General features: G+C 42.4%; 2 protein-coding genes across 4 annotated transcripts; one reads left to right on the top strand and one right to left on the bottom strand.

Moving 5' to 3' along the window:
* The first annotated feature begins 360 nt into the window (after positions 1-360).
* On the top strand, positions 361-66438 carry LOC107522863 (uncharacterized). Of its 3 annotated transcripts, none has more exons than XM_060178922.1 (17): positions 361-576; positions 2107-2207; positions 5869-5938; positions 9887-9963; positions 13178-13266; positions 15977-16076; positions 23221-23264; positions 25506-25583; positions 25810-26006; positions 30178-30242; positions 30777-30883; positions 32457-32568; positions 38144-38243; positions 56655-56694; positions 61043-61094; positions 65487-65602; positions 65696-66438. In XM_060178922.1, the coding sequence occupies exons 1-17, from the start codon at positions 387-389 to the stop codon at positions 65724-65726; spliced, it is 1569 nt and encodes a 522-aa protein (XP_060034905.1). In that variant the 5' UTR covers positions 361-386; the 3' UTR covers positions 65727-66438. The 3 variants fall into 3 exon arrangements, with proteins under 3 accessions (XP_060034905.1, XP_060034903.1, XP_060034904.1); XM_060178920.1 differs by having other exon boundaries at positions 9887-10017; XM_060178921.1 differs by having other exon boundaries at positions 9887-10017; positions 65487-66438.
* On the bottom strand, positions 22046-22613 carry LOC132534745 (ethylmalonyl-CoA decarboxylase-like). The gene has a single exon (XM_060179193.1). It carries the CDS (start codon positions 22596-22598, stop codon positions 22104-22106), a length of 495 nt encoding a protein of 164 aa, XP_060035176.1. The 5' UTR covers positions 22599-22613; the 3' UTR covers positions 22046-22103.
* Positions 66439-111044: the final 44606 nt, after the last annotated feature.

Genomic DNA, 111044 nt, shown 5'->3' with positions numbered 1-111044 from the left:
CAAGTGAGTTGAAGTATTGTCTGAGAAGATTTATAAACACCAGCACAGAGGGTCTCTGGGAGACCTGGCTGCAGAAACCAAACGGGCCTACTTAGAAAGATCTGTCTAGAGCCTTTCAGGAGAACTTGGGGCAAGTGCTCATCTCAGTCTTGTTGCAGTGCTTCCTCTCCGACTCTCAGGATCTGCTAGGAAATGGGGAGTGTGGAGAAGCTGCATGTGGGACACAAACGCCCAGCCCTAACTGTGTGGGCAGGTGGAAGAAGGCTCCGGAGCGGCCGGGAGAGCTTGGCCCGCAGGAGGCGCTGGGCGCGGTCTCGGGACAGAGCCGCCCCGGGAGCCCAGGCCGGCCCGCCCCCCGGCTCCCCGCCGCCCTCCTGCGCGCCGCCATGAGCCGCTGCCCCGCGCTGCGCCTTCCGCGGGCCGCCGTCCAGCTGCGCCTGCGGCTCGGTGCCCCCGGGGCTGCGCGCTTCGGCGCGGGGCCGCGGACTGTGCAGATCCGGGGCGCCGGGGCAGGGCGGCCCCGCAGCGTGCGCCTGGGCTGCGCGTCCGCCTTCTGGGGGGACACGGCGGCCGCAGGTAACCGCGGGCCCCAGGGCTGGGGCGCCGCAATTCTCTGCCAAGTTCGGGGCCCCACCTTGCGCTCGGCCCCTCACGACTCCTTGGCCTTTCTCTGCTGCTGGGGGGCGGCAAGCGGAGGCTGGCGGCTTGCCCGCGCTTGCTCCACCTCTCGGGTTGTTGGGGGCAGGGTGGGGGGATTCCTGCCTGCCCCCCTGCACTGTTTTGCTACATCCCCTTGCAATGCTTTGCTTCTGAGCCTGCAGAAGCCTTCAGCTGACTTTGACCCAGAGTGAACCTCTCCAGTGATCACCCCCTCTTTGGTTGGTTGGTGGTTGTGACTTTGAGGGGCTGTTTGACTTGTGGCTTTTACAGCTGTATATTTGGGGGGGGGGGTTTTGTGCCTCTACTCTAGCTTTTTTAAAAAAAATGTCAACAAGGGCAACAAAAGGAATAAATAAATAAAATAAATATATTTTTAAAAATTTATATTTATTTATTTTCCCTTTTGTTGCCTTTTTTTTTTTACTGTTGTAGTTATTATTGTTGTTATTGATGTCTTGTTAGCTAGGACAGAGAAATGGAGAGAGAAGGGGAAGACAGAGAAGGGGAGAGAAAGATAGACACCTGCAGACCTGCTTCACCGCCTGTGAAGCGACTCCCCTGCAGGTGGGGAGCCGGGGGCTGAACCGGGATCCTTATGCCAGTCCTTGCGCTTTGGACCACATGCGCCTAACCCGCTGTGCTACCACCCGACTCCCTACTCTAGCTTTTTAAAGAGTTGTTTGGCTGACTGAAATTGAAAGGGTAGGGCCAGTGAGATAGCTCACGTTTTTTGTTTGGTTGTTTGTTTGTTTGTTTGGGGGGGGTCGTGCAAAGGGCCTCCCTTGGAGCTGCAGAACCAGATAGGAGAGTCACTGCACCAGGGTAAGCTCTGTTGCTGTGGTGTCTCTCCTTCCTGCTCTCTATTCTCTGTTGAATGCCTTGTGCTAACTGACCAAACTGGTCACAGTCCTTAAAATGTTTGGGTGGGGGGGGACACTTTGGGGTCTCTGTGCAAAATGGTGGAAAATGATTTAAATTGGGGGTGAGTGTTTTGTAGACACCAGTCACAGGGAGGTGAGAAATTGTAGCCCTTGTGTCAACAACTGTACTGTAAACAAGCCCCCCAATCAAGTAAAATAAAATAAAATTCCTTTCTGTCACCCCTGCTCTGTCTCCTTGAAAGGCTTTTTTTTTTTTTTTTTTTTTAAATCTCTAGATGCTAAAGTTTGGAGAAAACTAGGGGCTTGGTGGGAGCACATTTCCCCATTGTTCTCTCCTGTTTACATCAGACCCATAGCTCACTTCTTTATATACTGAGCTTCTTTGACATGTATACTACCAGGGTTCAAGTCTCGAGCCCCTCCCCCCCACCCCAGTTGCCCTGAAGGAAGTTTCATGCTGTGGCCTCTTTCACTCTTTCCCTCTGCTTCTGCCTGTCTCTACTTAAACAGTAAATAAATTAAAAAAAAAAAAACACTCAACTTACACTTTGTACTTTGCTTCTAGTTCCTCAGCTCCTGTCTGGAGAGAAGCTGGATTATTTGGTGTTTGACTATCTCTCAGAAATAACCATGTGCCTGCTCACTGCTGCCAAAGAAAAATCTCCTGTAAGTCGGCTGGTGTTGCTGTTTGAATCAAAGAAAATACAGCTGCCTATGGAAGAGCTTTGGCCACATAGATGAGTAATACAGCTGTACTGAAAGACATGGAGGCCAGCAGGTCTCTCCACTAGGAAAAGATAGACTGGGGTTATGGTACCGCCTGCCTATACCCATGTCCAGTGGAAAAGCAACTATAAAAGCCAGAACTCCCACCTTCTGCACACCACAAAGAATTTTAGTCCACACTCCAAGAAGGGTAACTGATAGGGTTAAGTAAACCGAGGGCTCTGTACCCCCATTCCACCAGGACCTGAAGAGTTTATCACCAGGAATGTTGTTTTTATACCACCAGTGAAAGGGGAAGCAGATCTGGAGTGCACCAGAGGAAGCCGGGCATGGTTCCTCTTATCTGAGAGAGAAGAGGAGAAGAAGAAAGACACTTGGAAGTAGTAATAGGTGTAGGAGTGAACTATAAAAGAAGACAAAGCAGGACTGCTGAAAAAAAATAAAAAGGGGGATATATATATATATATATATATATATATACAGGTATAGATTGATATTTATAGAATCAGCCACATTGGTAACCTTGGGAGAACTACTGCAGTTATCAGTGGAGGGGATGGGACACAGAACTCTGGTGGTGAGAACTGTATGAAATTACTATTATCTTACAAATTTGTAATTTAGTAGTAAATCACTAATAAAATAAAATGTACCTGTGAAAATAATATAAAATTAAAGGTAGTAACTGATAAAGTCAAAACAAAACAGAAAACCCTTGGAGACTTAAAAGTCCAACAGTGGAGTGTGTCCACCCAGTAGAGTGCAAACTTTATCATGCATGAGGACCTGGGTTCAAGCTCCTGGTCACCACATGGGAACATCATGCAAGAGAGAAGTGGTGGGTGGAGAGGTGTCTCTCTTCTTTTATATCCTATTGGAAAAAAAGAAGAGAGAGAGAGAGATCTCAAAGAAGAAAGAGTCATGGAAGTGGTAGAATAACACAAGTAGACTGAAAACCCTAGTGAAGACCTGGGGGGAGGGAGGGAGACAAGATGGCAGGAGGTATTGTTCACAGGGTATGTCTTTGCCATGTCTGCATCTTCGATGCATGTCTGCATGTCTGCATCTTTGCCATGTCTGCATCTTCGATGCAAGCCCTGGCACCACATGAGAGATGCTTTGGTACTAGAGGATGCTCTAGTGCTGTAGAATGAAAAAGTTTGAATGAAAAAGTGACCTAGGGCAGCCAAACCACACATTTGCAAGGCCCTACTGTCACATAGAAAAAGAAAGAATAGACCCAGTGACAATGCAGCCACTAAGATTATAGTTGTGAAAATTTATTAACATGGAAGGTTGCTTATAGTGTCATACAGCATGCGATAAATGTCTTAATTTGAAATATTTCTGCTAGTTCCAGTGGCTTAAACTTTCTCATTTCAGTATTTAAGGTATAGGCTTGATGTGAAGCATTTAGGTAAGAAAGCCATTCATATTATTTAGCTTGGTAGAGAGTATGTAAAAGTATTACAGTAAATGGTATCAACTTTGTGATAGCTTTGGTGGTTGTCTTTACTTAATAGAATAAAATTAAATGAGCCCATAGTAACCTAGCTGATTATCTAATCTGTGCTTTAAAGTAGTTTGAGGGGCTGGGCGACGGCTTACTGGGTTAAGCACACATAGTAGGAATCATAAGGAGTGGTGGAAGGATTCAGGTTCAAGCCTCCAGCTCCTCACCTGCAGGGGGTGGGGTAGCTTCACAAGCAGTGAAGCAAGTCTGTAGGTCTCTCTCTCTGCCTCTCTCTCTCTCTCTCTCTCTCTTTCTCCCCCCTCAATTTCTTTCTGTTCAATCCAAAAAATCAAAAAAACAGCCAGTAGGGGTAGCGGATTCATAGTGCAGGCACTTCTTCTTCTTCTAGCGTTTGCCCTTCTTCCGTAGCCAGTCAACAGCGTCAGGTTGAGCCTGATGTAAAGTTTCGAGACCTCCTTTGAATCTGGAGAGGTGGCAGTCGTTGACTATGTGGGTCATAGTCTGTCTGTAGCCGCAGGGGCAGTTCGGGTCGTCTCTGGCTCCCCAGCAATGGAACATAGCGCCGCACCGGCCATGGCCTGTTCGATAGCGACTGAGGAGGGCCCAATCATAACGAGCTAGGTCAAAGCCGGGTTGACGCTTGCAGGGGTCTGTGATGAGGTGTTTGTTCTTTACCTCAGCTGACTGTCAACTCTGTTTCCAAGAGTCTGGAACAGAGAAGTTCAGTGTAGGCGTAGGGGACCAGATTGGATGATGAGACGTCAAGCGTTGGACAGGGTGGGCGAAGATATCCGCGTATATTGGCAGGTCCGGTCGAGCGTAGACGTGGGAAATGAACTTAGATGATGCCGCATCCCGACGAATATCTGGCGGGGGGATGTTGCTAAGAACTGGCAGCCATGGAACCGGGGTGGAACGGATGGTTCCAGAAATTATCCTCATGGAGGAATATAATTTGGAATCGACCAAGTGGACATGGGGGCTACAGAACCATCCTGGGGCACAGTATGCTGCAGTGGAATAGCATAATGCCAGAGAGGATGATCGCAGTGTGGCAGCGCTCGCGCCCCATGAGGAGCTGGCCAGTCTTGCAATGATGTGATTCCTCGCGCCCACCTTTGCTGCAGTTTTTATGAGATGTTCGTGAAATGACAGGGTGCGATCGAGAGTAACGCCAAGATAGACTGGCTGGGCTTCATGCCGGATTCTCGTATTGCCAAGCTGCACATTAAGCTCACGCGAGGCCGAGGCATGGTGTAGATGGAAAACAGATGATACCGTTTTTGCAGTGCTAGGGATTAGTCGCCATTTTTTACAGTAATCAGATATCAGAGACATGTCTTTCGTGAGTGTTTCCTCGAGGATGTCAAACTTGGATGCCTGAGTTGCACAGCAGATGTCATCGGCGTAGATGAACTTCCTTGCAGGCACTGAGCCCAAGCGATAACCCTAGAGGCATAAATAAATAAATAAATAAATAGGATAATTTGACCCCCAAGTGAAATAATTGGAGTAATAACATCACCCATAGTAACTTTTCCTCTAATCTGGCATTTGTCTTTTCTGTATCTGCTTTTTTTTTTTTTTCTCCAGAGCACTGCTCAGCTCTGGCTAATGGTGGTGCAGGGGGTTTACTCTGGAGCCTCAGACATAACCACTGGAGTCTTTTCGCATAACCATCATGCTTTCTACCCCGGCCTTCTGTATCTGCTGTATATACCCTTCTGTATCAACTGAACAGAAAAAATCATTTCCTTTTCCAGAGAATTGCTATAGGATTAGCGATCAAGACATGTATGTTATTGGTTATTCTATACAGTTTCTAATAAAACTGTGGAGTTAAAACTCTTCAAAGATTTCCAAAGAGAAGTGGTCACTTTAACTTTCCCTATTTTGTTTCGGTTATAATAAAAGTTCATTTTGTTATGCACGTCATTGATATTTTTTCCATGCATTGACTACATTTTCAAATTTGTTCTTCTCAGAGATCATAAATTTTAGTTACTTAGTATTTAATGTAATCTTGCCAGGAATTAAAAGATTAACTAACCTGTTGATTTTGCTTGGTCAAGTATATTTTCTAGTGGATGACTTTTTTTCTATCTTTCTTTCTTTTTTTAATTTTAGAACTTGGGCTATGTCCCTGATTTCGTTCAGACTGCCATGGCTCCCTATATAAAGGACATTCATCAACAAGGTAATCTGAAAATAAGTTCGTCATGGAATCGTCTTAAGTTTCCTCAATTCAGTGGCATTTCAGATTTTGAGAATGAGAGAAACTATCTACGTCTCTGTGTGCATGTGCTTGGAAAAGTGGTATATGTTTAATAAGAGGTGACCTGAGGCCCAGCAGGTCTGGGTGAGACAGAGCAAACAAGCAGCAGAAACCGTAATTTTTTACCTGGACATCAGCCCAGACAGGATGGCAGGTTAACAGTGGCTTCATTGCTTCAAATACTCTTGGGATGAAATTTGTAGCCATGAAACCCATTAAAGCTGCCAACTAGTCTTGAACCAAGTACAAGTCTCTTACTTTTTTTTTCCCCCCAATCATAGTGCATTTTTAAAATCATAGTGCATTGAGTTCATATAGAAAGTTTTTGGGGAGGTTGGGCGGTAGCGTAGCAGTTAAGTACACATGTCTCGAAGTGCAATGTAAGGATCCCTGTTCGAGCCCCTGGCTCCCCACCTACAGGGGAGTCACTTTACAATCGGTGAAGCAGGTCTGCAGGTGTCTATCTTTCTCTCTCCCTCTCCGTCTCCCCTTCTCTTTCAATTTCTCTCTGTCCTATCCAACAACAACAGCAATGACAACAACAATAATAACAATAACAACAAGGGCAACAAAATAGGGAAAATGGCCACAGGAGCAGTGGATTTGTAGTGCAGGCACCGAACCCCAGCAATAACCCTGGAGGCCAAAAAAAAAAAAAGAAAGTTTCTTGTAGTTAGGTGCTGAGGTTCCTGTAGGTGGCATCATCGGGTAGCTGTCTCTTTTGCTGTTCCTTTTCAGCTCAGTTTTTTCCTCTATAAAATTTTAAGGAGAGAGACACCAAAGCATTGCTCCATCGTCCATGGAATTCCAATCATTTTCACATCCTTAGTGATCTCTGTGGCACTCCCATGGGGCACCAGGGATTGAACCCAAATCCTCAAGCATGGAAGATAAGCAGTCTCCTATTAAACTACCTCCCAGCCCATGCATGACTTTTTGTTTTTAAGTATTAAAACATGTCTCTGCTTAAGAAGTATAAACCCCAAGGGGCTGGTTGAGCACATACTTGACCATGTACAAGGACCCAGGTTCGAGTCCCTGCCTCCCCACTAGCAGAGGGGAAAGCTTCATAAGTTTCTATAGCTATCATAGACAGATAGTTGTAGAAATAATAGCTAACCCATATCTGCAACCTTAGGAGGACTGCTGTAGCTTCCAATGGAAGGATTAGAGATTTGGAACTCTGGTGGTGGGAATGCTATGGAATTGTACCCCTGTTGTCTTGTAATTTTATGAGTCAATATTGAATCACTAATTTTAAAAAAGACACTGAAGCAGGTCTGCAGATGTCTTACTTCCTCTCTCCCTCTTTATCTCCCACTCCACCTCAATTTCTCTCCTATCAAGTATAGTAGAAATAAATAAATAGGAAAAAATGGCTACCAGGAATGGTGGATTTGTAGTGCAGGCACTGAATTCTAGTGATAACTCTGGTGGAAAACAAAAACAAAAACGTTAGAATGCACTGTTTGAGGTCTTCCATAGTGTGAATGTAGTTGCTGTAAACTCTAATTATAGACAGTTAATGTTTGTTCTCCTGCCAGTTCGCCGTAGACAGTTAATATTTGTTCTTCTGCCAGTTAGTTGCCATTAGTGTTCAGAACCCTCTGCAGACAATTTCCTCTGTCCTAAACCACACACATAGGTCTCTGCAGTCTGACATGGCAGAGCAGATGGCAGCAGGTGGGGGCTGGGCAGAGCACGGTCTGCTTCCTCTTCCTTCCGGAAGTAGCTGCATGGCCCAGGAGGGCAGGTCAACTCACCATTTTGCACCTTAATTCCTCCAAATGTAAACAAGATGGTGGGGTGAGTGTCTTCATCTGGTGTCTGCAGGACATTTGAGCTGTATCTGAAATTATAAACAAGCACAGAAATGCTTTCAAACATCTTAATCAGATTTTCTGAAGGATAATGAATCTTGACAAGATATGAACCACCGGATCAGAGTGTCTTTTTTTTTTTTTTAATTAGTGATTCAATATTGACTCATAAAATTACAAGACAACAGGGGTACAATTCCATACCATTTCCACCACCAGAGTTCCAAATCCCTAATCCTTCCATTGGAAGCTACAGAATCCTCCTAAGTTTGCAGATATGGGTTAACTGTTATTTCTACAACTATCTGCCTATATTTATATGTTTGCCCCCTTTTTTGCCCGCAGGATTATTGCTGGGGTTTGGTGCCTACACTATAAATCCACTGCTCCTGGCAGCCATTTTTTCCATTTTTTATTGGACAAGACAAATAAATTGAGAGAGGAGAGGGAGATAAAAGAGGGAGAGAGACACCTGCAGACATGCTTCACCGCTTGTGAGGTGACCACCCTGCAGGTGGGGAGCCAGGATCCTTACACAGGTCCTTGTGCTTGGTACTAAGTGTGCTTAGCCCAATGTACCACCAACCGCCCCCACCCCCGACTCCCATTTATTTTTAAAGTCCAATCTTCCTTTCCAAGTCACACAAACCTATTAATATATCCAAATGCCCCTCCCTTTTTTCCTCTTATCCTGATGGAGTTGGAGTTCAGAGCCCTTTGGTTATCTACCCCGTCATTTCTCCCCCCCACTGGGAGTGTGGATCAAAATTATTTTGGGGGTATAGAAGGTGGGAGTTCTGGTTTCTTTAATTGCTTTTCTGATGGACATGGGCATTGACAGGTCAATCCACACCCCCAGCCTGTCAGAATGTCTTTTCTACTGTACTTGAGAATTCTGGAGTTTTAAGTATCTGACTTTAGTCACTCTTGGGTTTTCCATATGGAACTTTCTAAGTGAACCGCTGGCTGAGATTAAATCAAATACTAGGATTTCTGGAGTTGTAGATTGAATCAGTCTTCCATAGAGGATTATTTAGAAAATCTAGATGATGGTAAAAAATGAAGGCTAGGGCTGAGAGATGATTAATTTACCAGGTAGAGCACATGCTTTGCCCTAATTTTAGCTGAGGCTTAAGCCCTAGCACCATATGGAAGGTTCCTTAGCACTGAGGAAGCTCAGTACATTTGTGGTGTCTTTCCCTTCTTCTGTGTCTCTGCCTTTCTCTGTCTGAAGTAGGAAAAATGGAAAAGTTAACCGTGGACTGGTGAAAATGTACATGCATGAGGCTGACACCGTGTACTTCAAACAGTTATCATTTCTCCAGTAGTCTACATTGACTTGCTTTTTTATTTATACTTTATCTTAATAAGAGAGAGAGAAAGGCAGAGAATGATAGAAACCAAAACACTGCTTAGCTCTGGCTTATGGTGGGGGGTGCTGTGGATTGAACCTGGAACCTCAGAGACTCAAGCATGAAAATCCCTTTAAAATTTTTCTTTATTATATTTATTCGTTGCATAGAGACAGCCAGAAATCTGGAGGGAAGGGGAGATAGAAAAGGAGCAAGACAGAGAGACGCCTGCAACACTGCTTCATCACTCTCAAAATTTCCCCCTTACAGATGGGGGACCTGGGGCGTGAACCTGGACCCTTGTACCTTGTCACATGTGCGCTCAACTAGACATGCAATCACCTGGTCCCAGCAAGAGAGTCTCTTGCCAGAACCATTATGCTGTCTCCCCAGCTACACTGGTTTTCTTAGAATGCAGCTATTATAGCTCCATTCACACTGGTTATTAGTCCTGCCTCTAGGAGCATAAATGTCAGAAGTGGCTACAGCTGCTCTGGGATATACAGGGAGGCTCCTCTTCTTACAGAAAACAGAGAGAGAGAGATGGAGAGAGAGAGAGAGAGAGAGAGAGAGAGAGAGAGAGAGAGATGGAGAGAGAGAGAGAGATGGAGAGAGATGGAGAGAGAGAGTCCTTCACTGACTGGCAGCAGGTGACTGGCTCAGGGCTGTGTGGTGACTCTGGTGCTTCTCTCTGGCAGGTGTCCGTGTGGTGAGCAATGCTGGTGGCACCAACCCTCACGCGTGTGCGGCTGCCCTGGACCAGATGGCCAGGAAGGCGGGTGTCGACTTGAAAATTGCTGTTGTCACTGGAGACGACATCTTGGGAGAGGTTGCTGATCTTTGTGGGATGAGCTCTTTTTTAAAATTTATTTATTCCCTTTTGTTGTTCTTTTTTTATTGTTGTAGTTATTATTGATGTCATCGTTGTTGGATAGGACAGAGAGAAATGGAGAGAGGAAGGGAAGACAGAGAGGGGGAAGAGAAGGATAGACACCTGCAGACCTGCTTCACTGCTTGTGAAGCGACCCCCCTGCAGGTGGGGAGCCGGGGCTCGAATCGGGGTCCTTAGGCCGGTCCTTGCACTTTGCGCCACCTGCGCTTAACCCGCTGTCCTGCAGCCCGACTCCCATTGGGATGAGCTCTTAAGCAAGAAGCCAGGGTTTCTTGTGGCAGACAATTAGGATCATTTGGTTGGGCCCAACTATTGGGTTTTGGTACAATGCTGAGGACCGAGTTGTAGGAATCCCCTTCTGATCTACATTACTTTATAAAAATCTGATATACCAGCAGGCTAGATTGTTTAGCCATTTACATTTATAAACTGTCTATTTGTGTAGTACTAAAAATTCATTAATTCAGTGAAGGCAGTCTTTAAAATAATAAAGGGGGTTGGGTCAGGAGATAAAGCACACACCTTACACACAAGGCCCTGCGTTCAATCCCTGACACCACACAGGAGCCCCATAGATAGTACAAGGGAGCTTCCGGGATGGTGGAGTGATGCTGTGATGTCTCTCTCTCTCTCTCTCTCGCTGCTGCTAGTCTCTGTGTCTCTCCCTTTTGGGGGGGTGGGTAACTTGGTGTGATTGTGTATATGCAAGGCTCATTCACTGAATTTAAAACATAATAATAAGTAAAATGGAGCCTGGAGAGATGATAATTCTGCAAAAGATTCTCTTGCTTGAGGCTCAGAGGTCCCAGGTTCCTTCCCCTGCACCACCATAAACCAGGGCTGAGCAGTGCTCTGGTCTGTCTCTCTGTATCTATTTCTCACTATAACACATAAATAAAAATATTGAAAATAATAATTAATAAAATGAATAACAATATAATAATAATAATTTAAAAATCCCTTCTTTGGACATGGGATGGGGGCTAAAGGGAAATCTTTCTTTTTATAAAACAGGAGGCTACTTAGCATAAGTCATTATCTACCTTGCTAAACTTTATCACCATTCTGGTTTTAGCTGGTGGAATTTGGCTGCGGCTGTTAAATTCTATGTCAAACCAGGGAGGAGAATGAAATGAATAAATTCATTTTATGAATACTTCCATTTGAAAAGCTAGATGTGAGGGCTGGGAAATACCTTCCCTGGTAGAGCGCATGCCTTACTGTGCACATGGACCTGGGCCTGAGTTTTGGCATCACTTAGGGGCACCATGGTGTGCACCAGGGGGAAGTGTCTCAGGTGGAGTAGTGCTGTGGTGTCTCTTCTCTGTGTCTTTCTCTCCCTGAAAAAAAAAATGACCTGGGAGCAGTGGAACTTTGTGCAATTCCCTATGCTACAAAAGAGAAAGAGAGAGGAAAGGAGAAAAAGAAAAACGAAGAAAGAAACACTAGATGTTCATGCAAATATCATGTTTTTTCCCCCTCACCGCTCATGAAGCTTCCCCCCTTGCAGCTCTGGCCTGGGGATTAAGCTTCCTGCTTTTCACAGGTACTGTTTTCTTTAGCACCATCTGAGAGTGGGGGCTTCCTGTGACATACAAAAGATGTGAAATTCCGTTTGTGCACTGCAAACAGCTTATGTAGCCACCTGGATTCTTGTCATTTTGGTTCTAGAGGTCAGAGATGGCACAGCAGAAAATTGCAGTTGCCTCATTGGTTTGAGCATAAACAGAACAGACCTGCTAAGTGGCTTCATCTTCCTACAGCCATCAACCTCCCTCAGGTAGCCCAGCCAAGTGTGCTGTGTTGAGGTCTGAGACTTGGGAAGACTGTTGTGGAGGGAACTTCTCAAGCTTGTCTGGCTTCCCTACAGGTGGTGCATTCTCAGTTTTTCTGTATCTATCTTCTTTCTTTATTTTATTTCAATGAGATAGAGCTAGATAGATCAGAACACTGCTCAGCTCTGGTTTATTGTGGGGCTGGGGATTGAACTTGGCACCCTTAGAGCCTCAGGCATGAAAATCTGTTACATAACCATTATGCTGTCTCTGCAGCCTGAGGTCCTTGTCTTTACACTACCCGAAAAGTTGACTGCTGAGGGTGAATTCACCCCACATAGAATCTTCAGAAAGTTGGCATTGCCTTAGCTAGTGGCAGACTTTAGCTTCCAAGATGCCCAAAGTGATAGCCTGAGCTCAGTCTTTTTGTAGAACCATTATGCTCTCTCCCCAGCAACCTGAGCTGAATCTTATCTAGGAGAATTAAACTGCAGGATTGTTTTTCCTTTTCTGGAAGGGAAATGACCCCCAGAGGGATTGTACTTAGTGTAATTTGTTTAGAGAAAACAAAGACTGGAAGGATAATACTTTGAAGTAGGTATATCAGCTGGGAATATCAAAGTCTGACTGTTAAGAGCTGAAACCCTGCCTCCTCCTGCTTCTAAGAGTCACTGGACAGCCTGTAAACTATCTTCTGCAGTGTCCAACACATTTTCATGCTACACATTACATGTCATGTGTACTGTGTATATAATCTAAGGTATATATTATCATATGTGTGTATGTTATATAATACCATTCAGCAAGTTCCATACTGGTGACTTAAAGACAAAAGCAGTGAATGCAGTTGTAACTTCTGGTGGTGCCATGACATTTTGGCTTTCTGACCACTCTGCTGTGGCTAGGATTTGCCATCACAGAAAATGTCAGGACTAGCAAAATAGCTCACCTTGGTAGAGAGCCTGCTTTGCCCTGCATGTGACCCAGCCCTGATCACACCCACCCACCCTTCACATAGGAGAAAGCTTTGATTCTTTGAGTTCTTCCCCCACCTCCTGCTTTCTCTTCTTTTCTAGCTGAAAAGTTTAGCCCAGAGTGATGAAGCCTCAATGTCAAAGAGAGAGAGAGAGAGAAAGAGAGAGAGCGCTTCACTGCTGTGCTGTTACTTCCTGGGCTTCAGTGCTTATGAACTTTTTATCTTAACGATGTAATTTGTACGACCCTGCTCATATTGCATGTTATATACTTTTACAAAGTATAAAGGTATTCTCTCTGTGAATGAAGATTTAGACTTTTTTTTTTCTTTTTCTGAATATTGACAGAAGGAGGCTCTGCAAAGGTCTGCCATCAGCGATATGGAGAGTGGGCAGAAGTTTCCAGCCACCGTGAAAAGCATGAATGTGTACCTTGGGTAAGGTCTTTTCTCTTAGGCTCGCTCACTGCTGCCTGCAACGTTCACAGCTCAGAGTTCCCAATCAACCACTATCTAAGGTGACTTGGGCTAAGAAGCTCGGAGTAGTATTTTACTGAGTGGCCAAGGGAGGTTCTTCTGTAGTGTCTCTCCTTGTGTTTGCCAGTGCCGCTCAGTTTAACACAGCCTAACACAAATGTCCTATATCTCCTTCACCCTCAGCACAACGTCCCCAAAGTGCAGGGAAAACTTTCCCTCTTGCTGTTCCTCTGAACTCACATGCCCCTTAGTTCCCTGCTGAGCACCTCTCTCCTCAGCTAGATGGCGCTTCCAGACAACACTCCCTCCACCTTGGTGCCCCTGGCTCCTCTCAGCATCTGGGTACCTGAGTACTCACTAAGTTTATTGAAGGGTGACAAAGAAGAGAGGTGACAGAGAATGACATCTAGAGCAGCTGGGGGAAACAATAAGGCAGCGTGAGTATTGAGCTGAGGGCAGCACAGCAGTTTTCTAGCGTGAAAGCTTGCTTTAGATGTAAGAACACCTTCAAAACAGAGGTGTTGAATTGCTAAATAAATTGACACCAGAAATACGTAAGCATGCTATTTCTTGAAAACAGTAGCTTTAAGTTTTTGTTTTGTTGCTGTTGTTTTGTTTTGTTTTTTAAAGAAGTCAGAGAGGAAATGATGGCAGAAAAATGTATGTCTCCTTTGGCCTAGGTTTCACTTGGGAGAATGACGTCTCTGCGGAGAGTCTGTGGTCATAGGTCAGTGTTTAAATGTATACTGTTGTCACGGTGAGGGGCAACCATTTCTGTAAAGTGTGCGCTTAACCAGGTGTGCCACTACCTGGCTCCTTGACATCCATATCTTGATTTTTTTTTAATTAATACTGCCATAGCTATCTCTTTTTATTTATTTATTTATTGGATAGAAACAGAGAACTTAAAAAAGGTTGGGAAGATAGAATGGGACAGAGAGACATCTACAGCACTGCTTCATCACTCATGAAGCTTTCTCTCTGTAGGTGGAGACCAGGGGCTTGAACCTGGGTCTTTGTGCACTGTAATGTATGTGCTTGACCAGGTGCGTCTCCTATTGCCTAGCCCCTCCATATCCCAATTTCTTGTTTCCTTCCTTTTTTTTTTTTTTCTGGATAGGACAGAGAGAAATTGAGAGGGGAGGGGAAGATAGAGAGGGAGAGAAAAAGGTAGACACCTGCAGACCTCCTTCACCACTTGTGAAGCGATCCCTTTGCAGGTGGGCAGCCAGGGGTTCAAACTGGGATCCTTGTGTGGGTCCTTGTACTTTGTACTAACTGCATTAATCCAGTGCACCACAGCCCAGCTCCCACATATACCAATTTCTTAGGTGTTTTCCTTTAAGATGGTCTCCCCAGTGTACCTGGAAGAAGCAGATGAACACCTGGGATGTTTCTTCCATAGATAAAACTTCACCAAATGTAGTTGGAGTTCACCACCTCCAAATCCAAAACATAAACAAATATCCACCAAAATCTACAAATTAGGATGATTTTATGCAGAACAGAATAAGACTGTTAAAAGATGTTTAAAAGAATAAAGGTGATCTAAAAAATCTGAGTAAAGAATAAGAAGCCTTTCAAAGAAGGTCTAGATAGTTATATGAATAGAAACCAAGTGAACTGCCATTAATTAAATGTATAATGACCGAAATAAAGACCCAGTGAATGGATTCAACAACAGATTCAATAGAGCTAATAGAAGATAAGTGAATTGGAACATAGATTTGAAAATATTACCGGGAGTATAGTTTAGAAGGTAGAGACATAAAATGGAAGAGAAATTCTAGATATGTGGATAGAATTATAAGATCTAGGGATCTATCTAATTACTAAGAACTCTGGAAGGAGAGAGTGAGGGGAAGCAATGTCAAGACAAAGCCAGAGCATTTTTCAGAGTTGATGGAACATAGAGTAGGAAAGGGGAAGCAATGTGAAGACAATGCCAGAGCATTTTTCAGAGTTGATGGAACATAGAGTAGGAAAGGAGAATCCAAGATAGGTTAAAGGAAAGGCAGTGCATACCAGTTCTCTCACCTTGCAGTGGCCCCAAAGCAAAAGCCAAGATAATAAGAGCATTAAAAGGGAAAAGACAACACACAATGATCACCTGTTATGCTAATTGCACACATGTCCACAGGAAAATTGGATACTAGAAGGCTGTGATGATATATGTGAAGTAAAGTGTTGTTCTAAAATGACATGCCTGGGCTGGGTGGTGGCACACCATTTTGAGTGCACAAGGACCCAGGTTTGAGCCTCGGTCCCCACCTGCAGGGGGAAAGCTTTGCAAGTGGTGAAGCAGTGCTGCAGGTGTCTCTCTGTCACTCTCTGACTCTATCTCTTCCCTCTCAATTCCTGACTGTCTCTACCAATAAATAAATAGAGATAATAAATATAAATAAATAAGTAAATAAAATGGCATGCCCAGGGCAACTAGTCTTATAGAATGAGGGTGGTGCTGAAAGATAATCTTGATAAGCAGTCCTATAAGAAATTCTAATTTAAATATATATGTGATCGTTGTAAGAGCAGTATTCATACTTTTTTTTTGTGGCTGGAATTACTTGAAAGGTATTTGAGCTATTGAACAAGATGACACATTGGCCATTGTGTGTGCTTTACTTAGACCCAGGTTCACATACTAATAGTGACACACTATTTCCCAAAGAGCACAGCCCATAAGCAGAGCCCTGGAGCTGGGTGCTGACATAGTGCTGACGGGGCGTTGCGTGGACAGTGCTGTGGTACTGGGGCCTCTCATTCATGAGGTAAGTTTTTTGCGGGGAGGTAAACGCATTTAGCACCTGAGTTTCTCATCTTCGTAGCTTAGTAACACCCGGTTATAAACTGCATTTTTATTTTTTGTTGTTGTTTTTGCTACCAGTGTGGGGCTTAGTACCTGCACTATGAATCAACTGCTTTCGGCGGCCATTTTTTCCTCTTTCTTTTTTTCTTTCTATTTTTTGTTTTTTATCAGATAAGACAAGAGAGAAATTGAGAGAGGGGGCTGTGTGGTGGTGCACCTGGTTAAGTGAATGTATTGCCATGCTTAAGGACCCAGGTTCAAGCCATCCTCCATCCCCACCTGTGATGGGGAAAGCTTTATGAGTGAAGAAGCAGTGATACCAGTTTCTCTCTGTCTCTCTCTCCCTTACCATCCCCTCCCTCTCAATGGAAATGTTAATATCATATGGAAAATGAGAATGTAAGCATGCCGCATCTTATTTTTGAATAATGTAACTTGAGCAATATTGTCATTAAATGCTTTTCATGTTTTTAATGTGATGCCAGAGATCAAACTCAAGGTCTCACATATGTGCTTTGCCACTGAATCACTTCCCCAACCCAAGTTTTTATTATTTTTTTTTCTGAGAGACAGAGAAGGCAGAGTACAGCTCCATTATGCTTGGAGTCCTGCTGGTTTTGTGTTTGTTATTTCATTGTTCTGGGGAATCAAACACAGGGCTTTGCACATGCAGGCAGACCCTCAACCACTGAGCCAGCACTGGGCCACCAAACTATCCTTAATTAAGATATGTTATTCTGGGGACCAGGTGGTGGAGCACTAGGTTGAGCACCCAAGAACCCAGGTTCAAGCCCCCAGTCCCCACCTGCAGGGGGAAAGCTTTGTGAGTGGTGAAGCAGGTTTGCAGGTGTTTCTCTGTCTCTCTCCTTCTCTATTTCCCTCTCCCTTCTCGGTTTCTGGTTGTCTCTATCCAATAAATAAATAAAGATAATGCAAAATTTTTTAAAGTTATTCTGTTATACTGGTCAAATGATTGAATCAACTTATAATTGGACACATATACTTTTTTCTACTTAAAATTTTTTTTTTCTTTTTGTCTCTAGGGTTAAGTTATTGCTGGGGCTTGGTGCCCACACTATGAATCCACTGCTCCTGGAGGCTATTTTTTCCCTTTTGTTGCCCTTGTTGTTTATCATTGTTATTATTGTCATTATTATTACTTCATAGGACAGAGAGAAATAGAGAGAAGAGGGGAAGACAGAGAGGGAGAGAGAGATAGACACCTGCAGACCTGCTTCACCACTTGTGAAGTGACCCCCCCCCACACACAGGTAGGGAGACAAGGGCTCGAACCAGGATGCTTATGCTAGTCCGTGCTCTTTGAGCCATGTGCGCTTAACCCACTGCACTACTGCCTGGCCTCCTTTTAAAAACTTTTTAATAAGCTGTGGTGGGTATACTTTTAGCTAAACCTTTAAGTAATGATTATTTCTCTAAGGTAAATATTTCTGATTTTCAGTACTAATACAGCAGAAGTCCTTCAGTTTATTGGAATAAACATTTATGTGGAACAGTGTTCATCAGTTAGGGAATCTCAAAAGCAAATGAATAGTAAACTTGCATTCAGGGAGATATTGGTATGAGAAGGAATTCAAGTGAATATTGTCAAACTTAAAACATTGATTTTTTTTCTAATAAAGGCAGAAAAAACCCAATACATGTAGCCTCTTCATTTGTTTAGAATTGTACCTGTGAGGTTTACCACAGGGTGGCACCAATATATTTATATTCATTTTTGATATGTCTATGAGTAATTTTTCTCTCTGCTTTTTTTTTTAAATATTTCTATTTTATTCCTGGATAGAGACAGAGAGAAATTGAGAGGGGAGTGGGAGATAGAGAGTGAAAGAGACAGAGAGACACCTACAGCCCTGTTTGACCTCTGCTTTCTTCCTGCAGCCGTGGACCAGGGGCTTGAACCTGAGTCCTTGTAAACTGTTTGTGTGTGTTTAACCAGGTGTACTACCACCTGGTAATTTTTTTTTTGTTATTGTTGCTTGTTTTTGTTTTTCGACGCACTGCTCAGCTCTGATTTATGGTGGTAGGGGCATTGAATCTGGGACCTGGGAACCTCAGCATGAAAGTCTGTTTTTGCATAACCATTGTGCTATCTCCTTCACCTTTTTTTTTAAGATTTTATTTTTATTTATGAGAAAGATAGGAGGAGAGAGAAAGAACCAGACATCACTCTGGCACATGTGCTGCCGGGGATTGAACTCGGGACCTCATGCTTGAGAGTCCAAAGTTTTTTATCACTGTGCCACCTCCCAGACCACACCTTTTTTTTTTAGGTGAATTATAACTGGGAAATACTTGGGTTTAGTTTGACATTTTAAAAACATAAGCTTAGAGGATCTGGGTGGTGATATACCTAATTGAGTTCACATTATGGTGCCCATGGACCCAGGTTCAAGTCCCTAGTCCTTGCCTGCAGTGGAGAAGCTTCACAAGCAATGAAGCAGGGCTGCAGGTGTCTCTTCTCTCTCCTTCTCTATCTCCCCTCCCCTCTCAGCTTCTCTCTGTCCTAGCAATTAAAAAATTATAACAGAGGTGGGGGTCAGGCAGTAGAGCAGCGGGTTAAGCGCAGGTGGCGCAAAGTGCAAGGACCAGCATAAGGATCCCGATTCGAGCCTCCAGCTCCCCACCTGCAGGGGAGTCACTTCACAGGCAGTGAAGCAGGTCTGCAGGTGTCTATCTTGCTCTCCCCCTCTCTGTCTTCCCTTCCTGTCTCCATTTCTCTCTGTCCTATCCAACAACAATGACATCAATAATAACTACAACAATAAAACAATAAGGTCAACAAAAGGGAATAAATAAATAAATATTTAAAAAAATAATAGAGGTGAATAAATATTTAGGAACCAGGTTAGTGCTGCAACATGTAGTGCACACGTGACCAAGCACAAGGACTCGGATTCCAGACCCCACTCCCCACCTGCAGGGGGAGACTTCAGGAGGGCAGAACAGTGATGCAGGTGCCTCTCTGTCTCTCTCCCACTCTCTTGCCTTATTTTTCTCTGTCTCTAGCTTAATATATATATATATATATATATATATATATATATATATATTTAAATTAGCTTACATTGAGAAAACATGATACAGGATTTTTATTTAAGAACCTAAATATTACATGTGTTTTCATAATCGTAGAGGCTGACAGGTGACTTGTTTTTCAAAAACCTAAAATCATATTCCTGAACACAGTGTATGTGTGTGTGTGTGTGTGTGTGTGTGTGTGTGTGTGTGTGAATGCACTTTTTGTCTAAGAGAGTGAAATCTACAGAGTTGGATTTATGTTCGTGATCTGAGCTGTATCTAACTGAACTGCCAGCATGTATATAATATATATATATATATATCTTTTTTCTTTGTTGTATTTCTACCAGGGTTATTGCTAGGGTTTGAGGCCTGTAAAATGAAGCCAACTGCTCCCAGTAACTATTTTTCCATTTATCTTCCCTTTTTATGGAGACAGAAACTGAGAGGAGAGGGCAGTATAGTAGGAGAGAGGGAGGAAGACCTATAGCACTGCTTCCCTGCTCCTGAAGCTTCCTCCCTGCAGGTGGGGACTGGGGGCTTGAACCTGGGTCCTTGAGCATGGTGCTATGTGTGCTCTATTGGGTGTGCTGCCGCCTGGCCCCCTTTTATATTTTCTTACTTAATGAATAATCTATTTCTCCTCTCCCTGACTCTTCAGAGAGGCGTATACGGGGCAGGGAACTTGACAAAGTCTGCTCTTTTGTTCATTTCTATTTCATCGTATCTCTGAACATTCTGTGACCACCTTGGGCTCCACTCCCTGCCTTCACAATTACATCTGATAAACATCTGATAAAATGGCCCTTTAGCGTTATACAGTGACTCCTTTCTTTTTCACTCCTGGTAGTTCTGAAATAAACCCTGCCTGCTTCCTTTTCAGTTTTGCTTCTTGCTTTTCAATATAATCTGATTGTCTGTCTTCTTCTTGAGAGTAACGAAGTAGGTTCTACTTTGCTGCCTTTTTTTTTCTTCTCCCTTTTGAGTTTTATTTTGAACTGTGATAAGTTACCTTGAACTTTAGCCTCTTGGGTTGTGCTTCTTTTTTTTTTTTTTTTTTCCCCACAGAAGGTGGCATTTTATTAGGGTCCAGGAATATTAGCCTTGGGAAGCAGCTGAGGGCAGTTTCACCTCATGGGCAGCAGCGGGCCAATCTTTCGACCAGCCCAGCCCCCTTTGTGTTGTCACAGACCACTGGAAGGCCTCTTGTCCAACCAGCGGTTTTGTCCAGCCTTGCCGAAGACTCTTTTATTGTAATCAACACTGGATATGCAGCCCACTGTTGCCTGCACGTTTCTAGCACCTGCATCTGCCTCTTAGAAGGCAGCTGAATGATGGCTGTCCCATCTACCTTCCACAGCAGCACACCACATGGCCCTGCAGCTCGGATATACGGAGCTCCCCAGCCTGGTTCACTCTCCACATTGTTGATGAGGGTCCCTACAGGCAAGGCCCCAAGAGGATGTACGTCTCCTTCCCGGGCAGAAACTGGGTCATGCTTTTAAGGTTTCACACCAACAGAGGAGGCCCTGAGACTAAGAATTTCCCACTCTTGTGGCAAGGCATTTCTGAACACTCTCCCCCAGAGAGAACTAGCACTTTTTCCAAACCAGGGCAAGTGTTTTCACACCAAGGAGCTGCCTGGTTCTCAGCTGAATGCTTCAGAGGGATCCTGTGTAGATCCCTGGAATCTTCTGTTTAGTTCTCTAAGTTCCTCTAGCCTATAAACTTGTCTCTAGAGTCCCTGACTTCTTGTCTCCTCAACACAGGAGATCTGCCAGGATCCAACTGATCTCCCTCTCATAAGGGAACTGGAATGCAACAATAGGCTCATCTCACTCACCTTTTTTAAATTTTTGACCTCCGGGATTATCCCTGGGGCTCGAGTGCTTGCATTATGAATCCGAATCCACTGCTCCTGGTGGCCATTTTTTCCTTTTTATTTTGTTTTATTTTTTTTTTAATTATTGGATAGGACAGAGAGAAATTGAGAGAGGAGGGGAAGAGAGAGAGAGAAAGAAAAAACACCTGCAGACCTGCTTCACCTCTTGTGAAGTGACACTCCCTGCAGGTGGGGAGCATGGGGCTCAAACTGGGATCCTTGAGCATGTCCTTGCGTTTCATACTATGTATGCTTAACCAAGTGCACCACAGTCCGGCCCCTTCACCCCCCCCCCATTTTTTTAATTGCCACCAGAGTTATCATCTGGGGCTTGGTGCCAGCATTAGGAATCCACTGCTCCCAGAAGCCATTTTTTCTCTTCTCTCTCTCTCTCTCTTTTTTTCTATTTTCTCTTGATAACAGAGATAAATTGGGGTTGGAGGATAAGGAGAGGGAGATAGAGAAAGAGAGGGAAAGATAATCACCTGCAGACTTCACTTGTGAAATGCCCCCCCCCCACCGCAGGGGGTTGTGGGGGACTTGCTCATGGTAACCTGTGCACTCAACCAGGTGTTCCACTGCCCTGTCTCCTCATCTCACTCACTTTATACCACTTAGAGATCACTGTCCTTTGTCACCTTATGTTCACTGTGTTTTTTCATATATGTAGTATCTGGTTTTCTTAGTTGTTTCAGGCTGTAGTGTAGATTTGGTCTAAGTTATTCCTTCTTGTCCAGAGCAATTTTTTTAAATATTTATTTTATTTATTTATTCCCTTTTGTTGCCCTTGTTGTTTTATTGTTGTAGTTATTATTGTTGTTGTCATTGTTGGATAGGACAGAGAGAAATGGAGAGAGGAGGGGAAGACAGAGAGGAGGAGAGAAAGATAGACACCTGTAGACCTGCTTCACCACCTGTGAAGCGACTCCCCTGCCCGGGTTCGAACTGGGATCCTTATGCCGATCCTTGTGCTTTGCACCACCTGCGCTTAACCCGCTGTGCTACAGCCCGACTCCCGCAATTTTTTTTTTAATCACTGGGGTTTTATTTATACATCATTTTCAGAAACTATTTGAATTTTCCTTTCCTAGCAATAGCCTCTAAATTTGCAGGTCCACCCCAAACTGTTCCTACAAGATCTCTTTCGTTCTGTAATGCTTCCTCAAAACAAAGCTGCTTTCCTGAAGAAACAGATTTTTTCAAAGCTCTAATTACTTCTGGGGGTCCATTGATAAACTGCTTTAGCCACTCCTGAGCCTCTTCTAGAGATTTACTTTCCTCTGAAGACTGTAGAACTTCTTCAACCATTCCTATGTTCAAAGCTTTTTCTGAATCCAGTTTGATGGCTCCACTTAACACTTTAAGAGCTTGTCTACTGCTGATTATTTCAACCAGCCGGGTGGCACCACCCCAGCTCGGTACTATACCCATCTCCTTGTGGACAAATCTGATTTCACTGCCTTTAGTCATTAATCTGAAATCACAGGCTGTGGTAACTTCTGCTCCTCCACCCAATGCATGACCTTGAACCAGTGCAACACTTATTAAAGGGAGTCTGTACATTGAAAAAAGAAAATATTTGTTACTTCAATATTCATTTGTAATTCTTATTAAAAACTTTAGATACAGTAAAAACAAAAATGCTGGACTATGTTTATAATAACAAACACAAATTAAAGGACAACTTACAAGTGGGTTATAAGGAAAAAGACAATGAAGTACTAAAGATAACAATAATTTATAATAAGTGCTATGTGAGCTTATTAAAATCTCATCCAGAGCAAATTTTACACCTGGTTTTTTGAGATTTGTTGTTCATTTCTTCATATAATGTTCTTTTTGAATCTATGCTATAATATAATTTAGATCAGATAAGAAACTAATTTATCTCAAAGCCATACTATATAAAGACTCTAGGGGCCGGGTGGTGGTGCACCTGGTTGAGCACACTTGTTAAAATGCACAAGGACCCAAGTTTAAGTCTCTCCCCCCCCAGCTGCAGGGGGGAAGCTTTGCAAGTGGTGAAGCAAGGCTGCAAGTCTGTCTGTCTCTCTCTTCCTCATTATCTTCCCCTCCCCTCTCAATTTCTGATAGTCTGTATCCAATAAAAAATAAAAATAATAAAAATAAAGGCTGCATATAAATGGGTATGTTGTAAATGAAGTAATTTTTCTTTTTCTCATAGTTTGGTTGGAAAATCAATGATTTTGATTTATTGGCAGCTGGAAGGTAAGTCTGAGAATATTAGTAGTAATTTATATTACATCAAAATGTAATTAAGCTTTTCAGAAATTAAAATGTGTGTGTGCTGTAGGTTATCTTAAATATACTTTAAGCTGAAAGTAATTGTAATTTTTTAAAGCTGGTTTTAAAAGGAAGAATTATGTCTTGTGCAAGATTTAAGATACTTTATGAAACAAACTGACTAATTTATTGAGTATTTATGTGTAGGCACAAAATTAGTTTTTGTTCTCACAGTTTATTTATTAGGCAGTTATTGTCATTCTCATTTGAGCCACGAGGAAGTTGAGCCATGGTGAAGTCGTACAACTTGCCCAGACTTACGGAGTCAGTCAAGTGCTGGAGCCAGTATTCATGAGAGTTGTACAACTAAGACCCAACATTTTATCCAACCACAGTTGTTAAAATTCTGAGTTCTTTAAAGAGCTTCAGAGCTTCCAAAAATTTTTTTTTTTTGCAGAGTGAGTGCTAATGATGCATTTATTTACAGATGTTATCCCAATGGCATATCAATAGGTCAGTAAAAGTTTCTAAATTTTCTGTCCTACTCCTTTATACTATAATGTACTTTGTAGTGACAGTTCAGTGTCACATACTTCAAGTCTGACAGTAAGTTGCATGTTGAAGCACCTTGCGCTTTCTGTGGTCATGTCATTTCTCTGGTTAGTTTCTCCCAGCTTTTAAAACCTCAGTGATAATGCATTAGCCTCCTTTTGCTCAAAGGCTATCACAAGCCTGGGTTCCCGTGGTCCTTAGACCAATGTTTTCCTGTTACTCCAAACTAACTTTTAAGCACCATTACACACTTTATTAAAATTAAAAAGAAAATGTAGCCCATATGAAGTCACAACTTTTCCCCAAACTGATATAAAAATGCCTTCAAAATTAATTTTTTTCTCTCATAAACCATCATTCTTTTTCCTAATTTTTTAATTATCTTTATTTATTCTTTGGATAGAGACAGACAGAAATTGAGAGGGGTGCCGGCATGACGAATCCACTGCTCCTGGAGGCCATTTTTTCCATTTAAAAATATTTATTTATATACTTATTTTTATTATTTTAATTTTTTTCTTTATTGGGGAATTAATGTTTTAAATTTGACAGTAAATACAATAGTTTGTACATGCATAACATTTCCCAGTTTCCCACATAGCAGTATAATCCGCACTAGGTCCTTTATCATCCTTTTTGGACCTGTACTCTACCCACCCCCAACTCCAGAGTCTTTTACTTTGGTGCAATACACCAATTCCAGTTCAGGTTCTACTTGTGTTTTCTCTTCTGATCTTGTTTTTCACCTTCTGCCTGAGAGTAACATCACCCCATATTCATCCTTCTGTTTCTGACTTATTTCACTTAACATGAATTTTTCAAGGTCCACCCAAGATCGGCTGAAAACAGTGAAGTCACCGTTTCAAATATATTAAATATTTATTTATTAATGAGAAAGATAGGAGGAGAGAGAGAACCAGACATCACTCTGGTACATGTGCTGCTGGAGACTGAACTCAGGACTTTCATTCTTGAAAGTCCAATGCTTTACCCACTGCACCACCTCCCGAACCACCATTTAAAAAAATTTTTTATAGGATAGGACAGAAAAAAATCTGGAGAGGAGGGAACATAGAGAGGGGGAAAGAAGAATAAATTCCTGCAGAACTGCTTCACCACTTGTGAAGTGACCCCCCCACCCCCGCAGGTGGGGAGCTGGGAGCTCAACATAAACTATTATTCTTATTCTTATTTCGACCAGAGAACTGCCAGGGATTGAACCTGGGGCCACCAAGCCTCAGGCATGCCAGTCTGTTGCATAAACTGCAATGCTATCTCCCCACCCCTATAATCTATTATTTTTCTTATTAGACAGGTACTGAAAATTTTTCACATCATTCAATGTTATTTTTTTTAAATTTTTTAAAAATATTTATTTTATTTATTTATTCCCTTTGTTGCCCTTGTTGTTTTATTGTTGTAGTTATTATTGTTGTTGTCGTTGTTGGATAGGACAGAGAGAAATGGAGAGAGGAGGGGAAGACAGAAAGGAGGAAGGAGAGAAAGATAGACACCTGCAGACCTGCTTCACCGCCTGTGAAGCGACTCCCCTGCAGGTGGGGAGCCGGGGTTCAAACTGGGATCCTTATGCCGGTCCTTGTGCTTTGCGCCACCTGCACTTAACCCTCTGCTCTACAGCCCGACTCCCTCAGTGTTATTTTTGTCTACTTTCAGCCTTGCGGGCCATCTCATCGAATGTGGTGCTCAGAGTACTGGTGGTATATTCACAGATTGGCATTTGGTGCCAGACTGGTAGGAAACTGCTGTGTGTGTGTGCGTGTGTGTGTGTGTGTGTGCGTGTGTGCGTGCGTGCGTGCGTGCGTGTGTGTGTGTGTGTGTGTGTGTGTTCCATTGTTTCTTATTGTAAAGTTTCTTACCTGTTCATTAAATTGTGTTTTGTGATTGCCCTTTTAGAAAAGAACATGAATGCATGTTCCTGCTTGCTCTTCTGAAACATGGTACCTTGCTTTCTCCATAGGCACAATATAGGATTTCCTGTTCTGGACTGTTTTCCGGATGGGCGGTTCACCCTCTCCAAACCTCCTGGCACAGGGGGCTTGGTCTCCTTTGGCACAGTGGCAGAACAGCTATTGTATGAAATTGGTGACCCCCAGCATTTCCTCTTACCTGATGTAACTTGTGACTTTTCTCAAGTTACCATTACTGAGATTCCAGGTCAGACGCTAAATATGATTCTGCTTCTATATAATAGTCATTGTCTCTAGAATTTTTGAACGCACAGAATTGGTTTTCTTTTCATATCCTATATCTTTTCTAAGCAAACGTGGAAATAATCAGATGATTCTGTGATGTGATCCATGGCATTCCCTAGTAGGTAGTTGGAGTAGAGTAGTAAAGACTTATTTCTAGACTTGCTCTTCATTGATGTCTAACAATTTGGTAAGGAAAGGAAGAATCAGAGAGGAAGGAGGAAAAGAAGGAAGGAAGGGAGCAGAGGGATGTTTTTTTGTTGTTGTTGTTTGTTTGTTTTTTCTTTAGTCTTCAGTTAGTAACTAACATCAAGATCCAGTTTTCTGACTGGAAATACTGTTTGAATTTCCCAGTCACTTATCCTGTGTTTCCTTTATAAAATTGAATGCTTTCATTTTCATTTTCTTTCTTTCTTTTTAATATATAGAAAGAAGGCAAAGGCAGAAAAAATGAAAGTGACCACAGTCCTGAAGTTTCCTTCTGGGGGTTGGACTTAAACCTAGGTCATTCACATGGCAAAGCCATGAACTATCCAAATCAGCTGTTTCTCTGGCCCAAATGCCTCAAATCATATACTATTTACTTATTTTTTTACTTGTTATTTTAATTTCATACTTCTTCAGCTGGACTGTAGACATCTTGAAAACAGAACTTTTGTCTTGCTAGGTTTCTATATTTTACTTATTTATTTTTGCCTCCAAAGTTATCACTGGAACTCTGTGTCAGCACTACAAATCACACTCTTCCTGGTGGCCAGCTCCCCCCCCCCCCATTTTATTGAATAGGACAGAGAGAAATTGAGAGAGGAGGGGGAGATAGAAAGGGAAAGAGAAAGACACCTGCAGACTTGCTTCACCGCCACTTGTGAAGCGTCCCCCCTACAGGAACTGGAACTCAGATCCTTGTGCTTAGTATTAAGCACAAGGACCCACGCAAGAATCTTGTTTGAGCCCCGCCCGGCTCCCCCACTTCAGCAGTTCAATTTTTTTTTATTTATTTTTTATTTAAGAAAGGATAAGTTAACAAAACCATAGGGTAGAAGGGGTAGAACTCCACACAATTCCTACCACCCAATCTCCATATCCCATCCCCTCCCCTGATAGCTTTCCCATTCTCTATCCCTCTGGGAGCATGGACCGAGGGTCATGGGTTGCAGAAGGTGGAAGGTCTGGCTTCTGTAATTGCTTCCCCGCTGAACATGGATGTTGACTGGTCGGTCCATACTCCCAGTAGCAGTTCAATTTTTTATACAGGTCCACTTTTACTGTCCCTAGACATTACTTTAGTGGGCACTTTCAGAAAATATGAAAGTTTTACCCCTCCTCTCCCCTCCAAAATTTAATTTTTAATTCAAATATTTCTGGCTAGTATCTGATTGATTTAATTTTTTTATTAATTTATTAATTCTGGTCAAAATTTTAAATATTTTTCTTGGCTTCCTACTTCTGCCAGAAGCAGCCCACAAATGGAGTGTCTCAGATAGCCTTCTTAGCAAATTCACAATCAACCCTGTTTAGCTAAATTGGTGGGATAATATTCTTCTATTATTTGTGATACTTTCTTTTATTTGGCTTTATGGTTTTCAAGGATCTAGTTTAAACAAATTACTCAATACAACATGAAATAGAACTGTTTTACTTTTTTAAAAAGTCCAGGACAACCAAACTATACCTATAAATTGGTTTTCTAGCAACAGTCCCTAGGAATAGTGTGTAAGGCATTGCCTCACAGTCACTATAGTGAAGCCATTTCTCATTGCACACGGCCTTGAGGAATTTATTATTTTAATTTATGATGCCTAAAAATGCAGTGGCCGTAACGCATTACAAAATAGCTTCAACTAATATGTTTGTTCTTTTTCCACTTCAGTCTTTAAAAAACAACAATAACCTCCCAATGAACTTTCACTCTGTAAATGACCCGATGTGATATATTTGAACTTACAGTGAACTTCCGGTTATCTCCTGAGAAATGGAACAGATGGAAAATGGGCAGATTTTCCAAATATTTTTCAGTGTCGTCTTTTGACATGTTTAGAGGCAGCAAGGCCAACTATCTCTGTCCAATGTTCACTTTGCTGACCTTACAATACTCTGGGCTGTGTAGTTACAGTATATGCCTGAACACAGTCACAGTTTTTGTTCGACTTGCCTTGTGATTTTTTTTTTTAACCAGCACTTGTATATGTATTTAAAACCTAAACTAATTGGGTCATAAAATGTCACAAATTCTAACTTTATTGAACCTATTAAAATAATAATGTTTCAAATCATTTGGGGTCTTAAAGGCCCATCTCAGATTTTAGAAAAAAAAAGTCAGCTCTAACACCGTCTTTCACGTTGAATTGTTTGCAGTTAGGAATTCAGTTGAAAAATGTCTGTGGTTTCTGGATAATCCCTTGCAAAAGAACAAAGTAAATTAAGTAAGCACGGGCTATTGTATGATTATCCCCACTGTGGAAGGTAGGCTCCTCGGAGACTTTTCAGCTTTCCATCTGTCTTCTAAAGCAGTTATGATGCGCATTGCACAGAAAAAGGAAAGGCAGACAGAGAGGCTTAGTAATTTGCTTGAGAAAACACAGCGTAAGTGGGAATTAAATCTAGGTCTTCCAGGTTTTCAAGCCCTTGCGCATTCAACAGTTTTATATGCTCATATGCCCCCTTCGAAACAGTGTTTTTTTGTGTGTGTGTGTGTCAAATTGAAGCTAAAGATAAAAAGTGTATGTGGGGGCTGGGCGATGGTGCTCCAGGCTAAGCGCACATAGTACGAGGCGCAAGGACCTGCGCAAGGATCCCAGCTCGAGCCCCTTGTTCTCCATCTGCAGGGGGTCACCGCTTCACAAGTGGTGAAGCAGGCATGAAGGTGTCTTTCTGTCTCCCTGTCTTCCCCTCCATTCTCAATTTCTCTCTGTCCTATCCAAAAAAAAGGCTGCCAGGAGCAGTTGATTCCTAGTGCAGGCACCGGAACCCCAGCGATAACCCTGGAGGCAAAAAAAAAAAAAAAAGATAAAAAATGTGACTGTATAATAATAGTATTATTGTTATTTTGACAATTTAGTCCATTTCTTTTTATCTGTTGCCTAATCTTATTCACTACGTTGAGTTGAAAAAAAAAAAAACTAGGGAGTCTGGCAGTAGTGCAGCGGGTTAAGTGCAGGTGGCGCAAAGCACAAGGACTGACATAAGGATCCCGGTTCGAACCCCCAGCTCCCCACCTGCAGGGGAGTCGCTTCATGGGCGGTGAAGCAGGTCAGCAGGTGTCTGTCTTTCTCTCCCCCTCTCTGTCTTCCCCTCCTCTCTCCATTTCTCTCTGTCCTATCCAACAACAACAACATCAATAACAACAACAGTAATAACTATAACAATAAAAAACAAGGGCAAAAAAGAGAAGAAATAAAGAAATAAACAAAAAATTTAAAAAAGAAAAAAAACCTGTGAATTTTCTCAGTGATATGAAGATAATAACTAAGATATTTGATTTTCTTGAAAATTCCCTGTTGCTTGCAAAAGATATTTACTGGTTACATTTACCAAATAATGTCGGCCTACATATTATTTATTCAGTTGTATGCATTCCCTTGCTTAGCATCAGTTGTTCTTAATACCCACTTCTGTTTTCAGGCAATAAACTCGTTCATCCTGCTAGGCTTTTAGATGTTGTTCTACTTAGTGGACACAGATGTCTAAAATTGCACACAAAATGCATTTATATGATTGGAATATGAACTGGACTAAACTGTGAATAGTTGAACTTTCCTGACACTTTGTTTGTAATGACAATATCACTAGTGAGGAAGACAAAAATGTTTTTATTTCCCAAGGATGCCTTTGGGAGCTTAAAAGACTTATTCTGATCTTGTTGGCAGTGTCATTGAATTGGAAAGCAAGTTACAATTAGTGGGATGTACATTTTAAGGGAGTTACTAATATTCTCCAATCTTAATTTTTTATTCATTTTTAATAACAGACTACTAGGATAATAATTTCATATGATAATAAATATTCATAATAGTATAATTATATGTATTGCATAATAGTAGGTATTATATTATGTACTAGTCTAATAGAATAGTAAACATGCGATAATAAATGATCATATTATGTATTAAAAGAATGCTTTTCCCTCCATCATTTAGGTATTGAAGGTGGAGCAGTACAGATTCAAGGAGCAAAGGGATCTCCTCCTTCTTCCTTTCTTAAGGTCTTTTTTTAAAAAAGATTTTTTATTACTACTTATTTTTCCTTTCATTGCCCTTGTTTTATTGTTGTTGTTGATGATGATGTCTTGTTCACTGCTTGTGAAGATTTCTCCCTGCAAGTGGGAACTGGGGGCTTGAACCCAGGTCCTTTCACACTGTAATATGTGCACTTAACCAGGTGTGCCACCACCAGGACCCTTGTCTCTGTTTTCTGCATCTTTCTCTCTACCTGAAAATGTTGCCTGGAGCAATGGTGCCCTAGCAATAACAATAAAAACGATAATAAAGTTAGCCAGAACTCAAAGCTGTTTTTATTTTTACGTAGCTTTCTAATTTTTAAAACAAATCTATATTTCTGTTGTAGTCTATCTTTCTGCTCATTGCTTAAGTGTTTACCTCTGTAAAAATCATTATTTTGTGTAGGAAAAGGGAACTTTATTGATGTCTTTAGAATAGATAAAACTAGTTTGTGTTCACAGGGCATATCACTGTGGCAGAGGTTAATGTTGTTTGCGTTTACAACCTTATGTCATCAGGTGAGTGCTTGCTACCATGATGGTTTCAGAGCCACCGCAGTCTGCATGCTGGGAGGGCCCAGAGCAAGTGAAAAGGGAAGGAGAACTGCGGAGAGTATTTTGAAGAGGTCTGTATATGAAACAACGGCTCAACAACTCACAAATACAGAAGTAGAAAGTACTTTTCAGATAGATATTCAAGTTGTGAAACAATAGCAAGGTAGCATAATTTAAATCTAAGAGTTAAGGAAGACATGACTAAATGATGTTCAAAGAGAGAAACTATAAAGGCACTTACCTAAACAAAGACAATGGAAGGAGTGTATGTCACAATACCTGATAGGTATTTTTCATTAAATACTGTTGAGTAAGTGCTGAGCTATTCCAAAAATCAAAAAACATGGCAAACATCTAAACAGCATTAAATAAGATGTCAAAAGTTAAATCAAAGGCATTGTCTAAATAAGCATGAATGCTATAAAGTGCTCAACTAAAAACAGCCTCTTCAGGGAGTCAGGCGGTAGCGCAGCGGGTTAAGCGCAGGTGGCGCAAAACACAAGGACCAATGTAAGGATTCTGGTTCCAGCCTCCGGCTCCCCACCTGCAGGGGAGTTGCTTTACAGGCGGTGAAGCAGGTCTGCAGGTGTCTATCTTTCTCTCCTCTCTGTCTTCCCCTCCTCTCTCCACTTCTCTCTGTCCTATGTAACAATGACAACAACAATAATAACCACAACATAAAACAACAAGGACAATAAATCAATAAATTTAAAAAAAAGAAAAACAGCCTCTGAATAGACTATGATCAAAGTTCTACTAAGTATAGTGCAGCATATTGAAGTAAATCAAGCAGAAAAGTGAGAAATGCCTGAATAGGCAAGGAAAATGAGGGGGATAAAACAACAGGAGGGGATGGTATTGGTAATTAACAGTACTGAGTGGTATAAAATGTTTCATTCATCGTGAAAACAATGTTGGCTTAACAGTACTGAGTGGTATAAAATGTTTCATTCATCGTGAAAACAATGTTGGCTTGGATTTTCATGTGCTAAATAACATAGCACTAGGGCATTGAAGTCAGAACAATTGAATACCTAGAGAGAAAATGAATAATAGGGTAATATTGAATTAGTAGCTCCTAGTAGAGCATTTTTCCAGTACAAGAAAATAATACACTTGTTCCCAAATATTCTCAAGGCTACATTAATCTGTTTCAGAAGTTGGAAATTTTAGGGGCAAGGGAGATACTGTTGTAGTGTACAGACCCCAGTTTCTGTCCAAGGCACCATATAAGCCAGAGCTGAACAGAGTTCCGGTTCCTCTCATGAAAATTAAATTTTTTTTCACTAATAAATTATAGAGCATACTTTTCACTATATACAATACAACCTGTTAGTTATAAAATTTTAGGCAATAACAAAAAATTCAACCCCCCCTCAGAAATATAAAAAGTACTAACATAATGTAATAATGGAATCATAGAGAAAATGCTCAACTTTGAACTGTTTAAAAGATAAGGATATGAAGGTTCTAATATTTAAAATACTGTGGTTTGGAGCTAAAACTATATTCAGTGTGGCTAGTGATCAACTGCATTTGTTAGTTATATCCAAAATGAGTGTTCTCTGTCAATCACCCAAACTAAAGAAATGTTGAAATTGATATACTATCAAAATTTATGAATATATTTTGTCACACATACAGAACCCGCCTTATGTTTGAAGAAGCTGGCTTGGAAGATTATAGTGAAGTTCATGTTCAAATTTTAGGATCTGAAGAAACATATGGAGCACAAGCCAAAGCACATTTAAATGGAGTCAGTATTGTTTATTATTATTATTGCTATTGTTATTTATTACTTATTATTTATTATTGTTATTTATTAACAGGGTTACTGCTGTTGCACGGTGCCAGCACTACAAACCCACCACACTGGTGACCATTTTTCCATGTTTTTTTTTCTATTTTATTTGATAGGACAGAAATGGAGAGAGGAGGGGGAGATACAGAGGGATAGAGAAAGAGAAACACCTGCAGACCTGCCTCACCGCCCGTGAAGTGTCTTTTTTACTGTGGAGGGGAGGGCAGCTGAGGGGAGAGGACTGGTCCTTGCGCACAGGAATGTGTACTCTCATACGGGTGCGCCACCTCCAGTTTGGTGCATTGATCATGTCAGACTCTATTGTGACCACCCATGAAAAATCAATTCCATAAATCTCAAGCAAATATATTTTGAGATAATTTTTTAAAATATGAATAACTAGAGAGTCGGCGGTAGTGTGGCGGCTTAAGCACAGGCAGTGCAAAGCGCCAGGCGTAAGGATACCAGTTCTACCAGTTCGAACCCCTGGCTCCCCACCTGCAGGGGAGTTGCTTGACAGGCAGTGAAGCAGGTCTGCAGGTGTCTATCTTTCTCTCTTCCTCTCTGTCTTCCCCTCCTCTCTCCATTTCTCTCTGTCCTATCCAACAACAATGACAATAATAATTACAACAACAAAACAACAAGGGCAACAAAAGGGAGTAAATAAATTAATTTTAAAAACATGAATGAATGAAATAATGATCATTGTCTCATTGAATTATGTGTAATTAATTTGACCTTGTCTAGGTAGGTTTTTTTTCTCAACTACTATATTTATTCCTAGCAGCACTCATATAGGAATGTCTCCTACTGGATGTGGGGGCGATCTGGCTGCGACACCTGTCACCTCATTGATTGCCAGGGTTGATTCGGCTGATTCCGGCTGCCTGGGCGGGTGTCCCCTTCCTCCCTCACTGCTCCATGAGCGTCTCTCCCAAAGCTGCCCACACCGTATAAGAGGACGGCCTTCTCCGAATAGAGACAGACCGGTCTTTGGTTGAGGGTATACGAGTAGCTGTGCTCCCTTGCTAGAACCTCCAAACAAGCTCTCAAAGAATGTCTCCTATTAGACTTCCTACTCACATCTTTAACTATTCTGAATGATCGCATAGGGATGTTAACCTCAGTAGTCATATTTACAAAGACTGAACTATCTTATTCACTTTGAGCTACTTATAGACACTTAGTATACAGTGTTTGCTTTCATTTAATAAATATGAATCAAACTTGGAAAACTGGATGAAAAACCACAGTAACAACGATTAATTGAGATGTTAATGTGTCTCAGGCACTGTTCTAAGTGCTGTATTTGTGTTGTCCTATAGCCATCACAACCCTTCTGGCCAGGTAGGGCTGTTGGTATTTCTATTTCATAAAGGAGAAATGGGAGGCACAGAGAGATTGAATCACTTGTCTGGGGCCAAACAGCCAAGGAGGGGCAGGACCAAAATGCAAACTCACCAAGCCTAAGTGCATACGTTTCACTTCTTTTTTTTTCCACTTTTGTTGCCCTTGTTGTTGTAGCCTTGTTGTGGTTATTATTGTTGTTGTTGATGTCGTTCACTGTTGACTAGGACAGAGAGAAATGGAGAGAGGAGGGGAAGACAGAGGGGGGGAGAGAAAGACAGACACCTGCAGACCTGCTTCACTGCCTGTGAAGCGACTCCCCTGTAGATGGGGAGCCGGAGGCTCAAGCCAGGATCCTTAGGCCAGTCTTTCTGCTTCGCGCCACGTGCACTTAACCTGCTGCGCTACCGTCCAAACCACCACATTTCACTTTTTAAAATATTTTTACTTATTTTTTTCACATAGAGACAGAGAGAAAGGAAGAAGGAAGGGGAGGGAAAGATCTGTAGTACTGCTTCACTGCTCTTGAAGCTCCTTCTCCCACATGTGGACCGGGGCTTGAACCAGTGTCTTTTGGCATAGTAACAGGTATGCTCTGCACGGTGCCCCACCACCAGGCCCCTCATTTCATCTGTGTTTTAAAGATGTCTTTGTTTATTCTATGAGAGAAAGAGAAGCAGAGCTCTGCTCTGACATAGGCAGTGCCTGGGATCAAACCTAGATCCCAAAGTTTACAAACCCTCTCCTTCACCACTGAGCCATTTCTCAGGCTCTGAGGCCAGCAACTGCACTTTGAACCTCTACAAAAAAGAATTTCCTTTTATCAGACAGTTAAGCAGTAAGCTTGGAAACTTTTGTTAGTAAACTTTGAACAACGTAAAAAAACAATCTACTGTATTTTGGAGGAGACAAGGTGATACTGTTATTTGTAGCCTCAGATGCTTTAAGGTCAAAAACAGCTAAAGTATTACATGTCCTTATTTTTTTTAATCTTTTAAATTTATTTATTTTCCCTTTTATTGCTCTTTTTTATTGTTGTAGTTATTATTGTTGTTGTTGATGTCATTGTTGTTAGATAGGACAGAGAGAAATGGAGAGAGGAGGGGAAGACAGAGAGGAGGAGAGAAAGACACATGCAGACCTGCTTCACCGCTTGTGAAGCGACTCCCCTGCAGGATCCTTAAGCCAGTCATTGAGCTTCGCACCACCTGCACTTAACCCACTGCCCTAACACCCGACTCCCTATGTAGACTAGTGTGCTTACCATAGTATAAACTTGGGGCCTACTTCAAAATAGATAAGATATTTTAGATGCTTCATAAAACACAGGAACAAGAGGCAGGAGTCAAAGCGTGGATGTTTAACTATGTGAATGTTGCTGTACTGACTGGCTGGCAGCTGGCATAATTGCCAGGCTTAACTCCACTGAACTAGAATTAGCGCACATGGAACTGAAAAATGAAAGGCTGTCGTGAGAACCTGCTTTTGATCTGTTGTTTGGAAGGGGCCTTTAAAGAATGCTTGAAAACAGTACCTACGTCAAATTTCTCACGAAGCGTCCATGTAGCTCAGTTTAGCCACGTAATTAAACTGTCGGGTAGGTTCATTAAGTTGGTTTTAGACAGATGGACAAGAAACATGATGAGAAAAATAGGTGTCTGCTTTCGTTATTGGTCTTATTAAAATCATTATATCTGTTATTGGTATTTGAAGGAGTGTGTCACATGTAGTGCCACATTGTGTCATCAGAACAGCTCTGGCAAGTAGTTATGGCACTGATATGATCTGTACTGGACTGAAAAGGAAAATTAAGTCATGGAGAAATGAGCTGGCTTAATTAAAGACAAACAGGTCTTCAGAAGAAGAGACAGGAGGAGACCTCAGAATTCTGCTCCATAGGGCCAAAGAGATAGATATCTCACTGGGTAGGGTACATGCCTTGCATGCACGTGACCCAGCGTCAAGTCCTGGTGTCCTATGGGACTGCCATAGCACTGGGGCAAGCTCCGGTACTGTGGAGGTCACTCTCTTTTTCTCTCTATCCCCTCTCTGGATAGAAAAGTCACCCCAGAAACACTGAAATCAAACACCATGAGACATGACTTTGAAAAAGAAACAAAAAGTTCTTGTCCTTCTATTAAATTTGCAAATGACCGCAGCTTTCAAAGAAGGTGCTCAAGTGAGTTGTCAGAATTTAAGACATTTTTGTTTATGGCCCTGTAAACTGAAATTTTATTTCAGACTACAGTAATTCACCCCATAATAAACTCTCCTATGATGTTCTAGATTTTCTTTAGGAGAAATTGCGGTAGAACAATCACACACATATAATTGAAAGTACCTGTCACATGAAGAAAGGAATGGTCATCAGTAAATGAGAGAGAAAGAGAGAGAGAGAGAGAGAGAGAGAGAGAGAGAGAGAGAGATGGGGTCAGGAGAGAGAGCTCTGGAAGAAGAGGATAAATTCTACCGTTGGTGTTTGGGTCCTTGGCCATCACCTGCATAGAGGAAGCATCAGAACAGTAGAGTGTTGCTATGGTGCTTCTCCTCTGAGTCTCTCTCCCTCTCTGTTTCTCACCCTCTGTTTGGGAAAAAAACAACAATCAAGAGTCCCCCCAGGAGTAGCCTCAGTGAAATCCTGGCAGCCAGAGAGAAAACAGAAGGACCATGAAATTGGGAGAGAGAAAAAAAGGAACTTTACAAATACAGAGTAATCACTGCCATGTGTTAAGTTGTATTCCTGAAATAAAATTAACTTCTTTATTTATCATGGCAATCACTAAGAGTGTCACTTGTTTTTTATATTTTTAAATTTTTAAAAATATTTATTTTCCCTTTTGTTGCCCCTTTTTGTTGTTGTAGTTGTTGTTGTTGTCATTGTTGTTGGATAGGACAGAGAGAAGTGGAGAGAGGTGGGGAAGACAGAGAGGAGGAGAGAAAGATAGACACCTGCAGACCTGCTTCACTGCTTGTGAAGCGACTCCCCTGCAGGTGGGGAGCCGGGGGCTCAAACCGGGATCCTTACACTAGTCCTTGAGTTTTGTGCCATGTGCACTTAACCCACTGAGCTACCGCCCGACCTCCAGAGTGTGACCTTTTTTTGTGGGTATATGTGAATGATCAGGGAACCTGAAAGTAGCTTCCATGTGGTAATTATGAAAATCAGAGATTTAAGAGCAATGGCATTGATTAACTTTGGTTTCCAATACTATGAAATCTGGGGAGGACAGTTTCATGCCTCTGTAGATGTCTAAGACTCACCACTTTCTTTCTTTTTTTTGTTAAATATTTATTTTATTTATTTATTCCCTTTTGTTGCCCTTGTTGTTTTATTGTTGTAGTTATTATTGTTGTTGTCGTTGTTGGATAGGACAGAGAGAAATGGAGAGAGGAGGGGAAGACAGAGAGGAGGAGAGAAAGATAGACACCTGCAGACCTGCTTCACCGCCTGTGAAGCGACTCCCCTGCAGGTGGGGAGCCGGGGTTCGAACCGGGATCCTTATGCCGATCCTTGTGCTTTGCGCCACCTGCGCTTAACCCGCTGCGCTACAGCCCGATTCCCAACTCACCACTTTCATCACCACCCAAATTCCAGTGTCACCACTCTCTGAACCCTCTGCCCATCCCCTGTCTTCTCATCTTCCCCTTTGAGGTGGGGTGGGGGTAATGGGGAGAGAAAGACAGAGACAGGGAAATTGAGAGGAAAGGGGGGAAGAGAGATAAGGAGCCAAGTAGTGGTGCTCCCGGTTAAGAGCACACATTACAGTGTGCAAAAACCCAGGTTCAAGGCCCTGGTCCCCACCTGCAGGGGGAAAGCTTCACGAGTGGTGAGACAGTGCTACTGGGGTCTCTCTGTCTCCCTTACCATCCCCCCCCTCCCATCTTAATTTCTGTCTTTATCCAGTAATAACTAAATTTAAGAGAGAGAGAGACCTGCAACACTGCTTCATCACTCGTGAGGCTTCCCCCCACCTACCCACCCACAGGCTCACCAGGAGGGCCACCACCCAGCTCCTAATATTGTTCAGTTTTGATTTTTGTTTTCTGTTGTGGTTTGTCAATTCATTTACTTTAAACCAGAGATATTTACATAGCCCAGAAAAAAAATCTTCTGTGGTCAGAAAATACAAGTTTGTGGCTTATGTTAAATGTGTGTTTGCTAATTTCTGCTTTTTGCTAATAGGGTCCTCGAGAAGTTGTCCTTTGGCTGTCGGTACATCACAAACAGAAGAAAGCAGTGGAAATCTTTTCCAGAGAAGTTGCGCCCGCTGGGACTGGAATGGGTAAGTATTTTTATTTATTTATTATTATTTTTTTTACATATTTTTAGTTACAGCTCTAAGAATCTCTGACTTTCTCATGGTGGCCATTAGCTGTAATATGATTCATCAGTTGACACTTCTGAACTTAGCTAAGCCACATGTCACATTCACAACCTTTCTGCCTTTGAACCTTTTAATACCTTTTTCTCATAATATGTGTTGCAGGTTCATCAAAATGCAAAGTATAAGTTTATGTGTTAAGTATAGGCTACATGGACAACTTCAGTGATAGTCCCAAAACAGCCTTGCAGTTCATTCAGGGCTTGCTGTGACCATGCCACCACCCCCATGCTCTGTACCAGTCCCTCCTCCCCCCCACATTAGGAACCCTTTTCCCCAAAATGGTCCCAGCATTCCCATTACCCTCTAGCCATAGTTACCTATTCCCAGATACACAGCATGCTTTGCTACAATGCTCTTGTTTTTCCATTATTTAAAAGAAAGAAAAAAAAGGACTTATCATGGATCCAGCCTTCAGTTGTGCTGATCCATTTATTGGAGTATAAATGCTTGTAAAACCTGAAATCCCTAACATTTTACAAAGGGAGAAACTGACTTAGAGAGGTGAGGTGGGAAAAATGAGAAGATACTGGCTCCCATGAAAAGCAAAATTTTCTGGTTCATGTTAGTGTTGGGGAGGAAAGGCCTATTTCTGATGTTTTCCTCTTACGATACTAATGATTAGAAATAGCAAAGAAAGTTGAATTTGTCCTTTGTAAAATGTACATTTTAAAATAAAGACAATGCAAAATCAGTTGGTGAAGGTCATAAAAAAAAAGCTTCTGCATAAAAAAATAGAGTAATTGGGATCAGGTGGTGATACACCTGGTTAAGTGTATGCAGTACAGTGCACAAGGACTTGGGATCAAGCCCCTGCCCCCCACCTGCAGGGGAAAGCTTCACGAGTGGTGAAACGGGGCTGCATATGTCTCTCTGTCTCTCTCCCTCTCTATCTCCCCCTCTCTCAGTTTCTCTCTATTTTTATCCAATAATAAATTAAAATGGAGTAATTAACAAAGTGAGAAGGTAGTCTACAGAATGAGAAAGGGGTATTTGTAAACTATTTACCTAGTAAGGGATTAATAGCTAAAATATAAAAGGAACTTTACAACTTAATAGCCAAAAAAAAAAAATCCAATTAAAAGGAGGCCAGTGGTCTTTAAGGGTTTTTTTTTTTTTTTAGGACGATATAGGCTGTAGGACAATTCATGAATAAACCATTTTTGTACATTGTTAACTTAATGGCATTTGTCAACTGTATAGTATTTATGTTTTGTTGTGAAGTTTTTTTTCACCTATACTTGCATTTCTGATTTTGTATTTTGAATTTTTTTATTTCTTTATTGGGGGATTGATGTTTTACAGCCAACAGTATATACTATAGTTTGTACATGCATAACATTTCCCATTTTTCCACACAACAATACAACCCCCACTAGGTCCTCTGCCATCCTGTCCCAGGACCTGAACTCCCTCCCCCACCCCCCACCCCCAGAGTCTCTTACTTTGGTGCAATACACCAACTCCAGTCCAAGTTCTGCTGAGTGTTTTCTCTTCCACTTAGACAAAGTTTCTGCAAATTGTATTAGCTATAGGTCTCACAAAATCTGAATCTATTCCAGTTTTGCTGAGTTTACTACTTGATTTTTTTTTTTTAGTGTTGAAGAAATTGCTAAATATTTTTAGATAGAGATGGAAAGGCAGAGAGAGAGTGAGACGATTAGCACCAAGGCCTCCTTCAGTGCCGTGGGGACCAGGTTCAAATTTGGGTCACGCACATAAAACAGCACCCTATCCAAGTGAGTGTCTCTTCCCTTTCTCTCTCTCTCTTTCTCTCTCTCTCTGTCTCTCTCTCTGTCTCTCTCTCTGTCTCTCTCTCTCCATATCACTGTCTAACTTTGGTTTATGGTGGTGTCAGGGATTGAACCTGGGACCTCTAAGCTTCAAGCATGAAAGTTTCTTGTACAAATCACTGTGCTATCTCCTTAGTCTAGTAGCAAAAAAAAAAAAAAAAAAAAATTAGAGGTTTGTTTTTTCTGTTTTCTGAGAAGAATATGCTTCCCCAGAACCCTGTGGTGACCTCAGTAAGATCTTTCTAGAGTACATGACCTGCTTTTATCTCTTCTCAGCAGCAGATTGCTCATGACTGACTTTGTTATTTTGTTGGGATTACCACATTGAACATATGAACCACACAGGCTGATTCTTCCTCTATGACCACTCTTCACATGTGAAAAGAATTGAATCCAACTTTTGCCTAGATCACTATTTTCATACCTATAGATGGAGCTGGAAATAATTTTTCTGTGGTACTGAATTGGGGAAACCTAGTCCTCTCGTCTTGACAGCTAAAGTCTGGGTACATGACTAAAAGTCCTCATTCTAGACCACATTTTCCTCACTCTTTATTCTAATGGAACATTCATGGTACACAGCCTGCTTTCAGCAGGAGTGATGGGACAGTTTGACAGATTTCTCTGTTATAGCACAGTAAGAGCTGCCAGCTTTCTGCTCTCAGTATTTGTACTTTTTTTTCCCTCCAGGGTTATCACTGGGGCTTAGTGCCAGCACTACAAATCCACTGCTCCTGACAGTCATTTTTTTTTCCATTTTATTGGATAAGACAGAGAGATATTGAGAGGGGAGGGGGAGATAGAGAGGAAGAGAGAAATATAGACACCTGCAGACCTACTTCACTGCTTATGAAGCTTCCTCCCTTTAGGTGGGGACCCGGGGGCTCAAACCCAGATCCTTGAGTGGGTCCTTGTGCTTAACCAGGTGCTCCCCTGCCCAGCCCCCAGTATTTGTACCTTTACTGCTTAAAACCCCACCTCCTTCAGCAGTCCGGTTTCATAGTGTGGTCTGTGGCACCTCATTTCCAGATACCCCATTTTAGGTAGGTCAAGGTTCTTAGCCTCAAATAGAACTCTAGCTGATTTAAGCAGTGAGAGAATTATTGAAAGTTAATTTTGAAATTTTGGGTGAACCATAGAAGTAGTTTGAATATTAGCTGACAAAGCAAGATGAATCAAGAACCCAACCAAACATCAGAAACAGTGGTCCGAAGGACCCACACGAGGCAGGCAGGACAGTGAGTGTCTGCTGTATGCCAGAGCCCACTCAGTGTCAGAAGAACCACAGGCTTCACCACCTTGTGCTCTGCAGGAGACTCAAACTCCCCGCATGCATGGCCACTGCTCATTGTTCATGTCTCATCCAAGTCCTGACTTGATGCCTCTGCTTGTTGGCAAGCTAAGCCACACGCCAGCCCCCATAGCAGGTGCTAGAAGACTGAGGATGATTCTGTTGGCATGAGTGACCTGTAGAATCATTGCATAACCATTATGCTGCCAGTTTCCGGCTTCTTTGCAATTTCACTGTGGGAGCTTTAGACAGGTACTTAACCTCTCTAAATAATCCTTTTTCCTAATGCTGAGCATGAGTACTTTGGACTCCATGAATTCCAAGTATCCTTAAAGTAATACAAATCTCTGTCTGCTCTAGTTAGAGTTCTGGTTTCTGGTGATGGAATCCTTACATGAACTAGTGGAAATAAGTCAGTATGGCAGTTGCTGAACTTAGTTGTGGGAGAGCAGGGAGCAAGTTGACTTTAGGTGCTCTTACAACTTCCTCTCTCCCCCCTCTGCTATCTCTGCACATTGGCTATCAGGACAGCTTCTCTGATGACTCCGAGGCTCTTATTCAGACAATTCTGTGATCATAGAAGAAAAAAACTGCATTGCCAAAGTCAGTTTCTAAGATCCAGGAATGTGTGTCATTCTTTGGCTAAAGAAGTGGAGTCATTAACCAGAACAAGGATGCCCCAGAGGCATGGCTGCCAGACAATGATCTGAGACAGTCAGGTACCCCAAACTCTGACCAATGGAGATTCTAAGACTTAACGTGTCATAGTTTATAGCATGGAGTTAATCCCTTTGCTTTTGAGATTGTTCTGATGGTGTAACCTTAATAGTGGACACAAAGGCTCTATGTAAGCAAGCTCCTGCCTTCAGGGTACGTACGACAGTAAAAGACAATAGGAGAGTATGGAGTTCTAACTGTAAAAAAAAACATGTGAATAGTTTTGGGGGAAGGTTTAAAATCATAAAGCTGATTTTAGGGAACTTGAATAGATGCATTGTTTTAACTGATTTCACCTCAAAATCAGATTTGGGCTGAGAGATCATTATCTTATACTGTGTTAGCCATAAGATTGGTTGAAAATATGTGAAAAGTTTTCAAAATGTGAAACATTTTCAAACCTGTTCATGTGCCAGCTTTGGATCATCATATGATTGGATTTCTTGGCTTAATAACCAGAAGTGCGTGCCTACTTAGTAGGGAAAACTAATCACAGTAGACCCTGGAAATAATCCAGATCTTTCAATAATATTGCATTGTTATTTCTGAATTTACTCACTTTTACATAAGGGTCTTAATTTTGAGTTGTTTTAGTCTTGTTGACTTCTGTTTCTCTGAGTTGGTCACTTCAGCTAGATTTGATGAATTTGATTGATGTGTGTGTGTGTGTGTGTGTGTGTGTGTGATCAATCATAGCTCTTGAATGCATTTAGTACTCTTTTTCTCATGGACAGTCCATGTGGATGCATGTAGTTAAAGGTTTCTATGTATTCACTTTGATCATCTCTTTCTTCATGTTTCTATTAGAATAGGAAATAACCAACCTATATACTTTAAGATAACAGAGGATCCCTCTCATTTTAAAAGTAGGCTATATTCATTCAAATTAGTGGAAGATAGTCATTATAATGAGATATTATTCCAGTGTTTCTGTCCCTTTTCACTGTGTAATGAAGTACCTGTTAACTACCCAGGGTAAATAGAGTGTAATGAAATAGCCTAACTAGCTCTTAAACTAACTGAAGATCTTTCAGATTCCAGGGAATCAATTTACACCCTTTAATGAACACCAGTGCCATAAAGGGAAGTGTTGTCTTGGTATAAATAAATGTAGATGCCTGGCATTATACTCTATGAAATGTTTGGAGAGCCAGGTTGTAAGGAAACGTGCCCTCATGGAGTGATGACAGTGACAGTTGGGTGTGGGATGTTGTGGGAACACAGTCAAAGCAACAGACTGGACTAAGGGGATCTGGGCAGTGACTTAAACTGAGTCTGGAAAGATCATTCGTAGTGCTGCTTAGCCATGTGGAAAGAACTGTTTGAGGGACCAGCATGTTTGAAAGCTCAGAGGTGAAAAAGGGCGACAATCTTGGTGAAACAAAAATAAAGTTCTCTCTAGCAACAGAATAGTCAAAAGAGAGTAGTTAAAAGAAGAATGATAGCAGAAGACTAACCTAGGGCAAGATGAACAAAACCAAGAGAAATGCACTACTCATGACAGGGCATGTGAATTAATCAGGTTTATTGGCTACGTAGATTTGAAAAACTGGAGAAAGATCATCAAAGACCATTCCTGAATCTGGCATGAGCCACTAGATGGAGGGCAGTGCCCCTCATGGGGAAAGAGAATGCATCTGGGGGAGTCTGTGGAATGTTCTAGATATCCAGTAACGATCCACTGTGGAAATAATGCCTTTAAAGAGATTTTGGAGAATCTTCCAGGGAAGAATGGAAGAACTAAGAATGCTTTTTGAATCTTCCCAGAGGCCGGCAGAGAGCTCAATAAGTAGAGCACCCAGCCCAAAGGACGCATCCAGCATTATGTGGGGGCACCATGCCCTGGGCAAACCTCACAGGTGACTGAGTGGAACTGTGATATCTCTCCTTTCTGTGCAGCTTTCAATCTGATAGTGAGAGGGAGAAAATAAAGAAGAAATAAAAACAGCCCACAGGGTGTGGTAGAATCCTACAGGCACAAAAAACCCCAGTAGCCAAAAGAAATTAAAAAATTATTTTGGGAACAAGATTCTGAGAGAGTCAGGCTGGGAGTGTGGACTGACCTGTCAATGTCCATATTCAGCAGGGAAGCAATTACAGAAACTAGACTTTCCACCTTCTGCACCCCACAATGACCTTGGGTCCATACTCCAAGAGGTTTAAAGAATCAGAAAGCTATCAAAGGAGGGGAGAGGATACGGAGTTCTGGTGGTGGGAATTGTGTGGAGTTGTACCCCTTACCCTATGATTTTGTCAGTGTTTCCTTTTTATAAATAAATAATTTAAAAAATGATTTTAAAAGAGACATTCCAAACTGTGTGATCATTACAAGTGGTTGTGAGAAATGCACACACATCACTTTACATCCCCAGCCCCTGGCCACTTTTAGCACCTGCGTTTTCTACAAGATTCTTCCCAGTCTTACAGACATAGGCCTCCTCTTACCCTCCCCTGGGGCCCCTCATCTCTATCCTCAGCTGGGACCTTGACAGCAAGTTTGGCCAACCATATAGGTCTTCTCTGGGGCTGGTCCTTCACCTTGGCTGCATATCCTGGAGCTTCCCTATCAGACGCTTTCTTGGGCAGGTGGTAACAGTGGTGACACAGTGCCAGACAAAGGGGTGCATGGGGACCCCAGGCTTTTGCTGATGCGGGGCCTTTCTCACATCTTCTTTACAGCCACAGTGATTCCTGTTTCACCGACTGATTGATGGTTAAACTGGGGCCTCTTGTATGTGTGATTTTTTACACCTCCAGGAAGCCACTCTCATCCAGCCAGGGGGAGAGAGAGAGAGAGAGAGGAAGAGACACCACAGCTCCAGAGTTTCCCTGGCTGTCATAGCAACTCTTTTGTCATGCAAAGGTTCAAATATGGGTCACACATATGGCATTGCCGGCATCCTACCTGGTGAACTAGTACTTCAGCCTGATGATGAGATCCTCAAATTAACCGTAGGACATGCATGCACAGTGTCAAGTCTCACTATAAATGCACCCTGTTCAGAGCATGAGAAAATGATTTTGTTAGGCTTTATAGTCACTTTCCAACTTGAGCAATGCATAAAGTAGGAAGATTAAAAGCTGTTGCTAACAATTTACCCCTTCATGTCCGGCCTCAAATACCCTGACTGTTTCAGAACAGTGGCTTTAGTAAAGTTGGATGCAGTTTGGCTTGCTGGTATGGGGGTAGGTGGGAAAGACTGAATGGTCATGATGTCAAATGCAGTGGGGAGGTCAAGTGAAATTTAGAAAAGCAACATCCTATTTGATTTTGTAATTAAGGATGTTGCCTTGTCAAAAAAAAAAAAAAAAAAAAGGCTTCCCATCAAGGGACTGAAGCCAGATGCAGCAAGGAGAGGGATAAAGAGAAAGCAAGGACTTGAGGGGATTGAATGTGAATGGCTCTGTTAAGTAGACTCTTAGAAAAAGAAGGGAAGGTTAAGCGCACATGGCGAAAAGCGCAAGGACCCGTGTGAGGTTTTCCTGGTTTGAGCCCCCAGCTCCCCAGCAGCAGGGGGGTCGCTTCACATGCAGTGAAGCAGGTCTGCAGGTGTCTTTCTCTCCCCTCCTCTCTCCATTTCTCTCTGTCCTATCCAACAACAACATCAGTAACAACAATAATAACCACAACAACAATAAAACAACAATGGCAACAAAAAGGGAAAAAAATAGTCTCCAGGAGCAGTGGATTTGTGGTGCAGGCACTGAGCCCCAGAAATAACCCTGGAGGCAAAAAAAAGAAAAAGAAGAGGGGGAGATGGGGAAGGTGGAAGAGGGGAAGAAGAAGGAGGAGGCGGAGAAGGAGGAGAAGGGGGAGGGGGAGGGGAAGGCGTAGGGGGAGAAGGAAGAGAAGAAGAGGAAGGAGAAGAAGATTGTTAAGTGACATTCAAATAACAGAAAACCCAGCTGCTGAGAGTGCTTCGCCCAGGAAAGAATGTGTTTGCTAATAACTTGAAGATAAGCAGTTGCTGGCAGGGTTTTGGCCTTAAATGTTTGTGCTGAGGGCCTGACATCTCTGGTCTTTCCCCCCTCTGGCTATTATCAAGGCAGGACAAAGTTAGAGAGAAGGATGGTGTTGCCTCTGCTTCGTCCTCTCCTTAGCTAACTGCATCCTGAGGACTGGGCAGTGGCAGACCAGGTAGAGTGCACACATTACCCTGCATCAGGACTCGGGTTCAGGCTGGGTAGTGGTGCACCTAGTTGAGTGCACATGTTATCAAGGGCAAGGGCCTGGGTTCTAGCCCCTACTCCCCAACAACTTGTTTTGGTGTGTCTGTTAGAGATTTACATATTAATATTGTAGAAGACTGGTAACATGTTTATCTCTGTGGAATATTTTTCCAGTCTCTTAAAATTTTCAGATCTGTAGAGAAATTAAGAGTAGTCACCTTATAACAATCACTGATATTCTCTAATTAGCACTTTTTTTTTCCTGTCTCTTTACTCCTCTATGCAAGTATCCTGCTTTTATTCCTGAATCATTTGAAACTTTAAGTTGCATTGAGTAAGACATGTCCACCCTAAACACTATGTTTTCCTAGTAACTGTGGCATTCTGGGATTCAGCCACCAGAGTATAATTGCATTTTGGAGAAATAATAAGAATATCAGCATCTAGTCTTCAGTGTGCATTTCACCTTGTCTCTTATCCCCAAAGTGTATTTCTGCCCACATAGTCTAAAGGGAAAGATTGAAGGTTTTTTTTTTCTTTTTTCTTTTTCAAATGAACTTGACAGATTTTGAAGTGCCCATCAGTAGGAAGGTTCATGTTGCCATTTATCAGAGCTTTTCTTATCTTTCTAGGTTTCCATTTTAGATGTACACATCAGTGTATAGTATCTTACTAAGTCTGCATCCAAAGCTTATATCCCTGTTGTATTTTATTCACTCCCACAACTTGAGCAGGATTCTTCTACTACACATATCACCCACCTTTCTGTTCTCTATTTTCCATAAGTATTGTGAGTGTGTGTGTGTGTGTGAGTGAGTGAGTGAGTGTGTGTGTCTGAGTGTGTGTGTGTGTGTGTGTGTGTGTGAAAGAGAGAGAGAGCACAAAAGGATAGCTATACTATCTTTCCCACTAGAGCATCTTCATTTAAAGTCTACACAAGTAATTTTTATCAACTGGCACTAAAAACTGAATAAAGTGTCTACTCTGTGGAGATGTTAGAATTGTTAATAAAGTCTAACTTGATGAGGGAAGGGGGAACACATTTCAAATAGAAGTTAAGCTTTTCATAGAGTGGAAGATACTAATGATTAATGTCTGCTGGGTAGAGGAAATATTGGGTTTTCCTAAACAGAATACAAACACGACTCCTTATCAGAAACTGGAATTCTAAAATATCATGGGAGCCAACATGTAAATAAAAGACTTGATAAAGAAATGAAACTTGTACATGGAGGCTGTTTGCCAGGAAGAGGATTGAGGATTTTCAAATATCCGGAAGTCCCCCTCAAATTAGCTCCTTTTAACGTTCCTACAGATTTAACTTGTTCATAAATAAAAGGAGTGCAACTTGGCTAAGTTGATGGACCGAGTTGCTATTGTACAAAAGTGCATGGTATGTTTCCTTCTTGCCAGAAGACGTGGGTGGCTGCCATGTTGTCCTGGACTGCCCACTATCAATTGAGCCCAGGCAGATCCTCATGAGAACTGAGATCTCCACGGTCCCAACACACTTGGCTATGTCAGCCACAGCAGCCCGGGCTGCTCAAACTACCTGGAGATGAGCCCACTCAGCACAGGATGTGAGTACTCCCCATGCGTCAGTGGGCGTCCAGGATTTGAATTGTTCCTACTTAGACAAACACAGTCATGACGCTCGCTGCATGGAGACAGATACATCTCACTGCCCTGTGTGCAGAGATCTCTCTTGGGTGGGATGTATTGGTACTGACTCTGGCTGATTCTAAAATTGTCTGCTGACTCTGCCGCTATTTGAATAGCCAGGCTAGCCTGAAGCAACCCCATGACTCTCCAATGACCTTTCCTTTCCTTTTTTTTTTTTTTATTTAAAAATAAGACCCTGGGGAATGAATTGTGGGCCTGTGACATACTGCTGAGCAGCCTACCCAGCCCATTATATATATATAGGCTTAAAAGGGAGGGAGAGAGAGAAGAGAGAGAGGGACAGTTACCAAAGTCTGCTTGTTTCACAGGTTCGTTTATCTGCCTGCAGGACTCTGGGACTTCGTCATTATTTCTTTTCCTTTCCTTTCCTTTCTTTTTCTTTTAATTCAAATATTTTTGTGAGACCCGCCACAGCCCTGGCCACCATCTCTGTGGCACCAGGATTTGAAACTTGTATGAGTTAAGTCATGGGTTTGACCGGCTGAGGTCTCTATCAGCCCGAATATATATATGTATATATATAATGTATATATTAAATTAATTATTTAATTTATCCCACCATTCGCATCACCAAAGGCCTGTGTCCCCACCCCACCCCTATAGATAACCACTGTATTTCCACCACAGTCTCAAAAATAGGTTACCATTTTGTTTGAGTCACATTTGTATATTCCATTATCTATGTTCCACATGAGTGAAACCATTCTGGAGTTGTCCTTCACCTCCTTACTTGCTTAGCTGAGCATCATCTTCTCCAGTTGCATCTATTTTATCCCAAAGGACACAATATCATCCCTTTTCATTGCTGCATAGTACTCTGTTGAGTATATGTCCCATAAATTTTTGATCTAGTCATCTGTTGAAAGGTATTTTGGTTGTTTTCAGGTGTTTTCTCTTGTGAATAATTAATTCAAATAATTTTATTGGGAATCAATGGCATGCAGCACAGTTGTTAGCGTGTGAGTACAGTTTCTCATCTCCCCATGATAGGTATCTGAAAAACACCCTCACTCCCAACTTAGGTCCTTTCCACTATCATGCCACAGGACCCCAATTCCCTCTCTACCTGCTTCCCTCTCCTTCCCCAGAGTTCTTTGCTGTGGTGTACTGCATGATTTCACAGCCTCTCTTTCTGCATTACGTCCCCTCTCCAGTCACTGTCCACCGGTGCTTTTGCTTCAGATTTCACTGAGAAAATAAAAGCAGTAGAAGAAAATTCCCTAATCCAGCCAGTTTTATAGCTACAAACCTGCCCGAATCGAGACCCTTAGCACCATTGCCCTCCTTTTAAAAATAAGAAAAGAAAATAAGATAGTTCATAAAAATATGAACTATCCCGACTCTGAGTCAGACTTGTAACCTCATACCAGGTTCCATCCCCTCTTTGCTACTCTAGAATGTTAGGCTAGGAATTCTTTTTCTTCCTGCATCTTAATTTTTTTCTGTCACCTGGAAACATGTTTTAATATCTCCCATCAGAAAAACAGTAATAGAAGTCTTCCCATGATCATTTCTTTATGTATTTCACATTTTGAAATCCCCGCTATGTCATCAGGCGTTTCACCCAATTGTGAAACTTTACTTCCTTTGAACTCACACCAGTTCCACTTTTTTTTTTGCCTCCAAGGTTATTATTGGGGTTCAGTGCCTGCACTACTAATCCACTGCTCCTGGTAGACATTTTTCCCATTTTGTTGCCCTTATTGTTGTCATTGCTGTTGTTGTTGGATAGGACAGAGAGAAATGGAGAGAGGAGGGGAAGACAGAGGGGGAGAGAAAGAAGCACCTGCAGACCTGCTTCACCGCCTGTGAAGCGACTCCCCTGCAGGTGGGGAGCCGGGGGCTCAAACCGGAATCCTTACACTGGTCCTTGTGCTTTGAATCATGTGCACTTAACCCTCTGTACTACCTCCCGGCCTCCAGTTCCACTTTCATCCCCACACTGGATGGGAACTACTGTTTTCAGAGTCTATGGCTTCTCATCTTAATATCTAAAAACATCTGTAATGTTTTGGTGGGAGATAAACTCAATGGGTAGAACTAATATTCCTGTGGGTTTTGATTGTCTGTACTCCCACTTTCAGGAAATATAGTTTTATTTATTTAGGAATTAGTGAAAATAAATGTTTTTTGGGGCAGGGGGTAGCATACTGGGTTAAGTGCACATAGTACCAAGTGCAAAGTTTGAGCCTCCAGCTCTTCACTGCAGGGTCTTCCTTTCATAGGCAGTGAATTCAGCAGGTCTACAGGTATCTTTTTTCTCTCTCCTCACTTTTCTCTTCCTCCTCAATTTCTCTGTATCTATCAAAAGGAAAAATAAAGCAAAGTATTTAGAAACACTATGTTAGTTCATAGTTGTACATTTAATCACACTTCAATATTAAAATTTTGCTCGACCCTATATGACATTTCCTTAGTTGAGAATGACCCCTCCCTCCCTCCCTCCCTTCTTTCTTTCTTTCTTTCTTCCTTCCTTCTTTCCTCCCTCGCTCCCTTCCTTCCTTTCTTTGTGACACATTCACAAAAGCCTTAGAAAATTGAGCGATTTAATGTTGTTTTCCTGAAAATTTGATCTTATTTTCAGTGAAGGAACCATTCTAAAAATACAAAAACAAGGATAAAGATGGAGCTGTGGTCAGCTACGGCTCTTTCTAAAGTTTAAGCTCCAGGCCTCAAGGAACAATGTTTTTGTAGTGAAGTCTGATTCACTTTGAACTCTTTTGGAGAACTTTAAAATAGTTTGCTGTTTAGTATGTAAAGGGCTTTCATGCCTGAGACTCTGAGGTCCCAGGTTCAATCCCTAATACCACTATAGGCCAGAGCTGAGCAATGCTCTCGTCTTTCTTTTTTTTATATATATATAATTTTTAAAAAATATTTATTTATTCCCTTTTGTTGCCCTTGTTGTTTTATTGTTGTTGGTATTAATGTCATTGTTGTTGGATAGGACAGAGAGAAATGGAGAGAGGAGGGGAAGACAGAGAGTGGGAGAGAAAGATAGACACTTGCAGACCTGCTTCACTGCTTGTGAAGCGACTCCCCTGCAGGTGGGAGCCAGGGGCTTGAACTGGGATCCTTATGCCGGTCCTTGTGCTTCACGCCGTGTGTGCTTAGCCCGCTGCACTACCGCCCAACTCCCTGCTCTTGTCTTTCTCTGTGTGTGTCTTCTTTTACCTTTATTTCTCTCTCTCATTAAAATATTAATACTATATTTTAAATAAATAAAAATGGCTTGCTGTTTTTGCATGTCAGTATCTAAATAAGTACAGCATAAGAAGGCCTAGTATATTTGATATATTCCCAACAGTAGCCTTAGATTCTGATACTCTGGGTCACGTCCAATTATAATAAATTGGTGAAATGCTGTCAGTGAATAATGTGCTTTTAGAGAAACAGGACTTTTTATTTTTAAGAGAGAACACTGCAGGCTGGGAACATAGTGTAATGTTTATGCAGAAAGTCATTAAGACCTAAAGCTCCCAAGTCCCAGGTTCAAGTCCCAGCACCACCATAAGCCAGATATGAACAGTGCTTTGTGGTGCTTATTGTTAGCTACTACAAGTTTCCTTTTTAATAAAAAGTACTAGAGACTAGGAAGCAGGAAGCCTCTCTTGCCTCGATTTCTTCCCTAGAGTTAGAAATCACAATGCTATCACTGCTCCCTCCCATTACAGTCACTTCTGCCATCCTGTACCAAACTCCATTCTCTTCTGCTGTCCTCTTGCCTGATGGGTGTGAGAAGTCTCTAACTTGCTGCAGCCACTGTCTTTGCAGCTTCCGGCATATGCTTGCTCTCAATAGAGTGATCTCCCCACTGCCCTCAGGGCATAATACAAAGTCCTTGCATGGCCACAGAACCTCACCTGCAGTTCTGGCCCACCCATTGCCCTCACCTCCTATCTCTCACCCTTCATTCCTTGAACATGCCAATCAGGCCTCTACTTTCTGCTGATATCGCTGGAGAGCTCAAACCAAACATCTCAGCACTTAGAGACTTCCCCAGAGAAGCCAACCTTCCACACCCCAGCTGAAATAGCATCTCCCCTGGATGCTCTCCAGCCTCTTACCCCCCTTCTATCATAATACTGGCCCATCTGCAGTGACATTAGTTACTTGTAATGTCTTCCTTGTCTTTCACTTCTACAATACAAGCTTTCAGAGCAGTTGTCAGTACCAGCTCTCCGAGAGTAGTGCCTGGCTGGTCATAGATGCTTGAGACATTGTGCTCAATGAGTGGACAAGTGAAGTAGGTTCAAATAATAGCAGGAAAACTCAGAAAAATGAAACCAAGTGGATCCTCTCCTTTGTCATGATTTGAATTTATAATTTTACATCCTTCCTCTTTGGTGTGATGGCTCCTAGGGTGAAATAATTTCATACAATTCATTATCCTGATATAGATTGGTAACATTTTAAAGAATCAAATATCTTGCAAGGAGAAACAGATACGAGTGTCTCAAAAATACTAGTTATGAGGTTAAACAATAAACTGATAGGAATAATTGAGCTCTTTAAAAAAATATGTACTTATTGGATAGAGACAAAGAGAAATCAATAGGGAAGGAGGGAAGGTGGGAGGGAGTGAGCGGGAGAGACAGAGAGAGAGAGTTGGAGCACTGCTTCAGCACTTAAGAAGCTTCCCCCCATGTAGGTGGGAACTAGGGGCTTGAACCTTGCATATTGTAACATGTGCACTCTACCAGGTGTGCCATCATCTGGCCCCAAGTCAGCTTTTCTTTTTAGACCCAGCACCTTAGCAACATTTGACAGGCTCATTTCTCACCTTATTTTAGATACAGAGAAAGAAGTGAATTGGCGCTACACTCATACTGGATATCAGCTTTAGATATAAATTCTTATTAATAATCTATGTTAAGCTTGTGTATATCAAACTCCATTGTGTATATTTTGGGCTGTTAGAAATACTCTAAATATAGAGACCAGGTAGTGGCATATCCAGTAGAGGGCCCATGTTACCATGCACAAGGGCCTGGGTTCAAGTCCCAGGTCCCTACCTGTGTGGAGGGAGGCTTGATAAGAGGTGGAGCTCTGTTACAGGTATATCTCTTCATCTCTGTCTCTAGCTCCCCACCATCAGCCTTTGTCAAAAGAAAAACAATGGCTACTGGGGCTGGGTGGTGGTGCACCTGGTTGAGTGCGCATGTTAAAATGCACAAGGACCAGGGTCGAGCCCCTTGTCCCTACCTGACAGGGGAAAGCTTTGCAAGTGGTGAAGCAGTGCTGCAAGTCTGTCTGTCCCTATAGCTATCTATCTTTCTTTCTGCCTATCTATCTATCTCCCTCTTCCCTCCCCACTTCTGGCTGTCTGTATAATAAAGAAGAAGAATTAAAAAATGGCTACTGGGAAAAAGTGGTAGAGTTGTGCAGGTACTGAGCCCCAGCAACAACAAAATAATAATAATACTTTAAATTCTATTTTGTCATCTTCACTTTTCTTCATTACCTGTTAACAATCATAAAGTCCCATGAGACTTAGAGGATAGGAGTGTAAATAAGGACTTACTTCTGGAAGTTTAAGCAGAATTCGGTCACTATAGAAGTTCTCACTAGTAGCAAAAGAATACAACAACCCTCTGTTGACCTTTGTTTCACATGAATATGACCGGAGTTTGACACTGAATTGACAGATGGTTAAGGCAGCTTGAGATTTCAAAATGCTTGGGTATTATATAAATATTATGACTGACCTATTAAGTGTGTTGGAACACACTTTCAGAAAGGTCCTTGGTTTAATAGTTTGTTACGTTCTCCCCTTTGCTTGGGTGGAAATATCCCTCTGCTTCTGATAAAGGAAATAGAATAATGAAAAACATGTAGTTGAAGTCAGTGGAACCAAGACTGAAAGTTACCGGGAATGGAGATTCCTGCTCTGCACACAGATCTAGGGTCCAGATTCCTGCAGTTAAGGACAAAAGTGGCTCCAGATTAATTTTCCAGAGCAAGATGTCAAGTGTAATGATATGTTGAAGGTACATCACTAGGCAGTAATCAAAAATAAAGTTAAAATGCATTATTAGGGCTGAGGAGGTGACACACCAGGTAGAGTGTATGCCTTGTCATGGGTTGGAGCCCCAGTGCCACATAGGAGGTGCCACAGCAGTGGGGAAAACACTGGTACTGTGATGTCTCTCTGTTTCCCTACTGAATAATAATAATAATGCAACTCAGGAGTGGGATTAATCTCCTATGTACAAGACCCAATTTTCTTTTCCTTTTTAAAATGATTTTTAATTTTATTTTATATTGCAGAGAAATTGAGAGGGGAGGAGGAGATAGGGAAAGAGGAACAGAAACAGCTGCAGCAATGCTTCACCATTGGTGAAGCTTCTCCCCTGCAGGTGGGCTCCAGGGGCCTGAACCAAAGTCTTTTCACATAATAACATGCCCACTCGGCTGGCTGTACCACTGCCTGGCTCCTCCCTTCTTTTTAAAACAGGACATGTACTGGCAAGGGAGATTCTCAAATGGCCAAGGCTACATAATGGGCAGGCCATTGCTGTGTTTCTTTCCCATAATAATCCAAAGGGCACTACTACCATCAAGCCTCTCCTCCTTAAAGTTATTTTATTTATTTTTTTTTTCTTTCCTCCTCCAGGGTTATTGCTGGGCTCGGTGCCTGCACCATGAATCCACCGCTCCTGGAGGCCATTTTTTCCCCCTTTTGTTGCCCTTGTTGTTGTAGCCTCGCTGCGGCTATCATTATTGCCATTGTTGATGTCGTTTGTTGTTGGATAGGACAGAGAGAAATGGAGAGAGGAGGGGAAAACAGAGAGGGGGAGAGAAAGATAGACACCTGCAGACATGCTTCACCGCCTGTGAAGCGACCTCCCTGCAGGTGGGGAGCCGGGGGCTCGAACCGGGATCCTTACGCTGGTCCTTGTTCTTTGAGCCACATGCGCTTAACCCACTGTGCCACCACCCGACCCCCTTAGCTTTTAAGACCTTACAAACTACTGTGTGTTGTAGCCATTATGTCATAGAACAGGGAGCCTTCGTTGCCATTTTCTCTAGGCAGAAAGATCTCGGGATAATAGAATTGAGAGACTTGAAGGCAAGAAATATAAACAGAAGTCAGATTGATGGTGTTTGTTAATAGACAGAGCATATTAAGATTATCAGCAGTAAAAAAATAAAAATTATCAGCAGGGCAGAGTTCATGCAGAAGTTTTCCCATGCGGCTTGCAGCATTTCGAAAATGCATGAGCATCTGTTAGTGAAGAATTCGTCTGGGGAAGTGAAGCCTGCCCAGGGCCGTGTGACTGCATGAGAGGGAGGGCGGACTTGAGGGGCTAGGAGAGGCCACTCCAGCCTGTAGCAGACAGGTGAGTGAAAGAAGGGAAAGGGCATGGCTGGCACAGGCTGAGAGGAGTGTCTTTATTTCTCTCCTTACTTTTTAATCTTTAAAAACGTAGTGCAGGGGCCAGGCAGTGGAGCACCTGGTAGAGCACACACATTACCATACACAAAGACCTGAGTTCAAGCCCCTGGTCCCCACATGCAGGGGAAGCTTCATGAGTGGTGAAGCAGTGCTGCAGGTGTCTCTCTTTCTCTATCTCCACCTTCCCTTTCAATTTTTCTCTTGTCTAATCAAATAAAAGAAGGAAAAGGGAAACTGGAGGAAATGGCCACTGGGAATGCTGCATTTGTCATGCATGCACTGAGCCCCTGTGATCATCCTGGGAGCAATATAAAATAAAATAAATTAAAAGGTCGTGCATGCCAGGGAGATAGCACAGAAGTTTGCACAACCATAAGCCAGAGCTGAGCAGCCCTCTTTTAAATTGAAGGAGGTGGAGGAGGAGGAGAGAAGTAACAATGCATGTACAATTCTTATAGTGTTGCGTGTATACACCTAATAAACAGTCAACATATGCTAATAAGCTAATTCTTAATTGTTTTCTAACATTATTCTCTTTGCCATAACTTTGAGACATTTTTTGTTTGTCTTTTACCCATGGTTGGTAATTCAACTTGCTAGATTACATAGGTTTTGTTTGTTTGTTTGTTTGTTTTTCTCTTTCTTGTGTTTACTAAATTATAAATCCACTAGAGCGTGTGATTGGGCACAGAAAAGGAAGAATTGTTTTGTTTTGTTTTTTTCTACTCTGCCTCAAATCTAAAAGTTCGGTTTAAGCAGATGTCTAAGAATTCTAGTTCCATTATGATTTTTGGAACAGACTTCCTCAAAAAAAAAAAAAAAAAAAACCAGGAAAAGATTTCCTACAGTGAATGTTAATATTTGTTGTTGTTGTCGGCTGTTAAAATAGTTAACTCTATGAATTAAATATTTCAGTTAGAAGACTCTATCAACCAATTACAATTTGCTTCAATAGATGTTACAATCAATTGCTTTCATTCTCACTGCTTTGCTTTCTCAGCTGTGGTAACTGCTGGAAGTTAGCCCATAAAAATTACAATTGTTGAACTCTTTCTGCATGTCCTGATTCCTACTTATGAATTCTGGACCTTGTTTTAATCTGTATTTTCTGAACAGTAAATAGTACTCTGTGTTAGAAATTTGATCCTCTGCTATTGTGAACCAATGTATATAATAATTTCATAGTGTAATAATTTCTCAAATTCTTATAGCATAAGAAGGACATTGTTTTAGTTATGTTCTTTTTTTTTTTTTTCTAGCACCTGGCTTGACAGCAGCAGTGGGAGGTCGTCCAAAAGTGTAAGTTTCCTGATTACATATCAGAGTTAATTTTTTTTTTCTCCATCAGCCTAGTTTTCTGAAGAATAGTGAGAGTAGAACAGTTAAAGAATCAGAGATGTGTCTCAATAATAATAATAATAATAATAATAACTACTATTATTATTTAGAGAGATAGAGAGAAATTGAGGGGGTAGTGCAAAGTGCAAGGACCAGCGAAAGGATCCCGGTTTGAGCCCCCGGCTCCCCACCTGCAGGGGAGTCGCTTCACAGGCAGTGAAGCAGGTCTGCAGGTGTCTATCTTTCTCTCTTCCTCTCTGTCTCCCCATCTTTCTCGATTTCTCTCTGTCCTATCCAATAACAACAACATCATCCACAACAACAATAATAACTACAACAATAGAACAACAAGGGCAACAAAAGGGAATAAATAAGTAAATATTTTTTAAAAATTGAGGAGTAGAGAAAACAGAGAGAAAGACACCTGCAGCACTGTTCTACCACACACAAAGCTTCCACCCTATGGGTTCTCCTCTAGGATTCAGGGATTTGAACCCAGATCCAAGAGCATGGGAGTGCATGCCAGGCCCCTTCTCCTGGTGCATATTTTTTTTCTTTTCAGTTGCCACCAGGGTTATTGCTGGGGCTCATTGTCAGTGGCCTTTTTCCCCTCCCTCCCACTCCCATCTATTTTATTTGATAGGACAGAGAGAAATTAAGAGGGAGAGAAAGATAAATACCTGCAGACCTGCTTCACCCACTTGTGAAGTGACTCCCCTGCGGGTGGGGGGAGTGGGATCCCCTAACCCAGTCCTTGTACATGATAATGTGTGCATTCAGCCAAGTGTGCCAGCACCCAGCCGCCTCCTGGTACATCTTGTTGATGAAACTCCCCTGGGAATGACAGACAGCCTGCCCTGGCTCTTGTACCATAAGCTACCTTATCTGAGAATGACCTATGCTGACTAATCTTGGATGAATCAGACAGATGAACTGAGTGATCCCTGGGGTTAAAGTCCTCATGAGATAAGTGGCTTCCCTAGAGACTAGAAGGAAATTGAGTGCACTTGCTTTTCCAGCGACTCATGGACAATAGGGAAATTCAATGTATTGACCAAAGGACTTACTTTAAGGCTTTGCATAATGCAGTTCGGGGGTAGTAGGCACCTCATGTTGGTTGATGCTTCTCCTGCCAGAATCCTTAATTCTGCTCTCTTGATAAATTCTGTCTGGACAATGGAGAACAAGCAGATCTGTGCATGTCAGTGAATTTTCTAGCTGCTTTCTGCTCTAGTCTTTTGAGATAAGCTATGATATGTCGGAGGCTTGAATTCCAAGGTGCATTTGTTTGCTTTATCAGGAATGAATGAGTTATCTTTATGTCTGAGGTTAGATGAAGCTGGTCCAGAGTATCTGTTCTGATTATTCTTCTTTATTCCTTCATGAACCCTCTGGAAGATGGGCATCACTCCCACCACACCTTGAGACTGTCCTTGTCTTGGTGGTCAGTCACCTTGATTTTGCATGTCATGATTGCCTTCCTTGGACTCTGAACATGATCTGACACCATTGATCATTTGTCCTTTTTAAAAATGCATTCTCTTGGGGGTCGGGCGGTGGCGCAGTGGGTTAGGCGCATGTGGCACAAAGCACAGGGACCGGCATAAGGATCCCAGTTCGAGCCCCCGGCTCCCCACCTGCAGGGGAGTCACTTCACAGGCGGTGAAGCAGGTCTGCAGGTGTCTATCTTTCTCTCCCCCTCTCTGTCTTCTCCTCCTCTCTCCATTTCTCTCTGTCCTATCCAACAATGAACAACATCAATAATGGCAATGATAGTGACCACAGCGAGGTTGCAACAACAAGGGCAACAAAAAGGGGGGAAAATGGCCTCCAGGAGCAGTGGATTCATGGTGCAGGCACCGAGCCCAGCAATAACCCTGGAGGAAAAAAAATGCATTCTCTTTTTAAAACATTTTATTTAATTATTTATTACTGGGTAGAGACAGATAAATTTAAAGGAGGGAGAGATAGAGTGGGAAAGAGACAGAGAGACACCTGCAGCCCTGCTTCACCATGCTAAAAGCTTTCCCCCTCGCAGGCAGGGACAAGGGGCTCCAACCTTGTGCTCTGTAATATGTACACTTAACCAGTGCCCCACCACCTGGCCCCTTTAAATACGTTCTTCACTTGGGTCTGAGACTCTGCCTTTTTGTGGATGCCTTTAATACTCCTCCTATTCCTCTGCTGGACCCCCTTTTCCTGACTTCTAAACACTGAAAGCTTCAAAACATGGTCTTTGGGGAGTCGGGCGGTAGCGCAGCAGGTTAAGCGCACATGGCGCAAAGCACAAGGATGGGCACAAGGATCCCGGTTCAAGCCCCTAGCTCCCCACCTGCAGGGGAGTCACTTCACAGGCGGTGAAGCAGGTCTGCAGGTGTCTTTCTCTCCCCCTCTCAGTCTTCCTCCTCTCTCCATTTCTCTCTGTCCTATCCAACAATGACAACAACAATAACTACAACAACGATAAAACAACAAGGGCAACAAAAGGGAATAAATAAAGATTTTTAAAAAAAAGGTCTTTGGACTCTGTTCCTGTCCTTAACCTTTGAATGTCATCTGTATGCTGATGACTTTCCATTTTATTTCTCCAACTGCTCTGTCTCCTTTGACCCTCATACTCACTTAGCAACTCCCTCTGGATACCTAGTTAACATCTCAAGCTCAGTATGGCTCAAACTGAACCCCTGCCCCAAGCACATCCAACCAGTTCCCTCTCTTCTCAGTAAAAACTCCAAGCCAAACCCTTTGGCTTTCACTGAATTTTTCTCATGTGTCATAGATAATCTACCAGCAATAGCTCTGTACCTTTGTCTCTAACATGTCAGAATTCTGGCCACCCCCCACTGATGTCTCCTTGTTTCCGGTCACTGCCATTGCTGACCTGAATTATTCTTGCTTATTTATTTATTGCCACCAGTATTATCACTGGGGCTCAGCTTCTACACAACAAATCCACTGCTCCTGGTGGCCATTTTTTCCCTCCCTCCCTTCCTTTCTTCCTTTCTCTCTTTCTATTGTGTTTGATAGGACAGAGAGAAATTGAGAGGAAAGAGGGGGAGAGAGAGGGAAAGAGAAAGAAGGATACCTGTAGGTCTGCTTCACCAGTCATGAAACATCTCCCCTGCAGGTGAGGGGGAAGGAGGCTCGAACCCAGGTACTTCTGCATGGTGACTGTGTGCTCAACCAAGTGTGCTACCTCCCAGCCCCTGGCCTGAATTATTCTGACAATCTCCCAGGTTTTTTTTTCTTCCTACTAGCAACTTTTCTCAAAGAGAGAGTGATCTTTTAAGCATGGGAGGCGGGTGATAATCACTCCTTTGTTCCAAACTCTTTTTTTTTTTTTAGATAAAATGCTTTAAGTGTTTTATTGATCTCCCTGGGTGTGCAAACCAAAGTTCTGGAAATAGTCAGGCAGGTTCTATTCAGTGTCCACCTTCTCCTCCTCATGCACTCCCCAGGCACTCACTCTGCCCCAGATACACAGGCCTCTTTTCCATCCGCCTTAAGCTCTTTGTGCATTACAGCTTCTAAGCTTGGTTGTCCTGTACATCAAAACATGTTCTGTGACTAAGTGGTGGCACACCCAGTAGAGTGCACACATAGGCACGCGCAGGGACCTAGGTTCAAGCCCCCATTCCCCACCTGCATGGGAAAAGCTGCAGGAGTAATGTAGCAATGCTGCAGGTGTCTCGACTCTGTTTCTATCTCTCCCTCCTTTCTCACCCTCTATCAAAATAAAGAAAAAGAAAAAAATAAAATAACCACCAGGAGCAATGGGGTTGTACAGGTACCAAACTCCAGTGACAATCCTGGTGTGTCTCATTTCTTTCTTATTTATTTATTTATTTATTTTCCCCTTTGTTGCCCTTGTTGTTTAACATTGTTGTGGTTATTGATGTCGTTGTTGGATAGGACAGAGAGAAATGGAGAGAGGAGGGGAAGACAGAGAGGGGGAGAGAAAGATAGACACCTGCAGACCTGCTTCACTGCCTGTGAAGCGACTCCCCTGCAGGTGGGGAGCCAGGGGCTCGAACCCGGATCCTTATGCCAGTCCTTGTACTTTGTGCCACCTGCGCTTAACCCACTGTGCCACTGCCTGACTCCAGGGCGGGGGCATTTCTATTGAAGAGAAAAAAAATCTCAGTGCTTCTAAATAGTATCAGAAAAAAAAATGTAGATAGACTGGATATCTGTGTATGGGCAAATGGTAAGTCAAGGTAGACCAGGCATCCCATCCTCCTCTGTTCTGGCTGCCAGATTGGTAAATTGAATGTTCATTATTATTCCCTCTTTGGCTTGTTATCTCTAGATCTTCCGTTCTAAAACCATTTTTCTTCCTGTACCCCAAAAAGAAGATTAAGGTAAGAGAAAACCTTTAATCTGTTATAGTGGTAGCTTAAGTTTCCTTTCAAGTGTCTGTGTGCGTGTTCCTGCGTGTATGCGTGTGCGCATGTGTGTGTGCGCGCACGTGTGTTTAAAAGGTTAGTTGTGACAAGCCTCTGTAACCATACCACTTATTTTATTCAAAAGGAAAACTGTTAATGGAAGGGAAATGGGTGTTCCTAACTACCTGATTGTTTCTATTGCTTGATGATTCACTCTCCTAATTAATTGGATCCGCCTGGCTTCTATGCCAAGTTTGTGATTACTCAGATAAATTGGCTGCAGATTGCCGCATATCATTTTTTCTGCTCTGAGTCACAAGATTACACTGGATAGTGTCTCCTTTAAAGTGTTCACTTTAAGAGATTATTGCACTTGGCCAGTCACCTTTAGTCTAAAATTAACCATATACTCATGAAAACAAGAGAAATCGTTCTAATTTAATAAATTAAAAAGAAAGACATTCTCTAAACCTTCACACATTGAATACAAAACTCCAGAAGCCACAAGTATTTCTGAAAACTTCTAGGTTCCCCCCCCCCCCAAAAAAAAAAGTGATTGTCACAGTAGCCAGAGTGCTTCTACATTTCTTTGTCACAAGGTTAAAAAATGTCAAGGACAGAATTTCATTGCTAACAAACTGCATGAAGAGGAGGGGAGTGGAGGGGAGAGTTCAAATAGTTAAAGGCATTGTTGAAACTGTTAAACACAAACCAGCTGGAGAGGGAAGCAGGGATAGCAGGGGCCTTTCCCCTGAACGTGAAGTAATGTGGTATAAGGTTTTGCAGGTGAATTGGCTGTTTGGCATAATAGGGAGAAAGAGGACTGAAGAGCTATGCAGCCTGTTAGAGAACAACGTGCACACCTGGGGCTCCAGTGTCCACAGGTTCAACCCCGAGCACCACCAGATGCCAAAGCTCTCTCCCTCCTCTCATTATTTCCACATCTCCTAACATATCAGCAATACATCTTTAAAGATACTGGAATGGTGGGGATGAGCAGATCACATCTATGTGGAGGTGGTCCCTGGAGTTAAAAAAGAAGACCCCAGGGATCAGAAGGATCCCTCACATGAACCTTTGAAGGAAGCAGGGTCACTGCAGGGTTGGGGAAGAGAGGAAGAAATCAAGCCATGTCCTCAAATCTCTGGTATATCCAGGGAGTAACTAGAACCATAAAAACAGTGGACAGAGTGCACATTACAAATGCAAGGGACCTGGATTTGAACTTCCAGTCCCTATGTGCACCGGGAAAGCTTTGCAAATGGTAAGGCAGTATTTCAGGTGTCTCTCTCTGTCTCCCTCCCTCTCTGTCTCACCCTTTCCTCTTGATTTTTGGCTGACTCTATCCAATAAAAAAAGAATTAAAAATAAATAATAAAATAAAATAAAATAAAAAGTGGAGGATAGTAACTTGGAAAGGCATGTGTTTCAGAGGAAGAAGATTCTTTTGTAATTGCCACCAGGGTTATCACTGAGGTGAGATGTCTTCTCAATAAAATCACTGCTCCTGGTGGCTTTTCTTTCTTTACTTCTTTCTTTCTTTTTTCTTTTTTCTTTTTAACAGAGCACTAATCAGCTCTGGCTTCTGGTGGTGCTGGGGATTGAACCTGGGCCTTTGGAACCTAAGGCATGAGAGTCTTTTTGCATAACCATTAAGCTACCTACCCCCAACTAGTAGCCATTTCTTTCCCTTTATTTGATAAGATGAAGAGAAATTGAGAGAAGAGGGAGAGATGAAGAGGGAGAGAGAGAGTCACCTAGTAGACCACTTCACCACTCATAAGGCTTGTCTTACATGGGTGGGTCTGAGGGCTTGAACTTGTGTCCTTGGTCATGGCGATGTGTGCACTCAACCAAGCGTGCCACCGCCTAGCCCCTAGAAGGAGGACTTTTACAGGGCGACGGGAGGAGTGTCAAATGGCAAGTACTAGTGGTTATTTAGCCCTTTGTGTCCACTTCTGTTCTGACTGCTGTATCTCTGTAGTAAGCTCACTGCATTCTTACTTAAGAGATAAGCATCACTTGCACCACCACCACCACCACCACCCCCACACACACACCCTTATTTTTTTCCGGTGAGGAAACTGAAACTCAGACATTCACTGACTTGCCATAGGTACGTAGCCATGACTGGCAGTTCAGGGACAGAGGCTCCAAAGTCTACACTCTCGACATTGTCCTGCTGACTTCATGGGCCAGCGCCTGGAATGAAATGGAAAGTTCTAGAACACACCTTCCCCCCCAGCAGTGGGAGCTGTTAATCTAGCACATGACTGGACTGGTCCCTGATAGCATCAACTATTTTCTAGAATCTGTTTTATTTAAAGCTTAAGCACTGTAGGGTGCCTTTGAATTGTGTGTTAATATGTAAACAGCTTCTGGCCTTTTTAGAAATGGGTGCGGGAGAGGCGTACTTTTAGAACAAGTGGTTGCATTAATAATTAACTATGAATACACTGAGTTACCAGAAAGAATTAATTCAAGAATTAATTCACATCTTTCAGAGGACTTACATTCTAAGAATATCAAAAACAAAACTAAAGCATATGCAGTCATGAAAATTATGTGGGTCTGTTTGGTTTTGTTTGTTTGTTTGTTTTTCCCTAACCTTACTAACTTTTGTGGTCAGCTGACTTATTTGGAGTTCATGACTCTCTCAATTTCTCTCTGTCCTATCCAATAAAACAGAAAGGGGGGGGGGGGGGGCATCAGGAGCAGTGGACTTGTAATGCTTGCACCGAGCCTCACCAATAACCTCAGAGGCAACACACACACACACACACACACACACACACACACACACACACACACTCTACAACTTAGTCATAATGTACATTTCTTAATTTAGTTTGTGTTTTATTAGTGATTTTTATATCGATCACAATGGAGATTTCCTTGATTTTAGTAACAAGTTATTTTAACCTACTAAAATTAATTGGTCCTGTCCTCTTCTTTCTTCTATCTGCTGGAAGGAGATTAAAACTTCATATAGAACTTGCTTGTAAATAGCACTGTTTGTACCTGGCAATTTCTAGGTGCGGAGTAATGCTGCCGACTCACTTTCTCTAATGGATATAGCTTTGTCATTCAGGTTTTTAATTTTTGTTGTTTTTTTTTTCAGTTTTGATTTTATTTTTTACTTTTTCAAATTTACAAGTTACTGTAGCCTATGGCACAGAAAGGTCCTAGCACTTGAGAGAAAGCATACTTCAAACCTGACTGAATTCTCGGAGGACAGGGTGAAGAAGCTGGAAATACTCTTCCAGGGAGATTGTGCTGATAAGACAGCCTCCTATTAGCCTATTAAAAAACAAAAACAGCAGGAGTCGGACTATAGTGCAGCGGGTTAAGCAAGCACACCTGGCGCAAAGCCCAAGGACCAGCGAAAGGATCCTGGTTCGAGCCCCCGAGTCCCCACCTGCAGGGGAGTCGCGTCACAGGCGGTGAAGCAGATCTGCAGGTGTCTGTCTTTCTCTCCCCCTCTCTGTCTTCCCCTCCTCTCTCCATTTCTCTCTGTCCTATCCAACAATGAATGACATCAACAACAACAATAATAACCACAACAAGGCGACAACAAAAGGGGAACAAAAAAAAATGGCCTCCAGGAGCAGTGGATTCATGGTGCAGGCACTGAGCCCCAGCAATAACCCTGGAGGCAAAAAAAAAAAAAAACACAACAACAACAAAGGGTCTTTGAATCCATTGTCTGCCTGGCGGCCATTAACTTTTGAGTGCTTCAGATTACTTGGCCCCAGACTACCTGAGTTCATTCTCGCTTTGTCCTCACTGGTAGCAAGCAGAGGCCCTTGTTCCTGAGAGAAGGATGCTTTTCCAGAAGACACACAAGAAAGGGGTTATACATTTTTTTTTTTTGCCTTTTTTATTTTAATTTTTTTAAATATTTATTTTCCCTTTTGTTGCCCTTGTTGTTTTCCATTGTTGTTGTAGTTATTATTGTTGTTATTACTGATGTCATTGTTGAATAGGACAGAGAGAAATGGAGAGAGGAGGGAAGGCAGAGAGGAGGAGAGAAAGATAGACACCTGCAGACCTGCTTCACCTCCTGTGAAGGGACTCCCCTGCAGGTGGGGAGCCGGGGACTGGAACCGGGATCCTTATGCCAGTCCTTGTGCTTAACCAGCTGCATTACCATCCAACTCCCAGGGGTTATACATTTCTTTCTTTTGTACTAAGAAGAATGATAAAGCAGTCTACTCCGTGCAGCTCCAGAAAAGCTTCAGAAGCAGGAGTTCTAAGATGGCAGTAAAGGATTGGCCCACTAGTATTTCAATTAAATTTAATTTAAACATAGACTTGATTCAGCATAAATTGTGTTTTCTCATTTCTTGACATGATTTTTTGTTTCAGATTGATATCCACATTAATGGAGAACATGTTGAAAGCTTTAAGGAAGATTCCATCTATGAACTGGACATGTTGGCTTCACCAAATTTACCCAAGATAGAGGATGATGTAAAAGGCATGTTCAGGGCTGGGTAGTGGAACCCCCAGTTGGGTGCCCAAGTTACAGTTTGCAAGGATCTGGATTAAAACCCTCATTCCCCGCCTGCAGGGAGAAGCTTCTCAAGCTGTCAAGCAGAGCTGTAGACGTTTCTCTTTCTTCCTCCCTCTCTATCTCCCCCTTCCCTTTCAATTTCTCTCTGTCTCTATCGATAAGTAAATAGAATATAAAGAATGTAAAGTGTTAAAGAAAGGGGTGTATGCTCATTTTCTCTACATGGTGTTTTCCACCAGAGCAGTTATCCTCTCCAGTGCTTCACTGCTGATCTTTGTTGCGTTAGTTTTTGGTGTGTAGATGAAGTGATGTGGCCGTTATGTAGGGCGCCTTGGCAGAAAATGCTGTTGCGACTGATCTGAGGTCAGGGCATGGGTGTGGTGCAGAGGAAGGTTTTGCTCAGGCTTGACAGCCAAGTAGGTTGGATCCATAGAGGAAAACACAGATCTCGCAATTCTAGTCATCTTGACTTTTTCTTGATGACTGCATCAGAGGGAGTGGTGGGCCATCACAAAGTGGGTAGCTAGAATTTTAAGAGACAAGATTGCTAAGAAATGATTTTTATCCCAACTGGAAGCAGATGTAACACTCTAGGAGAGGTAAGCAGAAAGTCCAGAAAAGGCAAGTATATTAAGGGAAATAGTCATGAATAGAATATTTGACTTGGCAAGAGAGTTTTAGAAAGCTGTCTTCTAGAGATTCAGCCTTAGGAAGTGAAAATAACCTCTTTAACAATTGAATAATTCCCCAACATTTTATCCTTTGCCTTTTCAATGTTTTGAAATAAAAAAGGAAGGAAAGAAACCGTGTTGTTTATCGGTGTTGTTGTTAACTATTATTGCTGTTGCATAGGACAGAGAGAAACCGAGAGGGGAGGGGAAGACAGAGGGGGAGAGAAAGATAGATACCTGCAGACCTGCTCCACAGCCCGTGAAGGGACTTCCCTGCAGGTGGGGAAGCTGGGGGCTTGAACTGGAGGTGAGGAGCTGGGGGTTTGAATTGGGATCCTTGCACCAGTCCCTGTGCTACATATGTTTAACCCACTGCCACCACCCATGCTACCATCCAGCCCCCACTCTTGTTGTTTCTTTACTGTACTTTTATCTTTTTTGACCAGTTTCTTTCTTTCTCTCTCTCTCTCTCTCTCCCCCTCCCCCCCTCCCTCCCTCTCGCTCTCTCTATTTGCCTACAGAGTTATCGCTGAGGCTCAGTACCAGCACTACTAATCCACTGCTCCTGGAGGCAATTTTTTCCATTTTTATTTGACAGGACACAGAGAAATTGAAAGGGAAGAGGGAGATGGGGGGGGAGTGGAGAGAAAGATAGATACCGGCAGACCTTCTTCACCGCTTGTGAAGCAACCCTCCTGCAGGTGGGGAGCCAGGGACTCAAACCAGTATCCTTGCAAGGGTCCCTTTGCTTCATACCGGTGTGTTACCACTAAGCCCCCTTGACCAGATCTCTCTGTCTGTGTTCCATTCTTACACAACTTCAAATGGGTTTATCACTGGGTTACCAGGAGTCCACAGAAGGATATACTTTACTGTGTATGGATTAAATAATAATTACCCACAGTTGATAAAACTGGTGACTGAAGTTGGAAGCCTCTTGATAGAAACTGATGTGAATCAACTAAATCTTGGTAACCAAAATCCATACACAATATCCATAGAACTTCAAAGTGAGAACTGACTCCGTATTCAAAGAATTTGCACTGCACTGTAAGCTTTGTGGCCTGATTTTAACTTTTTTCAGCTTACAAAAATATATTTAAATATAGTATATAATTGGGTGTTTTTTTTTGCATTTTGATTAGAAGGACTTTTCAATTCAAAATAAGGAGAACTTACTGGTTTTGTATGTTCTTCATTTTTAATTAAATATTTTATTTATTTTATTTTGATGACACAGATATGGAGGGAGGCACTGCTCAGCTCTGGCTTATGGTGGAGCTGGGGATTGAACATAGGATCTTGGAGCCTCAGGCATGAGAGTCTTTTACATATCTCTTATTCGGTCTCCCTAGCCCTGTTGATTTGTGTGTGTATATGTGTTTGTGTGTGTATGTGTGTGTGTCCTCCTTACTGAATGGTTTCTCACATCATATTAATTACTGCTCAGTGCTAGTAAGTAGCTATAAAGATCTTGTCCCCCATGAAGATGAGATGTGTATTTGTAGTCTGAACAAAGATTTTAGAGTATAAGAAATGTATTCAAGGGGTCTGGAAATGGAGCACCTGGTTAGGCACTCATACTACCATGTGCAAAGACCCAAGTTCAAGCCTCTTTCTCTGTCCCTGTCTACCTCCCCTCCCCTCTCAATTTCTCTCTGTCCTATAAATAAAAATTAAAAAAGGGGTAAAAATGGCCACTGGGAGCAGTGAGTTTATAGTGCAGGCATAATCCTGGTGAAAAAAATATTCAATATATGGGCTATGGATTTTTTAAGCCTTACATTGTACATATATTGTTTGGCATAATTACATTATGTATTTTTGAAGACCATTAACAGAATCCATGTCAAAGTCATCAGAAACATCAGAAATGTCCTTCCCACCTGTTGATTAGCACTGTGTGTCCTTTCCTTCCTAGCAGTTATGCAGGTACAATCAGAATGATACAAGCCTCTCAATAAGCACTGTCTCCTACTCACATTTCTTTAAATTTCTCCATTTAAAAATATGGAATTTTTCAAAAGCATATATGTATGCCTCATAAATATATTCATATATATATAACCTGGTTGAGTGCACAAGTTACAATGCAGAAGGACCCAGGTTTGAGCCCCCAGTGCCCACCTGCAGGGGGAAAGCTTTGCAAGTGGTGAAGCAGGGCTGCAGGTGTCTTTCTGTCTCTCACCCTCTGTATCTCCCCTCTCAATTTCTGGCTGTCTGTATCCAATAAATAAAAATAATAAAATATTTTTAAGAAATGTACATCCAATCTTGACTGCTGAAAAGAAATCCCTCCCCAAAGGGACCATTGAATTTTGATAAACTGAGCTGTTCTATGTCATTTCCATGACAGGACATTATACTGTATACGAAGGGGTGTGTGTGTGTGTGTGTGTGTGTGTGTGTGTCCTCAATTTTCTTTCTTTGGTAGATCTACCCAGTGGCTCAGTGACTTACCGCTTAGAAGATCTGGCATATACAAGAAGTGGAGACAAAGGAAATTCTGCAAATATAGGTAAGCTCCTACTGAGAAAATACTTCAGAAGAAAATATGCTCACATCTCTAAGATTCGTTCATTCATTGAATAGCGTTTCATTTGGATTCAAACTAATGAGATTTTTACTTGATATAATGTCTAAGTTATAATAATTTGCCTATGGGAGTCGGGCTGTAGTGCAGCGGGCTAAGCGCAGGTGGCGCAAAGCACAAGGACTGGCATAAGGATCCCGGTTCGAACCCCAGCTCACCACCTGCAGGGGAGTCGCTTCACAGGCGGTGAAGCAGGTCTGCAGGTGTCTGTCTTTCTCTCCTCCTCTCTGTCTTCCCCTCCTCTCTCCATTTCTCTCTGTCCTATCCAACAACGACAACAACAATAATAACTACAACAATAAAACAACAAGGGCAACAAAAGGGAATAAATAAATAAAATAAATATAAAAAATATTTAAAAAAATAATAATTTGCCTAATGTCACAAAGCTGATTTTTGCACTAATATAACAAATATAAACAAAAAAAAGGATATGTTTCAGCTAAATTGTGGTCCTCAATTGTAATAATTAATTTGAGCAAAAGAAATATTTTAAACACACTAGAGGCAAAAAAAAAATTCACTACTATTTCATAGTATTATAACTTACATATTTTGGGATCCTGGGTGGTGGTACACCCGGTTAAATGCACATAGTATAAAGTGCAAGGACCAGAGAAAGAATCTGGGTTCAAGCCCCCTGGCCCCCACCTGCAAGGGGTCCACTTCTCGAGTTGCAGGTGTCTGTCTTTCTCCCCTTCCCCTCTCAATTTCTCTCTGTCTCATCCAATAAAAAGGTGAAGGAGGGAGTCCGGCGGTAGGGCAGCAGGTTAAGCACACGTGGCGCAAATTGCAAGGACCAGCGTAATGATCCCAGTTCGAGCCCCCAGCTCCCCACCTGCAGAGGAATCCCTTCACAGGAGGTGAAGCAGGTCTGCAGGTGTCTATCTTTCTCTCCCCCTCTCTGTCTTTCCCTCCTCTCTCCATTTCTCTCTGTTTTTTCCAACAACGACAACATCAACAACAACAATAATAACTACAACAATAAAACAACAAGGGCAACAAAAAGGAATAAATAAATAAATATTAAAAAAAAAAGAATCTGCCGCTCCTGGCAGACATAAAAAAATTTAAAAGGCAGGGGAATGGCCACCAGGAGTGGTGGATTCATAATGACAGCACTGAGCCCCAGCCATAACCCAGGAGGCAATAAATAAATGAATGAATAAATAAATAAAATTTATATATTCTGTGGATTGACCTTTTGCCATAATTTCCCTTTTAATCTCTTTTCCCTAACATTCTAAATAGACTGTTGATCAGCATGACCATATTTCATTTTTTCCTTACTCGTATATTTTTTTCCTTAGGCTACTTCCTAAAGATGTATTTATTTATTAGAGAGAGGATGAGGAGAGGAAGAGAACCAGGGCATCACTCTGGCACATTCCATGATGCTGGGCATAGAACTCAGGACCTCATCTTTGAGAGCCCAGTGCTGTCTGCTCCATCTCCTCCCAGACTACTCTTTACATATTCTCACAGAATATCTCTTCACCTGTTTAAATTCCATTTGGGGGGCCAGCAAAACAACACACCTGGAGGGACTGTGGTGGCACACTTAGTTAAGTGCACACATTACAGTGCACAAGGACCCGAGTTTGAGCCCCTGGTCCCCACCTGCAGGGGGAAAGCTTTGCAAGTGGTGAATCAGGGTTGCAGGCGTCGCTCTGTCTCTCCCTCTCTGCCACCACCTCCCCTCTCAATTTCTGGCTATCTCTATCCAATAAAATATAATAACAAAAAGATTTTTTTAAAGAGCATACCTTTGAGGAAGCCTATTTGTTATGGCAACAATACAAGTTTAAGCCTGGTCCCCACCACACTGGGGGAATACTCCTTGCTGTGTTCTCTGTATCTCTCCTTCTGTGTCTCTGTCTGAAGAAAGAAAAGTCAACCCAGAGTGATGAAGCCCCAGCCACAACAAAAAAATAGCAGCAATAATGTAAAATTCCAGGGGCCTGGCTGTGGCACATCTGATAGAATGCACATGCTACAAATGCACAAGGACCAGGGTTCAGGTCCCCGGTCCCCACCTGCAGGCAGGAAGCTTCTCGAATGGTGAAGCAGTGCTGCAGGTGTCTCTCCCTCTCTGTCTACCCCATTCACTCTCAACTTCTCTCTGTCTCTATTGCAATGAAATAAATTAATTAAAAATTAACAAATAATAAAATTCCATTTACCTCCCTTTCCTCTCCAGAAACAACTGAACATTTCCATTCTCTCCTTATAATAACTTCCCTAGTTATTTCTCTTTTATATTATAGAAAGTCATGTATTCCATTCTTTAGTGAAACTCCCCAAATATTCAGACTGTCTTCTAATAGAGATACTTTTTTATATTTATTTATTTATTTCCCCTTTTGTTCCCCTTGTTGTTTTATTGTTGTGGTTATTATTGTTGTTGATATTGATGTCATTGTTGTTGGATAGGACAGAGAGAAGTAGAGAGAGGGGGGAGAGAAAGATAGACACCTGCAGACCTGCTTCACCACCTGTGAAGCAACTCCCCTGCTCTGGGGGGACTCGAACCAGGATCCTTACGACGGTCTTTGCGCTTTGAGCCACGTGTGCTTGCTTACCTGCTGCGCAAATATATTTTTAAAATTGTACTTATTTATTGGATAGAAATAGAGAGAAACCAAGAGGGAAGAGGGAGATAAACACCTGCAGTACTGCTTCATCACTTGTGAAGCTTCCCCCCTGCAGGTGGGGACCAGGGACTTGAACCAGAGTCCTCAAGCATCATATCCTCCTAATCCAGATGCACCACCACCTGGCTCCACTAATAAATATATTTTTTAAATGGAATGTAAAATCCACTACCCTGGGAGTTGGGTGGTAGCACAATGTATTAAGTGCACATGGCACCAAGCACAAGGACCAGCGTAAGGATCCCGGTTCAAGCCCCCAGCTCCCCACCTGCAGGGGAGTCACTTCACAGGCGGTGAAGCAGGTCTGCAAGTGTCTATCTTTCTCTCCCCCTCTCTGTCTTCCCTTTTTCTCTCCATTTCTCTCTGTCATATCCAACCGGCGACATCAGTAACAACAATAATAACTACTACAACAATAAAACAACAAGGGCAAAAAAAGGAGAAGAAAAAAACAAAACCCACAGCCCTTTAGTTTAAAATAATACATGTAATATTGGGGCCTGGAGGTAGTTCACCAAATAGAGTGTACACCTTACATGACTGAGCCCCTGGTTTGAACCTTAGCACCATGTAGAACTACCATGGCAACTGAGGAAACTATGGATGTTTGAACAGTGCTGTGGTGTGTCTTCCTCTCTGTCCATCTGTCTTTCTCTCACTCTCTCTCCATATATATATATATAGTTATCCCTAGAGTGGCAGGAATGTACATGATTGAGAGCTTGGTGTGTGTGTGTGTGTGTGTGTGTGTGTGTTTGAAAGATATCATATATAGCTCTCTCTATATACATGTATAGATCAACAGATAGATAGTGATATGGATATTTCACATTAAAGCTAAATCTCTATTATCCTATTATCCAATGACTCAAAAACTGTAAAGAATATGAGTAAACAAAATGTAACAAGGTGCCTGTATCTAAAATCTTACACACAGTGGCTCCATTGAAACTTGTCTGGCCCTGGCATGCCACCTGGATTAGAGCCACCGACAGTTTGTACACTTGGACTTGACCGTCGCCTGCTATGTTTATTTGACCTGTTTGAGCTGAGGTGACTAAAAACAATGAACTAGCTTTCCATTTGTTGCTGATAATAAGGATTTTTGCATTCTCAAAAAAAAAAAAAAAGAAAGAAAAGAAGATAATAATAAGACATTAGTAACCACTTTTTCTACTAAAAAAATATTTAGCCCATGCTTCTTTGGAATGTCAGTTATGGGCAGGAGCAGGACAGTGTGTATGAGAGCCAGTTACCTTGGCCACTGAAGTGTGTCATCTTCTGGAGTTCACACCGTAACATCCTGCATTTGATTCAGTATCAGTCTTCCATCTTCTCATTACAAATTGAAGCCATGTGGTGTGTATGTGCTTTGAGTCCAAAATTAAAGGAATGAAAATACTTTTTTTTTACACAATTCCATAATACCCCCTGAGCCCCTGAGATGGAGTTGAGTTGCCAGATAAAATACAGAATGCCCTGTTAAATTTGGGGTTTTAAATGAAATTTAATATATTAATTTATTTGTTTTACGTGGTGCAAGTGATTGTTGCTGGTCTGGCCTGTCAACACTGAACCACCTCCCCTACCCAGATTTTTTTTTTAATGTATACAAATGTGCTTTCTTCAAGAAACATCAACATGCCAATCTGATGAACCAATGTAGATGAATAATCAGAAGAAATTAAAATGGGAATCAATATAAACCATAATACTTTGAGATACGTGTGTGTGTGTGTGTGCATTTACCAAAACCAAAACTTCATGATATATGTATCATGATACATATATCCTTTTCTTTCTTCCTTCCTTTTTTCTCTCTCTTTCTTTCTTTCTTTCTTTCTTTCTTTCTTTCTTTCTTCCTTCCTTTCTTTCTCTCTCTCTCTCTCTCTCTCTCTTTCTTTCTTTCTTTCTTTCTTCTTGATAGAGACAGAGAAGGCAGAGAGGCAGAAAGACAGTGAAAGAGACCACAGCTTTCTTCAATGCAGTGGGGACCAGACTTGAACCTGGGTCATGCACATGACAAAGCAGCAAACTATCCAAGTGAACTATTTTGCTGGCCCCCAACAGCTGTTTCCTTAGCAGTAAGATCCTAGTGGTAGACCAAAAATAACGTAGGTTTTCCGTAGTCCGTTTTTCCGTTTTTCTGCACATACCTTTCCCAGTAAGTAACAATACGTTTCCATTGATTCTGGTGCAAGGATGGTGCCTATAAAAATCTGCATACAAACCACTGGTCCTCACTGTGAACTGAGAGATACTGTACCCATCTGTCCTTAATGAGGTTGTCAGCCTGCTGGTGGCAGGAGGACCCTTCCTCTGCCTCCATCCCCAACAGCTGCTCTGGTGTTCTCTAGCGTTCTGAGCAAAGAACCAAGAGAAACTCCATACCATGACGTGTCTTCCTCCTTGGCTCGCTTCACTTCTGCCCCTAGCCCAGTTTCTACTTACTTGTCTTTTGAGAGAGAGGGAGAGCAAAGCCCTGCTCCCCTCTCCATGGGTTTTGTTCATTTTGCCTTGGCTGCTCTCTCTCTATTGTGGTGCTATAGTTTGAACCCAGAACCTCATGCATGGAAGGCAGGCAGGCACTCTCCCTGGCCTCTCTCCCTGTTAAATTTGAATTTCAGGTAAACAATAATTTGGGATATAAGTGTGCCCCCATGCAATATTTTAGTAAACATGCTTAAATCTAGCCAGTCTTCTCTCTGGGAAACTCTGAACATTGCTGTAATAGGAAGCAAATATCCACAGACCGGGGTGGGGGGGGGGTTACTTTGATGGCTACATTTTGTTAGCTGTATCTCCACATATACCCCACCTGATACACACACGATATCCTAGTGGAATCACATAAAGAGAACTTTCACAGCTCCTCCTGACCAGTTGTCAGTGTGTGATGTTCTGTATTCACCAGGTATCATTGCAAGGCACCCTCTTTACTACCCATACTTAAAAAAGTTCCTGACTGCCTCAGCCATAGAAGATTACTTCCAGCATATTCTGCAGAAAGGACAGCCCAGAGGAAATTCAGTAATAAGGTATGTTCTGCCTAAGTGATTGAATTACCACATTTATGTGTCAAGACTGTTGACTTTAATTATAAAGTCATAGGTTTTGTTTGGAGTCTCTATATATGTTTTATCATTTGCCCACCTATGAGAGACACACACTATAATAACACCGAAAAGATCCATTTGTTATCCTTCAGATTGAATTGGTGGTCTTGTAAAAATTCTTTTTTTTTTTAATTTTTTTGATTTTATTTATTTATTTTCCCTTTTGTTGCCTTGTTTTTCATTGTTGTAGTTATTGTTGTTGTTGATGATGTTGTTGTTAGATAGGACAGAGAAAAATGGAGAGAGGGGGAGAGAAGATAGACACCTGCAGCACTACTTCAGCACTCATGAAGCTTTCCCCCTGTAGGTGGGGACCTGAGGCTTGAACCTGGGTCCTTTGTACTATAACGTGTGTGTTCAACAAGGTATACCACCACCTGGCCCCCGTCTTGTAAAATTTCTAAGTTTCAGATCACCTTAGACCAACAAGGGAGGGACTTTTGATACATGTTCAGCTAGTGACCCAGACACCAGCCCAACTTGGACAGAGAGAGCTGGGTGACATGGGCTGGGGGAAGCTTGAAGGGAATGTGTATTGGCAATTTATTTATTTTTAATTTTATTTTATCTGCCAGAGCACTGCTTAACTCTGGCTTATGGTAATAATGAGGATTGAACCTGGGACCTTTGATGCCTTAGATAGGAAAGGTTTTTTTTTTAAGACTTTTTAAAAATATTTATTTCCTTTTTGTTGCCCTTGTTTTTTATTGTTGTTGTAGTTATTATTGTTGTTGTTATTGATGTTGTCGTTGTTGGATAGGACAGAGAGAAATGGAGAGAGGAGGGGAAGACAGAGAGGGGAAGAGAAAGACACCTGCAGACCTGCTTCACCACCTGTGAAGCAACTCCCCTGCAGGTGGGGAGCGGGGAGTGGGGTGGGGGGTGAGGCCTTGAACGCTGGTCCTTGCTCTTTGCACCACGTGCACTTAACCTGCTGTGCTACCACCCAACTCCCAGTTTTTTTTGCAAAAACATTATGCTTTCTCCCCAACCCTGTATTGGCCTTTTAGATGCTGCAACAGTGTCAGAATGGTTAATACAGCTGAATCATATGTCAGGAAAAAAAAAAAACTTATGAAATGGAAAGCTCTCTGGGTTGCACACTCTAACTGAAATGTGAACAACTTAATTTTCTTAGGAGTATATTCAAAATATGAGGGAGTATATGTACTTTTGACCCTATATAAATATTATTTGACACGATTGTTATATTTTCTTTAAAGGTAATTGACATTTTCACTGAAATGTAAACTATTCAATTTTCCTTTTACTTGGCTTACTATTTTATCATGAACTGTCTATTCATTTTCTGCCAGCTGACTTGGAAATCCATATAGCCTAACAGTTTAACATAAATTAAATAACAGATAGTTTAGATGGGAAATTAATGAAGTTATTTCCCATGCATAGTCAATAGACAGCACATTCAAAGCTAGAGGTGTAGATTAGATGCTGTTGCTTCTACCTAATCTTTTTCTATAGACAGCGCCTTTGGAATATGCTCCTACTTAAATATGTGGCAATCGGTTTTTCTATTTTAGCTCATTAATGATTGATGCCTGACTGAAGGCAACAATGAGGCTATGTGCTAACCTTGGCACTCGACTCCAAAATAAAACCATTTGGCCCTCCCACAGACTTCAGGTGAATCTGAGGAAATGCCTTGAACTATTTGATACTTTTGGAAGGGTCAGATCAGTAGCTGCTGGGCTGGTCAGCACTGCTACTCGTGAAATAAGATTGGAGGATGGACAGGGCCTTGTAGTTAGGTTTGTTTAAGAGATTTGGGGAGGTAGGAAGGGACCAAAACCAGACAGATAAGCTGTCAGTGTTTTGGGTAGGAGGAGCATTTGAAATGCAACTGATGATTGCGAGGGCAAGGCCTAATTGAGAGTTGAGACCCAATTGTTTGGGGTCAGGTTGGGGTGAAGTTATTGGCAAATGAAAGGCATTGGCTTAGCCCTAAGGAGAAGGGTAGGCCATGCATGATCAGATGAGTTAGCAAGGCACACGGAGAGTCTGAGACAGCCAAATTAAGCCAGAGTTCCCATAAATTATTTTTATTATCTTTATTTATTTATTGGATAGAGACAGCCAGAAATCAAGAGAGAAGGGTGGATAGAGAGGGAGAGAGACAGAGAGACACCTGCAGCACTGCTTCAACTCTCGTGAAGCTTTCCCCCTGCATTTGGGGACTGGGGACTCAAACCTGGGTCCTTGCACATTATAACATGTGCGCTCAACCAGGTGTGTCATCACCAGGCCCCCATAAATTATTTCTATTAGGTATTTCACATGGGTCATTTCTCTATCTTGTTAAGTCCAAATCTTCTGTAGAAACTTTGCTACTATGATAATAATTCTAGAACTGTATATCAAAGCAGACAACTCCTATATTTTCAAACCATTAAGACTTGAACCCTGTTTGTATACAATAGCAGTGTGTTACCTGCAGATATCAGCAAGGACGTGGAAACCAAGTTCTCTGATTCCCTTTTTAACTTCCTTCCTGGGACTTGTCATTATTGCTGCCGGCCCCCCTACCTCACCCCTCCCATTCCTGGCAAAAGAAGAGGCTTATAAAATCAGCCTGTGGATTAGGGTTTAGACATGCATTGCCTGTAAAAATATCTCTGAATTGACTGCAGTTAGTTTGTGCAACTCTACTTGGCTCTAAAATACTATGCATGCTGAACAACTGCCCTTACTAGAAACAAACCCATGGGGCTAAATCGCGAATGCCACATGGCTTCTCAATCCATGTGTATGTGTGTGGGGGGGGGGATGTCTATTTGTTTGACTGTCTCCTTATCCATTAAGGATTAAAACTGCTCAACTCCAGTCTAGGTTCCTAAGTGTTCACAGGGAAGGCTGTCCACTGGCATGGTTTGGTTCTGCTGTAATTTCAGACCATCTACTACCGGCTCAGTGATTTGTAACCCACAGTATCTGGAAAGTTATGATGATAGAATTGTTGGTCATCACAATGACAGGAGAGCAGTCCTTGTGGTGAGTAGATAATAACAGTGGTGTTAAACTTCCTCCAGTGCTGGAATAATCCTGTAAGACCAGAAGTACCCTGCACATACCCTCCCTCCTCCCAGCACACTCAGGATTGGTAGGAATTGACCTATAAAGTTGAGATGGAGAGTTGAGTGTATTGGTTGTCTCCTTGGACTGTGTTGTTCATCTTGGGATAACCTCTCCATGTGAGTGCCCCTACCATGATCTCTTTCTATAGGGATGATAAAGGAACCACTTGAGACCTCACTGGGGGGTGGAGAAAGTGAGAGAGATGACCAATATTGGGGATGCAGCAACAAATACTGAACGCATGGTGGACTGGGTTCATACTCAGAGCATGTGGGCTCATCAGACATGTTCATCCACAAAACTGAGCTGAGGGCACACTCTGGTCAGGGAGTGTGGCTATCTGATTTTGGATCCTCCCATGAAGACTTCTGTGAGCTCTGGAGTCTGGATTGCTCAGGCCCAGGCAAGCAGTGCAGTCACACCTCTGCCCACTATTGAAGAATGTCTCTGTTCACCTCCTGACCAGAGGACCTGGCTGGTGCAAATGGGAGTTGCTTAGCCCAAACAACTCTGAAGGCAGATGTGCAGAGCTGATTATCCACCCCACCTGCCATAGGAGAACCAGTACCTGGCATGGAGGGTTTCCATTCTATGCACAGCAAAGGGATTTTGATAGCCAAGCCCAGTGGTAGTTCCTGGTCCTACCCCATGGGAGAGCCTGTTAGGGAAAAAAAATTGCCTACAGCAACCCCTCCCCTTCCTGTTCAGGCAAGTTTGTTGAGAGCAAGCCCCACCCAGTGTGGGCCCCAGCGCCATCTGACAAGCAGGTGACACCACATGGAAGCCTTGCGGTCCAGTGGAACTCAGCCAAGAAAGCAGCAGGCATTGGCCAGAGTTTTCAGAACAGAGCCAGTAGACGTGTTTGACCAGTGGCACAGGTCAACTCGAGTTATGACAGCAAATATGGCTTCTCAACCCCTAAACTGGGACCAGCTATATCTGTTCATTTATTATTATTATTATTTTAAATTATTTATTTATTTATGTATTTATAAAATGGAAACACTGACAAGACCATAGGATAAGAGGGGAACAATTCCCACCACTGTATTCCATCCCCTCTCCTGATAGCTTTCCTATTCTTTAGCCCCATGGGAGTATGGACCCAAGGTCACCATGGGGTGCAGAAAGTGGAAGGTCTGGCTTCTGTAATTGCTTCCTTGCTGAACATAGGTGTTGACAGGTTAATCCCTATTCCCAGCCTGTCTCTCTCTTTCCCTAGTGGGGCAGGGCTCTGAGGAAATGGAGCGCCAGAACACATTGGTGGGGTCGTCTGTCTAGGGAAGTCCGGTTTGCATCATGGTAGCATCTGGAACCTGGTGGCTGAAAAAGAGTTAACATATAAAGTCATACATATTGTTGATTAATCATGAACCTAAAGGCTGGGATATTACAGATGAAGATTTGGGGTCTCTGTTTTGGAAATAGCTAGTAGGTCTACTTTAGGTATATTCCAAAGGGCCCATGACTTTATTAGTTTTTGCCTGAGCCTGACATTTGATATCCAGGTGGACCCAGTTTATTGTCTGGGGAGATGATGTCATGGCTGGAAAAAGGGCTAGAAAGCTCGATCAGGGAAGAGAGTAGCTCCCAAATATGGGAAAAGTGTATAAATATTGTTGACTGTAAACCCCATCAATTTGATCAGGGGCCCATATTCAGCATAGGAGCCTATGTAACCTCTGCATCCTTGTAGGTCTGAGCTTGCATTCTGTGGTCATGAGTAGGAACATTCTGAGTTGCACCAATTTCAGGACCCATCTTCTTCAAGTGGTAGATAGAGTATGTTATCCAATCCCCCTTCAGAGGATGGAATATTCTCTACCATTGTTGATCCACATTGAGGGCAACGTCCTATGAGGGTCTATTATGTTGTTCCTGATGGAGATGACCAGTGATAATGGGCAGAGGGACCTATTTCAGGTCTAGACTAATTGTGTTTGTGTGGGAATCCAAAGACTCCCCGACTAGGGCCCCAGCTGATGGGGTGGCCTGATCGTGACTAAAGAGTCATCATTAAAGTATGCCAGTCTCTTGTCCTTACTCAGCTTTTGCAGTCCTTGCTTTGATAAGGTTAGCTTTGGAGTGACTGAGGGAAGTGTAATAGAAAGTAGGTGAGGAGGGTATCTAGGTCAAGAGTATCTGTTCTTGGGGGTCAGGCGGTGGCGCAGTGGGTTAAGCGCATGTGGCGCAAGGCGCAGCGACCGGCGTAAGGATCCCGGTTCGAGCCCCCGGCTCCCCACCTGCAGGGGAGTCGCTTCACAGGCGGTGAAGCAGGTCTTCAGGTGTCTATCTTTCTCTCCCCTTCTCTGTCTTCCCCTCCTCTCTCCATTTCTCTCTGTCCTATCCAACAACGAATTGCGTCAACAAGGGCAATACTAATAACCACAACGAAGCTACAACAAGGGCAACAAAAGGGGGGAAAAAATGGCCTCCAGGAGCGGTGGATTCATGGTGCAGGCACCGAGCCCAGCAATAACCCTGGAGGAGGAAAAAAAATAAAAAATAAAAAAGAGTATCTGTTCTTATCAGCTAAATACCCACTACCTGGTAATTGTGTATTAAATGGATTTTTGGAGCAAGGTGGTAGAACAGAAGCTGGGTTTTTCTGTTCTATATATCAGTCTAATATAGTCATACCTCCAGAAATGATTCACACAAAAAAGAAAATAATCAATAAAGAGCTTAGCTCTGATAACATTAGAATTGCTTATCATCTTGCACCAGGGCAGGGAGTCTGATTTGTAGCCTTCTTCATTGCCAAATACAACCTTCAGCTTGTCCAAGTAGAGAACCTAAATAGAATATGCAAGAAGTTGCATAAGCAAATCAAACAGCCCCACATCCAATGGCATGTGAAAAGAGCACAGTCTGTCACTACCCCCATCTACAGAACAAAGCTAGTGGCTTCACCTGACCGAAGAATTAAATGTATATTCTAGCCTGATTTAGGTTCCCACAGGACATACTTTACATATCCTGGGTCCCATCCTGCTGCCCTACCTGGGAAGGGAAACCAATTCATATCCCTATCTACTACTTAAAATATTTTAATTCCTTATTAATTTATTATTAGCTAGAGATAGGGAGAAGTTGAAAGAGGAGGGGAGATAGAGAGGGAAAGAGACAGAGACACCTGCAGCCCTGCTTCACTGTTCGTGAAGCTGTCCCCCCTGCAGGTGGGGACCAGGGGGCTTGAACCCAGTTCCTTGCGCACTGTAATGTGTGCACTTAACCAGGTGTAGTACAGCCTTCCCCCTCCACTACTTAATATAGGACCAGTCCTGACCACCTAGTAAGTAGTGGAATCCAAGCAACTGCCAAATCCATCCTGTAGCCTCACTTGGAAAATCAATGAAACAGCTCTACAATGTGTTTCTGACATTGGTACACCACCCCAACTCAGTGTTTAGAATTTGAAAAGATTTGACTCCCCCCAAGTAGAATACAAAAGCAGGTCTCATCTGTCTAAGGGTATTATCAGCAGACAAACCCAGAAACCCAAAATGAGCCGACTGTGGTGATAAACTGACTTAACCAAAGCAAATCCAGCCGCTCAGATTCATAGGCACCAATGTAAAGATGAAAAAAATCCAGGTAGACATGACACCACCACAGGAAACTAATCAGACTCCAAAACTGACCCCAAAGAAAGAAAAGTCTATTGTAGGAACAACCAAAGCTTTCAGAATATACCTCGTAACAAACTTTAGTGAACTAAATTGAAGAAGTTGGTAGAAACTTTCAAAGGCAGATTCAATCAGGTTGAAGAAAGAATCAGGGACCTGGAGGTTGGACATTGGAAATTGCCTATTTAAAGGGCTAAAATGAAGAGTATGAAAAGGAGTAGGGAAAAAAAAACTATAGAAATTATGGGATAATAGAAATAATTTTTTATTATAGGAATTTTAGAAGGAAAATAAGTGGGAACTTCCAGAGTCCTGGAATCTTTTCTTCTGTTCCTCTAGCTCTGTTCTTGCTCTCTTTTGATATACAACAACTGTCGTCTTTAAGTGATAAATTCCCAGTGCTAAAAGAAATAGTGTAACTCAATGCATAAAATATATGAGCCCAGAATATGTAGTCTTAAAAGACTGGCTTAGTCCTTCAACATGGTTACACAGAGTGAAGGGATGAACAAAGACATTTCAAGTAATTGTTAGCTGAGATACATGGGGATATAATGCAGGACTGTGACTAAAATGGTAAAAAGTGAAAAATCAAGTTATCGTACAATGATAAAGGGATCAATTCAAGAAAACAAAACCATTTTTAATATTTGAGTGTTTAAAGCTCAGTTATCTGAATATAGAAAGCAAAAATCCTGACAGACTAACAGGGCAAATAAGCAGCTATACTGTAATAGTCAGGGTCTGTGATACACCTCTCTCAACACTGCATACATCACCCAGACAGAGAACTTTAAGGAAACAGTTCATCTGAACTACAGACCAAATGAAGCTGCTAGATGAATACAGAGTATTCTCTCCAACAGCTGCAGACTGCACATTCTTCACTAGTGCACACGAGACACTGTAGCATATTCCGTATGTACTTCCTAACATACACCTAACAAAACACAGTTTAGGAAGTGAAAGAAGACTGAAATTATACTAGGTGTTTTCTCTGACCACAGTGGCATGAAAGTACAAATCAGTAATAAGAGAAAAATTAATGACACGTGGAAATTAAACAGTCTTCTCCTTAATAATAAACAGATCAAAGATGAAACCAAAGGGGGAAAGCTGACTGTTTCTTGAGACAACAAAAACGAAAACACAACACACCAGAATGTATGGGGTTGCAGTAAAAGTACTTCTAAGAGGAAAAGTCATAGCAATTAACCACCTGTATTAAAAAATAAGAAAGAGGGGGGTCGGGCGGTAGTGCAGCAGGTTGAGTGCACGTGACACAAAGCACAAAGACCGGCGTAAGGATCCGGGTTCGAGTCCCTTGCTCCCCATCTGCAGGGGAGTTGCTTCACAGGCATTGAAGCAGGTCTGTAGGTGTCTGTCTTTCTCTCCCCCTCTCTGTCTTCCCCTCCTCTCTCCATTTCTGTCTGTCCTATCCAACAACGAACGACATCAATGAAAACAATAATAACCACAACAAGGCTACAACAACAAGGGCAACAAAAGGGGGGCAAAATGGCCTCCAGGAGCAGTAGTTTCATGGTGCAGGCACTGAGCCCCAGCAATAACCCAGAAGGCAAAAAAAAGAAAGAAAGAAAGAAAGGAAGGAAGGAAGGAAGGAAGGAAGGAAGGAAGGAAGGAAGGAAGAAAGGAAGGAGAGAAAGGAAAAGAAAAAAGAAAGATTCTAAATAAGCAACCTAACTCTACACCTTTACTACCTAGAAAAAGGAGAGCAAAGTGGCCCCAAAGCTAACAGAAGGAAGGAACTAGGCACAAGCAGTACAGCAGCCTAGTAGGTGATACAGTGGATAAAGTTTGACCCTCGAGCATGAGATCCTGTGTTTGACCCTTCAGCATCTTTTGTGTCAAAGTGATGCTCTGGTTCTCACTCCTTTTCTATGTTCTTCTTACTCTCAATCTTCCTACCATTTATGAAATATGTACCTTTTTAAACAAAAAGAAAATTAAAACAAGGGAAACAAAAGAGAATAAATATTTGTTTAAATTAAAAATAAAGAAAACTAAGCATTGTGTATCCTCACTTAGCATCATCCGTAGATACTTGGCCACTTCGACATAAATGACAATAGAGAAAGCAGTTTTTTACCACAGGCTGAGAGAAACAAGTATTTAATTTCTTTTTTTTAAAAAAAAAAAAAGCAGTGAGATTTTATTTATTTATTAATGAGAAAGGTGGGAGAAGAGAGGAAGAATCAGACATCACTCTGATACATGTGCTACTGGGAATTGAACTCAGGACCTTATGCTTGAGAACCCAGTGCTTTACCTACTGCACCACCTCCCAGATCACATAAGTATTTAATTTCAACATACTATTTCTGGTCACAGAAACATGACCAAGCTTCTAACTAAAGAGCCATAACAATTCTAGTGTTCGGTAGGCATTTATATTCATTCATTCCACTTCAGGGCTACAAATGGTCAGAGCCCATGCTGAGAGCTAGAGAGAAAGATAGACAGGACCTAAGCTCTGACAGGAGGCTCTTGTGTTCCAGGATATACCACAAACATACCCTCACATGCAAACTGAGGTAGTTGAGACATGTTGGTGACCCTCACATACACCTTTTGGGAGCTGGGAGAGAACCACAGTCTCTGAACAACACCCAGGCAGAGCCAGGGAGAAGGTACAAACACCTGGCGCTGACCAGGAATCCATATTTTTCCTCACTGTGTTTGTGTTTAGAAGAACAACTTTGGACAGACAATACTTTTATTTGTTTTTTTTTATATATATTTTTATTTAAGAAAGGAGACATTAACAAAACCATAGAATAAGAGGGGTACAATTCCACACAATTCCCATAACCCAATCTCCATATCCCATCCCCTCCCCCAATAGCCTTCCCATTCTCTATCTTTCTGGGAGTATGGATCCAGGGTCGTTGTGGGTTGCAGAGGGTGAAAGGTCTAGCTTTTGTAATTGCTTCCCCGCTGAACATGGGCATTGACTGGTTGATCCATACTCCCAGTCTGCCTCTCTCTTTCCCTAGTAGGGTGGGGCTCTGAGAAAGTGGCACTCCAGTACACATTGATGGGGTCATCTGTCCAGGGAAGTCTGGTCAGCATCGTGCTGGCATCCGGAACCTGGTGGCTGAAAAGAGAGTTAACATACAAAGCCAAACAAATTGTTGAACAATCATGGACCTAAAGACTGGAATAGTGCAGATGAAGTGTTGGGGGTATTCCCTGCATGCTCTTGTGTACTTCTGCTTTCAGGTATATATTTTTCCTCTAGTTTATGGGCACGGGTGAACCTATGCTCTATCTCAGGAGACCTGGACTGTATCTAGGTTTGGGGACTTTATTGGGGAGTGGACCACCTGGAATGGAATTAGAGGAAAGGTTAGATGAAAGGAAAGGTCTCACCCGAGTGATGAAGCTGAAGGGTTGTCATTCCACACCTGAAGTCTCTGGTCACAGTCTGAAGTGAAGCATGCTGGGGTGGCACTTGTTGTGTTGATTAGGTTGCGATCCGCGGATGCAATATTATTTGATTTGAATTGAGAGCAGCATGCAGAAAAGTGGGCCCCACCCTAAGGTTCCAGGACTGGGGGAAATATAGGCTCTACAGTGGAAATGTGAGGTTCCTATTGTCTTAGGGTTCAAGAAGACAATGGATAGTTATTGTTATCATCACATTATTTGGTGATAGGGTTAACTTTGGAAAGTCCCTTTGACAGGGTTTGGGGTATAATACCCAGCATCTTGTATATAGCTGTGCTACCGGTTGCTTCTGTTCTCCCTGGTCTAGGCTTTTGGGAGAGAACATATCAAAGACAGCCTATGTATTAAAAAGACTCAGTCTGTGTTTTAAGAAGTTCTAGCCATATCATCAGTTTTTCGCCTCTCATATTAATTAAATAGTGGTTTATATAATGTTTACACTTTAATAGGATTGTACATAAACACCACTCCCACCACCAAAAGACAGTGTCCCATCCCCCCCCACCCCCGCCCCCCCCACCCTCCACCGTGCTGGGAAGCCCAATGGCCACCCTCCCCTTCACCACAGTGTTTTTACATTGGTGCCCTGAGACAATACTTTTATAGTTCTTGAATTATTTTTCGTGATGCTGGTATCTCATGTATGTGTATTATTATCACCATGCTGAGATCAGCTCTTTTATTCTTTGTATTTCTCATACAGAAGTAGAGATAAGAAATAGAGAAAGGGGAGTCAGGTGGTAGCGCAATGGGTTAAGCGCATGTGGCATGAAGCTCTAGGACCAACATAAGGATCCCAGTTCGAGCCCCCGGCTCCCCACCTGCAGGTGTGTTGCTTCACAGGCAGTGAAGCAGGTCTGCAGGTGTCTGTCTTTCCCCTCTCTGTCTTCCCCTCCTCTCTCCATTTCTCTCTGTCCTATCCAACAACAACCGCATCAGTAACAACAACAGTAATAACCACAACAATAAAACAAGGACAACAAAAGGAAATAAAAATATATTTAAAAAAATAGAGAAAGAGATAAGAGAGAGAAGGCTCTGCTCTCCCACCAATACTACTGCACCATCCATGGAGCTTCCCCCAGTGGTGTGGTACTGCCATGCGGTGCCTGAGCTCCACCAGATGAACTATTCTTTGAGCCCATCTTTCTTGATTTACTTCTTTTGTGAGTTCAGCCAACCCAGGCCATTTCTGCCATTCATTCATAACCAGTCAGTGCTTGCTAGGACTGCCTGTGCTAGGACTGGAGACACAGTGAGTAGCTCCCGGGGACAGAGCCAGACAGTGACAGACAGACAGTTCCTTTACTGAGTGGTAAGGGCCAGCCTGGCTCTAGGTGAGCACAAAGGGTAAATTCCAACCCTCAGCCTCTTGATCTAAGGGGAGCAAAGGAGGGAGGAGAAAAGGGAGAGACCTCACGGAGTCTAAAGAACAAACAGCTGGGGCTGGGTGGTGGCACACCTGGTAGAGTGCACATGTTACATGTTCAAGTCCTCATCCCTACCTGCAGGGGGAGAAGCTTTGCAGGTAGTGGAGCAGTGCTGCAGGTGTCTCTCTATCCTCTTCTCCATCTGTCCCTTTCTTCTCAGTTTCTCTTTGTCTACATCTAAAACAAACAAAAAAAATCAATTTTGGGGCGGTCAGGCATGTGGCGCAAAGCGCAAGGGCATGTGTAAGGATCCCAGTTCGAGCCCCCGGCTCCCCACCTGCAGGGGAGTCGCTTCACAGGCGGTGAAGCAGGTCTGCAGGTGTCTAGCTTTCTCTCCTCCTCTCTCTCTCTGTCTTCCCCTCCTTTCTCCATTTCTCTCTGTCCTATCCAACAACAATGACATCAGTAACAACAGTGATAATAACCTCAACAACAATAAAACAACAAGGGCAACAAAAGGGAAAAAAATTAAAAACAAATTATTTTTCTTTTGTTTAAAGAACAAACCGGCATTGATTTGCTGAGATGGAGGAGGTGTGGTGATAGCTCAGGAAATATGAGTGGGAAATAGGAACAGATGAGACTGGAAGGAGTCTTCAGATAATCTTCCGTGTCCTGTTGCTCTACAGCTGCTGCTTCTGTATTTGAATAATTGAGGAATAAAGTGCATTTTCCCCAGGAATGCGATAGTTCTTAAAGACTCAGTATTTAGAGAATTTTTTTTTCTTTGCCTCCAGGGTTATTGCTGGGGCGTGGTGCCTGCACCACGAATCCACTGCTCCTGGAGACCATTTTTTCCCCTTTATTTTGCCCTTGTTGTTCTATCATTGTTGCGGTTATTATTATTGTTGCTGTTGTTGCCATCGTTGGATAGGACAGAGAGAAATGGAGAGAGGAGGGGAAGACAGAGAGGGGGAGAGAAAGATAGACACCTGCAGATCTGCTTCACCGCCTGTGAAGCAGCTCCCCTGCAGGTGGGGAGCTGGGAGCTTGAACGGGTATCCTTATGACAGTCCTTGGGCTTCACACCACGTGCACTTAACCACGTGCACTTAACCCGTTATGCTACCGCCCGACTCCCCATTTAGAGAAATATACTATGTGCATGTCAGGAGGGAGATGTCCTTCCTCCTCCTTCTCCTCCTCCTGTCTTCTTCTTCTCCTTCTCCTTCTTCTCCTCTTCTTCTTATTTCTCTCTCTCTCTCTCATTCTCTCTCCTAGCTGAAGTTTTCCTTCAGTGAGTATGATGTCTTATGTCTCCTAATAAACTCAGCATAGAAAGCACAGCTCAGTCAATCTCAGTATAACCCACAGACTGCATCTCTTTGACCATCTGTGAGTGACTTCATGCTGAGATCAATCGCTAGAGCCTGGGATTCACTTTGTGTGCACCCTTTCCTAGATGAGCTCAATCACAATGACGTCATAACAGCAAAATGCATTAAAAAGAATGTTTCTATTGTCTGGCTAAAGAAATTGGAGGAAAGACATATTCTATTCTGTCTTCAGGGATCACCTGGTACCCTCCTAAGAAGTAAATATGCTTCTAGCTGCCATGAGCAAACCCATGTGATGCCCAGTCATTATCATTTCTGGCCAAGGGGTATTGCATTTCACTAGTGTGTTCTGGGATTAAATCTGACCATGTGTTTTTATTGCTAAATTATGAGCAGACACAAGGGCCATGCACTGGGCACCCATTTGAGTGCACACATGGTAGGTAAGGTCCTGGGTTCAAGCCCCTTGTCCTCACCTGCAAGGGGCAGAAGCTTCACAAGTGGTAAATCAGTACTTCAGGTCTCTCTCTCTCTCTTCTTCCTCTCTTAATTTCTTTCTATCCTGTCAAATAAAATGATAAGTAACTATTAAAACAGGGAGTGGGGTGGTAGCAGAGCGGGTTAAGCGCACGTGGCACGAAGCGCAAAGACCAGCGTAAAGATCACGGTTCAAGCCCCCGGTTCCCCACCTGCGGAGTAGTCGCTTCACAGGCGGTGAAGCAGGTCTGCAGGTGTCTATCTTTCTCTCCCCCTCTCTGTCTTCCCCTCTTCTCTCCATTTCTCTCTGTCCTATCCAACAACAATGACAATATCAGTAACAACAACAATAATAACTACCACAACAATAAAAAGACAAGGACAACAAAAGGGAAAATAAATTTAAAAAAGAAAATTATTAAAACAATAAGTATAAAAAAAACAGGCAGATACATTTTTTTTCCTATACTTTCTTGTGCTACTTTTCCAGAGACTATCTGTAGTCTTGGTATGTTCTGTTTTTCTACATAACGCATTAATAATCACTGAGTCAAAACTAAAAGGAAATTCCCCCCCTGAGAATCTAATGCACACTAAAACCAAGTGCAGCACGTTAAGGGGAGCAATGAAGAGGGTACCCCGTTGTGTTTAGTGATGCTGAGTTAGCTAAAAGCAGGGATTTTTTTTTCTTTTCTATTTTATAAGTTTTTATCAAGTTTAAGGGTCTGGTTTTTAAAGCTGAAATTTAAAAGAATTTCTTAGTAGCAAGGTGACTTTATAGTTGTACATGTATTTCTCATAAAACTTACAGATGGCGCTTTTAAGCAGAAGTCTTTGATAAGCCAGTCGAAGCAATTATTCAGAAAAAGGAAGGGAGAGAGGGAGAAAGGAAGGAAGGAAGCAAGAATGAATGAATGAAAGAAGCACATGCTATCGGTATTTTCTAGCGTATATGTGTTGTGTTGTGGTGTGTGTGTGTGTGTGTGTGTGTGTGTGTCCATACCGTATAACGTACCAGCCAAGTGAGACAGACTTCTGACAATTGTCAGAAGTCATCTGGCTCGCTATCTTACTAGGGCAAGCACTGTTAGCCTATTACCTACAGAACAGGGTTAGCTACTGTGGCTTCTTCTTACTCTTCCACTGTGTTTCTCTTCTTGGTAGATGGAGTCCTAACCAGCCCAGCAGAACTGCTGCACTTAAAAAAAAAAAGTTGTTGTATTTATTCATTTTTATTTTGATAAGATAGAGAGAAATTAGCAGGGGTGGGAGAGAGAGAGGGGGAGACATGTGCAGCACTGCTTCATCACTTGGAAAGCTTCCCCCTTACAGGTGGGGATGGGAAGAGCCTCAAACCTGGGTTCTTCCACGTGGTAGCATGTGCTGTCCTTTGAGTGTGCCACTGCCCGGCCCCAAAATGGCTGCAATTTGATATGCTGACTGGCCAGCCTTGACAGCAGCTGCCTTATAAGTCAGCTCCAAATTTTCTTGACTTGCGCTCGCTTTTCATTGACCTCAACTCTGATTTCAGATAGAATTTCCATTCCTTCTTATAGTCTCATGTTCACGTTCTTTTTTATTTACTCAAAAAAATTTTTTTACTGACCCATTTCTCTAATTGTGTTGCTGTTTTCCAACCAATTTTTTTCCTTTTGCTCTTGTTTGTTTCACCCCCTGTCTGCTCACCATTCCTAAAGATCCTTGGCTAAACCCTAGGCAGAGAGCTCTCTAGTTAGGAAAAGAAAGCGTTATCACTCCCAGGGCTGAACTGTTCTCTACCCTCTGTCCTTTCCATACTAGGCTGGGGATGAGGGTGCCTGGTCACAGGCTGAGGCAGGAGGGGCGGAGTGTTGTAATGAGAACGTGAGAAGTCTCATGGGCTTGGCAGACAGTGTCTGCAATGAGTGGTGCGCCCTTGTGAGTGTGAATAGGAGCTTCTCACTGAGTCAGTTACATTGCCATTCTGATTAGCAATCTTGGGCGAAATCTTGGGCCCAGCCTTCCCTGCTGGGTATTTCAAATCTACCCTTCCCAGCAAAAATACTTGAGGTCTGTGTTCATGAACTCCAGTATGCTTTGAAGGCACCTGGAGGGCTTGTTGAAACAGATCGCCAAGCCCCACCTCGAGAGGTCGTGATTCTGCAGGTGTGGCTTGGGGACTGGAAATGTGCAGGTCTAATTTAGTGCCCAGGCTCCCGGGTGCTGACTGCTCCCATGCCGGCTTGAGTAGCAAAACTTCACAGTTACTTCCATTCTGATCTTTAATTTTGATAATTTTCCATGTGCTTCAAGAGCTAGCATCTGGATCCTTTCTGTTGACTGAGAGTCTCTATGTTCGTTTCTTATGGCTAAATGCCACCTCTCGAGCTCCTTATAAACTCTGTTGTGTAAATCTCTCATCACTCTGCCCTGTCTCCAATCTGTCCTATACACTAGTTTAAAGTTATATATAGGGAGTCGGGCCTTAGCGCAGCGGGTTAAGTGCATGTGGTGCGAAGCGCAAGGACCTGTGTAAGGATCACGGTTAAAGCCCCGGGCTGCAGGTGTCTGTCTTTCTCTCCCCCTCTCTGTCTTCCCCTCCTCTCTCCATTTCTCTCTGTCCTAACAATGACAACATCAATAACAACAACAATAATAACTACAACAACAATAAAAAACAACAGGGGGTTGGGAGTCGGGCAGTAGTGCAGTGGGTTAAGCTCAGGTGGCACAAAGCACAAGGACCGGAGTTAGGATCCCGGTTCAAGCCTCTGGCTTCCCACCTACAAGGGAGTCACTTCACAAGCGGTTAAGCAGGTCTACAGGTGTCTGTCTTTTTCTCCTCCTCTCTGCCTTCCCCATCTCTCTCCATTTCTTCTGTCCTATCCAGCAACGACGACAACAATAATAGCTACAACAATAAAACAAAGGCAACAAAAGGGAATGAATAAATATTTAAAAAAGGGCAACAAAGGGGAAAATAAATAAATATAATATAAAAAGTTGTATATAATGCAAGCTGACTAATCTCTTTAGATATTAAGTTGCAAGGGGCTTGTCTAATTCAGACCTTAGGGTGCCAATAGTCTTTTCATTCCTTCCTATACATTTGATTTACTAAATAAAATTCCAATGCACTTATCACCCACATGTACTGCAGGAAGTACTGGGCATACAAAGCAGTTGAGATGTGGGCCAAGCATATTGGCAGGAGCCTTTTATCTCTCCCTTATCTACTTACATCCACTCAATTTAAATAACCTTGATCCCATCCTAGCCACCACTTCATTCTTCTTTGAGCTTCTAAATGGCCTTATCGTGATCTCTTGTCACATACTGCTTTGGGTTCTTATGGAAAACTGATGTATTTCAGAGCCAAACAGTAATATTGTTTACTACATCAATAAAGGAATGGAAAAATCTGGGGAGAGTTCTCTTATCACCCACAATTCACAGGTAGATTTTTTTTATCTTAAATAATTGCAGTAGTTATAAAAAGATAACTATCAGTTATCTTTTTGAAATTGTCAGTTTCAATTTCATGAAGCTGACATTTCCACTTGGTTATATGGACCAGGGGAGAGGGTTAAGTATGTATTAATAACTGACAGCTTGTAAAGGAAATGTATTTCTTAGGTTACAACCTAGGGTAGGCCCTCTTGTTTAAAACTAGTCTTTGAAGTAGCATTTAGAAATTAACTCTTAAACATGAGTTGTATTCAGTTGAGTACTAATGGCTATATATAAAACATCATGAAAAATCGGTAGTTAAAACTGCACGGTGGGGAAAAAAAAATCCAGGGATAGTTGTTTCAGTTCCTTGGAAGTAAGAGGGAAAAAGAAAAAAAGAAAATCATGATCCCATGATTAACACAATGCACACTGCAGATAGACCTGAAAACTAATATTTCCAAGGCACTGTTCAATACATTGACAAAAATAATACCCAAAATAACATAAACAAAGGAAACTGTCATGTTACCGGTTGACAGTAAACCCACAATACAATTCAGATAGCGAGTCAGTGATCTTTCTCTTGAATTCCTCCATTTCTGTTCTAGTCCACTCACAGGTACAGTTTTGGTCACAGTTCCTTGTCTCACACTGTCTGTAGGCAGTGTTGATTTTCTTTTTCTTTATACAATGTTTATTTTTTAAGTTATTTATTTATTTATTATTGGATAAAGACGAAGAGAAATTGAGAGGGGAGGGGGAGATGGAGAAGGAAACAGACAGATTCCAACAGCCCTGCTTGACCACTTTTGAAGCATTCCCCCTATAGGTGGGGACCAGGGGCTTGAACCAGGATCCTGGCACCAGTCCTTGTGCTTTAGGTATGTGCACTTATCCTGGTGTGCTACCTCCCAGCCCCCACCCAGCTCTTTTCTGAGTGGAGATAATGCTGACTGATTCCAGCCTTGGTGTTTTACTCACTGCATTCAATTTTTTGTTTGTTTGTTTTATGGTGCTGGAGCCTTACGCATGTACAATTTCACCACTCCACTTCCAGGCTAACTCTTTTTTTTTCTTTCTTTCCTTCCTTTTTTTTCTTTTTTTTGCCTCCTGGGTCTCGGGATATTAGCATTACAAATCCACTGCTCCTGGTGGCCATTTTTTTCTATTTTATTGGATAGGACAGAGAGAAATTGAGAGGGGAGAGAAGGAGAGAGAGGGAAAGAGAAATAGAAACACCTGCAGGCCTTCTTCGCAGCTTGTGGAGCATCCCTCCTGCAGGTGGGGCACCAGGGGCTCAAACCCGGATCCTTGCGCTTAGTACTATGTGCACTTAACTGGGTGCACCACCACCCATCTTCCCCCCCCCCCTTTCTATTTTATTTGATAGGGCAGAGAAAAATTGAGAGTGGAGAGGGGAATAGAGAGGGAAAAAGTAACACACATTTCTGCTTCGTGGCTCCTGAGGCTTACCCCCTGCACGTGGGGACTAGGTGCTCGATTCATGTGTGCACTCAAAACGGTTGTGCACTGCTGGCCCCCTAGGCTGACTTTTTCATTATTTTTTCAGTTGTCCAAGGAATACCTGAAGGCTCTTTACAAAAAAAAAAAAAAAAAAAAAAGATTGATCTATCAATTAGTGAGGGAAAGAGAGAACCAAAGTGTCAGTCTGCATGTGCAATGCCAAGGATCAGACTCGGGACTTTGTGCTTGAGTGTCCAGTGCTTTATCCACAGCACTGCTTCCCAGACTGACTTTTTTCTTTTTTTTCTTTTCTTTTTTTTAAATTTCTTTATTGGGAGTTAATGCTTTGCATTCGGCAGTAAATACAATAGTTTGTACATGCATGACATTTCTCAGTTTTCCATATAACAATACAACCCCTACTAGGTCCTCTGTCATCCTTTTTGGACCTGTACTTCCCCCACGCAACCACCCATGCACCCCAGAGTCTTTTACTTTGGTGCAATACATCAACTCCAGTTCAGGTTCTACTTGTGTTTTCTCTTCTGATCTTGTTTTCCAACTTCTGCCTGAGATCATCCCATATTCATCCTTATGTTTCTGACTTATTTCACTGAACATGAATTTTCCAAGGTCTATCCAAGATCGGTCGAAAACAGCGAAGTCACCATTTATAATAGCTGAGTAGTATTCCATTGTGTATATAGACCACAACTTGCTCAGTCACTCATCTGTTATTGACACCTGGATTGCTTCCAGGTTTTGCAGACTGCTTTTTAAATTTTTAGTCATGACTACATCCAGATCAGACAGAGAGACTATCGTGACTGATGATATGAGGCTTCCCAGGGAGGGTGTCTTTTTAAAAAAATTTATTTGATAGTACAAAGAGAAATTGAAAGGAGGGAGGGAGAAAGGGAGACAGAGAGGGAAAAGGCAGACAGTCAGACATTTGCAGACTTGCTTCACAGCTCATGAAATTTCCTCTTGCAGGTGGGAACTGGGGGGTGGTGGTTTGAAAACCTCGGTCCTTATGCATAGCAACATGGGGGGACTTAGTATAGGCATCTTTACATTCAGGAAATGTGTTGTAAGTCATCTTTTCCCATTCTTATAGATATGAATTGCCAGGAACTTATGCATTAAACTTTGTTTTGAAAAATGCTCTTGGTGGTGGAGGCACTGCTTCACTGAGAAGTGACCCACAGGTAAGAATCTGAACTTGGGGCATTTTCTCTATTGTAACTTTTTGAAAAATACTTAGTATTATAGTACCTAGTGGGGGTTGACTTGTTATGTGGAAAACTGAGACATGTTATCCCTGTATAAACTACTGTATTTTAATGTTGACTAAACCCCAATAAAGAAATGAATGAAACACATTGATATCAGTCTATTAACGTCTGGGAAGACGTTAATAACCTTCTAGCGCAAGGACCGGTATAAGGATCCCGGTTCGAGCCCTCGGCTCCCCACCTGCAAGGGAGTCCCTTCACAGGCGGTGAAGCAGGTCTGCAGGTGTCTATCTTTCTGTCCCCCTCTCTGTCTTCCCCTCCTCTGTCCATTTCTCTCTGCCCTATGCAACAAGATGACATCAGTAACAACAATAAAACAAGGGCAACAAAAGTGAATAAATAAATAAATATTAAAAAAAAAATAACCTTCTCTACGACTCGACCCTAGGAAGACCTTCTGATACTACAGGATATTCAGCTCACAATGAGGAAGGTGTTTTTATTCAGTTTTAGTCAACTCAGATCTTAAAAGTCCAGAACTGCACAAACATCTATAGCTCAGTTTTGCTATCTGTACTGTGCTTTAGCCACTGTGTGAGTCTCATGAAGTCATTCTAAGATGTAGTGGTTAGATAGAAGGAGAAATCTTGTTGATTAAAACAGCTCACATCTTTAGCTATCTATTTATTTTTTATTTTAAAAGTATTTTTATTTATTATTGGCTACATAGAGAAATTGAGGAGGGGGAGAGAGACAGACTTCACCACTTCACCACTCGTGAAGCTTCCCCCCTGCAGGTGGGGATAGTTAGCTACTTATTTAAGCCTACAACCTACAGGCATGAGTGATGGAATTTAAATACTTGCCATATGGTGAATCATGAGCAAAAAGGATATATTATTTCAGTTCACCTAACTTTTGTTTACTTAGCTTTGTTTACACATTTATTCTGATCAGTATGTCAGACATTTTTTCCTCTTAATTTTTTTCTTCATCATTTTCTTAGTTGTATATTCCTAAATAAATACAGAGCTTCTGATATTTTTTTTTTCCTCCATGGTCACTGCTGGGGCTCGGTGTCTGCATTAAGAATCCACTGCTCCTGGAGGCCATTTTCTCCATTTTGTTGTTGTTGTTGTTACTGCTGTTGTTGATGGATAGGACAGAGAGAAATGGAGAAAGGAGAGGAAGACGGGGGTGGGGGAGAGAGAAAGACACCTGCAGACCTACTTCACCACCTGTGAAGCAACCCCCCTGCAGGTGGGGATCCAGGGACTTGAACCAGGAACCTGGCACTAGTCCTTGTACTTTGCGCCATATGCACTTAACCTGGTGCACCACTGCCTGGGCCCTGAGCTTCTGATTTTTATCTCTCCATTGCACAAGTAAATACTCATATTTTCATCGTCATGTATATAAAATTCATCTATCAAGGAGTGTATATAACTCTTAACTGAAGAATCTGAATTAGTGTGTTGCTATAATTGTCGAATAGCATCTTATATGTCCAAATCATTTAAGCAGAAATCAATTTCAATGTGTGACATGAAAATTAATAGCTAAAATAGAATCCCCTAAACACTCATGATTTTTCTGTTTTGTTCAATAGGGGAAAGCACTTGGACAAATGGTACTGGACTTCCAGATAAGAGATGTTCCTGATTTAAGGTCATTAGCAGGTGAATAAGAGAGCCTCAACTTTGGGAAATTTCGTGTTTCTTGGTGTAAATGCAAGACTGAATCTAATAAACAGTGATCTAAAAAGATGAATCAAAAACAAAGGCTATATAAGGTATAAGCAAAGGCCAGCTTTGTAGATTGAATGCCAGCATTAGCAACGTGGTTTGTGGAGGTTATCAGAAAATAGGTAATTTTTAACAAACAGAACTGTACACACAAAGGTATAACATGAGATAAGACAAAGTCTATGATGAAGTTCTTTTTTTTCCCTATAAAGTAAATATCTCAAAACTTTTATAAATTGATTTGCATTCATATATTTTCTCTGATTATCGCTCTGACACCCATATCAAGGCTGGGTTAATCTTGTCCTTTTCTTGAAGAGTAACTTAGCTTTCTTTTTGAATGTTATTCAAACATCATATTACTTATACTGACCACACAAGTGTCTTCTCACACAAGTGCAGAGACTAAGTTAAGGTTCAAAGAAGTATCCTATCAATTACTTATGTAATTTTAAGTAATCCATGGTAATCAGTTTGAAAAAAAAATGTGGCTGGGAGGTGGCCACAGCCAGTTAAGCACAAATATTACTGAAATTAGAAAAAAGAAAAAAAAAAATAGAAAATATCTGAATAGTTTTTATCTTCTCAGTTTGAAAACTAAATGGTACAGTGACATTAATACTTTGAATTCAAGTTTTCTTACAAAACAATTTTTACACTTTAATCTAGGAGACAGTGTAACCACAAGTAACTGTTTTCTGTTCTGTAGTAAATAGTATGGTAATTATTTTGCAGTGGTTTGAAATAATAAAATGCAATTTGAATTTTACTGAATTGCTCTGCCCTAATTTAATACTAGAGCTTGACGTCACTGAGGAAGAGCCTATTGTTACTTAGCAAATGAGGAGAAGAAAAGACCACACTCCTGGGAACATGTACTGTAAAGTTTACTGTACACAGTTATTCTGAATAGGAATGGAAGTCAAAACTTTTGTTTGTTAACATTTGTATCATATTCAAACCACCTACTGTCATTTGTCACCCACCCATAAGCTTGAATGAATTTCCTGAGCACATCACATCTCAAGACATCTGTGTGAATTTTGCCAACTGGCTGGGCTTGGGGGCTCTCTTTCAGAATCTCAGTACAGACTAAAGTGAGTGAGTGAGAAAGACAGGCAGCACAGTCTTTCTGACTTCCATTCTGCACATTTCTAGAAATAGACTTTCTGCTCTTTTATTTTAATTTTTTATTATCTTTATTTATTTATTGAATACAGCCAGCCAGAAATTGAGAAGGAAGATAGAGGGTGATAGAAAAAGAGAGAGACAGAGAGACACCTGCAACACTGCTTCACCACTCACAAAGCTTTCCCCCTGCAGGGGGGGACCAGACCAAGGGCTCAAATCCTGGTCCTTGTGCATTGTAACATGTATACTCAACCATGTGCACTTTTTTCCTTTATATTTTCTTTCTTTCTTTTCGTATATAGAGAGAAGGTGAGAGGGGAAGGGGATGCAGAGACAGAAATGGGAGAAAGAGAGAGAGAGAGGCCTGCAGCACATTTTCACCACTTGTGAAGCTTCTTCCCTACAGGTGAGGACCATCATAATGTGTGTGCTCAACCATGTGCTCCACCACCCAGCCCCCATGTTTTTTTTCCCCCATTGGGGAATTAATGGTTTCTAGTAAGCACAATTAAGTGTTCTTTTTGAATCACTTTATTGGAAAATTGCTGACTTACAAGATTACTATCATAAGTGTAGAGTTTCATATCTCCCCATGATTTGTGTCAGCGTATGACTGTCGTGCTAGCTTCACGGGTGGTAGAGACAACCAGGGACTCATGGCTGAGCTGGGAAGCAGTATTTCTTTATTGACGAGCGGGGATGCGGTTCAACAATCTAATCTCTTCTAATCACAACACAATTCTCTCCTGCATCTCTCCTGAGGCGGAAGAATCAGGAACAAGGAAGTACGTAGGATAGGGGGCGGGGAGAAGGAAAAAGCACAAACCAGTGAGGATTAAACCAATGTCCCGGAGGCAAGGGGGTTTTCAGTCAACAGTGGCTATGTAAACAGAATACATCGTAAGTAATACAAGGGAACCTAATGTGATGATCAAAACAGAAGGTCTTATAAACAGGATTTAGAAGCATACCAACATATGACAACTTCCATCAACTTTTCCTTCTTTCTTTTTAAACATTTAAAAAAAATTAACTATTAATTGGATAGAGACAGCCAGAAATCAAGAGGAAAAGGGGAGATACGGAGGGAGAGAGACAGAGAGACACCTGCAGCTCTGCTTCACCGCTCGCAAAGTGTACCCCCTGCAGGTGGGGACCTGGGGCTCAAACCTAGGTCCTTGTGCATTATAACATGTGCACTCAACCAGGTGCACCAACACCCTTTTCTTTCTTTCTTTTAGCTGTATTTCTTTTTAGTATTATTATTATTAGTTTAATAATGATTGGCAAGATGATGGGATAAAAGGGATGCAATTCCCACCACCAGAGTTTTGTATCCTATCCTCTCCAATGGAAGCTTCCCTGTTCTTCATCCCTCTGCCTCTTTGGTTTCCATCCCAAGACTCATTTCCATCCCTCCTCTGCCTCTTTGGTTCTCAGCCTCAGCATACTTCTCTGGTAGTATGAAACACAGATATCTATGGGGTGCAGAAGGTGAGAAGGTGATCAGTTCTGTAATTGCTTCTCCATTGGACATGGGTGTTGACAGGTCGATCCATATCCCCAACCTGTTCCTATCTTTCCCTGGTGTGTGTGTGGGGGGAGGGGCTGCTTCGCAATAGGTGAAGCAGGTCTGCAGGTGTCTGTCTTTCCCCCTCTTGGTCTTCCCCTCCTCTCTATATTTCTCTCTGTCCTATCCAACAACATCAGCAATGACAACAAGGGCAACAACAACAACAACAAAATAAATGAAATTGTCGTATGCTTTACATTGGTTTGTTCTAGCCCTCCCCCCCGCCAAGAGAATTGGATCAGGCCTGCTAATTTCGCGGGCCGCTTGGAGAGAGGGTTCCTGAGTTGGAGAGTGCCAGAGTCCGAGGGTTCCTGAGTTCGAGAGTGCCAGAGTTCCTGAGTTCGAGAGTTTCAGGGTTACAGAGTAAGAGAGAGGGCCAGTGTGCCAGAGTTTCAGAGGGTTCCCCAGTACGAGAGTTCAAGAGTTCCAGAGTTGGAGAGTTTCTGAGTTCGAGAGTAAGGGAGAGGGTTCCTGAGTTCCAGAGAAAAGGAAAGAGTGCTTGCGCCGCCGCAAAGAGACAGCAGAGTTCTGTTTGGTGATTAGTTTGTCTTAGTTTATGAATCATTGTTCCTGAATAAAGAAATACAGCTTCCCTGCCCAGCCGTTGTCTCCGCGTCTCTGTTACCCGCTGTGAAGCAAGCAAGCCCGGCCAGCTGGAGCCTTCCGAAAATTTTAACAACAAATGGCGCCCACGTGGACCTGACCTGCGCATCTCTCAGATAAGTAAAGACAATTTGGCTACCTATGCACTATGGCCTTCTCTTCTCCTTGTGAAGAGATCTCCAAAGGCCTCTGCTCTTTCTTCACGAGACTGTTTTGCTGTTTCTGGAACATTTATCTCTGGACCACTCTGTGGTTTCCACTCGCTCGGGCGAACTCAGAACAGCCAGCGGGAAGAGCCAGCGGGCGGGAGGCAAGGCACGGAGCTGCTGTTTCCACCTGGTTAAACAGCCAGCCAGCCAACTGTGCCCAGACAACCCTGCGCACCGCGCCCGCAGCCCCGCAGCCCGCAGGAGGCCTACGCCAGCACGCAAGAGCCCGATGCCTCCACGCTAGAGCCCGAGGACAGCCCACAGGAGCCGGCTCTCCACCGCGTGGCGCAGGGCACTGGACGTGTGATCCCTCCACGCTGCTCAGCCACTGCAAACAGGGCAGCAGACATGGCAGGGCCATGGGGCAGGGCCGCGGCGGCCCATCATGGCCGCCACCCCTGGGCACCTAGGCCCACGCCTTCTGCAAAGCTGGCCTGCCTGCCCTCTTTCTATGAATTCTGGAACCATCCCGGGCCTCCCGGACCCCCGGGCTCCCTGCCGAAACTGGACACACGAGATCTCCAGCCGCCGGTCCGGTCTGAAGGCAGACAAGCTGGAGTACGCAGAGATTTGTGCAGAGATCGCAACCTGCAATTCCTAAAAGTGAAGCTGCACGGGAAGCCACCTCCGGATGGTGAACCCCCCCCCCCCAACAACTAAGACAGTACAGATTTAAATTCGTGTTTAAAATGACATGTCTTCGTAACAAAGGTTTCTCTCCTTGTGTATTAATGACCATGTTTATCTGTATGTTTAAAGTTTGATAAACAGTAGCTTTAAGGCTAAATTCTTACTAGTCAAAGTTAAATGAAAAAGGTTTTCAATGTAATTCTCATAAAGATAAAATTAACTTACATTTAAAGTCTGAGGTAAAAATTAGTTAACAATCAATATATTTTAACTAAGTTGGTCTAAACAAAAGGTTAAATAGACTTGTTGATATGTAAAACACTACCTTCTCTATTAGAAATGGTAGATCGCACAATGGCTATGCTAATTATTCTCATGCCTGAGGTTTCCTCTCCGGCCCACACCTAGGGTGTGTCTCCATCTTGAATGGGTGTAACAAAAGGTTAAAAGACGTTGTTGATATGTAAAAGTCTCAAATTCCTTCTCTATTAGAAACGTTGGATCGTGCAGTAGATATGCTAATAACAAGTTTTGTTTCATAGTAAGTAAGTTGCAGCCAGCTGCCTTTGGGACCCTAGGCCGTTCCCTGCCCCCATGCAATTACCCGTCGAGGCAAGTAGCCCCCCAGAGGCAAAAAATGTTTTTTTTTCAGATATGGCCCCCTCAGGCCTTCCCTTGGCAACATGCTGGTTTTTGTTATATATGTTTCTGTTCACCCCACACCCTTGATACTATAGTCATTTAGTTAAAAAGAAAAGGGGGAATTGTCGTATGCTTTACATTGGTTTGTTCTAGCCCTCCCCCCGCCAAAAGAATTGGATCAGGCCTGCTAATTTCGCGGGCCCGCTTGGCCCCGCCCGAAGAAACCCGGAGAGAGGGTTCCTGAGTGAGAGAGTTCCTGAGTTCGAGAGTTTCAGAGTTCCAGAGTAAGAGAGAGTTCCACAGTGGAAGAGTTTCAGAGGGTTCTCAAGTACGAGAGTTCCAGAGTGCCAGAGTTGGAGAGTTCCTGAGTTCCAGAGTAAGAGAGAGAGTGCTTGCGCCGCCGCAAAGAGACAGCAGAGTTCTGTTTGGTGATTAGTTTGTCTTAGTTTATGAATCGTTGTTCCTGAATAAAGAAATACAGCTTCCCTGCCCAGCCGTTGTCTCCGCGTCTCTGTTACCCGCCCGTGAAGCAAGACAGCCCGACCAGAGCCTCCTGAAAATTTAACAACATGAAATGGGAAGAAATGGCTTCCAGAAGCAGTGGATTCTCATAGTGAGAGAATAACCCAACAATAAACTGGAGGCAAATTAAAAAAAAAAGAAAAAAGAAACCTAATGTCCTGTGTTTGAATCCCCTGACACTGCATTTGCTGCTTTGGCCTCCTTCCCTATTTCATGAAAGATATAAAGAGACAACCCTGAAATTGGGAGAAGGTATTTGCATATCACACACTTCATAAGTGATTCATAGCAAACATATATAAAGAAATTACATAGTTCAGCAATAGCAAAACAAATGGCAAAAGGTCTGAGTAGACATTCTAAAGAAGATAAACAGAAGCTCCACAGTCATATGAAAAAAGTTTTACTTCACCTATCTCTAGAAAAATGCAAATTAAAACCACACTAAGACTCCACGAACCTATAAGAATGGCTTACATCAACAAAGCAGGAATAACAAGTGTTGGTAAGGATGTGGAGAAAATAAATCTTAAAAAAAAAAAAAAAAGAGCTCAAGGACTGGTGTAAGGATCCCAGTTCAAGCCCTGGCTCCCCACCTGCAGGGGAGTCGCTTCACAGGTGGTGAAGCAGGTCTGCAGGTGTCTATCCTTCTCTCCCCTCTCTGTCTTCCCCCTCCTCTCCATTTCTGTCTGTCCTATCCAACAATGATGACAATAATAACTACAACAGCAATGAAAAACAAGAGCAATAAAAGGGAATAAATAAATAAAATAAATATAAAAAAAGAATGACATGGGAAAAGACATGTTAGAATGTAAAATAATTATCACCACAGAGTGATGATCTTCGAATCTTCCGTTTAACTATAAAGTGAAAACTTGGTTAAATTATAATTATGCTTCACTTGATTAAAAAAAAAAACAACTAGTATAGCCACAGCCCTTTTGGAATATAACTAAAATATGCCTACTAGCTATCCAAAATGAAGACACCCCCCCAACTCTTCATCTGCACTATTCCAGCCCTTAGGTTCATGATTAGTCAATAATTTGTTTGGCTTTATATATTAACACTCTTTTCAGCCACCAGGTTCCAGATTCTAGCATGATGCCAACCAGACTTCCCTGGGCAAATGACCCCACAAATGTGTCCTGGAGCCCTATTCCCCAGAACCCCGCTCCATTAGGGAAAGAGAGAGGTAGGCTGGGAGTATGGATCGACCTGTCAATGCCCATGTTCAGCAGGGAAGCAGTTACAGAAGCCAGACCTTCCACCTTCTGCATCCCCATAATGACCCCAGGGCCCATACTCCCAGAGAGTTAAATTGGAAAGCTATCAGGGGAGGGGATGGGATATGGAGTTCTGGTGGTGGGGATTGTATGGAGTTGTACCCCTCTTATCCTGTTGTATGGATTTGTACCCCTCTTATCCTATGGTTTTGTCAGTGTTTCCTTTTTATAAATAAATTTTTTAATTAAAAAAAGAAAAATACTCTTAAATCAAAAAAAAAATTTGGTTTGTTCTTTTTGGAAGTTAAACCAATTGAAGATTACAATGCTTTCTGATTTTTAAACAGATATTTATTTATTTATGAGAAAGAACTAGAGCAGTATTCTGGCATATAGGATGCTGGGATTGAACTTTAACTTCATGCTGGAATATACAATTCTTTATCCACTGATAAAAATCAGGCCACCTCCCTGATTTAAGCTCCTATGCAAATGAAACTTCAATGATTTTTTAAAATAAAGCACCAGGGAATAAATCCAGAGTCTTATGCATGTACAGTACTGAAAAGTGACCTCTCAGTCCCATTTTAAAGTCATTATTGAGAAAGAAAGAGAGGAGTACAGAGAGACAGAGACAATACAGGTATGTCACACCACCCATAGAGCTTCCCCCAACTCAGTCCTGTGCTGACCATGGTGCTCCCAGGTGGTGCAGATCTCAAACCTAGGGTGTCATATATTGCAATGCATATGCTTCACTGAGTGAGCTATCTCTTAGTCCAGTTTTTCAAGTATCTAGCTCATCTTTAATTTAAAAAAAGACACTGGCTGTAGCACGGCGGGTTAAGTGCACGTGGTGCAAAGCTCAAGGACCTGCGTTAAAGATTCCGGTTCGAGCCCCCGGCTCCCTGCAGGAGAGTCCTTCACAGGCCTATCTTTCTCTCCTCCTCTCTGTCTTCCCCTCCTCTCTCCATTTCTCTCTGTCCTATCCAACAACAACATCAGGAACACCAGTAATAACTACAACAATAATAAAAAAGGCAACAAAAGGGAATAAATAAACAAATATTAAAAAAACAAGGGCAACAAAGGGGAATAAATAAATATTAAAAAAAAAAAAAAAGGCATTGGCTTCTACCCCACTAGGGAAAGATAGAAACAGGCTAAGGATATGGATTAGCCTTCTAACACCCGTGTCCTGCAGAGAAGCAATTACAGAAGCCAGACCTTCCAACTTCTGTACCCCATACAGAATTTTGGTCTCCAAGAGGGCTAAATGTTAGGGAAAGATGATCAGAGGGCTCTGAACTTCAATTCCATCAGGACCTGGACAGAGAAAAAGAGGGAAAAAATAATAGGTGTAAGTTAGAAAGGAAGAGAAGGAAGGACTGTGGGGAAAAATGGGATATATATATATATATATATGATTTATATGACTGTGATTTATATAGTTATACATATATATGTACAATTATATAATACATAGTTAACCTATATCTGTGACCTTGGGAGTACTAATGCATTTTCCAGTGGAAGGAATTTGGGTACAGAACTCTAATGGTGGGAAAGGTTTGGAATTACACCCCTGTTATCTTATAATTTATTAAATCATTGATAACAAGTGTAAAAAAAAAGAGACTGGCTTTATTAATTTCATGTGATTTGGGGGGGCAGGTGGTGGCACACATTATCATGGGTAAGGATCTGGGTTGGACACTTTGCTCCCAGCTTGCAGGGGGGATGCATCACAAATGGTGAAGCAGGTCTGAAGATGTCTGTCTCTCTACCCTGTTATCTCTCCCTCCACTCTCAATTTCTCTGTCCCATCAAATAAGAGAGAATGGAAAAAAGAAAGGAAGAGAGAGAGGAAGATGGCCACCTGCCAGGATTGGTGGATTTGTCTTGCAGATCATACTAATACTGAGCCCATATATTTCACTTCATTTTTCTCACAGTTACATGTGAAGTCTGAGTGTAAATGTTAACTTTATGTACTTTGACTTATGGGCAAGTCATTCTAGAAGGTAACTGAGATAAGATAAGCGAACTTAATTTAGGCATGCCATGTATGTCTACCTGGACTTTTGCCAGTGAGAAGTTTGAGACAATTTAGAGTTAAATTTCTTTTTTAATAACTATTTTAAGTTGCTTAGGCATTAATCAATTTTAGCTAAATTACACTGTTTTTTTTTTTAAGCATGTGGTGGGGTAAGAGTGACTATAATTACAAAAATACCCAGATGACTAACTCCTTTGCCTTTAAATTAACTTTGAAATTAAAGGATTTTTTTTTCAAAACAAAACAACATTATCAGTAATAAATATTGCTACAAAATATTGGTAAAGCAGAAGCAGTATATCTCAGTAATTTAAAATTTTTGAAGGGGGCCAGGCAGTGTTGCATATAGTTAAGTACACAAATTACCATGTTCTAGGAGCCAAATTCAAGCCACCAGTCCCCACCTGTAGGAGGAAAGTTTCTTAACAGTGGTGAAGCAGGTCTGCAGATCTCTCTCCCTCCCTCCCTCCAACCCCTCTCTCTCTTTCTCCTTCTTGATCTCCCCTCCCCTTTCAATTTCTCTCTGTCCTACTAAATAAAAGAGAAGAGGGAGATGTCTACTAGGAGTGGTGGATCATTTTGCAGATAGTAACTCTGGTAATAATGATAAAAATAGAGGAGAAAGGCAGGAAGGCAGGAACATTCTTCTGTGAAACTAGGAAAAACAAAGTGAAAACTCAACAAAATATAACCAGGGTTTCTTCAGAAACTCACTAAGCCACAGCTGAGTATAGACACATGTGGCCAGTGAGCAGAAAAGGGGCGAGGTAGAGATCCTGGGAACCAAGAGGCCATACTTGGTAATGGCTGAGCGTGTCAACAATGGAGGGAGGGAGTCAAGTAGTAGCGCAGTGGGTTAAGTGCATGTGGCGCAAAGCACAAGGACTGGCATAAGGATCCTGGTTCGAGCCCCCGGCTCCCTGCATACAGGAGAGTTGCTTCATAAGCTGTAAAGCAGATCTGCAGGTGTCTATCTTTCTCTCCTCCTGTCTTCCCCTCCTCTCTCCATTTCTCTTTGTCCTATCCAACAAGGACGACAACAGTAATAATAATAACAACAACAAGGGCAACAAAAGGGAATAAATAAATATTTTTTTAAATGGAGGGAAAAGACCTAGGATAGCATTCAGGTTCATCATCGGACCCTACCTCTCTGAGACCACTAGCTGCTGATCAGTGCTAGGCAGAATCTAGACGTACCCACTGGAAAATAGGGGAGAGAACTTGGAGTCCAGCCCCAGTCATGTGCCTGTTGTGTGACTAAACCATATCCCTTTCTCAGTCTATTTTTTTTCCTTATCTCTGTTTTTTATTTTCGTTCTCTCTCTTAATCACTACTGAGTGATAAAGTCAAAATTCTAACTATTGTTCATGCTCTCCTATCTTCTCTTATCTCTGCCTCCTCTCTTAATTATTAGTAAGTGATTAAATGAAAAATGTAAATATTGGGAGTCGGGCTGTAGCGCAGCGGGTTAAGCGCAGGTGGCGCAAAGCACAAGGACCGGCATAAGGATCCCGGTTCGAACCCCGGCTCCCCACCTGCAGGGGAGTCGCTTCACAGGTGGTGAAGCAGGTCTGCAGGTGTCTATCTTTCTCTCCTCCTCTCTGTCTTCCCCTCCTCTCTCCATTTCTCTCTGTCCTATCCAACAACGACAACAACAATAATAACTACAGCAATAAAACAACAAGGGCAACAAAAGGGAATAAATAAATAAAATAAATATAAAAAAAAGAAAAATGTAAATATTATTGAAGCCTCCAGGGCCAGCTAGAAAAAGAGCTCCCATCCAACTTCCCAGCAGCAAAGAACTGCAAACTATTTTACCTCAGGGACTGAGGTAAAGCAAAAATAACCATTAAATTTTACAACTATGACCTGTTAAAGTAACTCATGTAGCCACAAGTGAATCTGGCATGTGTAATCAGGGACTGTAAAGTCATGAGGGAGGGACTCCCCAAGACTTAAGGAGCTGTTCTCAGCATAAGCATGTGCCTCCTTGCTCTTCCAGCCATCTATTTTTCCCTTCGTTTGAACACAAGAGATTTCACCGTTCACCTTCCAAAAGCAGTGGTGTCACAGTTAGATTAACAGGTCCATCCACTCCTGAGACCCACCAAAGGTGACTGGTTTCAGGGATGCATGCCAGAATACCTCAACCATACTAAAGGCAACACCCAGGGCACAAATTTCAAAAGTAACCAAATATAATGGTCAAATAAAAAAGAAACACTGAAGAAATGAACCAAGACAGAAGAAACTCTCTTTCTCTCTCTGTCTCTCTCTCTACACATATATACACCCCATATAGAAAATGCCAGAAGCAAATAAGAATGAGGAAAACATCCAAACACTAAATGATGGAATAATCACAGGAGTGAAGAGCTTTTTTTTTTTTTTGAGGGACATACCAGAAATGGGGAAACAACAAATGAGACTCTGAAAGAAAACACAGACTATCTCGAGGTGATTAGAGAGCTAAAAGCGTAAATAGCTGAGTTCGTTCAATTAGCTGAACGAGCTAGCACAGTAACAAAACAGTTTCAAGCCCCTACATGGGGGGGGGGGGGCTTTACAAATGGTGAAACAGTGCTGTAGGTGTCTCTTTTTCAATCTCCGTTCTCCCATTTCCTTCTCCATTTCTCTTGGTCTCTATCAAATAAATGAATATTTTAAAAAAATGATTGATTGCCAGCACCAACTGCTGCCCAACTCCTATTCAGTCTCTTCTCTTTGCATGTGGTGTGACTGCCTCACTGAGGTGTTTCTTTAAAATAAAATCCCTTGGGAGTCAGGCGGTAGAGCAGCGGGTTAAGCACACATGGCGCAAAGCATGAGGACCGGCGTAAGGATTCCGGTTCGAGCCCCCGGCTCCCCACCCGCAGGAGAGTCGCTTCACAGGCGGTGAAGCAGGTCTGCAGGCGTCTCTCTGTCTCTCTTCCTCTCTATCTCCCCCTTCTCTTTCAATTTTCTCTCTGTCTCTATCCAATAAAAAATAAATAATAAAAAATTAAAAATAAATAAAGAAACCCCCTGAGGCACTGCATTTTCCTTAAAGCAGATTTTGTGAACCCTCTTTAGATTTTTTTTAAGGTTGTGGAACAGTGGTTTATCTTCCATGCCTGGTCATAAACGTTCACCAAAAATATGCCATTGGAGCCCCCAGCTTCCCACCCGCAGGGGAGTCGCTTCACAGGCAGTGAAGCAGGTCTGGAGGTGTCTGTCTTTCCCTCCCATCTCTGTCTTCCCCTCTTCTCTCCATTTCTCTCTGTCCTTACCAACAACAACATGAATAACAACTACAACATCAATAACAACTACAGCAATAAGACAACAAGGACAACAAAAGGTAAAATAAATTTAAAAATTAAATTTTTTTGCGGAGGGTAGATAGCATAATGATTACGCAAACAGACTCTCATGCCTGAGGCTCCAAAGTCCCAGGTTCAATCCCCCATACCACCATAAGCCAGAGCTGAACAGTACTCTGGTTAAAAAAAGAAAAGGAAAGGAAAAAAAATGTTTTTATGAGAGACCAGAGCACCATCTCTTCATATGCAGGGCAGGGGACTAAACCCAAGACCTTATGCATATGAGGAATTCTCACTGCCCACTCAGCCACTTGCCATCCCTTTCTTTCTATCTCTCCCTTTCTTTTCTTCTTTCCTTCCTTCCTTCCTTCCTTTCTTTCTCTCTTTCATTCTTCCTTTCTTTTGCCTCCAGGGTTATAGCTAGGGCCTGTTGCCTGCGCTAGGAACCCACCACTCCTGTGGCCATTTTTTTTTCATAGGACAGAGAGAAACTGAGAGTGGGGGGAAGATAAGGAGAAAGACAGACACCTGCTGACCTGCTGCACTGCTTGTGAGGCAGGGTGGGGAGCCAGGTTCTCAAACTGGGGTCTTTGCTCCGGTCCTTGGCTCCGTGTATTATGTGCACCTAACTTGGTATGCTACCACCTGGCCCCATCATATTGCCTTATTTCTTTGCTTTTTTTTTTTTTTTTGCCTCCAGGGTTATCACTGGGGCTCAGTGTCTTCACTACAAATCCACTACTCCTGGAAGCCTTTTTTTTTTTTTTAATACTTTTGTTGCCCTTGTTATTGCTGCTTTTGTTGTTGGATAGGACAGAGAGAAATGGAGGGGAAGACAGAGAGGGGGAGAGAAAGATAGACACCTGCAGACCTGCTTCACTGCTTCTAAAGTAACCCCCCCACCCCCGCAGATGGGGTATTTCTTTTTTTTTTTTTTTAATGGAAGTGTGCTTTATGTCTTGTAAATGCCTGGAAATCTCTAGTCATTGTTTTAGCATTGTCACGTTTTTCATTTGTAAAACATACAGGGAGGTTAAGCTTTGTAAGATATTTTTCAGACAAATGAGAGGCTTTGAAGGACTTATAAATGACTTCACTGGGAATGAGCTTCCAGTGCGAGTTTCTTGTGTGGCTATGGGCTGTCTCTCTGCTGTTGCTCTTAACTCTGAAGCATTTCCATGAGTACCTCCTGCTCATCCTCCTTGTTCTGTGCTGAGTCCTCCCTCTGGGAGTCAAGGCAGCTCCTTGGTGCGCACTGTGTCTCTTGGATGTGTTGACAGCAGAGAGGGAAACGCACAGTTTTCAGCCTTTAATTATAGGCAATGCATTAGGTAGTGAGTCTACCTAATGCAGTAGGTTTCACCAAAACAACCTTCTGAAACATCATCCCTGTGTTAGAAAGTTGAAGCTGACGTGGTAAATGATTTGTCTGGGTTCATTTCACTCTCAAGGGCGTCACGAGGCCTTTCTGCCTCCTTTCCCTACAACACTCAGCTTTCTATGAGTTTTTTTTTTATATCGTTAATTTTTGTATAGAGGGAGCCAGAAATTGAGAAGTGGGTGATAGGGAGAGAGACACCTGTACCACTGCTTCACCACTCGCAAAGTTTTCCCTCTCCAGGTGGGGACTGAGGGCTTGAACCTGGGACTTTGCACATTGTAACATGTGTGCTCAACCAGGTGTGCCACAATCCAGCCTCTCTATGAGTTTCTACTAAGCTATATTGTAAATGTAAATTTTGATAGGCAGAAGAAAGCATAACAGAAAAACCTCATCTAAACCCTATCTAGCTGGGTCTGCAGCCTTTCATCTTTCTAGAAACATTTGACAGGGTCACAACCCTTCAAGTCAGATGTCAACCAGGAAGGAAGCTGGGGAAATCTCCCTCCTAGGAGGTCAATCTTTCCTCTGGGGGGAGCACCACAGGATTCATAGAGTTAGGAGGCTCCCTGAAAAAGCATCACTCTTTTTCCCCTGGGCAAGTTTACAGAAGCTTTTATTCTCCCCAACTCATAGGTTAGTTAGCTAGGGCTTTGGTTTGTCGCCCTTGGGGTCAGAACTGAACACCAGTAAATTCGCTGGAGACAGCTCAGAAGAGAAGCAAATGTTAAGATGATTGTTATTTGTGCACCCAGTGATTTTTCCCACAGGGTCTAGAGCCAACCAGATAATCCACAAGGAAGACAGTAATTACAAAACAAATTAAAAACCCACTAAGTTTAGAAATCCAAATAGGTAACAATTAGGCCCTGCCAGGGGAAGCAGAAGTCTGCAGTAGAGCATATTTGCTTCTGACTGTCCCCTCAGGTAAGACAACTCTCTCCCCTGGTCCAGACTACATGTCCAAGATGGGCAAAGGATTTGTGTTCACTTACTTGTTGAGACCAACCATTGCCAGGGCATTCTATTAACCAGGTGTGCCAGCCCTCTCTCACCTCTGCAGTAGAATGACTGATGTCACCATTTGGATCCAATGGCACCAGAGGAGGGGGTGGGTGGGAAAGACCATGGGATATACCTTTACTGCTGGGCATGTTACAGAGCTTCCAGGGGTTGGCACAACACCTGGCATTTAGCAGGTGACAGTGGAGGAACTGAAGCTGCTTCTTCTGTGCCGGTGGCCCCGGGGCCCAGGTAACCTGCTCTTGAGACCTGAGCCCAGATGAAAGTTATAAGCCTCAATTTCTTACTGTATCAAGTAGAGCTGACTCCTCAAAGGGTTGATGAGTGCTAAGTTAGATAATGTTTGGTTCAGTGTCTTGCATATAAGAAATAGAAATCATTACTAATATTGTGACCATATCCTCCACCCCTTGCCTATTCTTTGAGAAACATAGGCCCCAGAGATAAGATACTGGCAGACAGGAAATCTATTAGCCTTCCAGGCTTCTGCTGGACTCTGCACCTTGTTTCCAAGAGTGGAAACTCTTTGGCCTAGCACACATAACAAGGGGGAGGGCCTGCCCGCAAAGGCAGGAAGTTGGGGTCTATTCTCTTTTATATAAAGACCCATCCCATGCCTGGCCTGCACAGCTGGAAAATTGAACCAGGCCTGCGCAGAAAGATGGGAGAGTTCCAGGTGGAACCTAACACAACTGCAGGTGGGAGATAGTCTTTGTCACCTTTCTGCCTGAGTAGCCAAAGTTGAATGTATGTTGACCAGAAGAGCTTCAGGCCAGATGTGGGGACTCTCAGGCATAACTGAAGGCTCTGCA

Source organism: Erinaceus europaeus, chromosome 19 (assembly GCF_950295315.1).
Source record: "Erinaceus europaeus chromosome 19, mEriEur2.1, whole genome shotgun sequence".
NCBI lineage: Eukaryota > Metazoa > Chordata > Mammalia > Eulipotyphla > Erinaceidae > Erinaceus > Erinaceus europaeus.
The sequence above is the reverse complement of the archived record's forward strand: the minus strand, read 5'-3'. Positions and strand labels throughout refer to the sequence as shown.

Coding starts and splice junctions, on each gene's coding strand:
- LOC107522863 (XM_060178920.1), top strand. CDS start 387: ATGAGCCGCTGCCCCGCGCTGCGCCTTCCGCGGGCCGCCGTCCAGCTG. Junction 13,267..15,976: donor AGCATGAATGTGTACCTTGG/GTAAGGTCTTTT, acceptor TATTTCCCAAAG/AGCACAGCCCATAAGCAGAG. Junction 61,095..65,486: donor ACCCCAAAAAGAAGATTAAG/GTAAGAGAAAAC, acceptor TTTTTGTTTCAG/ATTGATATCCACATTAATGG.
- LOC132534745 (XM_060179193.1), bottom strand. CDS start 22,598: ATGTACAGACTCCCTTTAATAAGTGTTGCACTGGTTCAAGGTCATGCA.